The 113,619-nt window shown below is 43.3% G+C and overlaps 2 protein-coding genes and 1 long non-coding RNA gene across 3 annotated transcripts; 1 reads left to right on the forward strand and 2 right to left on the reverse strand.

Moving 5' to 3' along the window:
* Positions 1-64,848: 64,848 nt before the first annotated feature.
* Positions 64,849-71,680, reverse strand: LOC120296646 (uncharacterized protein C2orf16-like). Its single transcript, XM_039318495.1, has 2 exons — positions 67,699-71,680; positions 64,849-67,665 (listed from the first exon to the last, which is right to left on the reverse strand). The coding sequence occupies exons 1-2, from the start codon at positions 68,605-68,607 to the stop codon at positions 67,609-67,611; spliced, it is 966 nt and encodes a 321-aa protein (XP_039174429.1). The 5' UTR covers positions 68,608-71,680; the 3' UTR covers positions 64,849-67,608.
* An 870-nt stretch (positions 71,681-72,550) lies between these two features.
* On the forward strand, positions 72,551-75,087 carry LOC120296647. The gene is made up of 2 exons (XR_005553548.1): positions 72,551-73,188; positions 74,031-75,087. It is a non-coding gene; the product is annotated as an uncharacterized LOC120296647 (long non-coding RNA).
* Positions 75,088-89,488: 14,401 nt separating this feature from the next.
* Positions 89,489-110,793, reverse strand: LOC120296648 (titin homolog). The gene is made up of 7 exons (XM_039318497.1): positions 110,718-110,793; positions 101,718-101,798; positions 100,894-101,018; positions 98,290-98,389; positions 96,685-96,715; positions 95,665-95,772; positions 89,489-93,101 (listed from the first exon to the last, which is right to left on the reverse strand). The coding sequence occupies exons 1-7, from the start codon at positions 110,760-110,762 to the stop codon at positions 90,748-90,750; spliced, it is 2,844 nt and encodes a 947-aa protein (XP_039174431.1). The 5' UTR covers positions 110,763-110,793; the 3' UTR covers positions 89,489-90,747.
* Positions 110,794-113,619: the final 2,826 nt, after the last annotated feature.

Raw genomic sequence — 113,619 nt, forward strand, 5'->3', positions numbered from 1 at the left:
TTCAAAACGCCATCTTAAATCCTTTCACTAGTATAACAAAAAAAAGGAGGAAAAATAGTAAAAATCAAAAGATAAAAAAATAAACACCTAAAATATAACAAAAAATCCTTTAAACTGCTCCGTCCGTTTAAAAATTACTCACCAAAATGCTGTAAACACGGAGATAGAAGCGGCGGTTTCTTTTGCTTCCTAGGAAGCAAAAACAGCTGGGAGGCGGAGATCAGCAAGAGCTCCGAGGGAACACTCCTTTCACCCCCTCTAGAAATAAATCCAGAGGGGGTTCAGGGGTTCTACCTCTACTCTTGCGTTCTCTGTCCCTTCCCTTTGCCCGGGAAGGGATTTCCGAGCCGCGGGCCAGCTGATGCGCGCTGCGCTCCGCGGCTCTGACACTTCCCCAGCTGGACGGCTAAAAGCTAGCCGCCATCGCCGTCGCCTCCCACCGGAAGCTCCCCAGCTTCTTTTTTTAATGTTCCTATTATACGCCATTTCTTGAAATGTTGTTGTTAATAATTGTTATCATCATTATTATAGTGGGTCACATAGTCAGTAACTTGTTTAGACTGAATTTGTCATTTTTATCCAGTTATCAAGTCCTTCCCAGTTGTTTTTGTTTGATGTGTTAAAAGTATCTTCACAGGATAAGCTGTTCCAAGTAAAGCTGCCTTTTGCAATTGATTGAAGGTCAATGCCAATTGTTGTTCTTGTTAGTTGCAATGTCATGTCCGACCCATCGCGACCCCATGGACAGTGTTCTTCCAGGCCTTCCTGTCCTCTACTATCTTCTGGGGTCCATTTAAGCTCACACCTACTGCTTCAGTGACTCCATCCAGCCACTTCATTCTATGTCGTCCCATTCTTCTATTGCCCACAATCTTTTCCAGCATTAGACACTTCTCCAGTGAGTCCTTCCTTCTTATTAGGTGGCCAAAGTACTTGAATTTCAACTTCAGGATCTGGCCTTCTAAAGAGCAGTCAGGGTTAATCTCCTCTAGGATTGACGAGCTTGATCGCCTTGCAGTCCAGGGGACTCGCAGGAGTCTTCTCGAGCACCATAGCTCAAAGGCCTCAATTCTTTTACGCTTAGCCTTTCTTATGGTCCAACTTTCACAGCCATACATTGCAACTGGGAAAACCATAGCCTTGACTATACGTACTTTTGTTGACAGGGTGATGTCTCTGCTTTTTATTATGCTGTCTAGATTTGCCATAGCTTTCCTCCCCAGGAGCAAGCGTCTTTTAATTTCTTGGCTGCAGTCCCCATCTGTGGTGATCTTGGAGCCCAGGAAGATAAAATCTGTCACTAGCTCCATTTCTTCCCTATCTATTTGCCAGGAATTGAGAGGAGACTAGAAACATTTGAAATATGGATTTACAGGCGGCTGTTATGTATAAGCTGGATTGACAAGATCAGAAATGAGGAGGTGATAAGCCGTCTGGGAAAGCCAAGGGAAATCATCAAAACAATTAAAAAATGAAAATTAGAATATTTCGGACATGTGATGCGACACCTAGAAAAATACAGCATACTCCATGTAATCATCCAGGGAAAGATTGAAGGCAAATGAGATCCAGGCAGAAGAAGAACATCATGGCTTCAAACTCTAAGGGACTGGTTTGGACAAAACTCAGCAGCACTTTTTCATGCAGCTGCTGATAAAAACAGGATCGCCAACATGATCGCCAACGTCCAATAACGGATATGGCACAAGAAGAAGAAAGAAGAATGCCATGATCTTGGTTTTCTTAATGTTGAGTTTCAAGCCAGCTTTTGCACTCTCCTTCTTCACCCGCATCAAGAGGCTCTTTAGTTCCTCTTCACTTTCTGCCATTAGAGTGGTATCATCTGCATATTTTAGGTTGTTGATATTTCTCCCGGCAATCTTAATTCCAACTTTTGATTCATCTAGCCCTGCCCTTCTCATGATGTGCTCTGCATATACTGTAAGTTAAATAGGCAGGGCAACAGAATATAGACTTGCCGGACTCCTTTCCCAATTTTGAACCAATCAGTGGTTCCGTGTCTAGTTCTCACTGTTGCTTTTGACTCGCATATAGGTTTCTCAAGAGACAAATAAGATGGTCTGGTACTCCCATCTCTTTAAGAACTTGCCACAATTTTTTGTGATCCACACAATCAAAGGCTTTAGCATAGTCAATGAAGCAGAAGTAGATGTTTTTCTGGAACTCTCTAGTTCTCCAGCATGTAGAGGAATGTAGAATCCACAAATGGGTTGATTTAGTCTTCTAGCCCAATGAGACCAAACAATCAAAGTTGCCGTGCCCCTGCAGGGTCTGAGCATGCCCCAATTTTGTTTGGTCTCAGCCCTGAAGAGACGTGAGAATTTGGCTCCCAATTTAGATTCAGAAAGGTAGTTATTGCCATTCATGGATTCTCTACCCTTTTTCCCCCTTCTTTGGGGGGGGGGATTGGTTCAGCTCTGGGCTCAGTGCTGCACCATTTCTTCTCTCTTTAATCAATTCCCTTCTCTGTTGAGTTTTTCAGAGGCAGATAGCTGATCGTCGATCGCTGCCTTCTCATTACAATCCACCCCCTCCCAGGATCTTCGCTGTGAATGCGACTCTTTAAATTACTAGTTTTCGGCTGAAAACTCTAAATTCACCTTCCTGGGTTCATTACTAATTCAAACAACCTGCGGGTGCCATTTTGAGCCTATAGAAGGCTCGATCCTCACATTACTCAGGTGCTTCCTTCTTACTGTTGATTGTCAGCTGTAAATTACCTAACCCACAGATGAACTGTTTGACTAAAAGAACTTATTACCAGATTACTTGCAGAAGAGGATCTTTTCTTTCAGCTTGTTTTATCTCTCATTAGATCATCGCAGCCGCCATTTTGGGCTCCGCCCGATTGCACACATTAAATTGACTGCTTTGACCTAATTACAGCCTTCTCAGTCACAAAGCAACTTATTTATTTGGTGATTCTCCCTACATGGGGGGGGGATAGGAGTTCTAATTACACTCTTTTAGATCTTCATTACCTTGTGCTTCAGCTGCTTAATAGGCGCCAACTTAGGTTACATAGTGGACATAGGGAAAATACCTTGAGTCTCTCACTCCATTTTATCTGGTAATATTCCAGACTGTGTGACTTACCAGTACCTTTCAAATATCCAGTGCCAACAGATTGGACTGCTGCTTGCCTTGCCTGTTTTCCGCTGTCTGCATAGTGGTCGGCACTTACTGTCCTAGCCATCACTAAGTGAGACACGAGGGTCAAATAAAATAAAATAAAATAAAAATTAATTAAAATAAAACAGAATTAAAATAAACAAGATATATATCTATATTCATATATAGACTTATCTTCAATTGACATTTGATATTTTTTCGGCCAAATTGTCTCTCTATTACAGTGGGCCTGAAAAATTGAATGGGGAGGACAGCCCCTGAGCGTAGTGACTCCATTCTTAATGGTGGGCCGGACCTCACAGACCCATGTGCAGGCCTGTACCACCCAGGTGGGCCGTGGCCTTCCTTTCTCTTGCAGACCAGGGCCGATCCAGGGATCTCCTGGTGAAAACCTGCCCTTTCTTCTTCTACAGAACAGGACTGATCCAGGGATCTCCTGGTGAAAACTTGCCTTTTCTTCTACTGCAGTACAGGCCCGATCCAGGGATCTCCTGGTGAACACCTGTTTTTTCTTTCCTATTGTTTATTTCAATATGGTGGATAACACCATTTCACAGGCTTCCATCTCCAGTGGAAATGTAAAACGCAAGCCATCCAGTGAGGATACACCTGCCAAGGCCAAGGTCAAACGGACCTCTAAGGCCGATGACAAGCAAGCAGATAGCAGACTTAGGGCACTGGAGCGACAATTCTCCAAAGCCCAGCGACAGACAGGAGAGACGCAGCTTATCCCCCCCCCTCCTCTTGCATCCACATCAGGGGAACATCGACCTTCCCCTTTTACACGGGCTTGGTCTCCCGAGCAGATCCTGGACCAGGGTTCTTTGCTGGGATATGAACGGGACCATCTGTCCCTCTTTGACCAAGAATTGAGATTACAGGTCCAAGATTCAATTCCAGCTGCTGAGCCAGGACCTTCCTCAGTATCTTGTGGGTCTCAGGGGGAGGTTACTACAGTCATGCCTCCCCCAATCCCGTCAGCATCTTTCACGCCGACGGCGGCAGGTCTTTGGGCCCCCAAACATCCTTCATTTACTGTCCAGCTCCAAGACATGATCTCACAGGTGGTGGCTCAGGCGATGGCGGCTTCAGGGAGGGCCATTCTGATCCAAGGACTGTCAAACCCCCCTACGCCCACGGAAACTATGCATCCCAAGGAGTATGTGATCTCAGATCACGGTTCTCCACCTCAATCTGAAGGGAGTGAGATATCGGATTATTCCGCACAGATTTCGGAAGAAGGCATGTGGTCAGACGGGGAAGACATTCAGGCGGAGGCCACTCCTATCCAAATTCCTTCTATTCTCTTTTACAAAAGACCTATATCACCGGAAAAATTGAACCGGTGAAACCACAGACGACCGAGCAGGACTCTGGACAGAGTTCTGACCTACTGTTTCTGGAACCGGTCAAGAAGAACCTACAGATACCTTGTCCCCCCATGTTTCTCAAATCCATTCAGGATCAGTGGGGATCTCCTGGAAGTTTCTCTGCTCTTGGGGGATTAGATCATAAGCTCTTAGATACGGTCCCTTCCCTCAACAATGTCCTCGAAGTTCCGGGTGTAGACGAGGCTCTCGCCCCCATACTGTCAGACACCAAAATCCCAGGAGATATGTCGGAGGCCCTTAAGGCTGAGGACAAGAAGTCTGAGATTTCCCTCAAAAGGACCCATCAGGCATTGGCTTGGGCTATAAGAGCCTCAACATCTAACTCCTTCTTTGCCAGAATCGCATTAATCTGGCTCAGGGAATTACAGGCCAGAATATCCCCAGATGAAGTAAGGGTTCACCAGGATGTCACTAAACTAAGGGCCACACTGGAATACATGGCGGATGTGTCTCTGCAGTCGGCCAAATATTCGGCTCGGGCCATAACTTCCAACGTGGCTACACGCCGGTTGTTCTGGCTAAAAAATTGGAAGGCCGATACCAGGCACAAATGGAGAGTAGCTGCGGCACCATATCAAAAGGGTCGCCTTTTTGGAGAGGCTCTCACTCCTTACCTGACTGAAAACAAAGAAAAATTGAAGGAACTAGCTCATATTGTCAAAAAAACGGGCAGACATTTTTCTCCATACAACCAGCGTCCGTCGTTTAAGTCTGGCACAGACTGAACTACTTGGAGCGGGTATCGGCCTTTTCAAGCAGGGCTGGACCGCTCATCAGACCGGTCCAGCTACAGAGACAAACCAAAGCCACAATTCCAGGCTAAGCGGCCCTTTCGCGGCAGAGGAGGTCGTCCTTTCCGAAAGTCAAAGTGACTTGAGGTGGATTCCCCCCATTGGGGGAAGACTGGCACTATACTTCCACAAATGGGAAAGCACCACCACGGACATTTGGGTTCTAACCACTATCAGAGACAAACTGTCTCTGGAGTTCCTCACACTCCCCCCTCGGCGCTTCATCTCCTGCCCCCTATCCCAAAATCCCGTGAAACAAGGTCTCATGGAGGAGGCCATTCGTCATCTGTTAAGCATAGAGGCAATAGAGCGGGTACTCCCAGATCAATGGGGACTAGGTTTCTACTCCATCCTATTCGTGGTACCAAAGGCCTCGGGAGGATGGAGGGCGATCCTAGACCTCAAGGCTCTAAATCGGTACCTAATTTACCAAAAATTCAAGATGCAAACTCTTCATTCTATTCTGGGCAGTATTCGGCCAGGGGACTTTCTTACATCCATAGATCTGACAGAAGCTTACCTGCACGTTCCCATACATCCAAATCACAGGCATTTTCTCAGATTCAGGTATTCCAACCATCACTATCAATACAGGGCCCTGCCATTCGGCCTATCGTTAGCTCCAAGAGTTTTCACCAAAATCCTGGCAGTTCTCGCCGCACAGCTCAGGTTGGTACCAGTCCGTGTTCAGTGCTACTTGGACAATATCCTAATCCAATTGTCCTCAGCACTGAACGCCCGATCAGACATGGCACTGACGATCAAGACACTCCAGGATCATGGATTTATGATCAACTTCCAAAGAGCCATCTGATCCCAGCAAACCGTTTGCTCCACTTAGGCACAATAATAGACACCAACCAGTGCCAAGTTTTCCTGTCTCAGGAGCGTCAACTCAGCATACGTACGATGGTCACCAGGGTGTGCAAGGAGAAACGTGTAACCCTGCTCCTACTGTCACAGCTGTTAGGGAAACTGATTTCATGTATTGCCATAGTGCCCTGGGCCAGGCTTCATACGAGACAACTGCAGTGGTTTCTACTCCCTTACCAGAAATGGGGTGTAGCATGTTTTCCACAGAGGGTGCAAGTCCCACCACAGACACTCACGTCCCTCATCTGGTGGTTGTCCCCAGCATTGTCCAAAGGATCCCTGTTCAGATTCAGGTAACCTTGACCACAGACGCCAGTCTGTTTGGATGGGGGGCACATCTGCAATCCCAATTCGCCCAGGGGCGGTGGTCCCAACGGGATCTCAAGAAAAATATCAATTGGTTAGAGCTCAGAGTCATACACCTAGCACTTCGCCATTTCCACAAGAAGTTGGCAGGCTGCCATGTGCTGATTCTGACAGACAATGTGGCGGCAAAGGCCCATGTCAACAGGCAGGGTGGCACTTGATCGTGGATTCTAATGTCCGAGGCCCAGTGTCTGGGGTCATGGGTGGAACAGAATCTGTTGTCCCTAAAGGCGGAACACATCTCAGGGGTGGAAAACGACCAGGCAGATTTTCTGAGTTGATCTATGATAGATTATTCGGAGTGGCGTCTACATCCCTGTCTCTTTCGGGAGATAACTCACCGTTTTGGTCGGCCCAAAGTCGACCTGTTTGCATCCCTGACGAACGCCCAGCTTCCCCGGTTTCTATCTTGGTACCCATCCTAGGGTTCAGAGGGAGCAGACGCCCTCCATAGCCCTTGGCCGGCGGGCCTTCTATATGCTTTTCCACCCCTTCCCTTGATCCCGGCCGTCATCAGGAAGCTGTTACAGGAATAAGCGGAGCTAATCCTTGTGGCCCCGTATTGGCCGAGGCATCCATGGTTCGCAGATCTTGTGAACCTCGCCATAGCCCCCCCCCTTGGCAAATCCCTCCAGGGAGGATAATTCTAACGCAGGGGGCCATACGCCACCCGGACCCGCAGTGGCTACAACTAGCCGCCTGGCATCTGAGCGCCAGTTCGTGATGTGCGGATCTTACTCTTCAAGGGTGATAGCTATGATCCAAGCTTCCAGACGGCCGGCGACGAACTGGATCTATGATGCCACTTGGAAGAACTTCTGTGACTGGTATACCTGTAAGGGTTTGTCTATCTCTTCTGTCACTATTCCAGTGATTCTTTTTTATTTTTTTCATTCTTTTTTTTTATTAAAAGTTTTACAAATTACAATATAAACCCACCCATCCCCTCCCCCACTTCCCAGAGCTGATTACAGGGTAACAAATAAACAAACATAATCTAGCTAACATAAACCAACTAAACTATCAATCAAAACCATAATACACTTTAACTCCTTCTCAAAACAAATATTAACAAATTAAGACAAAAATAATAATACAATTAATACTGTTAATAATTATCTAAAATCTATTCAAAAGCAAGGTAATACTTTTCAGTTTCATACTTCTTCTGAATATAATCAATCCATCTTCTCCAAACCATAATATATCTTTCTTGTGAATGATCCTTCAAATAGGCGGAGATTTTCGCCATTTCTGCTAAATTAGACATTTTATCCATTCTTCCAAAGTAGGCAATAAGTTTTTCTTCCAATATTGCCCCACCAATAATCTTGCAGCAGTTATAAGGTTCAACATCAAATTAGTTTCTTTAACATCCAAATCTACAATAATACCCAACAAAAATAATTGCGCAGGAAACTTTATCTTTTTCTTAAAAATCTTTTGAATATTCCACCAAATCTTAATCCAAAAAGCTTTAATATCTTTACAAGTCCACCAAATATGAAAATAAGTTGCATCTAAATTTCCACATCTCCAACATTTGGGCTGTAAATTCAGATACATGCGGGATGACTTTTGGGGATCCAAATGTCATCTATAAAACATTTTATAAAAATTTTCTCTTAAATTTTGTACTTGAGTAAATTTTACATTTCTAACCTAGATTGTCTCCCATGTATCCAATAAAATTGGCTCTTGGATATTTTGCGCCCATTTGATCATAAAATCTTTAACTAACTCCGTTTCCGAGTCCAATTCTATTAAAGCATTATAAATTCTTTTTATATGAAATCGACATTGATCTTTAATCTGTTTTACCAAATTCACATCCTCTAAAGTAATACCAACCTTTTTATCTATATTCCACCTCAATAACAATTGATTGTAATAAAACCAAGAATATACAATATTTTCTTGCTTCAACTCAGTTAAAGGCTTTAGCTGCCAATGCTGCCCGACCAAACTAAGCAATTCCTTATAAGAAATCTTATCCAAATTTACTCCCCTAGATACTCCCTCTATCACGTGTCCTGGAACCCTCCAAATTGGAATTTTATAATTTAACCTATAATAATACTTTTTCCAGACACACAACAAGGCACTTCTCAAAATATGGGTTTTAAACTATTCCAGTGATTCTTGAATACCTCATGGATGGAGTGGATAAGGGCTTAGCGCTCAACACCTTGCATAGACAGGTGGCCGCTCTTTCCACGGTGTTCACCTGTGCCAACACCATTCCATTGTCCCATCATCCCAGGGTCCAGTCCTTTATGAAAGGAGTCTCCAACACCAGACCTCCAGTAGTACACAGGTATCCATCTTGGGAACTACCTCAGGTTCTGCAGGCACTCACTAGGTCTCCCTTTGAACCTATAAGGTCTTGTCCTCTTCACATTTTGTCCCACAAGGTGGCCTTCCTAGTAGCCATCACGTCGGCGAGTCGCGTGTCAGAGCTGGCTGCTCTTTCAGTTAGGGAAGACCTGTGTACCTTCTATCAGGACAGAGTGGTGATAAGGTTAGATCCCTCATTCATTCCCAAGGTGAATACACTGTTTCACCGGGCTCAGGACATTGTACTACCAAACCTTTGTCCCAATCCTTCTCACACACTAGAAAAGCAGTGGCATTACCTAGATGTATGTAGGGCATTGCGTCATTACATCAAGAGGACAGCTTCCTTTCGCAAATCAGAGGCATTGTTTGTCTCTTTCCACTCAGCTTCCAAGGGACAGAAGGTTTCCTCCTCTACTGTAGCCAGGTGGATCAAGGCCTGTATCGCTCAATCTTACCAGGCTTAGTCTTTACCTGTCCCAAGCCACCTGACAGAGCACTCTACTTGTAGCGCTTCCACATCGGCGACGTGGCAGACTCAGGCGTCCATAGAGGACATCTGTAAGGTGGCTACATGGTCGTCCCCTTCATTCGCCACTACAAACTCGACAAGTTTATATCCGTAGAGGCCGCTTTTGGCCGTCGGGTTTTACAACAAGTGGTCCATTTCTGCACCGACATTTAACCAACCTGCTTCCCACCCGTGGGATCATAGGGGCTTTGGTAAGTCCCATTCGTGGATTCTACATTCCTCTATATGCTGGAGAAGGGGCATTGTCTTACCTGAACGCCTTTTCTCAGCATGAGGAATGTAGAATCCACCCCCTCCCTGATCATTACTAGCAGTTAGGTTAGTGTTAGCAGTTCAGTGCCATCACGTCTCACAATCATTCGCTTCACCCTTTTGAAACTGGGGTATGCTCAGACCCTGCAGGGGCGTGGCAACTTTGATTGTTTGGTCTGATTGGGCTAGAAGACTAAATCAACCCATTCATGGATTCTACATTCCTCATGCTGAGAAAAGGCATTCAGGTAAGACAACGCCCCCTTTCTCCATGATCCAACGTATGTTGGCAATTTGATCTCTAATTCCTCTGCCTCTTCGAAATCTTGCCTATACTTCTGGAAGTTCTCAATCCACATACTGCTGGAGTCTAGCTTGTAGGATTTTAAGCATAACTTTACTAGCATGTGAAATGAGTGCAATGGTACAATAGTTTGAACATTCTTTGGCATTGCCTTTCTTTGGAATTCAAATGTAAACTGACCTTTTCCAGTTCTGTGGCCACTGTTGAGTTTTCCAAATTTGCTGGCAAATTGAGTGTAGCACTTTTACTGCATCGTCTTTTAAGATTTTGAATAGCTCAGCTGAAATACTTTATCATGCCCATCTTTGCATGAAACATTCCCTTCATATCTCCAATTTTCCTGAAGAGATCTCTGGTTCTCCCTATTCTATTGTTTTCTTCTATTTCTTTGCACTGTTCATTTAAGAGGGCATTCTTATCTCTTCTAGCTATTCTCTGGAATTCTGCATTCAATTGCGTGTATCTTTCTCCCTTGCCTTTCGCTTCCCTTCTTTCCTCAGCTATTTGCAAAGCTTCCTCAGACAGCCATTTTGCTTTCTTGCATTTCTTTTTCTTTGGGATGGTTTTAGTTGCTACCTTTTGTACAATATTGCAAACCTCCGTCCATAGTTCTTCAGGCACTCTGTCTATCAGATCTAATTCCTTAAATCTATTTGTCACCTCTACTGTATATTCATCAGGGATATGATTTAGTTCATACCTGAGTGGCCAAGTGTTTTTCCCTACTTTCCTCAATTTTAGCCTAAATTTTGCAACGAGAAGCTCATGATCTGAGCTACAGTCAGCTTCTGGTCTTGTTTTTACTGACTGTATAGAGCTTCTCCATCTTTGGCTGCAGAGCACATAGTCAATCTGATTTCTGTGTTGACCGTCTGGTGATGTCCATGTGTAGAGCCGTCTCTTGGGTTGTTGGAAAAGAGTGTTTGCTATGACCATTGTATTCTCTTGACAAAAATTTATCAGCCTGTGTCCTGCTTCATTTTGTACTCCAAGGCCAAACTTGCCTGTTATTCCAGTTAACTTTTGGCTTCCTACTTTAGCATTCCAATCCCCCATGATGATAAGGACATCATTTTTTGGTGTTGATTGTATAAGATACTGTAGGGCTTCATAGAACCGATCAATTTCATCCTCTTCAGCACCAGTGGTTGGGGCATAGACCTGGACTACTGCCAGTAATCCATGAAGGAGATCAACGACAATAGTGTTTAAGTATTCAAAATGGTGTTCAAAAAAACTCCAGAAGTTTTGAGATTTTACACAAGTTGCCTATTATTACTGGTACTATCTTTCCTTTATTTAGCAACAGACCATCATGTCTTAGTTTTCAGTCTTCATGTGTTTGTGACGGGTAAAAAAAGTCCTGAATCCTGTAGTCCATTTGTCACTTAATGTCCAGAAACTCCAACACTTAGGAACACCTTGTTGAGCTGGGCAAACACTGATTCAAAATGGGTTTCTGGAAATTATGCCCAATCATATTTCTTATGAGAAAGGCTCCTCTGATAAGATCTGTCCATTATGGTTGAACCTCTGGCATAGCTCTTTTTGTATAAAGGTTTTTCTGCCACTTTAGACATATTATGGATATTATAGCCATAAATTAGACACATTTGGACATGCTTCAGACACATTTTGTAAAGACCTAAATCTCTGAAGAAGTTTACAATTATGGGTAAAGTGGAAAAAGGAGAATATCATGACAACCAGCAGCAGCAGCAGCAGCAAGGTGTTTAGACTCAATTACAGTGGCAATGGATGCATCTTTGGAATACTTTAAGGGTAGATTAGAATGTTTTCCTGGAGAAAAACTTTCTATGTAGTTACTAAGAATTGACACCAACTTTATGGCACATAATCAATAACTCACTGTAATTCTGTTGGAAATAAGTGCATAGCTGTAATTGAGAATTTTTAATCAACTTTCCTAAAACAGTATACATTAGTTTGCTGAAAAAATTTACTGCTGTCCTCTTTCGTTTCTTAACAGATTTTATTTATTGGTGGTTGGAAATAAGGTTGAGGTAGTAGTGGAGAAAATACAAGTAGTTACAAGTAATTCACAATCTTCTGTAAATTCTATGATTGAAGATTGGTAATTACTACAATAAAAGCCTATTCTGGGAGCGTAATAGCTACAGATGCCTTGAAATTTGTATTTGTTAAATCAGCACCCCCTAACCTTTTGGGCACCAGGGACTGGTTCCATGGAGAGAGGTTTTTCTGTGGACCGGAGGAGATGTGGTTGTTTGTGCTGCCTGCATCCTGTGGATGGGGCTTTGCTTATTTGCGGGACCCCTGTTGGGGACCCCTGTGTTCGATAAACTTATAATAGGCCACATATTTTAATAGTTTTCAGAATCTCTTGAATTAGATATAGATAGATCTATAGTTCTGAACTATAAGAAATATACTTAGAATGTTAATTTGGTGCTGATTTTCTAGAATATATGGCCAATACAACATATATTCATTTTATTATTGTGGGGGGGGGTTAACCTCATTTCCACAAACCTGTTCTTAAAATAATGTACAGAAAAATGACCTGATGACCAAAAATGACCTGATGACCAAAAAATGACCTGATGACCTGATGACCAAATAGTACAATAGCAGCAATTTACATTCTTTAATGCAACAAAACACTTAGTAGTAATAATTATCTACCAATATTGTTATTTTCTGATTACATAAAACTTTTTTTTACATGTGATAAAGTATATAAATAGTTAAGGTATATAAAGAATATGTGGAAGTATCTCAAGGGGAAAACTATGTTGAAAACGTAACATATGCAGCTATAACAGGGCAGTAAATTTTGGCTTAAAATTAAAATATAGAACCTATGCTATGGTGCTTTATAATATATTTTTTAAAAAACTAAATAAACTATTTTCTTAACTAACTTTTCCGTAGTCACCAGTTTTTTCTAGTGTAAGATATTTTAGATTTTCTTTCAAAGCTTAAGTGCAATCAAGATCTAATGCTACATCCAAGACTTATGTTTTGCTAGCCAAGTTTTTGCACTGTATTAAGAAAACAACTCCCTGGAAAATCCTTCATTTGCATATGTTGTTGCATGCAAACCGTTATGTTTATGCATCCCTAAGTCAAACATTTAGTAAATCCATAAAAGTATAGAAGTTGCCATAATCTCTACATGGTACAAAACTAAACACAGTCATTGTTAGCATTTATCACTGATCTGTTTGCTTTTGCATTGTGCTCACTTAGCTTTTACAGTGAAGTTATCAATGCATGATGTGATGAAGGCTTTTGTTTACCAGCCAAGTTGCCACAGAGCCAGATGCTTGTTAAGACCGAGATATCCAAAATCTCTTAGGTCAGTAGTGGCGAACCTATGGCACACGTGCCAGAGGCAGGACTCGTAGCCCTCTCTGTGGGCACGCGCGCCATGCCCCGGAGATGGCAACCGTCTTCTTCAACCAGCTGCCCGCTAACTTGCCGAGGTCCAACGTGGCTGGATGCATCCCAGCACCCATGTGCTTGGTGGCCTTTGTGTGCGGGGGCCGATGGTATCAGGCAGCAGCCGCCCCGGCCCCTGCCTCGCCTTGCCCTGCAACATGGCACCCCTGCCTCATCTCACCCCGCAGAACCAGCCTCCTGCCCACCGCCCCACCCGCCAGAGACCCCTGCCTGGCCCCCACAGATGTCCCTCCCCAGGAGTAACATCGAGCTGGCCACGCCCACCCATCTGCCATGACCACTGTAGCCACGTCCACCCAGCGGGCCACACCCACCCAGCACCCGGAAATACATAAGTGGGTTTGGGCTTGAAATTTGGGCACTCGTTCTCTAAAAGGTTCGCCATCACTGCCTTAGGTGGCTTCTATGCCTCAGAGAAAACAGAAGCTGTCTACTCCTGGTCCAGCATTTTAACTTCTATATCACACTGGCACTTCAAATTTAAACAGAACATTTTAATGCAAATTTGAATAGATACTACTATTTGTATGTACAAATTCAAAATAAGAAAACATGTTTTCATAAGAAAATACTATAGGTGCAAAAGTTTAGACACTTTTTAGAGAATGTCAGCAAACTTTGTAACATATTCTCTGGCAGAAATAAAGCTTTTAGAAACATTTTTTGTTGGATGTAATGTCTTTTTACTGCTCTTTGCAGAAATCTGAGAAATAACCTTAAGTCTCTTTGGACTGAATTTTTGAGAACTCCAAAGATTTACAATAATATTCAAGCCTAGGGACTGTGAGCACCATTCCAATACTTTTTTCTTTTCTTGTATAAATGAAATTGGCATTGGTGGTAAACAAAAGATTAGATATTTCTGCAAAGTTTAATCCATGCAGTGGTGTTTGTTTCCTTAAAGAAGGAGTTAGTTCTTCCAGCCTAACTGTACCCCCTCCTTTGCTGGACCAATGATGCTGGATAGGTTTTATCCAATATCCAAACTTGCCTTTTTAGAGAGGTTGGTAAAGTGGATGTGGAATAGCTTTAGAAGATTCTAGGAATGAATGTAGAACCTATTATCCAGCATGATGAATGTACCATCCACCGGTGGGTTATATCAGCCTTCCTGCTCAGTTGAGACTAAGTCAGAACTTTAGCCATGTCTCCCCTGGGTGGTGCCTTCCCAGTTTTTCACTTAGTCTCAGCTCAGTAGGACAATTTGTTTGGCTCCTCAGTTAGACTAGTTAAAATTGATATACTTCAGGTTTATTGTACGTAAATTGGATTTAGGTGTTAGGCTTTAGTTTCTTCTAAATTGTCAGATTTAAACTTGGTGTAATTTAAGGGATCCAAGGGCAACGTGGATGTCTTCTGAATCCCAAGGGCCTTATCCCAAGCCGTGCCGGATCGCCGAGGGATTTAGCCCAAATCAGCTGTTTAGCGCTGAAAACGGAGGCTTTTCGTTCATCGGAGATTCCCGGGAGCACGGCTTGATCAGACGGCCTCATTTTTCCAGCCTCGTGGCCACGAGGTCTCTGCTGGTATGCACAGTGATCCGGATCACAGCGGAGGCTGCGCAACTTAAATGCAAGTTGTCTGGGCTTTGTAGCAAAAAAGGGAGAAAAGGCATTAGCGAACTAAATTCCCTCACACCTTTCTCAGTTCGGACGGTCTATATAGATTGGTGGTGTTCTTCCTGGGGCGTCGCCATTTTGGGAGACTAGGAGGCTCACGCTGCCATTTTGAATTGCATCAACAGGCATGGTCGCCATTTTGAAGGTCCTCGTGTGCCATAGTAGTACCTTTGGGCCTCATCCCAGCTGAAGTTGGCCTGCTGTGCTGGGCTTTCAAGGGGGATTTCCAGCACTCCTTTGCTCTTTCCTCTCCTATTCAGGGAAATAGCAGACGAAGGAGGGTGCGGCCGCTAATTTGGATTTCACTAAGTGATCACACTTATACATTACTAATCCTATTCTTTTTGTATTGTCTGAGGGGGAATTAATTTAGAATCCACCTGTTCTTATTAGTTTGCGGCACTGTGCCAGCAGGGCCTAGACAGGCAGTTCTAGCGAACTGTCTGGCTGTTCGTCATCGTGGTTGATCAGAGCGCAGGAACCTCCCTCTCTGATAACCAGGTCTGCGTGTTGTTTTCCTCCCTTCCTGGACATCTCCTACCCAGAATATCCAGTGTGCGATGGCAGACAGTGCAACTCCTCAGACATCGCAGGGCTCTGACGTTCCCCCCACAAAAAAAGTGCAGATCTTCTGATTTGGAAGCGGGGGGGAAAGAAAAAGGCCAAGACAAAGAATATATCCATCAAGGAGCCCTCCAAAGCAGCTGAGCGAGAGGCCTCGAGGAGACATCAAGCGCTGGAGAAGGAGTTCTCCAGAGCTCAAAGGCTCATGTCCAGTGAGGCTGAAGTGTTTGCCCCGTCTCACTGGTCCATCCCCATTCGAGCCTCAATTCGCGCCTTCTCATGATGCCCCTAGAGCATGGTCTCCTCAGGGGGAAACTGAACAGGTTGGTCCCCCCTCCTCCTCTTCCTCCTCCTTCTCTTCCTTCTTCTTCTTCCATCGCACAACAAGCCCCTGAAGCTACATACACTCCCACTACAGCTGGAATTTGTTATATAGACCAACAGGACATATGGTCAAAGCAGTTCCAGGCGTTCATGCATCATGCCTTTGGGCAGTTCATGGCCTCATCCATGGGTCAAAGGTCCCCACAGGTACCACCACCTCCGCCCATACCTTCCTCCTTCTCTTCCTTCTTCTTCTTCCATCGCACAACAAGCCCCTGAAGCTACATACACTCCCACTACAGCTGGAGTTTGTTATATAGACCAACAGGACATATGGTCAAAGCAGTTCCAGGCGTTCATGCATCATGCCTTTGGGCAGTTCATGGCCTCATCCATGGGTCAAAGGTTCCCACAGGTACCACCACCTCCACCCATACCTTTACCTAAACCGAGTATGCCCTATTAACTGGCTCTGGTGATTCTGAGACATCCTCTCAATTAGGGGAAGAGGAGTCCGTGGACCTGGAGATGGCAAACATGCCTATGTCAGAGGATGAGGAGGCGGCACCAGATCCGGCCCTGACATCGGGTCTTTTCTATCCTTCCCTGTTCAGGTCATTGCTTATGAAGGCCTGTACTACGGCCAAATTGGCTGCTAAACAGAAACCTAAACCATCTACTTCCACTGCACAAGAGTCTAATCCCTTGTTTGCAGAGCAAGTAGTGGAAGAGAAACAAATTCCTTGCCCAAGTTCTTCTGCACCACTGTGGAAAAACAGTGATCTTCATTGGCCACTCTGCCTTCTCCCAATAGTACGGAAAAGAAACTCTTTAATGTTTCCTCTTCATTTGCTTCCCTTCTAGAGGTGCCTACTGTAGATACTCTTCTCACTTCGTTGTTCTCCACATCCACAATTCTGGGGGATATGGCTGAAGCCCTGAAGGCGGAGGACAAGAGGTTTGAATTTTCTCTCCGCAGAGCTCACCAGGCCTCGGCATGGGCGATCAAGGTGGCAACGTCTTCGTCCTTTTCGCAAGGGCGTCCATTATGTGGCTTCGCGAACTGCAGGCCCTGATTTCTCTTGACCAGGTGCGTGCACACTACATGTTAGCAAATTACTTGCTGCGTCAGAATATATGGCAGATGCATCTCTCCACTCTGCCAGGTACTCCACCAGATCTATTGCGGCCACTGTCTCATCCTGCAGGTTGCTATGGTTGAAACAGTGGAGGGCAGACTTAAAATCCAAGTGGCACCTATCAACAGACACGTACAGCGGTACAAAGCTGTACGGTCCCATTCTAGAACCATACCTTATAGAGGGGAAGGACAAGCGCAAGGTTCTTGCGCACCCCTCTAAGAGGTTGGATAAAAGGCCCCAGCAGGAATTCCGCAGGCAATCCTTTCATGCCGAGGTTCCTGGGAGTGGAGGCAGCCCTTCCGGGCCGGGCAGTCCTGGGAATGGCCCAGAGGTTCTTGATCCTTTTCCCTCAGACAGGATCGACAACAGGACCGCCAAAATCCTGGAACCAGGGGTCAATTCCAGTCCAAGCGTCCCTTTCGAGGGTCTGGGGGCTGTCCTTACTGGCGGTCCAAATGACGCCAAGGGGGATCCTCCTATAGGTGGTCACTTAGCGCTGTTCAGCGACATTTGGGAGGTCACCACCAACCACTCTTGGGTAAGAGAGACCATAAGATACAGTCTCGCCCTGGAATTTATATCCATCCCTCCAGACCGCTTTATTCAGTGTCCCACCTCAAGAAACACAAATAAGGCCGAGTTGGTATCCATGGCCATATCCCATCTGTTAGAGATAGAGGCCATAGAACCAATACCTCTGGAACAGAGAGGACGGGGGTTTTACTCCATTCTGTTTGTGGTTCCCAAGGCCTCCAGAGGTTGGAGGGCCATATTGGATTTAAAGGGACTCAATTACTTCCTAACCTACAGGAGGTTCAAGATGCAGTCCCTCAAATCCATTCTGGCCAGTATCAGAAAAGGGGATTTCCTCTCCTCCATAGACCTGACAGAGACATACCTCCACATTCCCATCCTCCCACAACACCGCAGATTCATCTGATTTTGTTACACACATTGGCATTATCAGTACAGAGCTCTTCCCTTCGGGCTTTCCTTGGCTCCTCGGATATTCACAAAGATATTGGCAGTTTTGGCAGCCCATCTCAGATTAATTCCGGTGCACGTACAATGTTACCTGGACGATATAATTATCCAATCCAGTTCTTTCCGTTCCGCCCAATCAGACCTTCAACTCACAATCAATACTCTTCAGGAGCACGGATTTTCCGTGAATTTCAAGAAGAGTCACACAACCCCTTCAACTCGCCTCCTTCACCTAGGAGTAATAATAGACTCAAATCTTTGCAAGGTTTACCTCTCCCAGGAGCGCATAAAAAGTATCAGGTCACTTGTCCACAAGATCCGGAGAGAGAAGGTGGTTCCACTAGTCCAGCTGTCTCAGCTGTTGGGGAAGATGGTCTCCTCTCTGGAAATCTCCTGTCTGGGAATCATACATTCCAGAGCTCTCCAGTGGTTCCTCCTTCCCTTCCAGAAACGGAACGTGAATACTTCCACAAGGAAGGTGAGAGTCCCACATCACACACTGTTGTCCCTTCTGTGATGGACTTCATCAGCAATGAACAGGGGATCCCTATTCAAGGAGCCTCCCAGACTCACCTTGACTACAAACGCCAGCCTGTTCGGCTGGGGCGCCCACCAACAGACTCACATGGCACAGGGTCAATGGTCCCAGTCAGATTTATTGCACAACATAAATTGGCTAGAACTCAGAGTAATCCATCTAGCATTCCGTCAATTCTCCACCCTTGTGGTGGGAAACCATGTCCTAATACTGACGGACAATGTAGCAGCCAAGGCCCATGTCAACAGACAAGGAGGGACCCGGTCGTAGTCTCTCATGCTGGAGGCCTTGGACCTGAGTCTGTGGGCAGAGTCCAACCTCGAATCTATCAGTGCAGAGCACATATCTGGGGAAGCGAATCGTCAAGCCGACTCACTGAGCAGGGTCACAGTCGATCACTCGGAGTGGCGTCTGGACCCGGTCCTTTTCAGGGAAATCTTGGTCAGATTTGGACAACCACAAGTGGATCTGTTTGCCTCCCTGGCAAACTCCCAACTACCCAGATACTTCACAAGGTTCCCCTCACCGGGGGCGGAGGGAACAGATGCCCGCCACAGCAAGTGGCCCAGGGGGCTCCTTTATGCATTTCCTCCTCTCCCCCTGATACCAGTGACCATCCGCAAGCTTCTTCAAGAACGGGAGGAAGTAATCTTAGTTGTCTCCCACTGGCCAAGGCGACCGTGGTTTGCCGACGTCGTGGATTTCTCACTCTCCCCACTGTGGAGGATTCAACTGGGTCGCATCTCTCTCAGTCAGGGGAGACTTCAACACCCAGACCCCCAGTGGCTTCAACTAGCCACTTGGCACTTCAACGGGAGAGTTTAGCCAGGCAGTCCTATTTGTCTGGGGTGATCTCGATAATCCAAGCCTCAAGGCGACCCTCGACCAATAGGATTTATGATGCCACGTAGATAAACTTCTGCATGTGGTGTACCAAACAGAACCTTAGACCGTTGGCGGTCACCATTCCTGACATATTAGACTACTTCTTAGAGGGCCTGAATAAGAGTCTATCGCATAGTACCATCCGCAGACAGGTTGCGGTCTTATCAACAGTCATCACGTGCGACAATTCAGTCCCATTATCACAGCACCCTGCAGTTGGCGCCTTTCTAAAAGGGGCGGCTAACGCTAAGCCTCCTGCGGTGCATCACTATCCCTCTTGGGACTTACTTAAGGTGTTACAGACCCTCATGACGTCACCGTTCGAACCCATCCGGTCTTGCTCACTTTACTTCTTTTCTCTGAAGGTTGCCTTTCTGGTAGCCATCACATTGGCAAGATGTATTTCGGAACTGGCCGCGCTCTTGGTCAGAAGCGACCTGTGTATGTTTCTGGATGACAGAGTGGTCCTTAGATTGGACCCTTCTTTCATTCCGAAAGTCAATACCTGGTTCCATAGGTCCCAAGATTTGGTTCTTCCAGACTTTTGTCCCAACCCGTCACATCGTCTGGAGAGGATGTGGCATAAATTGGACGTGCGTAGGGCTCTGCACCATTATGTTAAGAGAACTGCTACTTTTCGCAAGTCGGAGGCCCTGTTTGTGTCCTTCCAGCCCTCTTCCATGGGACAGAAGGTGTCATCTTCAACCATTGGAAGATGGATTAGGGCATGCATTGCTCACACCTATAGATCCCAGTCTCTCCCGGTACCTGCAAATATTACCGCTCATTCTACACGTAGTGCGGCCACATCAGTAGCTTGGTCTACCCAGGCTTCTGTTGAGGAGATATGTAGAGCAGCGACCTGGTCTTCTCCCTCTTCCTTTATAAGGCATTACAAACTTGATAAGTTCGCTGCGGCAGATGCCTCATTTGGTAGAAGGGTTTTGCAGCAGGTTGTTTCCTCACAGGGGACACATGCCTAGACTTCCCTCCCTTGGGGACATGGGGGCTTTGGTATGTCCCACCAGTGGATGCTACATTCATCATGCTGGAGAGTGGGCGTTGCCTTACCTGAACGCCTTTTCTCAGCATGATGATGTAGCATCCACACCCACCCTTAACAGGCAGGCAGGTGTAGTTGTAGGAGGAGCCATTGCGTCGAATTTCATCATGGATGCTTCGCCTCGTCAAAACTGGAAAGGCACCACCCAGGGGAGGCGTGGCTAAAGTTCTGACTTAGTCTCAACTGAGCAGGAAGGCTGATATAACCCACCGATGGATGCTACATCATCATGCTGAGAAAAGGCATTCAGGTAAGACAATGCCCCTTTCAGTCAGGTTTCCATACTACAATATAATATTGATTATGTTTGTTAATGACATTTAGCAAGACCAGGGTGGGATGGAGCAGACATGCTATGTTATTTCATCCCTCAGTGACTTTTAATACTATAAACCATTATCTTCCTTGATCAGCTGCTGAAAATGGGTATGGGAAGCAAAAGGTTTAGTAGTTTTACTTTTTCATGCTTGGGCTTAGTCAGTATTGATAGTGGGGAAGAGATCAAGCTTATAATCCCTCACTATCTCAGATCTCACCACACTCAATTGTCCTATTTAACATGTAACATGAAATCACCAAGTATAAGGACCTACCTCCGCTAGTACTCCCAAGAAATCAGAATTCTTGAAACAGGCATTGTTTCAAACAGGAACTTTTGAGAGTCAGTGAAAGCAGAAAGGCAAAGCAAGGTCTGAGAAATTTGCACGTAAACCGTTACACTAAACTTTCCCTTCACATACCCCTCTCCGGTGTTCAACTATGCAGCGTGTCTCCAGCCAATCCACAGGTGTTAAATTGTTATGGGAACTGGAATGATAAGGGACGGTTGCCAGGCGCTGTGTCTTCCTTTTACAATGGCTCGGAGATAAGGCAGATGGCTCCTGGCATATTCCTCCCCCTCTTCACACGCAAAGTGATACATGAAGAGAGAACAAAGTAAAGGAAATACACCCATGAGCCCCCTCCCTATAGAATGAAACCACCCCCTCCCATCAGAATAGCAGAGTCCCGAAAATATGATATTGAAAGGGTCCTGACACGCTGCCCCTCTTAAAAGAATGAGAGATCCACCTGGAGAAAATATTTTAAAAATACCAGGAAGAAGAAAAGAAAATATACATGTTAGTCAGATTTTCCTGGGTAGCGATCATGAAAATGTTTGAATAATTTGTGGGCTCTAACATGTTTTTTGTGACCCCATTCATTTTGGGAGGTTGGGAGATCTTTCCAGGCCATCAGGTACTGAGTGGCTCCATAGTGTTATGTGAATCTAAGATCTCCTTAATTTCAAAGTGTTGCTCACCCTCTACCATGATGGGCAGAGGTGCAGGGGGAGCTTCTGGCCTTAAAGGCGATGTTATTTTAGGTTTTAGCAGGCTGCAGTGGAACACAGGGTAGATTTGCCTTAAGGCTTTAGGGAGATCCAATTGTATTGTAACCAGGTTTATTATGTGTTTAATTGGAAATGGGCCCACAAATTTTGGTCCCATTTCCTTTGATGGTTGCAGGAACTGCAGGAATCTATTGGATAGATACACTCAGTCTCCTACTTTGAACAGCTTAGGTTCCATTCTCTTTTTGTCTGCCTGAGCCTTGCTTTTCTGACCACTGGCTAGGTATTTTGCAGTTGTTTAATCCATTCCTTAAGGGAAGGATTAGTGGGTTTGTGATTTGGCAATTAGGGCATGGGATTGAAAGTTTGGCCTGTGGCTACTTGGAATGGAGTGAACCCTGTGCTAGAGTAGACAACATTGTTGTATGCTACTTCAGTGAATGGCAAAAGATTGGTCCATTTGGCCTGCTGGTAGTTGATAAAGCATCGCAGGTACTGTTCCAGTACTGAGTTCATTCGTACTGTCTCACCATTAGTTTGAGGATGATGACTGGAGGACAGGTTCTGGTCCATGCTGAAAAGGTCCAAAAATGCCCTCCAGAACTTGGAGGTGAACTGTACCCCTCTATGGGAGATTATGTGTTGTGGGGCTCATGTAGGTGGTAGATGTGGTGAAGGAACATTTTTGCTAGAGTCTTTGCTGTGGGTATCTTTGGGCAAGGAATGAAATGGACCTGCTTTGAGAACAGGTCAGTGACCATCCAAATAATGGTGTTTCTCACGTTTTTGGGCAGTTCTACGATAAAGTTCATAGAGATCTTTCTCCAGGGTGCTGAAGGGTTTGAGACTGGCTGCAGAAGGCTGGGGGTTTTTCCTTGCCTCCGTTTCACCGCTGCAGAGGTGGGGCAGTTGGCCACATAACTGTCCACATACTTCTTGATAGAGGGCCACCAAAACTGTCTTTTTAGAAGGTATAGGGCAGACATGTCAAACACAAGGCCCAGGGACCGGATGTGGCCTGCAAAGTAGTTTCATGTGGCCCGCGAAGCCATCCTGGAAACAGTAAGGGAACAGCCCCCGTTGCCTTGGCCCTGGCTCTGGCTGGCCAGGAGTCAATGTACAATTTTGTGGTGGCCAATTATACTGAAATGCATTCAGTCTTAGCTCCACAAGGCCGTCTGGAAACAGCGAGGAACCAGCCCCTGCCACATCGGCCCTGCCCCCTGGGTGCATGCTAGGGAGGTGATACCTCCCCAGCTGCGTTTCTTTCCTGTTTTTCTCCCCTCATCTCAAATATTTTCCCACCACTCTTTGCTTAGGAAAGAAGGAAGGAAAGAACAGTGAGGCTCCTCCAGTGGACCATGCTTGGCATTTGCCCTGGTCCCACCCCCTTCTGCCAGAGACCCTCAGATCTGTCCCACTCCTGCCCAGGCCACCACAGGCACCCTTGACGCGAACGATGTAGATCTGGCCACGCCTACCCAGTAGGCCACACCCACTCCATCCACACCCACCCGGCAGGCCGCACCCACCCGGCCTCCTGAGGGCAACCTCAATGCTGATGTGGCCCTCAATGAAATTGAGTTTAACACCCCTGGTGTAGGGTCTTTACAAATTCAAAGTGCCCAGCTGCCTTGGAATCATGACTTTCTTGCATAGTCTTTAGTCTCTGGCTAGCTGCGACATATAATTTCCCCCATACCGATGCGAGCCCCTCTCTCATGGAGCAGAGGTTTTTGTGGTTGTGGAAACAGTCCTCTTTCTCTAAGGCTTGTTTAAACTCCGAAGTGATAGTGGGGTTTAGCAGTGGGTTACTTTCATGGTCACTGGTGCTGCTAGCTGTTGTGTGGTTGTTGCGCCAGGAGCATCAGTTTACTATTTTTGTTTTTACACTATTATATTGTGGCAGCCTCGATAAAGCATCTGCTAGAAAGTTTTTCTCCCCAACAGATAGTGCAAAGTAAAGTTAAAATGCTGGAAATGTTGAGCCCACCATACCTGTTTTGGGGATAACTTTCTCGGGGTTTTCAGTGCCTCCTGGGTTTTGTGGTCAGTCCAAACCTGGAAAGCGATTTCACTCCCTTCTAGAAAATGTCTCCATGTAAAAAGGGCCCATTTCACCGCATACACCTCTTACTCCCACCTGGCCCAACATTCTCGGTCTCGGTTAATTTTTTTGAAGTGTAGGCACAAGACTGTAATTGCCCTTTTCATTTTTTTGGGAGCAATACTGTACCCACTGTCACACTGCTAATGTCAGCCTGAATGACAAACAGCCTCCCTGGGTCTGGGTGCTTCAGAACTGGTTCTGCGGAAAAAAAGTCTTTTTAATTTTTCAAATGCGGCTTGGCATTCCACTTTAATGGCTGGCTGAGTTTCGGCTTATCCCCCCCCACTTTGTCCTCAGTAAGTTCATGATGGGAAGCGCGATTTGTGTGAAGGAGGGTATGAACTGCCTTTAGAAATTAGCAAAGCCCAGGCAACTTTGCAGCTGCTTCCTGGTGCAGGGTACCTTCCACTCCAAGACAGCGTGCACCTCTTCTGGATCCATTTCCACCCCCTCATGTAAGATTCAGTAGCCTAAGTAATCGATCTTCTCCTTATGGAATTCACATTTTGAAAGCTTAACATACAGTTTAGGTGCATGAAGTTTGTTTAAAACCACTCTGACCAATTTCACGTGTACAGCCTTGGTCTCGGTGTAAATTAATATATCATCCAGATACACCAAAACTCTCTTATAAAACTCCCTTATAGAGGTGCTCATGTAGCACCTCATTTATCAACTGTATGAACACAGCAAGGGCTCCTTGTAATCCAAAGGGGAGCACCAAGGGGGCAGTTAAACATGGTTTTCCACTTGTACCCTTCTTTAATTCTGACTCAGTAATAGGCCTCCCATAAGTCCAGTTTAGAAAACAGCTTTCTCTTGGACAAATGGGCCAGAATATTCTTGATGAGGGGCAAAGGGTACATGTTTTCCACACACACACTGCATTAAAACTTCGATAGTCTACACAGAGACAAAGAGACCTGTCTTTCTTCTCCTGGAATAGTACTGGAGCTGCCACTCAGGGTCTCATCAGCTAAATGAAACCTCATGCTAGATTTTTATCTGTAAACTGCTGCAGTTTCTCTAATTCCCTAGGGTCATGGAATATATCTTGGGTTTTGAGAACTTGGCTTTGGAGATAATTTCAATAGCACAGTCTGTGGCCCAGTGAGAGGGAAGTTTGTCTGAGCCCCTTTCGCTGAGTACTTCAGCCAGGTCTTGGTACTTCATGGGTATGCCATTCAACCCCTCGCTCCTCACTGCTGCCACTGCTTTTTGATCTGGGTTTTCCCTCTCTCTCTGGGGTTTCTTAGGAGGGTTTTTGGTTCTTTTGAGAACTTCAAGCTTCCTTCCCACCGATCTATCCTCAGGTTCCACTTTTTTAACCATATAAATCTAGTACAAGGGGCCATTCCATAACAAGTGCCACTATGAATATTAGAGTCTCAGAGTGCTCCCTAAGGTTAAGCCCAGAAGTTCAGTGGCAAAACTGGCTGGGATGCCCCCTGCAACAGACCCATTGAATTGACAAAATGTGATGGTGTTTTTTGATCTCCTTAATCAGACCCCCAGTCTCCTTACTAAGGTTGGGCTGATCAGGCACCTGGTGCAACTCGAGTCTATTAGGATTTTTAGGGCCACCCTTTCTTCCTTGTCCGAGATGAACAGTCTTATGGGCAATGTGATTGGCATGATCAGCCCACTTACCAAGGGATCATTGTCGTAGAGCATCCCCAGCTCATCCTCCTGTGGGGTCGGAGTTCCCCCTCTTATGTTTTGGGTTGGGTGGAATGCCACGACCTCTGCGGTTTTCAGGGCTGAATCCTTCGGATGTTGAGTGAGTCTTATCGGCTTCCCTCCCTTCTTGGCTTGAGTTTTCGCGAAGTACTCCAGTGCATGACGGCCCTCTTTGCACACTTGAAGCATGCTGTTGAGCATGGTTGAGCTGCCGTATGTTTGGTTGCTTCTCCTTTCCTTTCCAGGGGAGATCTCTTCCAAGTTTTCCCCAATCAGTTAGGTTGCAGTTCTGTTCAATCTCTACTTCTTTGGCTAGGATGCACCAGTTGTGTAAGTGGACCAGGGCTCTGTGGGCAATGAAGACATTGTATAGGTCATCGTTGAGCCCATCCTGGAAGCGGCTTACCAGGATGTCATCAGGACAGTTGAGGCGGTACACCAGGTCTCAGAACTCCTCCGTGAATTTGGCTATGGGGCAGTGGCCTTGCCGGACTGTTTTTATGCAATCTCGCACCTTTTGATAGGCTAGATGATCTTTGAAATGCCACCTCAAGGCCGACATGAAGTGATTGAAGTTTTGGAGCTCTGGAGCATTGGAGTTGTGTAGGGTCACTATCCATCAGGCTGCTGCGCCTTCCAGGTCCATGGTGACCACTCTGACTCTAGTGTCCTCCCATACACTTGCATGTCAGTGAGAAGGTGAGCAAGGAAAAATCCCAGTTTTTGGGTGTTCTCATCAAACTTCACCCTGAGGGGGACCAGGTTCGATTCAGGTTCGGATGGCTCTACCCCTGGCTGCTTGGGGAGCATTTACACCTAAGGGCCTGGCCCATTGAGGGGTGGCTGGGTGGCTGCCACCGTCTCGGTAGAACTGGCTGCTCCCACTGCGGTTTCAATAGTCAACGACTTGCTCTTGCCTCCCGCAGCTTCTTCAAGCTGCCCTTTCTCCTCCCTCTGCGCCGCTCAGACTTCATTTTCAGGTCCTGAAATGCTTCCACTATGAAGTGCATTGCCTGCTTCAGGATCTGGTCAGCAGGGTCCTGCTCCCCCTTAGTCTTTTTGTCGTCATAGAACAGTTGCATCTCGTGTTTCCAGCCTGGTTTTTAACTGCAACAGGTGAAGGTTATGTGCTGGGTTCTTCTGTCCCAATCCTCTCTTTTTCCCACGCCAACCAACCACTTTGGTGTCGTGGATTCCTCCATGGTGGCTGTCTCCCCCTTCCATTCGAAGGAGCTCTCTTGAGGGTGCATCTTGGTGGCAAACTCTTCTCAGCACTCGCACTCTTGCTGCTATGGAGCGACATGGTGTGCACAGTCCCCACTTTGCAGATCTTGCTTAATGTAAAGTCCTGCCTCAGCTAGTAGTCCCAAGAAAGCAGAACTCTTGAAGCAGGCATTGTTTCAAACAGGAAGCTTTATTGAGAGTCAGCGAAAGCAGAAAGGCAAAGCAAGATCTTAGGAATACCCTGTAAACTATTACACTAAACTTTCCCTTCACACACCCTTCCCCAGTGTCCAACTATCCAGTACGTCTCCAGCCAATCCACAGGTGTGGAGTTGTTATGGGAACTGGAATGAAAAGGGATGGCTCCCAGGTGCTGTGTCTTCCTTTTACAATGGCTTGGAGATAAGGCAGATGGCTCCTGGCACATTCCTCACCCTCTTCACACCAAAAGCGATACATCAAAGGTAGAGAGAACAAAGTAAAGGAAATACATCCATGAGCCCCCTCCCTATAGAATGAAACCACCACCTCCCATCAGAATGGCAGAGCTCCAAAAATATAATATGAAAGGGTTCCTGATACCAAGTAAGGTCATTTGTCAGGAAGGGTTACAGTCTCATCACATACTATCAGCATACTGTCATCAGTATTCTGATGACATACAACTGTACATTTTTACCCCAAAACATCTAAATGATGCTATGAAGTCCTCTCCCATGTTCTGGAAGCTGAATGGGTCTGAATGTGAAAGAATAGACTAAGGCTCAACAAGACCAAGTAGCCATAGATATTTGTCTCCCTCCTCCACTCCCCTGCCAGTCCTGGGGACTTTTCATCTCAACATTACTATTGCTATTTTCTGCTTTTGAAGTTTACATTCTACAGTGTTGTGGACTAAGGCAGCCTCTAAATTGTATCTATGTATGTATCTATGTATAAATAAAATAGGCACTCATTACAGCTTTACCATCTTTAAGTAGTGTGTCCAATGATATTCCTGCTAGATTCACTTTCCCTGGTTTCTGGGTTTGTTATATGCAAATCACAGAACCAATAAGAAAGGTGATGGCTATAGACTGATTAAATAAAATCAGGAATCATCGTTTAAAACAAATTTTTAATTTGTTAATTTGGTAAAATGGGTTTTGCTCTTTTAATAAACAGTAGAACTTGTTTTGTGCTTGTATAGCAATTGAACATAGTTCATATTAAGTGAGACTCTTGGAGTCACAGGTCAAGTGACTAAAAATTGCCATGATTTTCCTCTGGAAGATTAGTATAAAACTTGCAACTTTGAATTTGGAGAAATTTTAGCACATAAACCTAAATATGCCATCTTTATGTTCATTGCTATGATTGAACAGACCACTTTAGATAATAGTTCCTACTTCCCCCTCTGGGCAGCAGGTGGGACTTGGACAATGAACCAACCATAAAATCTTAAACTCTTAAGAAATTGAAATGCCATTCCCAGCTTACAGTGTATTATAAATTATAAACTCCATTATCTTCCAAACATTTTTGCTAATATCTGATGTTGATTATAACAGTTGTAGCTCAAATACATTTGGAGCAATGGCTGCTATTAATGAACTCTTAAGAACTGCTGCAGCTTTCCTCATTCTCAAGTTTCTAGAAAATTACAACATTTTGCAGTGTTTCCATAAACATAAGTTTATTCCTAGTTCTGCTTTTTTTCTATATGGGTGACATTTTCATTTGTTGACATTGCCCAGTGAAAATCTAAATGAAGTTTCTATTGCATGAAAAGTCTTTTGCTATGAAAATTTTGCATAATTATGACTATAATTGTAATTACAAATTAAATTATGCATGACTCAGATATAATAGGAAAGAATTGTTTTTTCTCCAGCACAGGAGATGGAGAATCCACCAATGGGTTTTCTCTGTCAGCCTGCTCTTGAGACCAAGTCAGCCAAACTTGACACGCCCCCTGTTGCTAGGAGAACCCCATCTTGATTTGGTCTCCAGCTCTAGAAGACATGTCAGGTTTGGCTCTCAGGTTTCAACAGGTTTAGATTTTCCCATTGGTGAATTTTCCTCTCCTCATCCACATTCTCACTGGGAATAGGGGATTTTCTTCTCTCCTCTCACCTCCACAGCTTCTCAGCAGCGCTGGGATCAGCGCTGCCTCAGATTGGCTAATTTGAGGCTGAGGGGGTGTAAATATCCCCATTCTCCTTTCCCAGGGCTCTGGGGAACCTTTCCTTTGATCTTCTCTCACCCCTCATTAGCCTTCTCAGCGCAGCGCTCAGCGCTGCAGCTCCGATCGCACTAAGCTGCTCAGAACAGCTCCACGAGGCTTCGGGCAGCATTTCTAACTGTCAGAAAGTCGCAGCCGCCATTTTGGTTGCTGCCGAAAACGCCGCGGTCCCAACAGAAGCATTTGGAGCAAAGGGGAGCCTTCATAAGTCTGCTGTCCCAATCGCTGCCTTAGCTCATTCGAGCATGGGGGAAGGGCTTCCGTGCCCATCGCCAAGTCTTTGGACTCCTTCCAGTGATCAAATTCCTTCTCCCTCGCAATGTTTGGGGATCATTAGGCCTTCAGGCTTCCCCACATCATCCTTTTATGGCGCAACTACCTTTTCAGGGCTACCAGCCTCAATCAGGGAGTCTCTTCCATACCTTACTCAGGCCGCCATTTTGAACACGCGAGGGCCCCCAAGGCTATCTTCTCAACTACCAGGCCCTCTTTCTAGGCCCTTTGTGCCCAACCTTGGGCATTCTGGTGCAGTTTGGCCTGGCCACCTAAGGCCACTGGGCGGCGCCTGACAGTGGGCACCAACCGTGCCTTCGGCTTCAGATATCAAAAGCCGTAACTGGACTCCCAGAGAGAACTGATTCGCCGGTCAGGTGGCCAGGGGAGCAGTCCATATTCCCTGCTCCAACTACCCTGCCCGCCAATTGCTCGCCTGCCAGAGTTCCCTCTCAGCACTTCTGAGATAGCTCGCCCCAGGATGGAGGATTCCATGGTGCCTCAGCCTATGGTCACCGCCTCCCCATCCACAAGCCAGGAAAGGCGCAAACCCTCCAAGCAGGAGTGGCAGGCAAGCTCAAAGATAAGGTGAAGGCCATCCTCAAAAAGCCTTCCAAATTGGCGGAGAAGCAGGCCAGCCGAAGGCACCAGGCTCTGGAGAAAGAGTTCTCCAGAGCGCAGAGGCAGGCCAGAGCAGAGGCGGAACAGCCAGTGGCCCCAGACTTTGACCTCCCTTTAGGGCCTTTAACCTCTGCTCAGAGCGTTTGGTCCATGGCGGAGGCTTCCACCTTCCGTGACGGCTCACGACACAGACGGCCACCCACCGACATTCCCCTCACAGGTGTCACACTCAGGTCCAGAGGCCACCTTTACCCCAACAGCCGCCAGGCTCAGGGGGGCTGAGCCTGAAAATATTCTTTTTGAGGGTCAACTTGAAGCCCTGATCTCTAGGGTAGTGGACCGAGCACTCGTGACTCGGTCATACCACATACCTGGACAGGAAGCTATGCCATTCGCACTTCCATCCTATTTTCCTCTGTCTGGAACTTCCAGATATCATGACCTCCTGTCACCCTCATGTTCCTCACATAGGGATGTCTCTTCTCCGGAGGAATATAACCAGCCGGACTTCCCATGGTCGGAGGAGGAGGAACTTCCCCCGGACCCGTCTCCACCTGGAGGCCTCTTCAACCTGGCCCTTTTCCTACCCTTGCTATGCAAGGCTACCACGACGGCCAACATAGGGCCCAATCAGTTCCCTCAACCGCAACCCCCGTCTGGTTCAAATCCGAACCCGGTGTTCTTCGAGACGGTGGCGGCCCAACACCATGTCCCTTGCCCATCAATCTTCCTGAATGGTGTTCGGAAACAATGGGTTTCACCTGGTTCCTTCCCCTCCATGGGAGGAACAGATAAAAAGCTGTTTAGTACTTCACCAGATCTAACTGATGCTTTTGAAGTACCAGGGGTAGACGAAGCCTGGACCCCTCTCGTGTCCTCGTCGCAATTTCGGGTGACATGGCTGAGGCGCTAAAGACAGAGGACAGGAGATGGGATCTGACCTTCCGCAAGACTCATCAGGCGGCAGCATGGGCAATTAAAACTGCCACTTGCGCTTCCTTTTTTGTCAGGACCTCCCTCCTATGGCTTCGCCAGCTTCAGGCCAGGCTTCCCCTAGAGGACATACGGACTCATCAAGATCTAAGCAAGCTGGTTGCAGTGGCTGAGTATGCATTGGACGCAACCTTGCAGTCGGCCAATTTTGCCTCCAGATCTATAGTATCCAATGTCATAGCACGACAGATGCTGTGGTGCAAGCATTGGCAGGTCGATGCCAAGTCCAAATGGCATCTGGCGATGGCTCCTTACCAAGGAGGCCACCTATTTGGAGAGGCCCTAAATCCTTATTTAATAGAGAATAAGGACAAGCAGAAGGTCATGGCCCACCTTAACAGATAGTCTGACAGGCGCGTCAACCCATACAGCCATAGACAATCCTTTTGGCCAGGAATGGGCTCAGGAGCTGCCCAGCCTCCCTGCCCCTTCACGGCCAGACAGGACCATCCATACGACAGATCAGGTTTTAGACCCAGACAACAGAATCAGAGTAAACAGCCATTTCGAGGGGGAGGTCATCCCTTCAGGAAGTCCAAGTGACTCTCGGGCTATCCCTCCCATAGGTGGCAGACTATACCTTTTTTTCCATCAGTGGGAACTTACCACCATAGAGACCTGGGTCCTTCAAACCATCCAATTCAGCCTGTCCCTGGAATTTGTGTCTAGTCCTCTGGGTCGCTTCATCTCATGTCCCCAATCATGGGATTTAATCAAACAAGGTCTTATGCAAGAGGCCATTCGTCATCTTCTGGACATACAGGCCATAGAACTGGTGCTGCTGGATCAGAAGGGAAGGGGATTCTATTCCATCCTCTTTGTGGTTCCCAAAACCTCATGACGATAGAGGGCGATTTTAGACCTCAGAGGTCGGAACTCCCACATTGCATACAGAAAATTCAAGGTGCAAACACTCCAGTCCATCTTAGGGAGCATCAGAAAAGGAGACTTCCTGATGTCTATAGACCTCACGGAAGCGTATCTCCACATCCCCATCCTTCCTGACCACCGGCGGTTCCTCTGGTTCTGTTACATGGGCCGTCACTTCCAGTACAGGGCCCTCCCATTCGGTCTCTCCTCTGCTCCCAGGGTGTTCACCAAGATCCTGGCTGTGCTGGCTGCACACTTAAGGAAGGTACCGGTACGCGTTCAGTGCTACCTGGACAACATTCTTATTCAAGCGTCCTCCCTCTGGGTAGCCCAGTCAGACCTGAGCTTAGTGATCCAGGTCCTTCAACAGCACAGGTTCTCGGTGAACTTCCAAAAGAGTCAGACGGTCCCCTTGACCTGACTCCTGCACCTGGGGACCATCATAGACACTGTAAATTGCATGGTCTGTCTATCTCAGGAACATCTGGAGAGCATCGGGGACCTAGCCCGCTGGGTGTACAGAGACCGCACTGTCTCGCTGGCCCTGCTTTCCCAGCTCCTGGTGAAGATGGTCTCTTGCATAGCCATAGTCCCCTGCGCCAGGCTCCATTTAAGAAGCCTTCAATGGTTCCTACTCCCCTTCCAGAGGTTGGGCATCAGCTCTTCCAACCAACAGGTAATGGTTCCTGCTCAAACCCTGAGATCCCTTCATTGGTGGTTCTCGCCAGCGGTAGCAGGGGGTCACTGTTCAGGGAGCCCGTCTTACAATTACAACGGACGCCAGTCTGTTCGGTTGGGGAGCTCACCTCCGGTCTCAGTTTGCGCAGGGCCGTTGGTCCTGCACAGATTTGAGACACAGCATCAACTGGTTAGAGCTCAGAGCCATACACCTGGCTCTCCGCCACTTCCACAACCAGGTTGCGAGACAACACGTATTAGTCCTTATGGACAACATGGCGGCAAAGGTCCACGTGAACCGGCAAGGGGGTACCCAGTCCAAGTCCCTCATGTTCGAGGCCCAGTTACTGGGCTCCTGGGCAAAGTCCAACCTGCCCTCTCTCAGGGCCGAACACATCTCGGGGGAGGCGAACCGGCAAGCAGACTTCCTGAGTCGATCCACCGTAGATCACTCGGAATGGAGTTTGCACCCGGATCTCTTCGCAGAGATGTCGCTAAGGTCCGGCCAACCAGTCCTTGATTTGTTCACTTTGCCGGCGAATGCCCAGCTCCCCAAGTACTTCTCCTGCTTCCCATCTCCGGGGCGGAGGGGATGGATGCCCTGCGAGCCTCATGGCCGGAGGGTCTACTCTACACCTTCCCTCCTCTCCCACTGATTCCGGTGACCATTCGCAAACTGCTGCAGGAGCGAGCAGAAGTAATCTTCGTGGCACCATACTGGCCTCAGAGACCCTAGTTTGCCGACCGGGTGAATCTCTCCCGTTCTCCCCAATGGAAGATCCCACTGGATCGTGTGTCTCTCCACCAGGGGATTCTCCGACATCCGGAATCCCAGTGGCTACAGTTAGCCGCCTGTCACTTGAGCGCAAAATCATGACCTAGGAGTCGTTCTCAGCCAGAGCGATTTCCATGATTCAGGCTTCTCACAGGCCGACAACCAATCGCATCTACGACTCCACATGGAGGAATTTTTGCCATGGTGCGGGAGGCAGCAACTGGACATCTTGGACTTGACAATCCCTCAAATCATAGAATACCTTCTTGATGGCCTGGATAGGGCCCTAGCCCCCGCTACCATCGTAGACAGGTGGCAGTCCTATCAACCTCACCTGTGCCAATTCAATCCCTCTGGCCCACCATCCCGGGATACGTGCCTTTCTCAAGGGCACCAACAACACCAAGCCACCTGTGGTACACAGGTATTCCTCTTGGGAGTTACCCTGGGTCCTTCTTGCACTCACTAGACTGCCTTTTGAGCCGATCACAGCTAGTACATTAAGGTCCTTGTCCCACAAGGTTGCCTTCCTGGTCGCTATCACGTCAGTCAGATGCATTTCTGAATTGGCTGCTCTGTCGATCAGGGATGACCTTTGTATCTTCCACCAGGACCAGGTGGTCTTTCGGTTGGATCCCACATTCGTGCCCAAGGTCAACTCGCTCTTTCACAGGGCCCAGGAAATTATTTTGCCAGATTTCTGTCCCAATCCTTCCCATGACTTGGAGCGGCAGTGGCACACACTGGATGTCCGTAGAACATTATGATGTTACATCAAGCACACAGCGTCCTTTTGCAAGTCTGAGGCCCTCTTCATTTCCTTCCTCCCAGCTTCTCTGGGGCAGAAGGTGTCTGCTTCCACTGTGGGTAGGTGGATCAGAGCTTGTATCGCGGAGGCGTACCAGTCTTCTTCCCTGCCAGCTCCAAGTCATATCACGGCACACTCCACTCGCAGTGCTGCGACCTCTGCAGCATGGACCACTCAGGCATCCATCGATGAGATCTGCAGGGCTGAGACATGGTCTTCGCCTTCTCCGTTTGTCCGCCATTATAAGATTGACCGCTTTGCTTCCATGGACGCTTCCTTTGGGTGGAGGGTCCTTCAACAGGTGGTCTCTGGAAGCATGGGTCCTGCCTTGTCTGTTTCCCTCTCATTGGGACAGTGAGGCTTTGGTATGTTCCATTGGTGGATTCTCCATCTCCTGTGCTGGAGAAGGGGCGTTGTCTTACCTGAATGCCTTTTCTCAGCACGGAGATGGAGAATCCACACCCACCCTTAAGGTCAGTTTGGCCAGTTAGGGGTCTGAGAGCCAACACCTTGTACTATCATCAGCCACTTTTGCCCTCATCAAGACGGGGTTCTCCTAGCAACAGGGCGTGTCAAGTTTGGCTGACTTGGTCTCAAGAGCAGGCAGACAGAGAAAACCCATTGGTGGATTCTCTATCTCTGTGCTGAGAAAAGGCGTTCAGGTAAGACAACAACCTGAATCAACATCTTTGCTATTCATTAAAGTAGCCACATTCTTCCCAAGTTTTGTGTGAATTTGAAAATAAGATGGCATTGCTGCAAGGAAACTATTTATTAAGACTAATGCTATTCTTCAGGCAGTGACATCTTTTTTCAGACTCATGCAGAAATCTAAAAAAAAAAAGGAAGGGTCTGGTTACTTAAATGAGCAAAGAAATATTGTGCCCATACAAAGTCCAGAGCACTTATGCATACATTTTATAATGTATGCATTTTCCTAGTATTTATATATATCGTGAAATCAGAATCTGAAAAATAAGTTTTCTTGGCACTTGCAAGAATCTAATTCCCACATCTTATTCTAAGACAAGTAGAGAGTATGATAGGATGGGGAATTTGAATGAAATGAAAACATATTTGGTAACTGAGTAATTTAAACACGCAATTCCTAAAAAGGTATTTGTGAAGATTGTTGTTAAAATATCAACACAACAAAACTGTAAAGTGATTTCTTTCACTAAACAAAGTTAGCATGCTTTAAACAAATAATTCTTTCCTAGTCCACATTTCTAAAATGATTATATTGTGGGGCAGACATAAAATCAAGAGGAGAAAAAAAAAAGCCTGTGTCTTCTTGTTTTGCTTATTGTTATAAATGATACAATTGTCAAAAAGCTATTAAAGGATACTTGGAATTTTGATCATAACAGTATTAATGGAATAGATCTCATGTTACCAATGATTCAATCATCTGTCAGCCAGGTAAATGGATAAGTGTAAGAGATATTCTAGTGAAGAAATGTAGCTGTGGAGCAGGGGTGTCAAACTGGCAACGTCACGTGATGTGTCGTGATGTATCGCAACTTTTTTTCCATTGCTGGCAATGGGATGGGTGCGGTTTTGCTATGATGCATCCAGCCCGTGGGCCGGCAGTTTGACACCCCTGCTGTGGAGTTTTCAGCTAATTATATTTAAGTTGATTAGTACTGCTGGGAAGCAGAATCCAAGCAAATGCTGAAAGCTTTCGTGCAACATGTCCCGTTAAAGTTTGTGTTTAGAAACTCATTATCCTTTCTGGCTTACACTAGATCAGTGGTTCTCAACCTATGGGTCGCGACCCCATTTGGGGTTGATCGACCATTTTTCGGGGGTCGCCAAAGGTGGCGATCCGCCATTTTTTGCGGCGCTGTGCACGTGCGCCGCACATGGGGCGGCGCAACGCATGCGCATCGCGCACGGGGGCGCCGCTGCGCATGCGCACCGCGCATGGGGGCGCCCCGTGCATGCGCGTCACGCATGGGGGCCCCGCCCCCATGCGCACGCTGCCGCGCATGCGCAGAACATTTGTGTGACGGGGGTCGCCGTCACACAAACGTTGAGAAGCACTGTACTAGATTGATTTTAGGAAGCTGACATGAAATGGAAAAGAGCAATAAATAGTAAAGAAGACATTTTAATTTAACTTCCAATCTTTTCCTGAATCAGCAACTATTGGTCTGTATGATTTGTCTGCCATTTCTGCAGTTAAAGATAATTGCACTTTAACTTGATGTGTCATCTCTAAAAATCTTTTTCTGCTATCAGGTATATTTGAAGAAGAACATGATTTGATCATTTTAAATTCAGATTAAGAACAGAAGAGTGCTGCAGGATCCAGCCATTGTCAAATTCCCAGATGAAACTTAGAAAACATTTGCATGATTATTTAATTGCTGCCTTTCTTACATTATCTGACTTTGTTTTATTATTATTATCATTATCATTTATGAAGAAAATGTATATGGCTGCGCAACTCACTCAGTGACTCCAGTTTCTTACAAGGATAGAATGATAACTCTATTGTTATCATTATTTAAATTCAGCATTATGATTTAATATTGTTTGTGAATAGCCCACAATGTTACTCAACAAACAATGATTAAAAGTAACTAGATCATTGTATGACATTCAGAATCCTCTAGGACAGGGGTCCTCAAATCTTGGCAACTTTAAGCTTTGCTGGCTGAGGAATTCTGTAATTTAACTATTCTGTAATTTAACTATTACCAAATAAGACAGATAAACGTTGAAGTTTGTTTATTACAGCTTTTGCCTTCAAGATAAATTGAAAGTATGTCTCCTGAATTTTCAATTAATATATTTTGTTTCATTCTCACATATTCTTTGTTATTCTTGGAAGAGATTTATATCAAGAGAGATTGACATGTTTTGCACAGTGTAGTACAGTGGTTCTCAACCTGTGGGTCGGGACCCCATTTGGGGTTGAATGACCATTTCATGGGGGTCGCCAAACAATGCAGTCCGCCATTTTTTTCCCCTTTTCCTTAGCTTTTTTTCCCCTTTTCCTTAGAGTCTAATTCTATTGGCTTTCAAAAGCCAATAGGAATTGTCCAGGCTGTCTTTGCCCTGCTGAGCCCGCCAAAAGTCCCATTCTGCAAACGATGCTGCAAGTTGTCTGCAGCGAAGGCGAGCTGTCTGGAAGTTTCCACCCCTCCCTGCTGAGCAACTACTAAAAATGTAAGTAAAAGAGAGCCAGGGGTGGGAGGTGAGAGGCCGGCGGGCGCAGGGAGGGTTGCTGGCGCGAGTGGGGCCCGGCGGGTGCCTTACCTCCCTTGGGCTGGGCCAGCTGGTGGCCCAGCCGGTGGTCGGCCTGCGCCATCTCTGCCACTTGCCAGCTATGCATCAGCTGGTGCAGGGGGCGGCACCACGCATGCGGGGTGCTCCCGGGCAGGGAAAGTCCTCGACTTATGACCGATTGGGTAGTCCTCGACTTACGACTGGTTGGAGGTCGCAGCATTTAAAAAGGTTGAGAACCACTGCTCTAGTAGGTGTAAGAATTCTTTAATTTCCAATGTTTGACTTGCTAGTTTTTTCTATATCCCTTTGTTGCTATTTCTTTTCTGTTTATGATTTTTGTTACCATTTACTTCTTAACAGAAAGCATTTAAACTTTTTTCAATTCAAAAATTCCAAGGTAGTTCCAGTGATATGAATCTTGCCTCTATTTCCCTTCCCTTTCCCTTTCCCTGCCAGCCGGCTAATTCTTATTTGAAAGTATGGCAAAATAACTTTCAAAATTTCATCCTTTGGATTAATCGTGGGTTACTGTCACAAATTTTAACAGCTCTTATAAATTATAACTTACTGAGTATTTTTAATATATTTTAAATTATTGTAAAAATATATTTTAACTACCACTTTCAAAAATGAGTAGCTTATATATGTAAATTTGCTTCTATTTCTGCACTTCAGGCTGCCAAATCACACCGATTTGTAATTTGCCATTATCTTAAACTGCATAAGGCGACCTCAGTAGTAAAATATCTAATATGCTGCCATGATAATATTTGAATATTCTAATTCTCATAAATGTCAAGCTATGAAATTTACTGTCATTAGGACCACTGCAGTGCTTCTAGCTTGCCTACAGTTATGGTGGGGGAGAGAGTGGAGAGTTTGGGATCCACAGGTGTTCCTTATTAGCGTGAGAGCTGAAGCCACTGAGGATATGTTTTGGCAAACTGAAGTTTCTTCTCATAACAGTTGCTGGAAGATTAATTGGACAATGTGACTTAAACTGTCAGGGGAGGGAAAGTTTTACTCTTTTAATTATCTGTTTCCCACCATATTGCCAGGACTAGCTTTCCTTCTAACTTACCAGTGTGCTATGCCTAATAAAGTTTACATTAGAGATTGTAATGTCTCTAGTGTTTTGCTTCATTGGGCTTTTCAGACGGAACTTGACATTTCTCCTAGGCAAGTCAGATGGGTGCAATACTTCAAAAGATTTGATTTTGAACTAAAATACATTCCAGGAGGGAAGAACTTCCTGGCTGGTGTCCTGTCCACCATGTCCCAATAAAAAAGCACCCGGTAGGAGGTGGTGAGTTCGGTCATTCCTGCTAGACAGCAAGTGGTGCAAGCAACGATCAGACAGCAGGAGAAAAAGAGAAGGTCAGTCTCCACTGATGCGTTTACACAACAGCTGAAGCAAGAGCTGCAAACCGAGTCATGGTTTATGGCTCATCAGAAACAGTTGACTATGAGGGAGGAATTGGTGTGGAAAGGGGACAAAATGCATATCCCAGACAGCCTGCAATTGCAAGTTCTACAACGCAGCCATGATGCCAAGCAAGCAGGTCACTTTGGGTTCCTGAAAATGCTGCATCTCGCTAATTGTCAGTTCTATTGGCCAAAGCTGAAGAATGACATTAAGAGTTTTATGGGGAGCTGTGCTATCTGTGCGGCCAGCAAAAGACTACCAGGGAAAAATCCGGGACTGTTGCAGTAGGTGGCTGACCCGACCAGAACCTGAGAAGAGATAGCCATGGATTTTATAGTGGAGCTAGCGGAAAGTGGGGGAAATACCAAGATATGGACTGTGATAGACCTATTTTCCAAGCAAGTCCACTTCATTGCATGTACTGGACTCCCCTCAGTCCAGACGCTAGCGAAAATGTTTTTGCAACACATCTACCGACTACATGGGGCACCTAAGCTCATTATTTCAGATTGTGGGGTCCATTTTACTGCTAGGTTCTGGAGGGAATTTGTAAGGATGATTGGGTCCTCCCAGGGGCTCAGTTCTGCTTTCCATCTGAGTTCGAATGGATCTGCAGAATGAGCTAATGCAGTAGTGGAGCAGTACCTGCGTTGCTATGTCAACTACCAGCAAACAAACAGGGCAGAGCTTTTGCTATTTGTAGTGGTGCCACATTACAATGCAGTACACAGCAACACCGGTTTCACCCCATTTAAGTTAGCCACAGAGGTGGAATTTGTGCCAATACCACAGTGCCCACAGGAGCCTCCCTCCTCAAGGAACCTAAGCGACTGGGTGGGTTCTTTCCAGCGGGTCTGGAACAATGCAAAGAAGGCTTTAACTAAGGCATCCGAAAGTCAGAAAAAACAAGCAGATAAAAAAACAAGTTTTCCAGGAGGTATTCCATGTGGGAGATAAAGTATATCTGTCTACTAAGTATCTTAAGTTGAGACAAACTTGCAAGAAATTAGGGCCAAAGTACACAGGTCCTTTCCTTATCATAGAAATCATTAACCCAGTGACAGTAGAACTAAAAATACCAAGGATATTGGGTAAAGTGCATCCAGTATTCCATTGCAGCTTGCTGAAGCCATATCGGGGATCCACAATGAGACTAGTAGGGAAAGCAGTCCCAACTTCAATAATGGTACAAGAGGAAACACATTAGGAGGTTAAGCGAATCCTTGATTCTAGAATCCACAAAGTGAGATTGCAGTATTTAATCCAGTGGGAGGGATATCCAATGTCAGAAGCTAGATGGGTAAAAGCCCAGCATATAAAGCAGATCGTTTGGTAAAACGATTCCACATTAAGTACCCCCAGAAGCCGGGACCAATACAAGGAGAAAATTAACAAGTAATGATGTATATTCATTTTTGTTTTCCAGGTTCCCCCTCCTTTCTAGGGGGCCAGCCTGTCAAGCTATGAAATTTACTGTCATTAGGACCACCACAGTGCTTCTAGCTTGCCTACAGTTATGGGGGGAGAGGGAGGAATTTGGGATTCATAGATATTCCCTATCAGCGTGAGAGTTGAAGCCACTGAGGAGATGTTTTGGTAAACCAAAATTTCTTCTCATAACAATTGCTGGAAGATTAATTGGACAATGGGGCCTGAACTGTCAGAGAGGGGAGGGAAAGTTTTACTGTTTTAATTATCTGTTTCCCACTCTATTGTCAGAGCTAGCTTTCCTTCTAACTTACCGGTGTGCTATGCCTAATAAAGTTTACATTAGAGATTGCAATGTCTCTTATGTTTTGCTTCGTTGAGCTTTTCATCCAGAACTTGACATTAAAAGCTGAACAGTCCACCAAAGGTTTTCTATACCAGGGCTTTTCAACCAGTGGTACACATACCACTTGTGATACATTAATGAGTGGCAGACGGTACACAGCCTTGCCTAGCCAAGTAGTGGGGGAGGGAAAGAGCCAGCGCAGGCAAGGACTTACTGTGAGAGAGTCCTCTGGAGTTGCAGAGTGGCTGGGGCGAGGTAAAGGCCCCATGCTCACATCTGGCTCACCCTCCCCCATGAGAAAGGAGGAGGAGGTGGCAGAGACAAGAGAGGCTATAAAAGGAGGCAGTTTGGGTGGGAGAGGGAGAGAGAGAAAAAGCAGCAGCCTTGGGAGGAGGTGGAGTCAACTCTAGCTGCAGTGAAGGGGAAGGAGGGGGTGGAGAGGAGATGAATCAGGCCAAGCAGGCCGGCCATGAGCTAATCTACAACTTCTGTGGCAGCCATCTGTGCTGGCAACAACAAACAGGCAAGAAATGCAGCAGGGGTGGGGATGCCCTCCACGAGGAATGAAGAAAGGTAGCATCAGCTGGAGGTGAGACACGAAGGGGGGAGAGAGATGGAGAGTGTGCTTTTGTGACTTAAGTTCTGGGATTTGTGCAATGAGGACTTTGTGTTCTTAAGGAGTGTTTGGCAATTTCTATTTGGCTGATGGCTGATGTCTCGTGTTAGCATCTATTGCTCTGCTATTGTTAGCTGTAAATTTTGCTGCAAGGGATTTTGCCTGTAGCATTCCTTTACTTATGAATGGAGCCATTTGGGGAGGCTGCCCTAGGTGGCAGCCAGTACTTATTTATATTTTTTTTCTTCCTTAAGTGCCAGCTGGGCTCCTTAACTTCTCCTTTCTAGCCAGTAGCTGATTCTTAAAGGGGAATGTGCCTTTTTAAGCTAGTTCACTCAGAAGCTTGTCTTTTCTGTCTCTGGAGGCTTTTCCTTGTTTGATGAATATATGGAAGAGGGAAAATATGGGGGGAGGTTCAAATTCTTCCTTCAGAAGGAGGTGGGCATGAGAAAGAGGGAGGCAGGGAAGGAGGGAGGGAAGTCCCGCCTTAGCACTTGGCTACCAGGAGCCTTGCCATTGACTTTGCTTATCAAAAGGTTGCAAAAGGGGATCACATGACCCTGGAACACTGTGACCATCATAAATATGAATCAGTTGCCAAACATCCAAATATAAATCACATGACCCCGGGCATGCTGCAATGGTCATAAGTGTGAAAAATGGTCATAAGTCATTTCAGTGCAATTGCAACTTTGAGCAGGTTTTTTGGGGGGTTTTTTGGTTATCAAGTTTTTGACACCTTGCTAGATGGTACTTGAATATTGCCATATCCTAAAAGTGGTACAGTTGATGAAAAGGTTGAAAAGCCCTGTTCTATACAAGCAATCATTACACTAAATGATTTATTTGTTTAGCAACCATTGAAAATTATGAGAGTACTTTACGAAGGGACTTATGATCTGTGCCCAAAGTTACAACTATTGCAGTACCTCCATGATTGTGATCTGGGCAGTTGCAACCTGTACACACTTAAGAAGGGGTTGCAGAAGGGGTTGCCAAGTGCCTTGGTATGCTATAATTGTTATTTGCAAACTTTCCTGCTGTCAGAAACTCCTTTCAATGTTTCTTTTCGGGGCTCTGCCATTCTAGTAGGAGCGGAGAGGTTTTTCCCTGCTGGGAGGGTGGTTTACGACTGTGCTTCCTCTACTTTGTTATTCCTCAACTTTGATGTATCTCTTTCGATGTGAAACAGGGAATGGAATGTGCCAGGGGCTATCTGCCTTATCTCCAGTCCGTTGCAAGATCTGGTGAAGTGCCTGGGAACCATCTCCAGTTCCTATAACAACTTTGCACATGTGGATTGGCCAGACATGATCTGGACAGTTGGACTCTGGGGTGGGGTTTTGTGAAATCAAAGTTTTAATGTAGCAATTTACACAGGAAAACTTTAGATCTTGCTTTGATCTCTTGCTGTCACTATCTCTCAATAAAAGTTCCTTTTGAAACAATGCCTGTTTCAAGAGTTCTGTGTTCATGGGAGGAGTAGTTTATATAAGTCAGGACCTTACATTAAGCAAGATCTGCAAAAAGGTCAACCCAGATTGGCAACTGCCCTACCATGGGGACCATGCATTATGTCCTTCCATGGCCATAAACAAGACGAGACTAAGTGCTGGGGAGTGTCTACAGCAAAGACCCACCCAGAAGAAAGGTGCTCTGGATAGATGGACGAAATAATAAATGTAGAAAGCTCCATGAAGCCAAGATTATTGGTCAGAGGAAGGAAGAAAGAAGAGTGGGAAGAGAAAGCCCAGCAAGCAACCTTTACCTGAGACAGCGGAAGAAAGGCTGGAAGCGGGAGATGGAGCTGCTCTCCAATGACGGGAACGAATGCTGTGGACATAATTTACTTGGACTTCAGTAAGGCATTTGATAAAGTAGATCACAACCTACTTGATAAGATAGAAAAATGTGGGGTAGACAGAATCACCACCAGATGGATCCGTAGCTGGCTGACCAGCAGTACTCAGTGAGTGGTCCTCAATGGAACTGCATCTATATGGAGGGAAGTGTGTAGTGGGGTGCCCCAGGGCTCTGTTCTGGGCCCAGTACTCTTCAACATCTTCATCAACGATTTGGATGAAGGGATAGATGGGGAACTCATCAAATTTGCAGACGACACCAAGCTAGCAGGTATAGCTAACACTCCAGAAGACAGGCTTAAGATACAGAAGGATCTGGACAGACTTGAACACTGGGCACTAACTAACAAAATGAAATTCTTTGGTGAAAAAAGCAAGGTTCTACATTTAGGCAAGAAAAACCAAATGCACAAGTACAGCATAGGTGGCACCATGCTCAATAGTAGTAACTGTGAGAGGGACCTCGGAGTCCTAGTAGACAGTCACCTAAATATGAGCCAGCAGTGTGCTGCAGCTGCCAAAAAGGCCAACACAGTGCTAGGCTGCATTAACAGGGATAGAATCAAGATCACGTGAAGTATTAATACCACTCTTCAGTGCCTTGGTAAGGCCACACTTGGAATACTGCATCCAGTTTTGGTCACCACGATGTAAAAAAGATGTTGAGATTCTAAAAAGAGTACAGAGAAGAGCAACAAAGATGATTAGGGGACTGGAGGCTAAAACATATAAGGAACGGTTGCTAGAATTGGGTATGTCTAGTTTAACGAAGAGAAGGACAAGGGGGGACATGATAGCAGTATCCCAATATCTCAGGGGCTGCCATAAAGAAGAGGGAATTAAGCTATTTTCCAAAGCACCTGAAGGTAGGACAAGAAGCAACGGGTGGAAACTAACCAAGGAGAGAAGCAACCTAGAACTAAGGAGAAGCTTCCTGACAGTGAGAACAATTAATCAGTGGAACAGCCTGCCTCCAGAAGCAGTAAATGCTCCAACACTGGAAGTTTTTAAGAAGAGACTGGACAGCCATTTGTCCGAAATGGTGTAGAGTTTCCTGCCTGGGCAGGGGGTTGGACTAGATGACCTCCAAGGTCCCTTCCAACTTTACTACTATTACTATATTACTAATCCGAAGGATAGCAGGAGTTGACCAACCAGATCCTGAAACAAGTCATGCAATACATGGTGGAAGCCTTTCAGGACCTAAAGACAAAATCCAGGTGACGCAGGAGCAAGAGGAAGAAGGATCAACCAGAAGAAACTGAATGTGGGGGGGAGTGAGTCAGGAACAACGAAAGCTGTGGCAGGGGCAACTGGATCTACGGGAATGGTGGTGGCCACTCTGGCGGCAGAGCAGCCTGCAGCTCCTGGAGGGGGAAACCTCCACCAGCCCCTTGAGGGAGAGCCCCACCCAAGGAATCAAAACTGGTTCCCCTAGGGTGAAATTTGATGGAGACCCTGAGGATCTGGGCTTCTTCCTGGCTACATGCAGGTGTATGGGAGAACCCTCCCCAGAGTCAGGGTCGTCACCCTAGCCCTGGAAGGAACCGCAGCCCGTTGGATGGTTACCCTGCACAACTGCAATGCACCAGAGCTCTGAAACTTTAACCATTTCATGACCGCACTAACACGGAGGTTCAAAGACTGCCTGGCTGATGGGAAGATAGGGGATTGAATCAAGACCATAAGGCATGGCCATTGACCAGTGGATGAATACATGGAGGAGTTCCGAGATCTGCCATGCTGCCTTAACTGGCCCGAAGATATCTCATTCAGCTGTTTCAAAGACTGGCTGAATGATGATCTATACTATTCATCCGGGAAAATTTGGAAACAGTTCCTGCCAGAGAAGAAGAGAGAAACAGCAAAACCTCGCCTGCGCCTCCCCCCCCCCCCGTTCGAGAGCCTGCTTCAAATGTGGCAAAGAGGGTCATCATGCCGTGGAATGCCACAAGCAAAACCCTGACCAAATAGGTGATCGGCTATCTGGAGGAAAGCCAACTAAGCCCAGCCAAAGGAAGACTTGGTCCCGAGGAACGAGGAAGTTGTGGAGTTCCATACAATCCTAAAAGCAGGGGATGGAATTCCAACCCCATCAGAAGATGAACCCGGGATGCCAGAGAGTAACTATGTTGACGACCCATTAGTAAGTGGGCCGATCGCACTAATGACCATGCCCATAGACCTTAATTCTGGGCAGAGAAGGAAAAGTAACCCTGATTGCCCTTTCAGACTTAGGATGCATCAGATGCCCAGTCAGGAAATTAGGGGTCCATTAAGCAGGTTGAGAAACCCCATCTCCTTCCACCAATTTGACAGTTCTGTTGCAGGGGAGGTCCCAGCCACTCTGGGGTTAAACATTGGGAGCCACTCAGAGATTTTAACATTCATTGTGGGACCTGGAATGGAGTGGCCTCTCGTCCTGGGGTTAGCGTAGCTGAAAAAATGGAACCCACTGATAGACTGGAGAGAGAGAGATTTGAAATTCCCCAGAGAAAAGAACCCGTTACCGAGCAAACAAATACACCCGGGAACGGAAGAGATCAGGGAGATAGCAGCCACTTTGAGTGCTGAGGCTATGGAAAACAATACCCAGGGAGTACCAGGATCTGGTTGAGGTTTTCAGTGAAAGGGGTTCAGCCAGTGGGGGCACTGGCTCACAGACTGTGCTATCAAGACTATTCCTGGGGTGAAGTTACCAAAACTGAATCAATTTGAATATGTAATATTTTATTAAAAAGTTTTTATTTTCCATTTATTCATACAAAATACAATTAAAATAAATTCCTAACCATTGGTACTGCCTGCCCATTCCCCCCAGGCTGCATCCATCCTCTCTAATCCTTCCCTACTTCCCTCCTCTTTCTCTCCTCCCCTCCTGCTCTCTTCCCCTCCCCTTCTCCCCTTCTCTTACCATCCTACTTCCTCCCTACTCCTTCCTCTCACACACATGAACTCAGCATAGGGGAAATGCCCAAGCATTTACCATGACTATATTATCATTACCCACCCACTCACCCACCCACCCACCCTCAACCCTCCCCCCCCTCGCTTCCCAGAGCCGAGTACAGGGTTATTAATAAGAAAGTTAACAATAATAAAAAAGAAAAGAAAGAAAAAAGAAAAGAAAGAAAAAAAACATCATACTTAACCTTTAACTCCCCTTAAATTAAGTCATATAAACAAATCTCTACAACAGTATTAAGTATTAATACTAGTATTAAGTATATTAGATGTATTAAGGCAAGAAAATATTCTACAGTCATGGTTTCAATATTTACAAATAGTGGACAGGTGGACTGTAGATAAGAAAGAAGGAATAACACTAGAAGATGGAAATCTGGTTATTCAGATTAAAGATCAGAGTCAGGCCCATATAAAAAGAATTTACAATGCTTTAATAGAATTAGACTCTGAAACAGAATTGGTTAAAGACTGTATGATTAAATGGGCTCAGAATATCCAGGATCCGATCCCATTGGACTTATGGGAGACAATTTGGATTAGAAATGTTAAATTTACACAAGCTCAAAATTTGAGGGAAAATTTTTATAAAATGTTTTACAGATGGCATTTAGATCCTAAAAAATTATCTTGTATGTATCCAAATTTACAACCCAAATGTTGGACATGTGGTAATATGGATGCGACATATTTTCATGTTTGGTGGAATTGTAAAAAGGTAAAGACTTTTTGGATTATGATTTGGTGGAACATTCAAAAGAATTTTAAAAGGAAGATAAAGTTCACCCCTCAATTATTCCTATTGGGTATCTTTGTGGATTTAAATGACAAAGGAACTACTTTAATGTTGAATTTATTAACTGCAGCAAGGTTATTAGTAGGCTTGTATTGGAAGAAGGACTCGTTGCCTACTTTAGAAGAATGGATATTTAAAGTTTCTAACTTTGCAGAAATGGCAAAAATTTCTGCTTATTTGAAGGATCATACACAAGAAAGATATATTATTGTATGGAGAAGATGGATAGATTATATTCAGAAAAAATATGGGATTATAAAGTTTCATTTATTTTATGAGTAAATTTTATAGTAATTTGAATATGTAATATTATATGAGGGAAATAGAGAGGGAACATTTAATGAATTAACCTGAGTTATATATGTATGATTATGCTTTTGGATGATTGATGTCCCCATCACCACGTTGTTTCCTAAGCACCTTGATGTAAAAATTAAAAAAAACCAATAAAATTTGTTTTTTTAAAAAAAAATTATAGACCAATTTCACTGCTTAATGTGGATTATAAACTTTTTACTTCATTAATGGCAGAGAGACTGAAAAAATACTTAGTTGAATTTATACATCCAGATCAAAATGGCTTTTTACTGAAGAGACAAATTAAAAATAATTTAAGGGTGATAATGGACGTATTAGAATATTATGAATTACATCCAGGAAAACAATTAGCATTAGTATTTTTAGATGTCCAAAAGGCGTTTGATAATGTTTCCTAGCAATTTATGGTTCAGCAATTACAAATAATGGATTTTGGAAAGAATTTTATAAATATGATAAAAACAATATATAGCAACCAGATAGCAAAAGTGATAGTTAATGGAGATTATACTGAGAGCTTTGAGATAAGAAAAGGTACAAGACAAGGGTGTCCACTATCTCCATTATTATTTATCTTTACTTTGGAAGTGCTAAATAGAAGGATAAGACAGGACACAGAAATTAAAGGATTGAAAATAAAAGATGAAACATATAAGTTACAAGCATTTGCTGATGATTTAGTGTTTATCTTGGAAGAACCTTTAGAGATGATTCCTAAACTATGGGGAAAGATAGAAGAGTATGGAGAAATGGCAGGACTAAAAATAAATAAAGAAAAAACTAATAGTAAAGAACCTCACAGATAAACAGAAAAGGCAAATACTACAGAAAACAAAGGTACAAATAGTGAAAAAAGTTAAATATTTAGGTATTCATCTTTCGGCTAAGTGTTCATCAATAAAAGAAGACAATTATACAAAATTATTGAAGCAAATAAAGCTAGACTTGGAAAGATGGAAAAATCTGCAGCTGTCAATAGTAGGAAGAATTGCTACAGTAAAAATGAATGTGTTGCCGAAGATTTTATTTCTATTTCAAACGATTCCGATAAAACTTGAGAGAAAATTCTTTCAAGATTTAAATTCATTGGTTTTGAACTTTATTTGGCAGGGGAAAAAAGAAATTAAGATGAAAACATTACAAGATGCTAAGGAAAATGGAGGTTTTGGGTCGCCGGAATGGACGTTGTATTAACAAGCATCTGTGTTGACATGGGTGAAAGAGTGGATAACACTTAGAAATAAAAAGTTATTGTATCTAGAGGGACATGACTTACAATTGGGGTGGCACGCTTTCTTATGGTGCAGGAAAAACAGAGTCCATAAGTACTTTAAAAATCATTTTAAAAGAAATGCCTTGTCAACAGTATGGGGAAAAATTAAAGCTAAAATATATTTTAAAATTCCAGGGTAGTTATCAATGATGGAGGCATTTATACATCCAAACTTGGTAGACTTTGAAAAAAATATGGACATAAAAAGATATTCTAGATATTGATAGGAAATTAAAATCTAAACAAGAACTGGAAAATCAGGGATTAACTTGTCGTGGTGGGCACATTTACAGATACAAAGTAGATATGAAAAAGATGTAAAAATGTATGGATTTTATAAGGATCAAACTGTGTTTGATAAGATTTTGTTAACCTCAGATGAGAAATTAATTAAGAAAATGTATAACTTTATGTTAATTTTGGATATTGAAAGTGAACAAGTGAAAGAAACAATGACAAGATGGGCAAAAAAATTTGGCTATAATATAGAATTAGAAAAATGGCAAATGTTATGGGAGAGAAACTACAAATTAACAATGTCAACTTCATACAAAGAAAATCTGTATAAAATGTTTTATAGATGGCACTTGCCGCCAGCAAGATTAGCAAAAATGTTTAAAAATATGTCAGATAGATGTTGGAAATGTAAACATAACATAGGCACGTATTATTACATTTGGTGGACATGGGGTAGGGCAAAGGCTTATTGGAGAAAGATACATACATGGTTAGAAAAAATATTGGGTGAACAAGTGGATTTTAAACCTGAACTTTTTTTACTAGATACTATGCCTGAAAAGACTAATAAGCAGAAATTATATTTAATCTTACACATTACTACAGCAGCGAGAATAATTTTTGCACAACACTTGAAGAATGAAGGATTGCCATCAGAAGAAGAAATAATCAGGAAAATATTGGAATGTGCAGAGATGGACAGATTAACTATGAGGTTGAAAGATAAAGAAAATACAGACTACTATCAAATTTGGAACCTATTTTATTCTTGGCTAAAGGAAAGAATGAAGGATTAGGAATTGAACATGTATTAGTATAGCAAACTCCAGACAACTTGTTGATTGGAAAAATTAACATATGTTAATAAAAAAACAATAAAATCTTTATTAAAAAAAACCCTGAATCTGTATTTGTTGACCTCCCAGGGAATTTAGCGAACTACGTAGGTTCATCAACAAAAATCTGGCCCGTGGGTTCGTACAACCAGCCAGACCCCAGGTGGCTGCACCCATGCTGTTGAGAGAGAAGAAAGATGGGTCTCTTTGTCTCTGTGTTGACAATAGAAGTCTGAATGCTGTATGCATGGAAAATGTGTACCCCCTGCCTCTCATGAAAGATACACTGGCCCACCTATCAAAAGGAAAAATATTTTCTAAGTTGGAAATGTGAGAGGCATATTATAGGGTTAGCAACAAGGAAGGGGATGAATGGAAAACTGCCTTCAACTGCCCCCTCAGATGTTTTCAATTTAGAGTGCTCCCTTTTGGCCTGCAAGGGGCCACAGCTGTATTCATGCAGCTGACTGAGGTGCTCCATGAGCACCTATTTAAGGGAGTTTTGGTGTAACTGAACGATATATAAATTTACACTGAAACAAAGGTAGAACATGTGAAATTGGTCAGAACAGTCCTAAATAAACTCTGAGTGGCTAAGCACTATGCGAAATTGTCAAAGAGTGAATTTCATAAAGAAAAAATTGACTACCTAGGCTACAGGATTTCGCACAACAGGGTGGAGATGGACCTGGAGAAAGTATGCACCATCTTAGACTGCGCCGTTTATTCTGATCCCCTGCACCAGAAAGCAGCTACAAAGTTTTCTGGGCTTTGCAAATTTCTACCAACAGTTCACTCCCTCGTTCGCCAGATCACTTTACCTATCACAAACTTGTTAAAATCAAAAGAGGTGGATAAACTGAGACCCAGCCAGCCCTTGAAGTGGACTATGGAATACCAAGCGGAATTTGAAAAATTAAAAAGACTTTTATCAATTGAGTCAATTCTGAAGCACCCGGATCCAGAAAAGGCATTCATAATCCAGGCTGATGACAGTGATGTAGCAGTAGCAGTGGTATTACTCCAAGAGAACAAACAGGGGAAACTGCAGCCCTGTGCTTATATCTCCAAAAAGCTATCAGAGACAGAACAATGTTGGGCAGTCTGGGAGAAGGAAGCTTATGGAGTACGCTGGGACCTCCTCACCTGGAGACACTTTCTGGTATGGACTGATCACAAATATTTAGAAGCTCTAAAGACACCTAGGAAGTTGTCCCCCAAAGAAGCATGGTGGGCCCAACACTTCCACTGGTTCAATTTTAATCTCCACTACTTACTGGGGAGAAAGAATTTCGTAGCTGACGATCTAGCTAGAATGCTGCAATATAACAGCACCAAAGCGGAGATAGTCAAGCCTCTATTACCAACCCAACAATTGGCAGCGCCAGTTGTTACAAGATCACAGAAGTGAACCACTACCCAACTGTATGGCACTCCCTCAACAGCGTTCAAACAGACTTTAGAGACAGATAAATGGTTCTTAGAGCACAAGAATCTCTGCTCAGTGTGTGGGTAGGACTGGCGTGAGTAGGATGGAAACTGTATGTCCCAGCCACGCAAAGGCTAAAAACTATGCAGGCTTCCCATGACTCAAAACTGGTGGGACACTTTGGGTTTCTGAAAACCCTTCACCTAGTAACAAAGCAGTTCTGGTGGCCACCATTGAAAAAGGACATTGAAAGCTATGTAGCCAATTCCCCATCTGTTCCACAGTGAAACAGAGGCAAGGAAAAATGCCTGGCCCCTTGCAGCCGATGGTGAGCCCTTCAGCACCCTGGGGAAAAAGCTCTATGGACTTTATTGTGGAATTACCACAGTGCAGTAAAAACAATTATTTGGGTTGTGACTGATTTATTCTCAAAGCAGGTCCCCTTCATCCCATGCCAGAATTTCCCAACCACCAGAACCTTAGCTAAAATGTTCCTCCAATATATCTATCGATTACATGGAGCCCCCCCCCAATGCATAATTTTAGACTGAGGTGTCCAATGTACGTCCATGTCCTGGAAGGCCTTTTTCAACCTTTTGGGCACAGAACAAGGCTTAAGTCAGTGATGGCAAATCTTTTAGAGACCGAGTGTCCAAAAACTGACCCCGCCCCTGCCTGCCCTTGCTCCAACCCCCATCCCACCCACTTCATCCCTGCACACCCATCTCCTTCTTTTAAGGTGGGCAGCATGTCAGAAACCCGTTCAATGTTTCTTTTCAGAGCTCTGCTATTCTAGTGGGTGAGGTTTTTCCCTGCTGGTAGTGGGGCTTGCGGCTGTGCTTCCTCTACTTTGTTCTTCCTCAACTTTGATGTATCTCTTTTGGTGTGAAACTGGGAATGGAATGTGCCAGAGACCATCTGCCTTATCTCCAGTTTGTTGCAAAATCCAATGAAGTGCCTGGAAACTGTCCTTTATCAGCTCCAGTTCCCATAACAGCTTCGCACCTGTCGATTGGCTGGAGAGGATCTGGACAGTTGGACTCTGGGGTGGGGTTTTGTGAAATCAAAGTTTTAATATAGCAGTTTATGCAGGAAACCTTTAGATCTTGCTTTGCTCTCTTGCTGTCACTCTCTCAATAAAAGTTCCTTTTGAAACAATGCCTGTTTCAAGAGTTCTGCTTTTTTTTGGAAGAATAGTCGAGGCAGGAATTTACACCTGCAGGCTTCCCCAGAAAGTCATTGGAGAAGACAGCAGAGAAGTTTGTAAGCCACTGCCTCCTAGCTGATTCCTGGGGATTGCCTGAAAAAGGTCTGTCCAGAGTGGCTAGAAAGTGATCAAAGAGAGAAGCAACCTGGAATTAAGGAATAAGTTCCTAACAGTGATGACAATTAACCAGTGCAACAGCTTGCCATCAGATGTGGGTGCTTCATCACTGGAGGTTTTTTTAAATAATATTTTATTAATTTTCCAATTTTACATTTGAATATTTAAAAAGCAACGTGGTGACTGGGTTAATCAATAGCTCAATAACAATATCTTAGTACAAATCTCAGGCCACAACAAATATTTCTTCTCTTTTTCCCTTAACAATTACTGTCTCATGTTCAGGTTGGCACATTTCTAATTATATCAATTCAATAAGGACATCATTATTATATTTATCAATAAATTTTTAGCTTATACATATCTTAATTACATTCAATCTTCATAAACAATCCATATCCTGTTATTGATTTTTAGTCAATTTTTATTTTCTTGTCAATATCTCAATTTAACCTTTGATATTTATAATTTTCAGACTTTGGGTAACCATAATTTTCCTTATTTCACTATATAACAAACTATAATATCCAAAATACATATTTTATCTATTTAAATATAATCTTGTTCTATTTCCTAAGAGTTATCTATTTCCCACCATATTAAATCATCTCCTTAATAACACAATATCCCCTTTAATAAATCAAAAAACATTATACATATTGTCTAGATTAATTAATAAATCAAACATATTCATAGTATTTAATTTTCTTTTCCCCTTTAGATCTAATTTTTAAATATTGAACTGATAAAATCCTTATTTTTGACTGATTTCCAAATATTTTAAATCTAATAATCAAAATTCCCATTGTCTCAACATCTCCCTTTAGCCTACTAATTGGCAATATAAAATCCCTTCTAATGAGTCAAAGTCCGAATTTTTTCAACCTTATTGTAGCTTTTGTCTTTTGCCAACTGGGCTTCCATATCAGCGCCTTTAAATCATCAAATAGATCTCCCTCTATTCTCCCTCTATTCTTATATATGTTATTTGAATTAAAGGAGACCATTTGATTGCCAGTTTTCTGGAAGGACTAGCCCAGTGATGGCGAACCTTTTAGAGACCGAGTGCCCAATCTGCAACCCAAAAACCACTTATGTATTGTCGGGTGCTGGGTGGGCGTGGCCCATTGGGTGGGTGTGGCCCATTGGGTGGGCAGGGCTGGGGTGGTCATGGTAGATTGGGTGGGCATGGCTGGGGTGGGCGTGGCCACCTTGATGTTGCTCGTGGGAAGGGATGCCTATGGGGGCCAGGTAGGGTTGGGGGAGATCCAGGGGCTCTCTGGCGGTTGGGACAGTGAGTAGCAGGCTCATCCTGCAGGGTGAGGCAAGGTGAGGTAGGGGGCAGGGTAGGGGTGCCATTGCCACAGGCCAGGTCAAGGCAGGGGCCAGGGAGGCTGCTGCCTGACACCATCGGCCCCCGCACACAGCGAGCGCATGGAGGCCAACTGTCCATCAGCAGCCACAGCTTGCCAGCCCCTCAGTTTTGGCACGACGTGGCTGTTTGCCACCAGTTTCTTACCACCACCCGGCTTGTTCTGCAGCCTTGTGGCAGCGGCACTGGGCAGGAGGCGGCAAATGGCTCATTTCAGTGTGTTGCAGCTCTTTGCCACCTCACGTATTGCGCCCAATGCTACTACAGTGCAGCTCGGCTGAAAGTGGCCATGGAACAAGTGGGGCAGGTTTCCCCCTCACCTACCCATTCAGCTACAGCTTTGGTGGCTCTGTAGGCAGAGCTGCAAAGTTTTCTCTGCCTATAGAGCCACCAAAGCAGCAGGTGGAGCGCCAGAGGCTTGGGGAGGGAGGGCGCTGAAGTGGGCGGTCAGGCCATTGGCAAGAGCAACAGGTCTGAGCAGAAAGCAGCCTCAGAACAAGTAGGGCAGGTAAGGAAAGAAATTCTCGCTCCCCCCAGAAATTGCCTTTCTTTTCTTACCTGACTTCCAGCCCCCTGCCGTTGCTCCTTCGCAATCTGCCATCGACACCACGTGCAAGGAAACAAATGAAGTTTTTGGGGGGGAAAAGGTCAATCAATTCCAACTTCACAATCTTTCATGAGAAGTTGGAATTGATTGATTGACCACAGGACTAGCCCATTTGTATTCGTTAAATTGTCTCCATAGTTATTCCAGTTCCCCATGCTTGCTCTAATATATTTGTCTTCAATTCAGTCTGTTCTATTTCTTTTTTAAATTCCTTCTGATTCATATAGAAAGTCATTTCTGTTTTCAGTGTTGTCACATCCTTTTCTGGATTTTCCATCAGCTGTATTTGTTGGTCAATTGAGTCCTCTGTCTTAATATTTGGTTGTCCCGCTTCTTCTGTTATCTTCTGCATTGTTAGTTGTTTGGTAGTAGTCATAATTTGGCTTTGTACATCTGAGCTGGCATCTTGATCTTTTATTTTAGGTCTCATTTTGTCACAAGCTAAAAGAACGGTTTCATGTATTGCTTTCAGCATAGCAAGAATCTTTTCCTGGTCTTCATCCATCTCTCACTTCTTTGTGGATAGTCTTTCTAGTAAAAGTTATTTGTTAAGCAAAAGTCAGTAAAGGTTTACATTCACAGTTCAAATAAGCCAATTTTGCTCTTGCAACTAAGTCTTCAGAGATAGTACCAAGGACAAGGAAGTTTTATCAAGGTCTGGGCTTTGAGCCAAGTCTCTTTTTGGGAAATAACAAATTGCCATACCAAGTGTCCCGAATTTTTTTTAATTCTTTGTCTGGTTATATTTCTTTTTTGTAGATAAAAACAAGAGTCTCCAATAAAAACAGGAAACAATTTTGGTCCCCAAGTTTCAGAAACATATAAATCCACTTAGATTAAAGTTGTTCTTTTTAATGCTTTGATTCCTCTGGGTAGTCAGACGCCGCTATTCTTAGAGGGTGGGATAGAAATGCCCTTCCCTCTCTCCTCACAGGGGGAAGATACTTCAAAGACCTTTTACAGGAAGAAGGTACTTAGGGTAAAGAGACGATAAGATCTCACCCAGTTTCATCCACGTTGCTTTCAAAGTGCTTGGTGGTAAATTTGACTTTGGCTGTCAGCAGCTTAGCTACGAGCCATATTACTATGGCCAGTCTTTTCCCTATTGGTTTGAAGAGCTGCCCCGGATCAAGAGGAAGAGCTACCGCCCTTCCGTGATCCAACTCCATTCTGATTGATTGATTGATTCTATTCCTTGCAGGGTCCAAATCAATCTGGAAGGCAGCTTTTTTAGGTTTGTTTTCTAGCCCTGTCCTCTTTATTTCCATATTCCTCTTCCATTTGAAATTGGACAAATTGTCACCTCTCTCCAGAACCATAGATACAGTGGGGCAAAAAAGTATTTAGTCAGCCACCAATTGTGCAAATTCTCCCACTTAAAAAGATGAGAGAGGCCTGTAATTGTCATCATAGGTAGACCTCAACTCTGAGAGACAAAATGAGAAAACAAATCCAGACAATCACATTGTCTGATTTGGAAAGAATTTATTTGCAAATTATGGTGGAAAATAAGTATTTGGTCAATATCAAAAGTTCATCTCAATACTTTGTTATATATCCTTTGTTGGCAATGACAGAGGTCAAACGTTTTCTGTAAGTCTTCACAAGGTTGGCACACACTGTTGCTGGTATGTTGGCCCATTCCTCCATGCAGATCTCCTCTAGAGCAGTGATGTTTTGGGGCTGTCACTGGGCAACACGGACTTTCAACTCCCTCCAAAGGTTTTCTATGGGGTTGAGATCTGGAGACTGGCTAGACCACTCCAAGACCTTGAAGTGCTTCTTACGAAGCCACTCCTTTGTTGCCCGGGCGGTGTGTTTGGGATCATTGTCATGCTGAAAGACCCAGCCACGTTTCATCTTCAATGCCCTTGCTGGTGGAAGAAGGTTTGCACTCAAAATTTCACGATACATGGCCCCATTCATTCTTTCCTGTACACAGATCAGTCGTCCTGGTCCCTTTGCAGAGAAACAGCCCCAAAGCATGATGTTACTACCCCCATGCTTCACAGTAGATATGGTGTTCTTTGGATGCAATTCAGCATTCTCTCTCCTCCAAACACGACGAGTTGCATTTCTACCAAACAGTTCTACTTTGCTTTCATCTGTCCATAGGACATTCTCCCAATCCTCTTCTGGATCATCCAAATGCTCTCTAGCAAACTTCAGATGGGCCCAGACATGTACTGGCTTAAGCAGGGGGACACATCTGGCACTGCAGGATCTGAGTCCCTGGCGGCGTAGTGTGTTACTGATGGTTGCCTTTGTTACGTTGGTCCCAGCTCTCTGCAGGTCATTCACTAGGTCCCCCCATGTGGTTCTGGGATTTTTGCTCACCGTTCTTGTGATCATGTTGACCCCACGGGGTGAGATCTTGCATGGAGCCCCAGATCAAGGGAGATTATCAGTGGTCTTATATGTCTTCCATTTTCTAATTATTGCTCCCACAGTTGATTTCTTCACATCAAGCTGCTTGCCTATTGCAGATTCAGTCTTCCCAGCCTGGTACAGGTTTACAATTTTGTTTCTGGTGTCCTTCAACAGCTCTTTGGTCTTCACCATAGTGGAGTTCGGAGTGTGACTGTTTGAGGTTGTGGACAGGTCTCTTTTATACTGATAACAAGTTCAAACAGGTACCATTAATACAGGTAATGAGTGGAGGACAGAGGAGCCTCTTAAAGAAGAAGTTACAGATCTGTGAGAGCCAGAAATCTTGCTTGTTTGTAGGTGACCACATACTTATTTTCCACCATAATTTGCAAATAAATTCTTTCCAAATCAGACAATGTGATTGTCTGGATTTGTTTTCTCATTTTGTCTCTCATAGTTGAGGTTTACCTATGATGACAATTACAGGCCTCTCTCATCTTTTTAAGTGGGAGAACTTGCACAATTGGTGGCTGACTAAATACTTTTTTGCCCCGTTTTATCTGCTATTTATGCTTTTCTGGGCTCTAATTCATGAAGTTTTTTGAAGTTGCAGAATTTGGGAATTGAACTTTTACATAGAAAGCATCTTCTGTATTCTTATGATAAAGTCTTTCTCAAATGGAATACCAATAGTACGAAATAAAAAACCACAACAGCGCTGAGTACAGTGGCAGATCTTTCTGTCCATCCCAGTGCTACTTTAATTTTTGGTAAGAGAGTTGATATGGAGGAGTTCTCCCTTTGCATTCTGATGTCTCAGTTCAGGTGTGGCATCAGTTCAGGTGTGGCATAATGTAAGCACATTTCACCATTTTATACTGCATGAAAGAGCACACCATTTTTCTTCTTTTTAGAGTGCTTGTATAGTGAAAATCCAATTTTCTTAGTTGCAATGTATGGCTGTGAAAGTTGGACCATAAGAAAGACTGAGCACCAAAGAATTGAGGCCTTTGAACTATGGTGCTGGAGAAGACTCCTACGAGTCCCCTGGACTGCAAGACGATCAAACTGGTCAGTCCTAAAGGAGATCAACCCTGACTGCTCTCCAGAAGGCCAGATCCTGAAATTGAAACTCAAATACTTTGGCCATCTAATGAGAAGGAAGGATTCACTGGAGAAAGAACCTAATGCTGGGAAAGATTGAGGGCAATAGAAGGAGATGACAGAGAATGAGATGGCTGGATGAAGTCACTGAAGCACTAGGCGTGAGCTTAAATGGACTCCAGAAGATGGTAGAGGACAGGAAGGCTTGGAGGAACATTGTCCATGGGGTCGCCTTGGGTCAGACACGACTTCGCAACTAACAACAACATAGTGAACATCATTGCAAGTGGCAGCACCTTGTTTATCTTAGCATCAAACCTAAGCAAGCTTGGTCCTGATTGGTATTTGGTTGAAAAGTCAAGGGCTAGGGAGGTTGGACAAATTATCCCAGGAGGCAGTGCCAAACTACTTCCATACTGTTTCAAGAAATCCATATGGAGTGCATGGAGTCAAAGTGTTATTGAGGGGATATAATTATCTTATACTGATAATCTCCACTTCCAAGCAGCTTCATAGAAATCCAGTAATATATTCTCTATTTAGCACCAAATCAAATCTTAATTCATATAGCCACATATCATCCAGTTGATTTTGCATACTGGTAGTCCTAGTTTAACAACCACAGTTGGGACCCAAAACACTGGCTGAATGATGTTGGTGTTAAGGAAAATATAGCATGACTTTCATAGGTTTACTTCTTCACTTCCATGTGATTGTTAAGTGACAAGTTGACAAGTTGTAACTGTATTGCTCATTGGAAGCCAACTGTGAAGTGTGCAAATTGTGATCACTTGACCATGGGATGCTGTGGCTACCATAAACTTAAACCAGTTGTGAAGCAACTCAAACCTTGAACACATGACCATAGTTATGCTATGACAGTTGTAAGCACAAGAACCAGTTGAAGTTTCTTTTCAGTACAGTCATAACTTCAATCAGTTGCTAAACAAGACAGTGTTAAGCAAGAGTAACCTCTACTGCAGTGATGGCGAACCTTTTAGAGACCGAGTGCCCAAACTGCAACCCAAAACCTACTTATTTATTGCCGGGTGCCGGGTGGGCCTGGCCCACTGGGTGGGTCTGGCTGTGGTGGTCATGGCAGATGGGTGGGTGTGGCCAAGGTGGGTGCGGTCACCTCGATGTTTCTCGTGGGGAGGGATGCCTGTGAGGGCCGGGCAGGGTTGGGAAAGATCCAGGGGGTCTCTGGCAGGTGGGGCAGTGGGCAGGAGGTTCATCTTGCCGGGTGAGGCAAGGCAAGGCGAGGCAGGGCGGGCGTGCCATTGCCTCAGGGCAAGGCAGGGCCGGGGCGACTGCTGCCTGACACCATCGCCCCCCCCCCACAGAGGCCAGTGAGCACATGGGGGCCGACTGTCCATCAGCAGCCACAGCCTGCCAGTCCCTCGACTGGCGCACTCTGGGGCTCCGCAGTCCACTGCCAGTAGTTCAGGGAAGCTGCCTCTCAGCTGGACAGCCGACAGCTGAGGAGGTGATACAGTGGGTCATGCCTGGGAAAAGGAGAGCAGCGAGGCCAAGAGGGATCAGTCGGGGGGGAGAGAAACCAGCCATGCTGGGATGCATCCAGCCATGTGGCACCTTGGCAAGTTAGCGGGCAGCTGGTTGAAGAGGGACAGTTGCCATCTCTGGGGCATGGTGCGCGTGCCCACAGAGAGGGCTCTGAGTGCTGCCTCTGGCACGGGTGCCATAGGTTTGTCACCACTGCTCTACTGCATTAAACTATGCCTTGTTTCAACTATGTTTTTGAAAAGACCTGGTAACCTGAGCCATAAGCTAAGGCTCAAAACCAAGGACGTTATATACACTTAGTGTGATGTGTAAACTAAACGACTGATTGGTAATAAATCTGCTGGATTTCATTAAGTGCTTTTACTGCTACATTGGCAGTTCTGGATGCTGAATTTGGGACTAAGCGTCAGTGCTTATCCATTTGAATTTTTTTAATGAGCATTTAACTGTCTAAATTTATGTTTTCATTTGATTACATAGTAAATTTTTTGCTGATAGTGGCAAATAAACTGGAGAAGATGGCCATAGGGTATGTTTGTTTTCATTCTAAGGTTCACCAGACAAAATATTCCATTGTATCATTCCAGATTTCTCCACTTTTGAATGTAAAGATCTCCATGGTAACTCAATCTCCCAGCCTCTTTGTAGCAGCCTGCAAGAAGCAGTTTTCAACAGCTCAAAGGTCTCACAGCCAGGTAAGCAGAACAATTTGGAAAATTATTCCTTGTTTTTGGAAAGTGACATTTTCACATCTATGTTATCAAAACCACAGAATCTGATTTACCTTATAACACAGAGTAAAGTATTCTTTTTAAAAAAAAAATGAGCTACAATTAGATACTGTGGAAGAAAGTGATACAAGCTGGATTTAAAAAAAAAACATCTGTCCAATGATAAGTGAATATTAATAGAATGCTGGTCAGTGGATTTATGTAGTCTTTTTGATTAGTACATTCTTTGCAGCATGTTCTTTCAAATGATCCAATAATTTTTACGGATCTCTATAGTTTTTTGTGAACTGTCTGATGTCTGGGGCATATTATTAGTCGTTTCTTCACACACTTATTTCTTGTGTGTAAAATTGTTCCATTAATTGCCAGCATTATTCAGAAAAATAATCCAAGTCTTTTACAAAGAACCAATATGCTTCTTTTAATAAACTTATACAGACCAGCAGTGCAAAATCAATCTGACCATTAGAACTTTTCTATGTGATAGCCTATTGAACAGGAGACTTGGGGAAGGACTCCTCATCTCACATAATGTCACAGAATACATATTGTCCCTTATGGAGAAATATGTAATTGCAGCCTTATCGTATTTTTTTCTGAAAGACATTCTTTTCCTCATGTGAGCAGGGGGTTATATATGATTCTGTTCTGACTTATATTTTTAAAAATGACTCCTAGATTATTGATCACAATCCAATCCTATAATACATGTAAAATCAGGAACTATAATATGGTTTTATAGAAATTCTGTGGCATTTCCTGATATTCACTATGAAAATCGCATGTTTTTATTTTACTGCATAGATTATATAATTTTGTAGGATTTGTTTTTTATTATATAAAAAAGTTTGTTACTGAAGATGATAAAATGAATTCATTTTTTCAAAAATGTATACATGTGCGATTGATACTTTTATATTTCAAGTTATCCACTTTTGATGTGTATTTGTTTAAATTTTATGTGTCATGTTGATGATGCAGTACACAGTATTTTACAAGTATTTTACGTATATCGTCAAAGAGAAAAAAGCATGTAAAAAGTGCTTTTAGCAAAACTATGAAAAAATACAAGCAAAAAGAAAATATAACAGGCAGTTACAATTTTACATAAAAAAAAAAGAGCCGAGGTGGTGCAGCAGTTAGAGTGCAGTACTGCAGGGCACTTTAGCTGACTGTGTTCAGCAGGTCAGCGGTTCAAATCTCACCGGCTCAAGGTTGACTCAGCCTTCCATCCTTCCGGGGTAGGTAAAATGAGGACCCAGATTGTTGGGGGCAATGTAAATATATATATACATTGCTTACTGGTGTACACCGCTTAGAGAGTGCTTGCACTTAAAGCGGTATATAAGTCTCATAAATAATAATAATAATAATAATAATAATAATAATAATAATAATAATATACTTGTTTAATGCAAATATTATTCAAGTATGTGTATATTTCTAATACATTTATACAACTATCTTTTTAACCTATTATATTCTGTATAAATGAGACTGATATTTCTGTACAAAGTACATCTAGAAATGTGTTTTACAAATATGAGTCAAGATACACATATCTTCTAAATATAACATACAGATTCCTCAAAATCTAAATGGCAGACCTGCCCCAAAACAATAATTTAGGAAAGCAAACTCTCGATTCCAATTTATTGAAGTTAAAAGAACTTTTACTAAAGTTGTTGGTTGCAGGAAGGTGAGGCAGAAACTGAAGTTTCCACTCACTGATACAAAGAGCCAAGCCCACCGTTCCCCATCCCTCCTCCCAATGTCCAGTCTGTTGCCACCCAATCCAGGATTGCTACAATATTGTGGGAAACTCTGGGTTGTTTAGGCTGCTGGACTCTCATACCCAGGACAAGTAGCCTTGAAGATGCCCAAACTCTAACTGGTATCAACAGCTCTGGTCTTCTTCACTCCCTCTCCCCGTTTCCCATCATTAGATACAAAGGTGTGGATTACCCAAAATGTCTCCCCTCTCCCTTCCCTTTTGATGGCAAAACACCACTAAGGCGCCAGGCCGATGATGGAGATCCTGACATTAACTCTAAACATTGTGTATAAACAGGAGCAATTATAACATTGAAAAATAGCAGCAGTAAACAAAATGTACTAACCCAAATAACATCGTAAGACACACACATGAAATTAAAAGCAAGAGTATTGAAATAATTAAAATGTTATAAGGCAGTAGAATCATGAATTATCCAAAAACTGTCTTGATATTTTATGTTTCTACTGCCTTATAACATTTTAATTCTTTCAATACTCTTGCTTTTAATTTCACATGTGTGTTTTATGTTTTACGACGATCAGTTTTGTTGAAATGCTATTAGTTGCTTTCCTCAGTTATCCAGAAAATCAAAGATTTATTACTAAAGATGTTCTTCCTATTGACATTTACCTCAGCGATAAGGTATTTACCTTAGTAACATCTAATATCACATAGTCCTATTATTCTGACCCTGAGTTAAAAACGCCTTCTTTTAAATCAAGTCAGATAGATAACTCAATAGAAATGATTTCATAACAAAAAACATATTTTAATCAGAAAGATTACTTGCATTCATGCTGTGGTTGTTATTTCTGGAAAATACATCTTTTGTCCATTCCTATAGGTAAAAGAATGATGCTCTCTTCCATACCATCTTTATAATGGCGCAGGCTCATCGGGTGACATCTGATGGCCCATGCTTCTTTTAGACAAAGACATTCCAATCTGGCTTGTGTCCAGGAAGTCTTCCAATGCCCTTTAGAAACTCCTCCCACTGACCCATCAACAAACCCAGCATTTAACCCAATAACTGCCAGACATTCTAACATATTGATAAATGCTCACTAGTTGGGGTTACATAGAGCTATATGAGGTTACATAGAGCTGTACAGTTCAGAACACTCCCCACTTGGAAATTTATATTTCCACTACTAACTAACTGAAGGAAAAAAAAAAACATAGGATAAAGGCATACAATATTCAATGTTAACTAACTTGTGACTAAATAGGTGAAAACTTGGTAAGGAACATGCATAACTATAAAGTAAATATAAAACATGCACAATTATGCAAAAAAAAAAAACCTAAGCAAGTGTTACATCAAACAATGCATAAGACAATACATAATTTGAGGTTTGATCTTCTGGTTCAGTCTTCATCAGCAATGGGACCAAATCGGTGATCGGCCTGGTACAAGTGTCTTTGAGTCATGACCTGACTCACGTGGCTTCACGATCTGGACCTCAGCTTGGCAAAATAGTTCATCAACTGGGTGGGCCCGATGTGCAAGTCCCATGGGCCAATAGTTCTGGTATGCGTTCTTGTCTCCCAGTGAGACAAGGTCTTCTTCCTGTAAAGGAAACTGGAACCAAATCTGGAACTGGAAAACTGGAATCCAAAATTTCTCAGGAACAAAGGGAACTGGATTCACAGGATACGCAGGAACTGAAGAACCTGGAAACACAGGAACAGCTGGATCTGGAAACACAGGAACAGCTAGGGCTGAAAGATCAGGAACATCTGGAAACTCAGGAACAGCTGGAGCTGGAAACTCAGGAACAGCTGGAAGTGAAGAAACAGGAGCAATAGCTGGGACTGAAGAATCAGGATCAGGAACATCAGCTGGAACTGAAGAATCAGGAACAACAGCTGGAACTGAAGAATCAGGAACAACCGCTGGAACTGAAGAATCAGGAACAGCAGCTGCAGGAAACTCAAGATACTCAAGAACCGACAGGTCTGGAACCACCGATGGAGTATTGAAGAGGGCTGCTACTGTTGTCATCAGCGTAGTGAGGACTTCAGGTGTGGGTGTCTTTAGTGATATAGAGTCCATGATTTTTCAGGATGCACCAAACATGTGCTCCCACACTTCGCCTATGCACGCTTCATCCATGTGAGATGCATGGGTAAGGCAATTTTTGGCTTTCAGACATTTGTCAATCACTGGGTCATGGCAAATGTCTCCAATAGTCTGTAGGTCTTTGCAGGCTTCTGTAAGGTAAATTCTTGGGATACTAAGACAAGTGATCAAGATAATCAAAACTATGCCTAATTTCAGGTGTCTCCTCTTAGACAGGATTTTGAAGTGGATTGGTTGATGTTTTGCTGGGTGTCTGGGGTTGAAGGTTGGCACGTTGATCTGAAGCTGGAAGTGCATAACGTTTTGGTCTCTGTGGCATCTGTCTGTTTGGACAGGCCAAGAACTCAGGACTTTCTAGCCAGATCAATTCTGTTAACTGTGTGGCAAGGGTGAGCCACTTCACTTGGTTCACAAAGTTCTTATCTGTTGGCGCATGTTGCCATGGTTCAGGGCTTAAAGATGTTCAATCCTTTTCACTCTCTTGCCTACATAGACATAGAAATGTCTGCTTTGCTTGCAGATGTAGCTTGACATTACCTTGCTGTCTGTGTAGAAGGTGGTAGACTGTAGTTCAAGGCACAACGTCTTCGCTGTCAAGTTGGTGAGCTTTACAGCTAAAGTGGTACCACATAGTTCTAACCTTGGTACGGTGTGCCTTCTTGTATTGTTAGTCTTGCTTTTCCCAAAAAACCACCGAGACTGCAGCACTCCCCGCTGTAGACTCCGTATCTTATGGTTGCAAATAAGACAACGTAAGTGTGGCTCTCCCCGCTGTGGACTGTGACACATCTTAAGGCTGCATTTACCTTCGTAGACACATCTAAAGAAGCGTACAATTATTTCTTCTGCTCTGTGGCGGGTGAGCTGGAGACATACATGCGCTGCACTTGCATGCTTTGGAGACATCTTGGGAGTACGCTCCATGACTCCCAGTCTTGGAGACATTGTTTGTCTTGTTTGTCCTCTATGGACAAAGCTAAGTTGTTGTAATTTTTGTTTGTCTGGAACACTGTTGCTTCCAAAACAGGTTTGGTTGTCACAAGCATGCAGTGTTCTAGGTGTGGTTGGAACACTGTTGCTTCCAAAACAGGTTTGGTTGTCACAAGTGTGCAGTGTTCTAGGTGTGGTTTTAGGTGAGATGCTGTTCCATTACTGGGAATGGAGATTTTTGAGATATTCACCTGGGTTGGGGTTTGCGATTGATCAACACATCCGAGTTCCATCTTAATGGCTACTGGGGTTCCTGGTGGACCTTTGATTCTTTCATCGGAGCCAATGGACTCTGGGGCCTCTCTTCCCACCATGAGTAGGATTTCAGCTTCAGGATCTAGAGGAGGGATTAAATCGGCTATGTGTGCTAAGTGAGGTATTTTTCTTGCTGCTTCTGGTGTTGAGATTTCGCTGCAAACATCTGGTAAGGTCTCCCATTGTAACACTGAAGGTAACTGGAAATGTAAACTTCCATCTATTGCTTCTATGTGTAGACCAGTGATTTTCGTCCCCACCGTGCGCATTGGTACTGTGCATGTATTTATTGCAAAATGCTTCAGTTCACTCGGGAGGTCGAAGAGGTCGAAAAAGGCGGGCTTAGCTATAGTAACTTTGCTGTGTGGGCCTAGTATGGCGTACATCTTTACGGCCCTTTCAGGTTGCCCGTTGGGGTAGACTTTTGCAAGACAGACGGGTGAGCATGAAGGAGGGCATGGTGAGTCGCCGCATATCTCTCTGTAGTATGTTCCATACTGTTTTGGCTGCTTTTCAGAGTCAGTTTGAGTCTCTGTCATCGAAGTCGCTTGTTGTGTCTCCTCAGAAGGCTTCTTAGTTTCTAGATGTAAGGCTGCTGGGTGCTTGTTGCTGTCACACAGGTGGCATTTCACCCTGACTGCACAATCTTTGGCCATGTGCTCCATAGAGTCACAGGATTTGAAACATATCCTATTCTCTTTGAGTAGGGTCTTTCGGTCATCTAGGGATTTTTTCCTAAATTCTCTGCAGTCGTTTAGAGAGTGTGAGGACTTTTGAATTGGACAAGTCAGGCCCTTTCTTAGTGGACGAAGATTCGAATAAGAACTCCTTGGTGTTCGTTCGTCGGGAATCTTCTTTGGGTGAGGCGTGATGTCTGTTTTGTACACTGAAAAGGTGGTTCTGTCCTTCGTAGCTTGGATGGGTCCCTTGACTACATCAGAGTTTTGACTGCTTCGCTTGGTTGTTGGGAAGTGTGTTTCTCTGATGGAGAGGTATAGGGGGTCGTTGTAGAGATCAGCCTGGTCACTGATAAATTCAGCGAGAACTGCAAAGGGGGAAATTTTGTTTTGGTTGCTTTTCCTGTAAGCTCGAGAAAGCTCGATCCATTGTTCACATATCAACCGTTTTTGGATGATAGGATTTTGTGTCCTAAACAGGTCAAGGCAAGGTAGGATCCTGTTGTGCTGTCTGTAGTTGAGTAATGAGCGACAAGAAAGTCTTCAGCTGTTGACGTTCATAGATTCTTATGTTGGGGAAACTGAGAACGTGGTCCAGAAGCGAGGACTCCATCACTGTGGGTTCATCGTAGTCCTTGTCAAGTGTGTCCCAAGTCTTTTCAAGGCCAATGTCAGGGTCGCCCAAATGGGATGCGAAGATGTTGTTCACAGTGATTATGGATTTTGGGCCTAGTTAGGCTGTCAGCTGGACAAGTTCCTCATCTGGTCCAGCCCTTTCTTCGTTGATGGCACGCTTGAAGATGTGCTTCCACAATAAGTAGTCTTTTCCAGGTTTGTCGGAGAATCTTCGTACGCCTCTGGCTGCCAAGTCCAACCTTCTTCCAACATACATTGGGGGATGCATCGATCCCATGTGTGGGCTGTAGCTTGGTGGAGGTAGTGCATCCCTTCCGGAAGCGGGGGTGTGTGCTATGGCTGGCTGATAACTTCCTTCAGCATATTGTTGGCTGAGGGTGTTTTGCCATGTCACGTGTGAGGGACCATGTTGGCTTGGTCTGAACTCCTCTGCTCTGGCATTGAGCTGTGGGGACCCAAGTTCCTGCGTGCTTACTTGTTGGAGGGTCTGTCTTTCTGGTGGAGTATAGCTGCCTCCCTGGTGGGCTGGCATGGCTGGTGCTCAAGACTCTCCTCTGTGGTCAGGTCTGGTGGCAGTTCCTTGGGACGCTGCCTCCTGTTGGCGCAGCAGGGACTCTAGTGTGGCTCGAGCTCTTTCAATTCTTCCCTGAGTGACGGCTGGTTCTGCTGTAGGACTGTTGGCTCTGCAGGTGGATCCATCCGATTGCCATCATGGTATAGTTCGGTGGGTTCCGTGGGGCAACAATGGTGGAAAGATCTTGTGGCACTGCCCACTGTGTAGCTGTTGCCATTGCTGGTGGACCCATCTGGTTACCATCGAGGGTGTGGTTCAGTGGGTTCAATGGGGCAGCAACGGTGGGAAGATCTCGTGACCTAGGTGTTGTGACATCAACTCTCTGGCTGACTGGCGCATCTGGTCATTGAGATTCTTCTGTTCGTCTACTCGGTCTTGGGGGGCTTGTGGCCGGCTATGACGCTCTCACCTGCCCACTCTGAAACACGCTTTGGTTGTCCACGTAGGCCTGTATGCTGCTATGCCGCTCTACATTTTCCAGTTGTTCCCTATTGGGCAGGAAAATGGTATGCTGGAATGTTCTCTGAAGGCCTTCCACTCTAGCCATTTTGTCTGCCATATCTTGTTGGCTTTGAAGAAACTCAAGCTCGTCTTGAGTGGCCTTTCTTTTGGCCTTCATTTTAGCTGCTATAGCTTTTCTTTTGGCCTCCATTTGAGCTGGTTCATTTTCTCGATCGGCCTTCACTCTGGCAACCCTCAGCTTCTTGATCGTTCTTCATTTTGATTGCTTCGGCTTCTCGATTGTTCTTCATTTTGATTGCTTCGGCTTCTCGATCGTTCTTCATTTTGATCACTTCAGCTTCTAGCTTGGCCTCTATTTCGGCTTCTTCAAGTTCTATAGCTGTCAGTTCCTTCTTTTTCTGCTGCTCCTCTTGTGCTACGTGAAAGACTGCTTCAGCAGCTTTAACATCGATGATTACTTGCTCTGCATGTGAAATTCTGGATGCTCGGCTATGGCGGGAAGATGCTTTCGAAAGGCAGGAGGCGTCTTTGACATGAGATTGTTGTGACACGCTGGAATGCGTCTTGGAGATATGGCAAAAGGATGAGGCCTTTTCAGACACGCGAGATGGAGCCACATGTGCCCGTTGTGATGGTGCATATGAGGAGCGGGAAACTTCAGACTCGGCCCTGTTGACCGATCTGCCTCTCTGGTGATGCTCGGGCTGTGGGGAACCCTGTGAGCTCTCTAGAAGCTTCTTACGTTCCTCGTTTAGTAGCTTGAGTCTTTGCATCTCGCTATTGACTCTTGAGTCTCTTAATTGTTCCTGAATGTCCTTGCGTTGCCGTTCAGAGTCCATCCATTGCACATAGGTGTCTTCCTTAACTCCTTCCACTGCGTGCGCATGTTCTGAGGAGAATTCCTTCTTCTGTTCTTGGTAGAGTTTGTATAATCTCTCCCAGCATCTTTCATGGCGTTTGTGGATGGTGTCCCATTTCTCCATCAGATGTGAGTGCATGGCTTCTGTGGGCTTTCTTTGTTGTCTCAGATCATAGTGACCCTGAAATGTTTTTGGCTTCACTGAGGCTTGAGCTACAGCCTCTGTGTGCAGGTCAAGGTTGGCTGTTTGCAGCATTTTTCCTTGACCGGCTGGTTGGGGTGTCTCATCTAGGCTGGCTGATTGAACCCCTTCATCTAAATCAATGAGATGCTCTGCCATGGCTAGGACAGGTTTAGTACGCTTCCTAGCTATTTTAAAGCAAATTTTGACCACTAGGAATTGTTGCTTGTAGATCAGCTGCTGGGGTGCTGTCTGTGGGTTGAGGCGTCACTGGGTGCGTTCTCCTGCATTTGTGGGTACTTCAGCGCAATCCACCCCTTCACCACTAGGGGTCACTCGCTGCGTGTCAGCTACCAAGGTGCTCTTCCTTCGAGGTTCACCCTTTGTCCACTAGAGGGCTGGCTCTGGGCGTGATTAAAGGCTTACATGTAGTTCCTCCTTTAACCACTAGGGGGTGACTGAAGAAAGGCTAGCCAAAATTCCTCTTATTACCACGTTACTGCTAGTGGCCACTGCGAAAATGTAGAGCTACAAACTCCCACTTGGCCGTTAAGTTGCAGGCTGGAACCCCTTAGTCATCAGCTGTGATAATAGGCAAGGACAATTGGTTGTGCTTGTTCTTCTCCTTAATTTCCCTCAAACTGGAACAACTTGGTCGTCAGCTTGAGTGAGTGAATACTTTGGCAAAGTTCACTCTGTGCCCTCTAGGGGTGTTGGTAGCTTGGGATAAATTTAAGTAACTTGCTCTTTAACTATTAGATTTACTCTACGTAGTTAGCGAAGCATGCAGTGAAGTACCTTCTTTCCCTCTAAGGGGTTCTCTTAGCTTGGCTTGGTATGAGCCTGCTAGGGGCTGAATTAATTATCAAGTCGTAATCCAGCATGTAGATTGCTGAAGGAAAAACAAATTGGCCACCAGGGGACGCTACTGCATTGCTATTGGAACACTGGCTTCCCAATTGGAATGGTTGAAATTCCAAAAGGAGGGGGAAGTTTAGCTTTTCCACCAGTGCTGTGTCTGTGAGAGGAGCTTAATTGCTTAATTGCTTTCCTTAGTGATGAGGAATTTGGCCTGGTTGCTAAGGTATCTAATGGCTCTATTGCTTGTAATAGAAAGGTTTCTTGCAACTGAATAACATCTCCTTTGGCAAATTAGCTGCCTACAGAATTCAAGGAAGCAATGTTCCTGAGAGCAAACTATTTGAACAAGGATACTGAGTTGAGTTCACAGACAATCTTTTGAAACCATTGCCTCAAGACGAATTGCCTGCAGAGGAAGGGGGAAGGGGGGTTGCCGCTCACAACTCCTTTGATCCTTTCAAATGTGAAAAGCCACAGAAAGAGCAGAGCTATAGGAATACACAACTGCTTTCTTCTCTTGAACGGAGATACATGCAAACGACCTTAACAACTGTTTTGAAAGTGGCTGAAGAAGGCTAAACTTTTCCTGAGATAGACAGCACAATATCTCTTTGACTTAAACGTTGGCTTGTAAACAGCTCCTAATGCAAATTTAGCAGAAGCATCCAAACAAACACAAGGCACTTTATAACTTTTACTTTTCTTTAAAACATTGGCTAGCATGCAGAGTTTGACTAGTAATGAATCCTTGCCAGCAGATGCTTGTCAATATGCAGATAAACTTTGTCATGCAGTGGCTACTTGCAGAATTAACAGCAAATTAACAAAACAATGCATCTGAATCACCCTTCTTTGAAACGCTGTCTGCCAAACAGACACACTGACTTTGCTTTGCAGGCGTTTAGTGGGAGACTGGCCCCATCAATTACTGTTGTAGGTGAAGGAAATAAAAATTAAGGAAATAAAAGTTATTCTTTTAATAATTGTAGAAATAATTGTAGAAATGTAATGCCATTATATGAAACTGTCTCTTTAGTACTAATGTAATGCTGTAACACAAATGTAACAATGCAATGCCAATATATGACCAAATGTTTACTATATCCTGCCTAAAAATCTCCCGGACATAGGAAATTACACTTTAAGTGGAAATCCTACTATCAAAGAAGGGGATTTTAACCCAAAGTGAGAATTCCAGATAAAAAAGATAACAGCAGATGGACGGAAGAGGTCAGGTTAACAAAGTACCACTTCAGAGAAAACCACTAAGATGAAAGAGATGTGACAATGCATTGTAGGGCTATAAAATGCAAAACCTGAAACCAGGCCAGTGTGCTCCTGGAATCCAATCCATAGGGAAGGATCCAGGGGGCCGCGTTTGCAAACGCTCCTCTCTTCTATTCTTTCTCTTTTCTCTTTTATTCTGTTTCTGTTATTCTCCAATAAACCTTTGTTTTGTTAACCAGACTTGTCTTCGTATTGTGAGTATCAAAATTTGGGGTTTTTACATCTCACAATCTTGGTGGAGAATGCGGGCATTAAGAGCTTCTAGGGGACACTGTTCTCAGTAAAATCAGGAGCGCGCCTGTTGATTTCAACTGCCTGAAGTTATCTGAGATCTAGTTTCCCTTTGCAGGCTCCGAGCCAAACTAAATTGACAACTCTGGTTTACAAAAATCAAAGGACAGGAAATAGGAAGAAAGTCAACAACTGAAGCCCAGACCAGGTAACCCAGTGCACTGGCCCAGGTAAGGAACTTTTGCCCCGAAGGAGGGAAGCATGCAATTGTACCTGGGTGGTCAGGAGAGCGATTGTGGGAGGATTTCTGTGATAACGGCTGTGTAAGTGTGAGGGCTGTGTTCTGGGAACACTGGTAAGTCCAGAGGAGTGCAGACCCGAAAGGTTGAGGTCCCTTACTCCCGCAAGGGGGAAGGCCAGCCTGAAGGGAAGCAAACTGGTGTTAAGAGTTTTGAGTGGCCGTCAAATCGAGAACCTCAGGGAACCATAATCAGGAAAACTCTCAAGAAGATGGGTTGTTGTTGTAAGTCGTTGTTGTAAACCTAAAGAAAAAAACTGTAAAATTGAGTAGCTTCAAACAGGAAAACCCATCTTGCTAGCAGCAGATGCCTTGTGTCTGTGAATGGGTTTCCCATGTGGAGCTAGGGTAGAAAAGGAAGTTTTGGGAAATAAGGGGAATGAGAGAAATGTGTGTTTGTCTCTGTGTATGAGTGAGAAGACCTTTTTCCCAAGCAGTTTTCTGTTCTCTTTTCCTTGTCTTGGTACGTATATGTGTGTCAGAGTCTTTGTGTGTGAAGTAAATATGACTGTTACTAACCTCAAGAGAAAAGAAGATACCAAAAGAACAAACAAAGTGAAGAAAGATGTGTTTGTTTATTTATTTTTTTCTCTCCCTCTTAAGAACAGCCCAAAGTTACCTGCTCAGGCAGGAAATCCTATATCATTTTCTTGCCTATTCTGCTCTCTCCCTTTTGCAAATGTTAAGTGTGTTAATGCCTTTTCAAACTCTATCTGCAGACACAACCCCCTTCCCCCCCCTGCTTTTTCTGGCTGTGTTGCTTTGAGAGGAAGAGAGAGAGAAAGGAGAAGGGGGGGGGTTGATCTTTTTAACTTTTTCTCTGCTTAGAATTCAGGTTTGAGAAAGGTGGGGTGGCTGTGAAAATTTAATGCCCACTTTTGCATTTTTTTTCTATTCAAAAGAGGGGTCAGTAATTGTTGGACAACTTTTTTGGGGGAAATTTTTGAGTTTAAATTGTTTAATATCAACCAAAAGAAATGATTCAAAATTGTTTGCTTAGATTTGTAAATGTTCTTCCTATTTAATGGAAATTTAATGGAAATCTGTTTCCATCTGAATGGAATTTGATTAAATTGGAATTTGACTAACTTTATATTAAAAGCAATACTAGAGTTTAAAAAAAAAACTATTTCACTAACTCAGAATATCTTATTAAACTTGTTTATTTTTTGTGTGAAGTTAAAACAAAGAAGTTGAGAAAAAATTTGGGATTATAAATAGCTATGCTGTTTTGAGTAAAGATTAGTATGCAAAACTGTTAGAAAAAGAGCTTGTGTTAACAAATGCAAACAGGGTTTGGTGAGCTCTCCTTTGTTGGTTCTTCGCTAGGTAATTTATTTATAAACAAGGACAAAGGTTGGAGGAGGTTTTGTCCCAGAAGTGGGGGGGGGAAGGCAGCCAGTGGCATTTTTATCTAAAATTGACATTTGGGAACATCTTGGTGGTTAGCATTTCTTATCAAGTGTAGACAATTTTAATCAGGAAGCCTAAAGGAGGTATACACTTGTTCATAGCAAAGTAGTTGAGAAAAGAAAAGAACAAGAAAAAGAGACATAATGAAGATACGATAGTAGATGGGGAAGGAGGGATTACCAAGAATTGAATTAAAAGATAAAATAATTAGAAAATATGTACTTGAACTGTCCAGGTGTTTTTCTCTCCTGCAACAGAAAGGCATTCTTGCCCAAACTCCTTGGACTTTGTAGTACACCAATACAAAGCAGGACAGTGGGTGTTGATAAAAGCCTGGAGAGAGGAAAAACTAACTCCAACCTGGGAAGGACTTTACATCATCTTGTTAACCACTGAGACAGCTATCAGGACAGCTGAAAAAAGTTGGACCATTACTCCCAAGTAAAAGGGCCTGTGCCAGCCCCAGAGGAGTGGAAGGTGGAATCTCACCAAGGAGATTCACTGAAGCTAAAGTTCCGAAGGACTTCATGGACTAATAGTCAATCTTCCTGACAGAAAGGGGGGTAATAGAGGAAAAAGAACTAAACTTTATATTTCTTTTACTATCTAGAACCAAAGGAAAACCAAGACCTCCCGCATGTGCTGATTTTGTGGGTATCTTTGTGGGTGTTGCTGCTGCTCTCACTGTATTAATTGTGTTCAGTGCACAGGGTGTGAGATAGAGTGTGATATTAAGTCTTAGAAGATGTATTGGAACATTACAAGATGGTATGTCTGGGGGGGTAGTTTCTTATTATACTCTTAAAACCTATCCAACTATTAGAATCATGTAAGCAATGTGTAAAAATGACAAAGGGAGAAGGAGAAAATATACACTGACTCCAAGTATGTTTATGGAGTTTTGAATACTGGTGGAAGAAGAAAAAAAAGAAAAGTTATGCTAGAGTGGCAGAAGGGAAGGAAGGAATGGTTAATAAAAGAAAGAAACAGGAAAGTTGTTTTAAGTTTGTTTGCACAGACTTGTGAATTGCATGCATTAAGCAGGGAGACTGCCATTAAAGTGGTCAGCCCAAACGTGTGAATTGTATGCCTTAACACAAGCCTTAGAATGTTGAAAGAATAAGAATGTACTAAAGATGGGAGGTGGATGTTGCAAGATGGGAGAGGGATGTTGAAAAGAAAAAAGAAAAAAACAACAACAAAACAATGGCTAGAACACAGAAGCAGCCACTGAAGGGGGGTCACAAGGGATGATTAATATTTTCTACAACAGGATGGTTGTATTTATATTTTAGTTAAACAAATATGTGATAAAATTCAAGTTAAAAAAAAAAAGCTTTACAACATTTAGTGGTGAGGCCATGTCAATATAGGCCTCAACTGGAAAGTTGTTTTTGTTTCTTTGAAATGGGAGGCTTTTGTTACATGAAGGTTCAAAAATGTCAATGAAGAAGAGAAGAAAGTTACTCAGCGTTTGCATAATGTGGTGCAGGTTTTGTCTTCTATCTCAGTACAGGCCCAGGCTGCCTTACCACCTGTCTCTGGCCATTGTTCCTGGAGAGTGGATTCAGGTGAAAAGAACTGTCACCTAGAAATACCAGTCCTGAGTGGTCTCAATCATGCCAAGTCCTCCTGATTTAAGGAATCAAGGCGTGAGTCCATGGAAAGTCCCATCATATCCTCTCCAGTGACAAACTCTGCAGCTGGATGGCCTGAAAATGAAATTTCAACCTGCCTTACCTGTTGAATTGTTTCCATCTAAGTGGGAGAAAAACTTCAATGGATTGGACGTGTTCCTAGAACCTAGACTATGTGTTGAAAAGTTTTTCTTCTGCTACTGTTGTTTCCTTAGTACTTTCTTTAGTAGAAGGAAGGACCTTGGGCCCAATACTTTAAGGAACATTGGGGAAAGAAGACTCAGAATATGAAAACTTGCTTGCACAGGAATCTAAAGAAAATATAGGAAGTTATGAACTGTTAAAAGTATAAAAGAATAAATTCAGGTGGAAAAGGAAAAGGGGGGATTGAAGGAAATAAAAATTAAGGAAATAAAAGTTATTCTTTTAATAATTGTAGAAATAATTGTAGAAATGTAATGCCATTATATGAAACTGTCTCTTTAGTACTAATGTAATGCTGTAACACAAATGTAACAATGCAATGCCAATATATGACCAAATGTTTACTATATCCTGCCTAAAAATCTCCCTGACATAGGAAATTACACTTTGAGTGGAAATCCTACTATCAAAGAAGGGGATTTTAACCCAAAGTGAGACTTCCAGATAAACAAGATAACAGCAGATGGACGGAAGAGGTCAGGTTAACAAAGTACCACTTCAGAGAAAACCATTAAGATGAAAGAGATGTGACAATGCATTGTAGGGCTATAAAATGCAAAACCTGAAACCAGGCCAGTGTGCTCCTGGAATCCAATCCATAGGGAAGGATCCAGGGGGCCGCGTTTGCAAACGCTCCTCTCTTCTATTCTTTCTCTTTTCTCTTTTATTCTGTTTCTGTTATTCTCCAATAAACCTTTGTTTTGTTAACCAGACTTGTCTTCGTATTGTGAGTATCAAAATTTGGGGTTTTTACATCTCACATAGGTGATTGAAGGAATGTAGCCACATCCAGTTACTTTGCCTTTATACAGCTGGTATGACTCTGAGCATTCTTTCACATGCAAGAGAATTTTTACTTTGCTTCTTTAAACTGTTGCAGATCAGAGGAAAATTAATCCTATCTATTGACTATTTGCCTTTACAAAGTTGATATGAACTTTGAGCATTCTTTTACTATTCTGACCCTGAGTTAAAAAACGCCTTCTTTTAAGTCAAGTCAGATAGATAACTCAATAGAAATGATTTCATAACAAAAAACATATTTTAATCAGAAAGATTACTTGCATTCATGCTGTTACTTCTGGAAAATACATCTTTTGTCCATTCCTATAGGTAAAAGAATGATGCTCTCTTCCATACCATTTTTATAATGGTGCAGGCTCATCGGGTGACATCTGATGGCCCATGCTTCTTTCAGACAAAGACATTCCAATCTGGTTTGTGTCCAGGAAGTTTCCCAATGCCCTTTAGAAACTCCTCCCACTGATCCATCAACAAACCCAGCATTTAAACCAATAACTGCCAGATATTCTAACATACTGATACATGCTCACTAGTTAGGGTTACATAGAGCTATACGAGGTTACATAGAGCTATACGATTCAGAACACCTATTGTAAATAAAAACAAAATCAAGGATATAGCAGTTAGCTTCTCTGTCCCTTCAATTGGTAGAAGTTAACACTTAAATAGTAACAGTATTAATATATAAAAATAAAACATTTTAATGGTAATTATATGTTTTACCCTTCAGTAGTTAATTTGTTTTTAAATATTGAAAATTTTATAATTTGTATCTTTTGCTTTTTCATTATTTAAAGTGTTTATTCACTAGCATACGTTATCCCGGTAAGTATACAAAACAAATATTAACTTGCCTGTGTAATTACTATATGAATACATCTTCTGTTATTTAAAAATACCCGTGTTTCCCCGAACGTAAGACCCAGTCTTATATTATTTTTGCCTCCAAAAGAGGCAAAATATAAGACATTTTGGGGGATGTCTTATATTTTTTGTGACACCTGCCTCACCTCACTGCAGCGGCACCAACAGCCCATTCAGCAGGACCCTCCGGGGCTACTGGCCCACTTCTGTGGCCACACGTGGCAGGAGGCCACACGTGGCAGGAGGCCATGCAGCACATCGTACCACTGCCACCACGAGTTGAGGCAGGTGGGGAGGGGTGGGGCTGCCTCACATGCTCCACACTGGCTTCCTTCAGGGCCAGGGCATTCCTTGCTTGATGACCTTCCCTTTCACTCCCCTCCCGAGCCAGACTGCCATGCTACAGAGGATGGGCGGGGTAGGCCTGGTCCCCCTCTGCTGTTTCGGAGCAAGGGGGGAGGGACAGCAAAAGGCTCCACTCTGCTGTGCACTGCTGGAATGGCTTTTTTCATGCTTTGCTCCACAGATCACCTGCCCGGTGGCAGCCGCCTTCTTTCCATCAACTCTCCCATGGCTTGCGCCATGAACAGGCATTGCAAGCCTCTCCTGCTGCCTCCCTCTGCCAAACCTCCATCACCGCCACTGGAGAAAATGGAGAATAGGGAGTGGAGCAGCTCCACGCAGCGATGTAGAGCAGAGAAGAGCACTTACTTGCTCCCCTGCATTGCCCCGCATCTCCCTTCTCCGTTCTGGAAATGGCAGCCTCATTTCCTGCTGTTTCTCCCGGCACTACTGTAGAGTTTGGCGCATCATTGCCCAGCTCCTCTCTCTCCCTGAATGCATTTATTGACTAACCTGCTTTCCAGCTCTGGCATGTTTCTCTCCTGCCGCGGGGAAACGGAGTTTGTGGGACTAAAAAAAGTTCAGTTAAACCTTTCAACTTCTCGTGAAAAAAAAACCACAAATCTTGCAGCAGGAGAGGCTTGCTCCACCCGGTCATGGTGCAAGCCACGGGAGAGTTGGCGGAGAAGGAGGAGGCTGCCGCCGGGCAAGTAATCTGTGAGGCAAAGCACTAAGAAAACCTCTCCAGTGGTGTACAGTATCAGCAGAGCCTTTTGCCATCACTCCCCTCATGGCGGAGGGGGACTGAGCCTACCCTGCCCATCCTCCGTAGGATGACAGTCTGGCTCAGGAGGGGAGTGAAAGGGAAGGTTGCCGAGCAAGGACTGGCCTGGCTGGGGGGGTCCTGAAGGAAGTGGGTGTGGTGCATGTGGGCCAGCTTCACCCCCTCCCCTACCTGCCTTGCCTTGTGGCAACAGCAGCGTGACACACGCTCTCCCGCCCCATTATGGTGAGGTGGGGCGGAGTGGGCGGGGTTCTAACTAGGGCTTATTTTGGAAGTAGGGCTTATATTAGGCCCATCCCCAAAAATCAGGATAGGTCTTATTTTCGTGGTAGGGCTTATTTTCAGGGAAACATGGTAACAGTAATACATGCAGATACCTAACTACGCCCAAATGTTTTATTATTTGATAACTGAGATCAATACCAATATTTAATTGGGTGTAATAGTCAAATTCAAATTGAAGATATCTACAGGTTATTGAGTATTTACTCTGGAGCAGATTTGTTTCCTTTGGAATCAGTATCTTCAGTCCTTTCTGCTATATTTAATGTTGACTGTCATGTGATTCCTCTGTGTTAAATATTTTGGTAATTTACTTTCAGACATAGTTTTCAGAGTGAGATTTTGAAGTAGAAGCAGCTATTGATAAAGCTTTGCTCCCTTGCCTTGTATGGAGTATAAATTGACTAAATTTATAATGAATTTATAGTGTTACAGTGGCACTGACAAGCTTTGCCTGAAAGAAGCTTCACTATCAAATTGATTAATGCTCACAAACGTTTCTGGGTCATAGAATTTACAATAAATTCACTGAAAATATTCCAGGCTCTCAGAGTTCTCTTTACAAAGTTTTTCTCTTTATAACCCTCATTAATAGAAGAGGTGAGGAGAGGAGAAAGGTAACATTGATACATTTCTTTACTAAATGGCCTCATTTCCATCAGAACAGTTAAACCAGTATTTTTGAAACCTGGTGAAATCATACAAGTTAAAAATTTACTGTCTGTCTGACCTGCATAATTGCTCTTCAGGCAGTGTAATTATGAACTCTTAAGTTGAAGCAGAAATATGGGATGATACTTAGCAGGTTGTAAATGATAACAGAATGCTTGTTTGCCAAATTAGCAGGGTGCAATCATTCTATATATTGAGAATGAAGTGATTATTCAGTTAGATTTTACTGCTAATAAAATAAAACTGGATATTTCATAAAAGTGAAAGGATACCCATGAAATCTTGATATACGTATTTAAAAGTGTACCAAGTGTCAGAATCCAATTATATTTCATCTTTAAATTATCAAATATAGAAACTCCCAATTCTGCCTTCTCTGGATTCTGCCATAAGAGGGAGAGAAGGGGGAGAACAAAGGGGCTTTATGGCCCTCACTTCCTTCTTTACACTTCAAAGAGCTAAATGCTGAATGTGTGTTTATTGTAACCTCGAAGTGTTAGCATACCAAAGGAGAGTATTTGCCTTTCATGTAGTTATCTGAAGTCTCCATCCAGACGGAAGAAAGAAGAAAGGGAGTGGAATTGTGATACTTGAAACTATCACTGGAAGGGGGGTTGATTGGGTGGGACTACTGGGGAACCCTTTAAAACCTTGAATGGGAGAGCTTGAACCCCAAGTCCTGTCTAGCATGCCTGCAACCATTTTCTCTTAATAAAGGATTCCTGTTGGAAGAATTATTCCAAGAGTTCTGTCTTCTTAAGATGCAAAGTGGGGAGGGTCCTCACATTAGACAGGACTTGCAAAATTAATCCACCTGGAAGGAAGACCCTTGCCGGGGGATTTTGCAAAAATTTACCATGTCAGACAATGGAGCAAAAGAGGGGGAAAACTCCATGGAAAGAGAGCCGCTGACCCAGTTGGAACCTTGCCAGATGTTGGGATCCGAGAGGCCAGATTCCTCAGGAGAAGAAGTGGTGGAGACACAGGACCACAAGCCTCGCTGGTCGATGGGCGTTGGAAAGAAAGTGAGTGGGGAAAGGAATCAAGAAAGGTGACCCTGAGACGGGGGACCAAGCAACCAGAATGGAAGCAGGAGATGGAGAAATCCCTGCACACAAGTGAAGAGGGAGGAAGCTGGGCACCGTACTCAGACTGGATCCTAGAGAAAGCTATTGACCTGATGAAGAGAACTCTCAGCTCCCTAGGAGAGGAGAATACTGAACCCTACGGCCGCCCCAGTTCCTGGAGCCGCAAAGGGAGAGACACCGAGGGGGACATGGAACCGGCAACCCCAGGGACATCTACTGATCCAGGAGCTCCCACCCCCTACCGGACCACAGATGGCAATCTGGACGGAAGGCACTACCACCCACAACAGAGGCACCGATCCATTCCAAGACGTCCACCGTTGGAAGTGAAATTCAAAGGGGAGCCAACACGCTTGGGGTTTTTTCTAACCCAAGTCCTCAGCTACATGGAGGAATATGGGCAGGATATTCCCAGCGACAAAGCCCGCATCCGGATCGTGCAATCTGCCCTGGATGGACCAGCTGCGGATTGGGTGGTGAACCTGCATGACTCCAATGCCCCAGAACTCAGTAACTTCAACCGTTTCATGTCCTCTTTGAGAAGACGATTTGAAGACCCCCTGGCTGATCGCAAAGCCCGTGAAAGAATAACAACGATGAGGCAGGGCAAACGCCCAGTGGCTGAGTATACACAAGAAATCCGGGCCATTGCCAGCAAACTGAATTGGCCAGAAGACATCCTCCTTGGCCGTTTCAAAGACGGACTAAACTATGATCTATATGATGCTTGCCTGCCCCGAGGAGACCCACATCGACTTGAGGAATGGTACGTCTTGGCAGAGGAAGCAGAGATAGACATATTGAAGAGGCATCGCCGAGGAAAACAATGGAGCCGCCCCCCGCCTGAGCTGACACACCAACCGGTGAAATCATCGGATACAGCCAAGAAGCAAATGGGATGTTTCAAATGCGGAAGAGAAGGGCATCGAGCTGTAGAATGCCGCTCAAAGGCCCCCCAGCACAACCCAGACAGATCCCCAATCAACAACCCCGGAAAGTATTCAGCTAAGCCAAAAGAAACGGCCATGAGAATGATGGAAATTGCAGAAACCCCCACCTCTGCTCACCAAGGGGAAAGGACTCCAGCCTACACCATAGGGCCGGTGGATGCCTCAGATGACAGCTCGGAGGGCGAACCCCTGGTACGTGGATGCATCACACCCATCTTCAAAACAGTGACTATATTAATCCCCCCCATGCCCGAAGCTGTGAAGGTGAAAGCCTTAATAGACTCTGGCTGTACCCGCTGCCTCATTAGCCCAACACTAGTGGGGAATCTGGGCATCCCATCCAGGAGACTGGAACAACCAATCTCATTTGGCCAGCTAGATGGATCCATAGCAGGGGGGGTGCCAGCTACCCTAGCCACTTTGCCAATACATCTCTCCCTGGGCAACCATGAAGAGGACTTAACGTTTGTGGTGACCCCAGGTATGGAATGCCCAATGATTCTAGGGATGGAATGGTTGAAAAAATGGAACCCCTGGGTAAATTGGAGGACGACAGAAATCAAATTCCCGAAGGGGGACCCTATGGACTTAAAACCCCAAGGGAGGCTACCAGAATCAAGAATAGAAAAAGCATCCATAGGAGAGGAAAAAAGATTAACAGAAATACCAGAGGAATATAGGGACCTTGCTGAAGTCTTCAGTGAGGAGAGGGCGAATGAGCTTCCCCCCCACCGACCCACAGACTGTACCATTGAATTCAAGCCTGGGGCAAAACTCCCGAAGCCCAGATTATACTCCATGAGCCCAAAGGAGAAGGAGGAAATGGAAAGATTTATAAAAAAAAACCTGGAGAGAGGTTTCATTGAGCCAGCCAAGCCTAAAGTGGCTGCCCCGGTCCTTTTTAGAGAGAAGAAGGATGGCTCTTTACGTTTATGCGTGGATTATAGGGCCCTGAATACAATCAGTGAAAGCAACCTATACCCGCTGCCCCTCATGAAAGACATGCTGTCACACCTATCGAAAGGGAAAATTTTTTCTAAACTAGACCTAAGGGAAGCTTACTATCGCGTGAGAATCAAGGAAGGGGACGAATGGAAGACTGCATTTAACTGCCCCATGGGGTGCTATCAATTCAAAGTCTTGCCATTTGGATTACAAGGGGGCCCTGCAGTCTTTCTGCAATTAATCAATGACGTTCTAAGGGAGCACCTATTTAAGGGGGTCCTTGTTTACTTGGACGACATTCTTATCTTTACTGAAACAAAAGAAGAACACGTCAAACTTGTCAGAGCGGTTTTAAAGAAGCTGCGAGCCGCTCACCTATATGCCAAACTCTCAAAATGCGAATTCCACCAGGAAAGGATAGACTACCTAGGCTATCGCATATCCCCACAGGGCATTGAAATGGACCCAGAGAAGGTCAAAACAGTACTAAATTGGGCACCACCCCGCACAAGAAAGCAACTACAAAGTTTCCTGGGCTTTGCAAACTTTTACCGCCAATTCATCCCCTCATTTGCCCAGATAGCCTTGCCCCTCACTAACTTACTAAAAACGAAGGGAGCATCCTCAGTAAAACCTAGCCAGCCACTAACATGGACAATGGAGTGCCAAGCAGCGTTTGAGAGACTACAGAGACTTTTTTCTGCCGAACCAATACTAAGGCACCCAGAAATGGACAAGCCCTTCGTAATACAGGCAGATGCAAGTGATGTGGCAGTGGGGGCTGTGCTATTACAAGAAAATGATGATGCAGTATTGCAACCCTGTGCATATACATCCAAGAAACTCACGGAAACAGAACAGCGCTGGCCCGTATGGAAGAAGGAGGCTTATGGGATACGTTGGGCATTACTCACGTGGCGACAGTTCCTGGAAGGCAACAAAATCCCCTTCCAGGTGTGGACTGATCACAAAAATTTAGAAGCCCTGAAAACTTCCAGGAAACTCATCCGAACAAAAAAGCAGTAGGCCGACCATACGCCGCTGGTCCCCAGCATTATCCCACCATTCCAATTTAAGCTCAAACATTTACCAGGAAGAAAAAACTTCCTGGCAGATGCTCTATCTCGCATGCCCCAATATAACAGCGCACGAACCACAGACTCTAGACCAATAATGGCAGAGTCACAACTGGCAGCACCAGTAACCACAAGAACCCAAGCCAAAGTAAAACCACAACTGGACAGCCAAACTGGAATTGAATTCAGAAAAAGTTTGGAAACAGATGAATGGTTCCAGAAAAACAAAAATGTGTGCACAATGAGAGACGGGTTGCCTTGGGTAGGGGAAAAGTTATATATACCAACAACTCAAAGAGTAACTTTCATGCACCTTTGCCATGACACAAATCAGCAGGGCATTTTGGATTTGTAAAAACTTTACATTTAATTAAACGGCAATTTTGGTGGCCATCCATGAAAAAGGACATAGAAGTTTTAGCCAGTTGTCCAAAATGTGCCCGGCAAAGAGGTTGCAAGGGAAAGTGGCCAGGACCATTGCAACCGTGGCAAGTCCCGTCAGCCCCCTGGAGAGAATAGCCATGGATTTTATAGTAGGAATTGCCAAAAGCAATGGGAATACTGTGGTCTGGACGGTCCCACGACTTGTTTCCAAACAGGCTGCACTTTACCCTTGCCAAAAGATTCCCACTGCAAAGGCCTTAGCAAAACTTTTTATCCAGCACATTTACAGATTGCACGGGGCACCCCAACGCATCATCTCTGATAGGGGAGTGCAATTTACGTCTACATTTTGGAAGGAATTTTTATCCATCTTAGGGACCACTCAGGGACTGACATCTAGCCATCACCCTCAGACAGATGGACAAGCGGAACGCTGCCAGTCGGTACTTGAGCAATATTTGAGATGTTTTTTAAATTTCCAACAGAGTGATTGGACGGACTTACTTCCTTTTGCAGAAGTTGCCTACAATAATGCAGTCCAATCCAGCACAGGCTACACTCTGTTCAATAGCCACCGTCCCAAGTTTTCAACCCCCTGCCAAATTAACTCCAAACGAACCCAAAGATCCCCTCGCTGAAAGAATGGATGGAGAAATACAAACACCTGGCCAATAGTCAGAAAAGCACTAGATGAAGCTAGGCAGGCATATAAAACACAAGCCGATAAAAAAAGGGTTGAGCCTACACCATTCATTATAGGAGAAATGGTGTACTTATCTACAAAATACCTAAGTCCCTACAGCCCTGTAAAAAACTTGGACCAAAATATATAGGACCTTTTCCAATTAAAAGAATCATAAATCCAGTAACAGTAGAATTAGAATTACCCAAAAAATCTCAGGCAAATACACCCAATTTTTCATTGCAGCTTGCTGAAAAGAGAGCATCAGTCACCTCTACGGCCAAAAATCCCCCCCCCCACCTCCAATCATGGTGGAGGGCGAAATAAAGGAAATCCTTGACTCTAGGAGATATCATTGAGCAACTCAGTTACCTAGTTGCCTGGAAACACCTCCCTCCCTCACAAAATAGTTGGGTCCATAAACGGCATGTCAGAGCCCCGAGCTATTGAAGAAGTTTCACACAGAGTATCCTAACAAGCCTAACTAAATTTTTTACTTGTGTTTTCTTTCAGGTGGATCTCTCTTATTTTAAGAGGGGCCGGATGTCAGAATCCAATCATATTTCATCTTTAATTATCAAATATAGAAACTCCCAATTCTGCCTTCTTTGGATTCTGCCATAAGAGGGAGAGAAGGGGGAGAACAAAAGGGCTTTATGGCCCTCACTTCCTTCAGTAGACTTCAAAGAGCTGAATGCTGAATGTGTGTTTATTGTAACCTATTGTAACCTCAAAGCGTTAACACCAGAGAACATTAGCATTAACAAAGAAGAGTATTTGCCTTTCATGTAGTTTATCTGAAGTCTCCATCCAGACGGAAGAAAGAAGAAACGGGGTGGAATTGTGATACTTGAAACTATCACTGGGAAGGGGGGTTGATTGGGTGGGACTACTGGGGAACCCCTTAAAACCTTGAATGGGAGAGCTTGGACCCCAAGTCCTGTCTAGCATGCCTGCAACCATTTTCTCTTAATAAAGGATTCCTGTTGGAAGAACTATTCCAAGAGTTCTGTCTTCTTAAGATGCAAAGTGGGGTGGGTCCTTACAGGGGTCGAATCTTGTCCAACCCCCTGCTCAAGCAGGAGACTGCCCAGAACAGTCACTGGTCTGAAATGGTAAAACAAGTTATAAGGCAAGCTGTCTGAGTAAGATATAGCTGTACTGAAATGGGCAAACAATCATTTATTGCTGCTTATATCTTGGCATATTTCCATGCATCCTTTAACTGTAAATGCATAAGGAAGAATAAATATTCGGTAGCACTAACCAACATTTTAAATGCTAGCAATATTTCCCTTCTCACCACTAGGATGCAGGACAGTTCTAATACAGTATTTTGGATATTTTTTAGAAGTTGGTTATTTCCTAAAGGTTTTGTTGTTTCTCATAAGTCTTTTCACTTTCAAGCTTGTTTCACGGGTTCCATTCAGCATGCTATGGTTATTCACATGGCCTGTTTTTAAGATACAGACTTCTAGATGAGATCTTTTCTCATTTTGTTCCACAAATGGCATGACTAAAAAGCAACATGCCAAAAACCTGAGAGCATTTGTCTGGCATGTTGACTTTCTGGCTCCTGCATCAGGGCAGGCAACTCTTTTGGAACAGGAAGTACATTAGGAGTTTTGAGAGTGTGCTGTGATGAGTAAGACCAGTCACAAATCAACCGTTTACTGAAAATAAATTAGGTTGTCTTTCAACATTTCCTCTAATCAGATGGGGTGCTATCCCCCACTTCAGATTTTTTTTTTTTTTGCAGATTTTTTTTCCAACCAAGCCAATTTTATTTTTTAAAAATAAATTTATGCAGGGCTTGTATAACTTGAATCCTCAATTTCTATAATACATAAACTCTCAGACTCATTCATTTTCACATACAGCAGTTTATGCTAGGAAACTATATATTTATTGGATAGATGTGCCTCACATTTTGTAAAGGTAAATAGCATATCTGAGTGCATGGGACTCCAAAACAGTTCTTGTAGTTCTTCTCTTGCAAATGTATATTGATTATTGCTCTCCAATAAAATTTCAGCTAATTAGGCAAGGAAATTGAAATAAAATGCTGCCTGGGAGCGAAGATTGTTATTGAATTGTTTCTCACTCCACTAGCTTTTAGGTCCTCACAAATCTATAGTGGCATAATGTTTGCTGCTTTTGCTGGTATTCTTATCCTGCCACAGGTAAAATGGCAGCCAATGGTGCTGTCCTTTCTTATGGTGCACAGGGCACATTAGGAACAGGGATTGGGGAATTCCCCTTGTTTCCCTCCCCTCCCACTAAGCATCACCAGGTGGCAGAAAAATGTTCACTCATCACTCTTTAATGGGGTCTGGAGGCAGGTTTTGAGGGAGGCTGGACAGGCAGATTTAGTTCCAGTCTTTTGCCTGAGCTAATAGAGAGGCTTCTTTTGACACAAATTTACTACTAAACTGAACTGGCACTAAACGTACACCTGATTCCCAGAAGAGTGGTAAGTCTTCATTCCCAACCAGCTCAGTCAGCTGACAGAGGTCAGCTGTCTTCATTTCATTTCACAGAGCTGGCCTACGTCTCTGTTTCCCATTGGCTGCTTAGATGCTGCTCAGTCTGATTTAGGGATTGAGTCAGATGCCTGTCAGGAACAGAGCCCAGTCTGAAATAACTAGACTTTCTCACTGCCCACAGCTGAATGGCTCTGGAAGATAGTGCTTAAGGCTAGTGAAGGCAGATCTGCACCAGCTTTGAATGATCAAGAGGTGCTGGGCTAACTGGAACTATGGACTGCATGATGGATGAGCCAGGTTCACTCGCATCTATGCCAAAGCTGGTGTGGCTTGTTTTTTGTCAAATGCTACTTAGCATTTAAAAACCTGGTTATTTCTTTAGGTTGCCTCAGGCATGGGTTGGAGATGAGATGAAGGCAATATTTGGGTGAGCCCCATTAAGTGAAGGGAGAGGTGGAACAAAGCAATGCTGTTCCCTCAGACAATTAGCGTCTTTTTTAGATATTCTTTTAATTTAGTGGAGCCACCCAGAGTATTCTGGCATTAGACAGAAATTCAACCAATTAATAAATGGCAGGGAATAAAAGATCCAATGTTGATTCCACAGGTAAGTGCAAGTGGGGAAATGCAGGTAGATGTTATGCATGGTGACCTTTTAAAAATATAATTTTAAGAAGAAAAATAGAAAAGAAAGCAATATAAAGAAGTGGCTCCCAATATTCTTTACAGTGGTTATAAGTGCAGATATTTTTTTAAAACACTGTTTAAAGTTACAACACGAATCTCTTCTTTCCATTAATTTATCCTGTCTAATTATCAAAGCCATAAATCGTTCATTTTTTCACATTTATGCAAAAATACATAAGAGTCTTCTAGTCACCAATAAATGTAGATTTTTTTTCTAATAAAAAAGTCTATCAATTCAGGTTCACTAATCATTCCTCCATAGTGGGTAGAGCAGCCAATTTTTCAATCTCTGTGCATATAATCAATCTCGCTGCATAATCATATATCAAAATAATTTCCCATGGCTTTTTGAACTGTGCCCTCCTTTCTTATTAGTTTGCACTCTCAGATAGAGGGTAATAGATATTATTTTGTCTAGGGCTCATACTAGAAACTTCAGGTCCTCCCTGCAGTGTGGAATTTATATAACCTTCTATTTCAATGGTGATATTTGCTATATATTGTAAGGACCATGAGTTCAAATTCTGGTTGAATACAATTTATCAGGCTTAACCTGTGGGGGCCACCTAAGGCTGACAAACTCAAGTAGGAATGAAACTGATCCTATATTGCCATCTAGTGATGAGCAAAATGTATAATCACTATAATTACTACCAAGGCAAATATTGTACTGGTATCCTCAATTTTTGACCATAATTGTGACTGGAACTTCCATTGTTGGGTTGCACTCGATTTTACTAACCTTTTTTTTTTTTGCCATTTTTTAAGTGAATCACTGTGGTACAAGTCATGCGGTTGTTAAGTAAATCTGGCTTTCCATGATCACTTTACTTGTCAGAAGCAATAATGTGACTTAAGATCATTTGTCATACATGCTAAGAACCAGATTTGGGATGGAAAATTATGTCAGACTACTGCAAGATTGCCATATCAAAAGTAAAAATGGAAGTCTGATGAAGAACATACATGAAGATGACACAAAATCAATCCCTGCCTTAGTCGTGGCATTGGTAAAGTGACTGCTGTCACATTAAAGAGGTGGCTTTGGGATTTGGGGGAAAGCAGAGTTGTGCAGCCTTGCTAAAGGGCAGGTCCAGGTAGGTCAAGCTGGGAAGACAAACTTCTGGGCTCACTTTTCTCAGTAGGATTTAGTAAAATCAAATGGCACTTTGTCTCTTTTGTGAACCATCCATGAGAAGAGTCCCTCATAAGTCTTGGGTGAAAATTAAAATGATGTGTGCTTTTTTTCTCAAAGCTGTTAAATCCACTGCCTCGTTGGGCACTGAACGAAGGCTTGGCTTGATCAATTTCACATCTCATTCTTACCAAGTTGAGCCTGCATGATCTGAGTCTCCAAGGAAGATCTTGCAGGGACCTCTTCTTCCAAGATGTCTGGTGAATATCTGTTTTTGGAGCACTGGTTGGCTACAAATCTGACAAATCCGTTTCCCCCCTCCCTGCCTAAGTCTAAAAAGAATCAAGTATGGCTTTGTCACACATTGTACACTATGAAACCCCCACTCTCACCTTCTCTCCCTCCAGACTTTCCAAAATCTGTTTTGGTTGCATAGCACAACTATTATGCTTCTGTAACAGAAAGAAGTTATAAATTGTCTTAAATCTCAGGAAAGAACTCTAGTGAGAAAGTCACAGTACCTGTTGGGAAAATACAAGATTGGGTAGGAAAGCCAACAAAAGCATCACTTTAGATGAGATTTCCCAATATCCTACAGGCAAGGTGGCCAGTAGTGATATGGGATTAGGTGGGAAAATCATCATGGACAGCAAAAGGTGGTCCTATATGCTTACAGAAATGGGCAGATCTAATAAGGGGGCTCAAAATCAAGCTTGCTTTCCTCTGATTTTTCTCTTGTATCAGTTTCTGTTCTTGGTCAGTTTGAAAAGGAAGGTATGTATGTCTGTGTCTATAAAAATACATTGTAATCTTAGCACTGTGAATTTTATATGTATTTGCCCCCAAATTGAGCACTGTTTGTTTTTACTCAGATGCCACTTCTGTCCTTCTATTGACACAAGACAGTGGGCAGGGTTTTTTGCACCTACAGCTCAAACATCACCACCAATCCAGTTCCAAATATCAGCTTTGCTAAGAACACACCTGGTGTATATTATGCATCTCAGATGACTTTTGTTGCTATTTCTTCTCCCCATGGAACATTTGGAATTGGACCCCTGGAAGAAACTTCAACTCAGCAATGCTTACTTGTGCTGACTCCTTGTAATATCTCAGCAACCATAACTGGAAGGAAGAAGCTACAACAAGTTTGAGGCATAGAGTGAGATTTTAAGCAAGGGAATTTGTTCTTCCAGCCTCTGCTTTCCCCACTCCATTTCTCTTATGTAATGGAGCACTGACCTACTTAACTGTATTGTTAAGTATGACTGAGACTGCATGAGGTGTACTTTCAGCACTTTGCAAGCCATATATAAATATAATGCATTATTATTTATTATTCATGATAAGCCCTTGTTGGAAAAGGAGGGATAGGAAGTGGCTTTCCACTGCTACTTCTTTCTCAGGACTGGAAAACTTTGGACAAGAGACAGGATCACCAACTCTTCATCTTCTACCCCCTACTCCCCAAATCACCCTGGGGCTTTGGTAAGTGCAGTGGTTCTCAACCTTTTTAATGCCGCGACCCCCAACCGGTCGTAAGTCGAGGACTACTCAACTGATGCAGCACCGTTTGCAGAATGGGACTTTTGGCGGGCTCAGCAGGGCAGAGACAGCCTGGACAATTCCTATTGGCTTTTGAAAGCCAATAGAATTAGACTCTATTCAAGAGAGTCTATTCTATTGGCTCTCAAAAGCCAATAGAATAAAAGGGAGTAGCACAGCTAAGGAAAAAGGGGGGGGGGGAAATGGCAGACTGCGTTGTTTGGTGACCCCCGTGAAATGGTCATTCGACCCCAAATGGGGTCCCGACCCACAGGTTGAGAACCACTGGGTAAGTGGATCATCAGACAGCTCTGCTAGCCTGCCCCATTTCCAAGCCCAGGAGACAAATCCCACGTCCCTATCCCCAAGCAGAGGCACAGTTCTCACTTGTCATTGCATCTGACTTTAATTGAGAATCAGTATTAGCCAGAAACTGACATGTAAAAGGCTCTTACTGGCTTAGGTGGTGGCCCCAACAGAAGTTTATATAACTAAAATTAAACAAAGTGCATAGAATAAACAGTCACCGAAAGGAGGATGTGAAGGGCTGAGGGAAGAGCCTGTGACCTAGCAGGACACAAACCCAGGCTTTTTATAGGAAGGGACGAGTCAGAGCTAGGAAAAGGTTCTTAGTCCCATTTTGGGAGGCAGAAGATTGAGTCTACCACACACGAGATCTTGGCTGGAGACCACATTTGGGAGAGAAGGTTCCAGTAGTGCCTTGTCCAAATTCCCTGCAACGCACCACCTATTGGCAGGAAGTCCTCCTGTGTCCTATGTGTCACTGCCCTGCAAGCGTAGTTGTGTTCAGCTGGCCATCTTAGCAGAGGTGCAGGAGGTGGGAACAGGAGGAAGAGGGTATTGCTCAGTGTCTGGAGTGGGTCCAGATTGATTTGGGGAGTCATGCCAACTCAGCAGACAGGATTCAGGCACATGCGGAGAGTGTGGATGGCAGGAGTTCTGCATGCATATTGTAGCCTTTGTGTCCAGCCCTGTGAAAAAGTTGCAGAAGCCTGTAGGTTTGTAATGGCACATAACTCAGGTGTTTTCCAAGATAGGAAAATGCCTTGCAAGCCAAATGAAGAAAAGATGGATATGCCTCTATCTTGGTTTGCATGTTAATAACCTTTGTGCACATACACGTGCATTCGAAATACGTAATGTACATGCACGCACAAGAAGGATGACATGCAGGCACATAAATTATAAATGGAGGGAATGGTGATACAATACTTGACAGTGCCAAGAAAAATGCAGGTCTACACTACTAGTGTATGAAGAAGTGTGCATGCTGCAGGAGAACGTGTGTGGGCCAATACAATCTGCCCAAGCAGGGCATTCCTCATATGCTGCCTCCATGAAAGCTGGGAGATGAGCTAGGAGATACCAATAAAGAGAAACAATCCTGTCATTGAACACTCTCTTTTGTGACGCAGCAAGCCTTCCATGGACCCATCTATGCAACTCGCCTCCAAGTCCCTCCGTGGAGTGTGTACTGTATGCATGTGTGTGCATGCGCATGCGTGAATGTGTGAGATGCTTACACTACATGATTAGCAGGGCATGGTACCACTTTCAGAGCCTGCTGCTAGGACCAGATCAATGACACCTGTTCTCCTCAACTTCGTGAAAGACGCCAAGCTTACATGACCAAGCAGCACTGGCACGTCTTCTGCTTGCGTCTGTTCTGCCCCTGCTCTTGACCCTCCTCCTGGTGTGATGCTGCAGGTTGAAGGTGGCATGAGCCAGGATTGCCATCAGTGGTGATATAAATTGGGGCCTCCTGGACTGAGGCTCCCTGGTGCTTTTGGATCCCACTCTTGGACTGCTGCTGATCTAGAGAAATGTCCTGTGGGGTTACTGCGGTTTTCAGCTCATTCAACAAAGGTTGTTGCTCAGCAGCAATATTTTCTTGGATCTCAGTGGTCTCTGCTTCTGAAGCCAAATTAGAATCTCTATCTTCTTTCAATTCTTGATTCTTTGAATTTACAGCTGCATCTAGAAGGGGTTGAGCAGAGACTTGGTTCACAGTTGGCAAAGCATCAAGGACAGTTGTTTCTTGTGGTATTGGACCCTGGTCTTTGTTAGTGGTTGGAGCTTGATCCAACAGTGCAGGTGTCTCTTCCATAAGAAATGGAGATGTCTTTCCTGCAAGAATCTCTTCTGTTTCTTTAAGGGAAGAGGTCTGGTCCTGCAGAGAGACTGACATGTGCTCCACTAAGGTTGGTTGAGCTTGGTCTTGAAGTGATACTTCTAGAAAACAGGAAGAGGACTGACTTTGAAGTGGTGAATGATCAGTTAGAGATCCTGTCACCTCTTTGCCGTCCGGAAATGGGGGTTTCTGGTCCTGTAAGGCAAGTGGAATTTGGTCTGGCTCAGTTGTTGGTGTTGCCTTCTTTTCATTTTCAGATAACGGGATCTGGCCTGAAGAAAACTTATCAGCCTCAGTAACAAGCAGTGTTTGAGATTTTGTAACAGTTGGCATTTGGACTTGCAAAGGTACTGGAACTTCTTCCAAGGAAGAACTATTGGCTTCTTCAAGGGGTATGATTTGATCAGATAGAGGAGAGAGTTGATTAGTAACAGAAGGGGCTATATCTGGAAGGGGACCTTTCATCTCCAAAACAGACTGTTCTTGGTCCAGAACAATTGGCAAGACGTGGGGTGATTTCTGTCCTTCATGTAATGAGGAAGGAATCTTTTCTGGCAGAGATGTGAGCTGGTCTGGAGAGGTAGGCAGTATTTGATCTACCACAAAATCACTACATTCTTGAAGAGCTGTTGAGATCTGGTCCAGATTTTTTCCATTAGCTTCATGTATGGATGATTGGGTCTGATCCAACAAGAAGCATTTAGTTTCTTGAGTAGCAGTATCATCTTGTAATAAGAATGCTTTCTGTTCTGGAGAAGAAACATGGCCCTGCAAAGCTGATGGATTTGATGCTATAAAGGATTCTGGCAGTGAAGATGGGGTTTGACCTAGAAGAGAATCCTTATTTTCTTGCAATGAAACAGATTGGTCCAAAAGGGGTGATGGACTCTGATGTGGTAATAACTGCTGTTCTGACTCCAGGAATAGAGTTTCAGTTTCCTGAAAAGATGGTGGATTCTGTTCTGGAAGGGATACTTTAGTATCTGGCAGAGAAGGAATCTGATCTGATAGAGATGAAGTCATTACCGGATCTAGCTTAGCCTCTTCCAAAGGGTTCAGAATTGTTGTTTCCTGACCAGGAGAGATCTGGTCTGAAACAGATTGTTTGGTCTCTTCCCCCTCTCCTGCTCCCCCCAGCATTACTGTGTCTGATTCATGGCATTCTTGCATCTCTTCCTTCTGTGTAAGATTTGCCTGGTTCACTGCTTCTTCTTCTGTAGCAATATCACAGACTGCCAGGTTTCTGGCAGGCTCTGCCTCCTCTGCATTTTGTTCTGATAGTTCTTTCTGCCCCGTTTCCATAAGAACTGCCTCCTTGACCAACAAGCCTATCTCCTGCTCACTATCTCCCTGCTTCCGGGGGGAGTCAAGGCAGTTAGCACTGTCCTGCAGAAGGTTGGAAGGGTTTTGCTGATCATGGCAAGTTGGAGACGCTCCCTCTGGGCCATCACGGCTATCAAGATCACAGTCCAGGTGGTTTTCAGTAGCACAACCAGTCTTCTTTTGATCCACCACATTGCAAAGACTACCTGAAGTACTCCATTCTTCACAGTCATTTCCCATGTTATCATGGTCTTCCAATTCGTCTTCTTTTCTAATGAAGTTCTGTGTCTGCCCAACAGCATCCATGCTTCCCACTTCCTGCCCCAAATGATCTCTGATGACCATCTTTTCCACTGCCAGCTTTCTTTGGTGAGCAGCAGGGGCTTCACTAGGATCCAAATTCTTTGTAGTAGGCGCAGCCTCGATTCTCCCTTGATAAGGCGGAAAGTTCCCACCTTCTATAGTCACAGGGTTTACTTTGACTCCTGTTTTTTCAGAGCTGCATTCATTGCCAGAAATACCTTTGGAGAACAAAAGAAAATGTCAGACTTTTCTGGTCCTGATCTATATTCTCCTTTTAAATATCACCAATAATACAGAAGCCAACTTTCCCCAACTTTATGCTCTCCTTATGCACAAGAACTATAATTTTTAGAATTCTCGCAGCTGATTTATGTTCACTGAACACATCTGCCAAATTCATAATGGTTTACAGTACAGATTATGGTTTGCTGTATTATGGCTTTCTTGACCTCTACCTGCCTCCAAAACCTGGGTCTTATAGGCGATGAGGGTGATAGCTTTTTGATAAAAGTATACCTCTCAGTTTGACATGGAGGAGATTCATGTTAATCTGATCTACCTCTGTGATGATCCTCTTTGTCCCTAGTTTGGACATGGCACCTTATTTCATTCTTCAACAGAGTGACTAAATTAGTGGACCAGCGAAATGCTGGTGGACATAATATATTTGGATTTCCATAAGCATTCGATAAAGTAGACCTCACCCTATTTCTTGGTAAACTAAAAAAATGTGAGATAGTCAACATCACCACCAGATGGATTTGTAACTGTCTGACAAACCACACTGAACGTTTTGTCCTTAATAGAATTACATCTACTTGGAGAGAAGTAAGCAGTGGGATACCCCAAGGCTCTGTTTTAGGCCTGCTTTGTAAAGGTGGAGCTTTAGCAGGGTTGCTCAGGATACTGACATTGAGGCTTCTTTCTTTCGACTATGACAGGCTCTCTCAAGATAATCCACATAGTTATTTAAATCTGACAATCTTCCATAAGGATATAAAGTGATCTTGCAGCATCAGGGAGGCTAGAGTATAACCAAAAGATTGACCTTTACACCATGATCTGGCTTATCTTCCTACCTTGATTTAAATCTGGGCAGTTGTGCCATTTCCATTTAGTTCAATGCAGCTTCCATCAGAGATCTTCCCTAAGGGATTGTGCATTGGTGGGAGGAGATAATGCAATTCTGAATTTCTATTTCAGGCACCCCACTACATAGCAGATGAAGCAACCTTTGACTCAGCCCCTTAATCCCTGTTTCCAAATTCATGATACAGTCTGCTGCATTTACTTACTGTAGATCTATCTCCCCATTTTTGTCTGATTCCTATTTCTCTTACTTACAGCTCTAATTCTGCAAGTAACCTCCATTAAGCGCAGATGAACTGATGACACTGAGGAAATTGCACAATAACTTTATCTTTCCAGCTTCACTTTCATGTGATGGTGTTCACGTTTGAAAGTTTCAGATAACCCTTCCCACACAAGATGTCCCTTCCACCAAAAAATGCTTACAGCTTCCATATTATAGAATCCTCCCCATCTATAATGACATACACACACACAGAGGGAGACAGGCTGAAACTTAAAGCTTGATTTTAAAAGCACCCTCTGGGAAAACGACACTGTTCCTTAGTCCTCAAGTCGGAAGAGAAGGGAGAGAGAAAGGAGGAGTGGGCAGAAACAGCAGGGAGGGGGGAATAGCACAAAACCAGAAACACATGTCACCCTTGAAGAGTATCCCAGAGGGCAAGCAAGTTTCAGCAGAACATAACATATATATGGGGAGGGGAAATATTCAGCCTAACATTCCCTATACATCCCATTTACACTAATACAAAATCCTCAGAACACATCCAAGAAATCTGTAGAATAATCGTCATGGATAGTTACTGTGGTACTGAGTCAAAAAGCATATTTAGGAAAGGCACCTCTTTTACTAGCTGTTTAATAAAGACATTTTAAAATATCTCTATTATCCACTATGGGGCTATTAAAGCTGGTTTTGGTACAAAATAGTGCTTGTGTGCATGTGAAGAGAGTTATCTCCCATCAGCTGCTAATCAGAGATAAGATCTTTCTGACAGAAATTGGGGGTGGGGTGGGGTGGAAAGACCAGGGCTTTGGCAGAAGGGGGAGGCCTTATGAGGGAGGAGCTATCTAGACACGCCAAGGACCATGTGACTCTCATGAGGCCTGAAACTAGAAGTTTCCCATGCAGAAGATTTTATGAACAGTATAGGATAAATCATCATTTCATGCAATTGGGCCTTACCATAATTTTGCATGAAGCTAAAGTGCATGTAATATACATTGAATCCTCTTCATGTTTTAGCATTTTAGTGGTCAATAACTGCAATGAACAAGCCTGTTTCAGAGATTAATTTCTCCCATTAAATACTTTATCAGCAAGAATATCTAAAGAGCTCCTAAGAACCACAGAATTTCATTTGTCACAAACTCTCAGCAAAACAAAGTAATTTTTACCATCCCCACTGCATACCCAGATTACTCTTCTAAAACCAGAATGAACCTTCAAAAGTCCTGATCTCAAAAAAAGAACAATCTCCTTACAGCTGAAACCAAGATATTTTTGTAATGGCAAATTTTCTACCACTCTATATCAAAGTCCATATTTGCAAGAAATCATGTGACAGATGCAAACTTGCTCAGCAGGTTTGCTGGTTGTACCTTGGACTGTGGATTTCCTTTTTATCACCACCCAAGGACCTGGCTTGATCCCTTACCTAATGACAGACCTTGCCAATGGCTAATACCCACCATCTCCTGACATGTCTCCATTCTCCAGTTGTTCTTTGGCTGTTGCCTCCATGGGCTTTTGAGGAGAAACAGAAGCCAACTCAACTTTGGTCTCAGTAGTATTTCCCTCTGTAAAGAAAGCATTACTTTCAGTTATCTTAACCAGGCCCCTTTGCAGAGGAAGAATGCTGGAGCCAAAAGATGCTTTTCCGTAGCTCAAAAGGTGAAACCTGGTAATAAAGCATCCTAGGCCTTTTGGTACCCTTGCTAAGATTGACAGTTCAAAGCCAAGCAAAACTAATTATTCTCACAAACTCAGATTTAACAAGATTTACTGAGATGGAAGTTATAAGAATTTCAGTAACTGAACTATTTCCAATTTAGAACCAATTTACCCAGCATTTCTCAGCCTTAGCAACTTTAAGATGTCTGGATTTCAGTTCCCAGAAGTCCCCAGCCAAAAATGATTTAAATTGCTATAGATAAGAAACACTACATTACAGAAAACATTTCCTTAAATTCTTTCTAAAAACTTTCTTGTGAACTGGTGAATGGGTTTTTTTTTAGCTGATTATAGATAAGGTTACAGGTGACTATTTAAAAAATTATCTCATGGATAATTTTGCAAATTATAGTTTGCCCTTTAATTAATTCATCATTTTGATATTTTAGCTGGGTGAAAGGGATTAAAAATTTAGAAGTTTAGGTCAGAGACCAAATTTTTGAGGTCATATGAGATATAACACTACCATTTGCTTCGGCAAGGCATTTTTTATACTGATCCATAAGTATGAGCAGAGGACTAGATCCGCAACTACTAGACAATTAATTCTAAAGAGGATATAAATAATCAAGTGTGACTTACTTAGATAAATGCAGCCCAAATTCTATGAAATTACCACTAGGTATCGCTACTAATTAGTCTATAAATAGTCTTATTTATTTTAATGCAGTTACCTAAAAGAATTCCCAATCTGATTGTGCCCAGTGTGATAAGGTACCCCAGATAATCTGCACCTTACCAAATAGAAAATTACTCACTTTCTGGAGAAGAGGAAGATGTCCCATCAATCTGAAAACATAAGAATTTTTTTTGATAAAGTGATAACCAATGAGATTTTGCATAAGCTAAATACACTTTATCCATACTCTATTTAATCTAATTTGATCATTCTCAGAGGAAACATTGTCACCATGATGAATAGGAATACAATCATGTACCTTTTTAAACTTGTTAAACTTGTGTGGGGAGGGGTAGGAATGAGGTACATTTGCCAGACTGTACCAGAAGCCTTTGGCCAAAAGTTTTGTCATCACCTGGACAACATTTGTGAAACACGCACAGCAGTTTTGTAACTCTTTAAAACAATGGGTTCATTACTTGATTTAACAGGTTGTGTATCAGGTTCATCCCTCATGCTACTCTAAAGTCTCCAACCTAAAGCCTCACATACCAAATGTGGTCCCCAAAACCTGCAAATCACCACCCCTGACACTACTAAAACTATTTATTAAATGATTTTTTTTAACGTAACAGAGGGTGAAATTGTATTAATTATATTTAAAGCTTAAATGAAATTAAATCAGAAATATTTTTCTGCTTTTTAAAATATAATTCCTGGCACAGTACTTCAAATTCAGATGTTGCCCTCAATCTGGAAATGATTGTGCAAATACAGATTGTTGTTTTGTCTTCGCATATTCTAGCTGTAACTTAATATAGCTACATTCACACAAAACCGTACGGTGGAATTCTGCAGAATCTTGGCTTATTATTCATGAAAAATGTGATAGAACCTTTTGTTCAAATGTTCCTGCTGAGGCCTATTTATTTATTTATGAGACTTATATACCGCTTTAAGTGCAAGCACTCTCTAAGCGGTGTACACCAATAAGCAATGTATATATATATATATTTACATTGCCCCCAACAATCTGGGTCCTCATTTTACCTACCTCGAAAGGATGGAAGGCTGAGTCAACCTTGAGCCGGTGAGATTTGAACCGTTGACCTGCTGAGGGTCTCTGGCAAAAGGGGGTGGGACTGGGGCAAGTGCCAAGGCATGGTCCACTGGGGCAAGTGCCAAGATGGCCACCACAAAATTGTACATTGGCTCCCGGCTGGTCTGGGCCAGGGCCAAAGCAGCGGGGGCCATTCCCTCACTGTTTCCAGGATGGCTTCACGGGCCACATGAAACCACTTTGCGGGCTGCATCTGGCCCCCGGGCCTTGTGTTTGACATGTCTGTTCTAGGTATTTTCAGAACCTCCCACTCCAAGAAGAATTGGTCAGTCTCTTCAGAGAACCTCAGTTTTATGAGGTGATAGGGACGAAAGCCAGAAAGCACTGTTAACAGTCTTATAACTGATAAGCATTGATGCTTATTCTCTGAAACAGATTTCCATTAGAAGCTAAACTGGTTCCATGGGAATGGCCTTCTGTAGATAGTGATACACTTCCAGAGCATTTTTAGCGAATACTGTATGCTATTTGGTATTAGTCACCTGTTTAATCTGACATGTCTTTTTGTCTGATTTATTAAAATGTATTGCATCTTTTACCATGGATGTTTTACTCTATTTCTCTTTCATCATGCACTGCTGTGAAGCTACAAGATTTGGCAGCAAACAAATTAATAATAAATACCTTCACAATGCCATCCAATGGCTTCACCTCCTTCAAAGACTGCTGCTGCCATCCTTCCGGAAGATCCAAATGATCTAGGTGCTGCATTTGAGACTGAAGACTTCAGAGAGAGAAAGAATGAGATATTAGAGAAAATGCTTGGGGGCCTTTGCAGAATACAGGGGAACGCAAGAGAAACATTCCCTTAAAGAACATTGGTACTGAGATCCAAGTTCTAAATCCAAGTTCTACATAAATCCCAGAATTTTCCAGCCAGCATATACATATAGTGCCTGGGGAATTCTGGGAGCTTGCCAAGATTGAGAAAACTGTTCTACATACCCAGCATTCCCAGGCTGCAAGAGCACTGGTGAATTGAATTCAACAGCATCTAAATCCTATTATTTATAAATAAATAAATAAATAAATAAATAAATACTATTATAAATCCTATTAGCAAAGAGAAGACCCTTTTAGCAGGAAATTGATGGACTTGGACACCATAATACATGCTTTGATATCTTCTAGAGCAGATTACTATAAATGTTCAACTCAATGCCTATTTCTGGTGTTCCTAAAATACATGAGCCAAATTAGAATAGGTTGGTTTCTGGAAAACAGTCAACATTAAGCTTGATATTGTGAGGAAGCCAGAAGGGTCCATTTCTTATAATTTGCCTTTCTCCACAAAGTGAAAGAAAGATTTTGTTTGCAAACCTCACCCAGATTAATTTTTAGAGAGGAGATTCCAGCTATAGAATAAAAGAATCTGGAGAACCTGTGGTTCTTCAAATGTTACTGAACTCAAAATTCCCAGATTTAGAAGGCCAGACATTTACCATCACATAGAATTTTAAAGATTCAAACCAGCCTGCTCAATTCTTTTGTAGTACAAAACTTTTGACATAAACATATGCAAACTGCCGAGACAGCTACCGATTGGATGTAATTTATTACCTCAATATAGAAGACAATTCAATTATTATTTATTGATTTGGTATTTTTGTTTTATTTTATAGTCTTATTCTATTTATAATCTCCACTGGAAAGCTCCTTGGCTTCATAGAGGGGAAAAATATTAAAGTAAATGTGTCTCATTGGTTAAGTAGATTTCAAGTTTCATTCCTTTTGAGAAACAATTCACTCAGCTGTCTTTTATACTGCGAGTTGAACACTATTTACTTTCTTGGGCAATTGTTGAGTAGTTGTTTAAGGTGCGTGCACGTGGGATGACTGTGCTACATTTATAATGGGATTTATGTATGTTCCTTTATGGCTTCCCACACACCTCTCAAAAGGTAGGGTTTATATTATTCCAGTATGTTTGTGGTTCAGCCATGCAATTTTCTTGGCAGTGGCCCAGAAGTGGATTTCTTCCAGGATGTTTTTCCAGCTTCCTAGTCCAGTCTAGTCTAATCTACTCTAGACCACTCTTGGCATTACCTGGTGGTCTCCCATCCAAATACTAACAAGAATCAATGCTGCTTAGCTTTTTCAGGTCATCTATGGATGTTAGGTGGTTATCTTTGCATTGTCTCAGGAGGGCTGCTGAATCATCACTCATTTGAGCATTTCCATCCTCCTTCTCTCTAGTTTCCTCAGGCCAGATAGTGGTTTTAGGCTTCTTGTGTGTTGGCTCCTCCTCCTACACACTTTTAGTTCAGTTTTGTTTTTAGCCTCTTCCGGAAAGAGAGCTTATAGAAGCAGGAGGGAGACACCAAGTCCCAGCTAAACAGCACTCCCTGATGTCCCCAGGGGGATGTCTATGTCATCATCAGTCTCTATTTGCAGCTCTACCCAGAATCGCAAAAGGCTGTCAGTGTGGCTCTTTATAAACCAACACCAAAAGAAAAGTCTCTGCCCAGGGTGGCTTACACTTGAAAAATCTGATGCAGAGAAACAAAAGGGGAAGGGGAATGAAATGGAAACAAGTTCAGGCAATTAATGAAGTCAGGAGAAGATGGTAAATTCCATTTGGTCATTTATGGTTCATGAAGAAAAGCATCCCAAATTCAAAACTTTGGCAGAACCTTCATAAGAAAGAAAACTGTGCAAGCTTTTGAATTCTTTACAGCTCTTCATCGGGCTGGCAGGTACCGAAGGTATGAGCTAAGAAAAGCAGCAAATGCAGAGTTCTTGAGAAATCAAAGCTTGCCTATTTCTGAGACGCTTCTCCTGAGCTACCAAAGGGGGACGTGCATTTGGCTACTCTATGACTCTGGCATTGGGGGTTGTGGGAAATTCTTCACAAATTGGGGAGGAAATTCAGGAAACAAGAAGAGCGGTGGATGGCAGAAGTGTTCTGGATAGCAAGCATCAAGGGTAGTGGAAGAATAAAGGGAGCAGGAGACTCTGAGGCAGCTGTGGAAGAAAAGCAGGATGATTTAAGCAGCAACTGAACCTGGCTTCTCCCCAGCTGCTATATCCCCAAAGTGTTGCAGATGGAGGAAATCCCCTTAAAGCAGCAAACTTTGAATGATGTGACCCTTACACTTCTCCTGAAACAACCATTCTGCTTTATAAAGTGACAGTTTCTTTGGCTGGCTGAAATTATGAGAAGTGCAATCCTTTCTAGTTATTGTATTCCCAAAGCTCCACATCCACCATCACTTAGGACACACCCACCTGGACAGATTTTGTTCTAAGTCTTGGACATGAGACTCTGCCTCCCAAAGAGAAGACATGTGTTCCTTGTCATCAGCAGGCATGGATGTTCCCTCCATCAACCAGCGTTCACGCAGGGATTTTCTCTTAGAACAGAGACAAAGATTGCATTTAGGGTCTGCTTCATACTGGACATGCACGTGGGCCATCAGGATGCATCAAGACAAATGAGTTCCAGTCTAAAGCCGATGCACATGTACACGTACATGTATCTACTCATATGCTTGTTCAGCCACACCCTTATATATAGTCCTATACAAATGACATTTCATGTGAAGCTCTACGGCTTAACAGTAGATGTTGGACACACCCACCAGTGCAGATACTCAGTTCCATAATGCATACATTCTCTCTCTCTCTCTCTCTCTCTCTCTCTCTCCCCCCCCCCCAATAAACCACACATGTATATAAGCTTGTTCTGGGAAGAAACTGGAGCTAGCTCCTGAAGGAGAGATAGGATATAAAACTAACAAATTATATCGCTCAAGGCAGAGCATCAGAAGACTGTCAAACAAAAATGAATACAGTGCAAACCCAATCAGCCTTCTGGAATTGCTTAGATGTACCTAGCCCCAAAGAGTCGGTATTACCCACAGCAGCGTGCATCACAGCCTCTTCCTTCCCTTCAGTTTGGTGTGGGGGGAATCGGCTGTCGCTGACAAGTATCTTCTTTCCTCTTTCAGTGCTGCTCCCCCACCCACCCATATTTTGGCTTCTGATCCTCGCACAGCCATCTCCACCTCTCGGTGGCCCATCCATTCCTGTATCCTTTTCGTGGGTGGTACCTTGAGGCGTTGGACTCGCAGTCTCTCTTCCTCCAGTTCCCGCCGGGTGGCTAGGATGCGCTCCTGCAGCCTCCGCCGTTCCTGCAGCAAAGCAAAAAGACAGGGGTTGGGTGTGTGGTGGGGGAGGCGGAGGGAGAGAGGCGAGGCGAGGCGAGACAGGAGCCGCCCTGCAAAAGGGCGGACAAAGGGCCCGCCGCGGAGGGAGGCAGGGCGGGACCGAGCCCACGTGGGCGACCGGCAGACCCGGCTGTTGGTTTGCCTGACCGACCACGCTGCCGTGGATTAATCCCAGAGAATCAGCCTCGCTTAAAACGAGACTTTTCCCGTTTATCTCCCCGGCGCCTTTTCTCCCCCTGCACTTGACTGTAGTCCCGCCTGCAGCGCTTGATCGAGCCTTTCTGCGCTCCCCCGGCTGGCTTGGGGACTCCCGGTCTCCACAGGCTTCCAAAACTGCCCAGCCGCTCAATTCACCCACTCTGAATGACTCTGAAACGCTTGCCCGGTGAAAGCATCACGGGGAGCGGGAGAGACTGCCGCACCCCCTCGACCTACTAGCGGCAATTTTGATTTCATTTTCTCAGAAACCCCAAACGCCATGGGAACAGAGAGCGCGCGCCTCTTTTTAGAGAAAGCCAAGAAAGCAGCTTTGATCTCAACAAACGTACTAGCATAGATTTCTTATGAAGGATTTTTTTGGGTGTCTTCTTCTATTTTATTTCTATGCAATTAAGGAATTCGTAATGGGTGATTTGTACACAATTTAACTAAATACATACTCTGATTTACAATATTAACAGTAAAACGATATCAACTTTTAAACTATCAGAAAGCAATGTAACAGAAATTAAAGTATTTAAAATTTTCAGAATTAAAATTTAAAATGACAAAGTAATATTGCACATTAAGTACTGTATCTTCATACAGTTATTGGATGATTAGCCTTTCCAGGTAACAGGAAGTATTTTTTTAACCTAGTTAGGAGTGGGAATCCTTGGGAAGGCTATTTCAGGGCTAGGGTGCAGCTACCCAGAAGTCCCTCTCCTGCTGTCCCAACTAAGGCAATATTTGCGCCACACATAAGGCCAGACAGTCAAGTTAAAAGTGAACATATTTCATATTCATATTACATACATACATATGTACATACATACTTACTCGGCTTTAACCAAAAACATAGATTACCATGTTTTCAGACCCTGGAGCAAGCCACTATTTAGAGATAATAGAAACCAGACTTTATAAGCAAGGCTCAAGGAACAATTCAAATTTTAGTTTCTGTTATCACAAAATGGTGTGTGTTTCAGGCTCAGATGATAGAGGAAGACTTTGAACAAGAGTCATGCACTCTATGTGACCTCCATTAACAATAAGGAACTTTACTATGAATTACTGTACTTGTAGCTTCTAAATATTCATTCTATACATCTGAATATGTATATTTCATTTTTTCACACAACGTCAACAAGCTAATAATAATTTTGGAATCCTTTGCAACTTGAATCGGTCAGTTTATATTCCTATTTTTGAAATCTGTTAAAGCTTCCTTTCATTCAAACAGCGGATAAGATTCCCTGGTGATTTACTCCAACAAGAAAGCAAAAGCAGGCAGGCACCATTCCTGGAGTTTTGTTTTAATTGTTGGAAAAATGAAGCAAAGGAAGCAAAGGCTCAGAGGCGGGATGGTTAAGAGAGACTCAGTCAAGAGGAGATGGTATTTCCCTGCAACTTGAGATCAAAAGTTGTTGTGTGACGGGTGATATTGACCTTTCTGTCTGGAACATCTAACTGTTGAGGATGGGGCTCTTTCTTTTCACTGGCAATGTCTTCCTGGGAAATGAAGGATCCTCCCCCTCTTGCTACCTGAGATCAGTCACTTAATGTCATAGATTTCATGTGGAACTATGGATATACAGAAATTTCCACCTTGGATAAAAAGGAAAATAAAACATCTGCCTGCCATATTGGATTTGGAGAACAGAAAACAGACATTTCTGATCCCTGATAAACAACCCATCAATGCTTCTTGAAATTGCACCAGGTCACTGAGGAAAAATTATTTTAATAAGAACTTGATCAGGAGGAGACATGTCTACGATCCCTCATCACAAATGCAGGAAGAAGGTGGTGTGATTTGGTTTGCCTTGGGCTGCCCTTATTTTGGGTTGTACTTGCTAACAGGTGAAATATGAGCCGAGGTGGCGCAACAGTTAGAATGCAGTACTGCAGGCCACTTTAGCTGACTGTGTTCAGCAGGTCAGCGGTTCAAATCTCACCGGCTCAAGGTTGACTCAGCCTTCCATCCTTCCGGGGTAGGTAAAATGAGGACCCAGATTGTTGGGGGCAATGTAAATATATATATACATTGCTTACTGGTGTACACCGCTTAGAGAGTGCTTGCACTTAAAGCGGTATATAAGTCTCATAAAATAAATAAATAAATAAATGGGACTCTTATCTGCATTGGTGTTGGATAAATGCAAATAAAGACTGATATTGACTGGAGTTTAATTGGTGCCAGTGAGTACCAGGAAATGATTTCTATTTGGGTATGTACCGTCTGGTGGCTCTGCTTTCTGTGTGTAAAAGAGTACTTGCTGCTTACAAAGTCTGTGTGTGTACCAGACACTTTGCTGCAGACATATGGCCATTGATGTGTCTGTTACTGATTGCATACTCTAGTCTCCTGGGTCTTCATAGTGCACAGGCTGTTTCACAGCTTCTTTTCCCCTCCTGCACTCTGTTCTGGCCAGATCAGGAAAATCTGTCCAGATTTGATTCCTGTATAGAAGCATTAACTTAAAATTCATATAACAATAAATATTTGCTACACTGTCTGGAATGCAGCATGCATGTCAAGCCCATTATCAGGATGTGTGTGTGTATGAGACTCCACACAAGGGTAGCTGGGCTGCAGCTCAGGAAATAACCCCAACCCAATCTTTGCATCTCTAAGTCTGGGCAAGACTCCAAAGTTCTCTCTCTTTCTGTTTGGTTCAGGTTGAAGCTATTGTCTGATGAATTATTCATTTGTTTGAAGAGAGGATAAGCCAAAGAAAGAGACTCAGGTTACCCCAGGTTTCCCATGGAGCAGGGCAAACAGCCCATATTTAGCACAAACCCAAAGCCACTGGGCATAAAGTCAAAGATTGTAAGTGGAGAATATCTGGCACCTAGGTCCCTTCTATTTGGGACATTCCTGTCATTTATTTTAGCCATTCCTTGGACAAATCAGTAAGTCTGGCAACTTTTCCCAGCAAAAATAAGATTTAATGAAATCTGGAGAGCAGCCCTTATTCTCAAGGGGGATATCCCTCCAGCCTTTCCCCATGGAAGGAGACTCTCAGACATTTCATCCCCAGCAAGGCAACTTTCTAATGAATGGAAGGAATTATATGGTTGCTCCAATTTCTTCAGCTTTATAAACAGCCACTGGCACAGTGGGAATTGAGAATTGTAGTTAATCCACTATTTCAGTAACCCTTAAATTAATCCAGATGCACTGCTTTTGTTGTCCTTTTAATCTAAGACAGAAATTAGGCCTATAAATGATGCTATAGTTTGCTTAATCATAGTTTTCTGATCCATCTGGAATATGATGAATTTACAAAATATATTAAGCCACAATACAGTTTACAAAACGTGGCTGGGTGTGTGATCTATTCATGCCCATTTTGCCTCATTGCACTGCCCACCCCTCGAAAAAAACCCATTAAAAATGGTTCTTAACCTCAAAGAGTTCCCCACTAGGCCATTTTTTTTTTTTTTTATTAAAATTTTTCAAAAGTTTTACAAATAAGAATCCACCCCCCCCCTCCCCAACCACCCCACCCCCCCCCCGACTTCCCAGAACTGAATATAGGATTATTTAACAAATATTTTAAAAATAACATTTGCAATTTATAAAATAATTAATAATAATAATAAAAATCACAGTAATAATATATATAATAATAATATACATAACATAAACTTTAAAATGAATAATATATACTAAAAAGGAAAAAAAAATAAAAAAAGAAGAGAGAGAGAGAAAGAAGAAAGTAGACGAAGAATAAAGCATATATATATAAAAAAAAAAAATATATGAATAATAATACGTAAAAAATGTATATATATAAAAAAGAAAAAGAAGAAAGAAAGAAAGAAAAAACAATCATTACAAATTATAAAAAGGCTAAATAATATTTTTCCATATCCAAATTATGTTGTATAAAATTTATCCATTTTTCCCATACCGCAAAAAATTTTTCTTGAGATTGCTCCTTTAAGAAATCCGAAATCTTTGCCATTTCTGCCAAATACGAAACTTTATGAAACCATTCTTGTAAAGTAGGCAAAGATTCCTTCTTCCAATATTGTCCTATTAACAACCTAGCGGCTGTAATCAAATTTAACATCAATATAACCTCCTTAGCATCACAGTCAATAACAATACCTAGTAAAAATAATTGAGGAGTAAATTTTACCCTCCTTTTAAAAATTCTTTGAATATTCCACCATATCTTAATCCACAAAGCTTTTATATGCTTACACGTCCACCAAATATGGTAATAAGTAGCATCCAAATATCCACATCTCCAGCATTTCGGCTGTAGATTAGGGTACATAATGGACATTTTCTTTGGGTCAAGGTGCCATCTATAAAACATCTTATAAAAATTCTCTCGTAAATTTTGCGCTTGTGTGAATTTAACATTTCTTATCCAAATAAGTTCCCAAGTATCCATTGAAATCGTTTCACCAATATTCTGTGCCCATTTAATCATACAATCTTTAACTAGTTCAGGTTCTGAATCTAATTCCACTAAAACCCCATAAACTCTCTTAATATGGGTTGGCCTTTGATCTCTTACTTGTTTTAAAAAAATTTCATCTTCTCTAAGCCAGCCCATTTTACAATCCATCTTCCATCTATCCACTATTTGTCTATATTGGAACCATGAATAAGTTAAGTTTTCATGTGTTACTTCTTCCAAAGATTTTAACTGCCAGTCTTGGCCATCCCATCTTAATAACTGTACGTAAGAGACCTTGTCCATATTTACCCCTTTCCTTATACCTTATATGGCATGCCGAGGTATAGCCCATAATGGTATTTTGAAGTCACTTTTATAATACTTGCTCCACACTCTTAGCAAAGAGTTTCTTATAATATGAGACTTAAAAACCCAATCCACTTTTTTATTAAATATTAAATAGGCATGCCATCCAAAAAGTAGGTCCCAGCCTTCCAAATGAAGTATTTCTTTATTTGTTAAATTCACCCAGTCGCTAATCAATGTCAATACTACAGCATCATAATACAATTTCATATTTGGTACCTTGAGTCCACCTCTCTCACGAAAATCTTGCATTATTTTAAGTTTCACCCTTGGTTTTTTTCCCTGCCCAAACAAATTTATTAATACCTTTTTGCCATTCATCTAAATTACGTTCATTCTTTAAGATAGGTAACATTTGAAACAAAAAAATAAACTTTGGCAGGACATTCATTTTAATAACTGCAATTCTGCCCATAAGGGATAACTGTAAATTATTCCAGTTTTTTAAATCCTTCTGTACCTCCATCCACAGCGTTTCATAATTATTTTTATACAATTTTACATTAGAAGCAGATAATGTAACCCCCAAATATTTTACCTTATCAACAATTTCAAAGTCTGTTAAGTTAACTAGAGACTGTTTATCACCATTAGTCATGTTTTTAGCTAATATTTTGGTCTTATTATTATTAATTTTAAAGCCAGAAACACGTCCATATTGTTGAATCAATTGTAATACTTTCACCACCGAAGAAACAGGTTGAGACAAAGTAACAACCAAGTCATCTGCAAAGGCTCTTAATTTATATTCTTTTTTATTAATTTCTATTCCTTTTATTTCTTGAGACTCCCGAATTTTAATCAACAAAATTTCCAGTGTTAAAACAAACAATAAAGGAGACAACGGGCATCCCTGTCTTGTTCCTTTTTCTATTACAAAAGCCTCTGACAAACCCCCATTTACAATAATTTGAGCAGTCTGTTTTTGATATATATTGGATAATACTTGTAATATATTTTGTCCACAATTCATCTCCTTAATTAAACACAGCATAAACTGCCAATTCACTTGGTCAAAGGCTTTTTCAGCATCCAAAAATATCAGGCCTGCAGAGACTTGGTTATTCTTTTCTAAATACTCTAATAAATTAATAATTTGTCTAACGTTATTCTTCATATACCTTCCAGTTATAAAACCCGATTGATCCCTATGTATAAACTGCTGCAAGATCCCCATAAGCCTGTTAGCTAAAATTTTTGCAAAAATTTTATAATCCACACCCACTAGGCCATTTTGATGAAAAAAAAAAATCTCCAGCTTCCTTGCCCTTGCTTATAATGAAACATCTTCATTCTGCTTTCTGATGTCTTTGTTGTTTTTATCTGTGTTAAATTCAGAACTGTAGGCTCCCCTTTGCAAATGCTGTTTCATACTCAGGAAAAGCACCATGTCACATGAATAAAAAAAATAAGTAGTAGTTACAATATTATTGTAATACTACTCCTCCCTTTTATAATGTCCTATATTCTAGTGAACTCAGGAAAAATTAGGGAGCATGTGTTGGATTTTTTTTGTTTTTGTTTTGCATGTAATCATTCTTAGAGCATTACCACCACATCTGGTGGCATTGCCTTGCATGCTTGGCCAGAAAAGAAAAAGAAATAAATGTTGGCCCTATGTCTCATAAAAGTGACATTGAGGGACATAGGAATGATCTGTTATTAAAGAATACAGCAAACTTTGGGAGGAGGGAGAGGGAACACCTGCAGTACCATAAATCTAGAAAAAGTCTGGTTGAGTAAAAGCAATACTGTAAGTGACTAGTTCGTGCAGATTTTTTTTGGTTACTTTTCCATGAACCTGGGGACTGCTCCAATTCAAAAGGAGCGCTCTGTTTCCTGCTTTTGAAGTTTAAACTATGGTTAAATATATACTAGTAACTAAAATAAAAGATAAAGATATATCAAAAGGTTATATATAATTTGGGGAACTGCTTTTGAAAAAGTAAGTTCTCTGTTGTTCAGACACCTGCTGTTGCCTCTTTGTAGTTAAACTTTTGTGGATGAAGCATACACACAAAAATGTCTTTTCCTCATGGAGGAATTAAAGTCCTGTCTAGCAGTCTCTAAGTTGGCAGTATTGCATCACTGGTGATCCCTACCCAGCTCCAAGCACAATGCTATCAAATGACATCATATTTATGGTGTACAGGGTACATGGAATACAAAAAAACTGAATTTGTTTCAGCTTGGCTTCCTTCCCCTCCCACTGAATATCACAGCCAATGGGAAAACATCCACCAATTGCTCACCTTAATGTGGGATGGAGTGAGGAAGAGTTTTAACAGAAGGTTTATCCATGTTCTGGCTCTGCACAATGTGTTTTTTTGTTTTCATAAATGCACTCAAAGGGAGGCCAACTGTTAGCTGGATTTGGATTTAGCATTCTTCTAGGATAACTTTGTTTTAGGATAGCACTAAAGGAGACAGGCTATTCTAGCAAAAGACTAAATAAATTATATCATCTGACAGTTGGTTCCTTTTGAACATAGGATTAATATTATTCCACAAGTAGCCCAAACAACACCCAGCAGGAATGGAGAGGTTTGTGCAGTGATGCACCAGAGAGACAGTTGTTCCTCTCCTTCCCTAATGTGTAGCCCTACTCCATACTCAGTGGCTGCTCGGCCTAATCCAGATTTCCAGACTGCAGATTGACTTGAAGAACCTGGTATAAAAGAACCAAACCACAGGTGGTCCTCAATTACGAGCCTAATTGAGCTCAAAATTTCTGTTGCTAAGTGAGACATTTGTTAAATGAGTTTTGCCCCATTTTACAAGTTTTCTTGCCACATTTCTTAAGTGAATCCCAGCAGTTTTTAAGTGAGTAACATGGTTGTTAAGTGAATCTGGCTTCCCCCATTGACTTTGCTTGTCAGAATGTCACCAAAGGTGATCACATGACCCCAGGACACGGCAACTGTCATAAATATGAGTCAGTTGCCACGTGACTGAATTTTGATCATGTGATCATGCGGATGGCTGCAACAGTCATAAGTATGAAAAATGGTCATGAGTTACTTTTTTCAGTGCCTTTGTAACTTTGAATGATTGCTAAATGAACTGTTGTTAAGTCAAGGACTACCTGTATTCTGTTGCCCAACTCATAAGAAGATGTGGGGAAGCAGGGACCACCCCATACCTGGTTCAATTGATCAGGGAGATTAGGAGTCATCTGACAATGACCACATGGTTGATGAAGCACATTAGATACCCCTGATTAAACTACTGTAACTTGCTGCTTGTTTAAAGAGGGAAAACACTAATACTGTCATAGCTAAGGACAACTTTCAGCTACCCCAGTTATGGGCTGGGGATGAGAAGAGACATGGCAGGAAAAAAACAGTGAAGTGATTAGGTGCAAGTGGAGAAAGGCTCCAAAACTGCCATCCAATCAGCAGACCCTGCTAGAATCACATGCCATCAACATTTTCTCCCTCTGCTCGTGCAGGATTCTTATCTTTACTTTGTTATTCAACAGGAGATTACATATCTGGCAACACTTACAGGGTGAATGGCATGATGACCTTAATGAGCCTCCCAGAGAGTTGATATTTATCATAAATCAGCCTTTAATTTATGTCTGTTCCAAACTAAAACTACATAATAATATGGGCTGCAGGAACATAATATAAATTGCATGAGCTTGAGATTCATGCCCCATCTTTCTGTGGCCAAGCTGAACCCACAAGAACCACACACAAATGAATTAAGCTACTATGTCTACAGGCTCCGTGCTTTGAAAATAGTGATCTGACCAAGTGGGACTGCCTCACTTTTTCTTAGTTCCCATTTTGGGATGGTGGGTGAGAGGGAGTTCCCACGGGAGCAGCAGCATAACCTTGGTTGAAAACTTGGAGCATCCTTTCCACAAGGGAGACTGGGAAAACAAGCTTACCGTAATAGCATGCAGGCGCTGTGCAAATAAGGAGCTTTCTGCCATTTTCCTTCTGAAAGAGAAAAAGAGCCTTTTGGGATATGTCCAGAGGACACTGGTTGCCATTATACACCATCTCATTCTCTTTCCTCCCCCAACTCCCATCTCAGGTTCTTACATGCTCTATTCCAGACATGTCAAACACAAGGCCCGGGGGCCGGATGTGGCCCGCGAAGTGGTTTCATATGGCCCGCGAAGCCATCCTGGAAACAGTGAGGGAATGGCCCCCGCTGCCTTGGCCCTGACCCAGGCTGGCCAGGAGCCAATGTACAGTTTTGTGGTGGCCATCTATGCTGAAACGCATTCAGTCTTAGCTCTACAAGGCCGTCTAGAAACAGCGAGGAACCAGCCCCTGCCGTGTCGGCCCCGCCCCCTGGGTGCATGCTGGGGAGGTGTCACCCTTTGTGAGGAATGAAGAAATGGACCATGCCTTGGCGCTTGCCCTTCTGCCAGAGAGCCTCAGTTCTGTCCCACTCCTGCCCAGGCCCCCACAGGCACCCTTGATGCGAACGATGTAGAGCTGACCATGCCCCCCCCAGTAGGCCACACCCACTCCATCCATGCCCACCCAGTAGGCTGCACCCACCCTGGCCACACACCCCCAGCCCCCCCCCGAGGGCAACCGCAATGCTGATGCGGCCCTCAATGAAATTGAGTTTGACACCCCTGCTCTATTCCCTGGACTCTGGTAGACTCTTCTCAGGCATGGTAAGACAGTTGGCTTACAGACAGATTCCTTTCCTCTGACTTGTTCTATCACCTGACCCACCACTGTAGCCCTTTTGAAATGGAGAAGCAACATCCTTCCTATATAGAAGGCATCCCAACAGGGCTCAGCTTAAAGAGGTGAAATATAAATGTCAAATTTTAAAGAGAAAGAGAAAGCACATCTCCAACGGCGTCATATATGTACCACATAGGCAGATACTAAAGGCTCCGCCAGCGGTGGAATGGCCAATCATGTGCTGAGAATGCTGCATAAATTATCAACTTTCTGCTGGTCTTCAGGCAGACCACTATTGTCACATATAAAAACACTGCAGTGCAAAACTCTACAAACGTGGTAAACCTGAAGTGGGGAGCACACAGTTTATGTGGCATACATTATCCTCAGTTCAGAATGTCCCGTCCCTGGGTTTGCACTGACAAATTACAGAAATATGAGTTTCAGTAATTATTCTGGAAAATTATAATAGTTTGTCAGTTTGTCATCTGCTTCACTTGGGGGCAAGGGATTGATTGACAGATATTTGAGAGAATGAACTCTTTCTGTCCCATGCCCCTTTATTCCTTTTTAATGCAGTTCCACATTTTTGCATCAATAAAATCCCTGCTTGTGGATAGATGGTAGGAATGAACAATTTGCATTTCTAATAGTATGATTATCTGGGTTTATCTAATAGTGTTTTGCAATTATACAAATATAGTGAAGACTGAAACCTCTTATGTGGAAAAAAAATGGTATTTGGGCACAGTGCCCAATCTTACAATACAATATGAGCTGTCTGCCATATACAATTGGTGCAGAACTATTAGGACCAGCAGTTGAAACCCCACCATGTCTGTCAGAGCCAGAAAGTAGATAATCACTAGGTAGGCATGCAGGAGGAAATGAAGCAAGATAGCCATGGGTGGCATATAAGTATATTTCAGCCAATTAGCTGGCACAGGAAGTATGAAAGATATTTTCAATTTCATTACAACTTTCATGTTTGCAAATCCTTCCTGTTTTAACACCTTCTATTTAGTGTAGTAAGGAGATGAATGATTATCCTTTTATAAGTCTCACTTATATATAGATATATAAACAGAGATTATTCCAGGGTATTTAAAATAATAATTTGTTACTTGTAATTAATTGCAATTAACAGGAATTAATAAAACAGCAAAACCTGGAAGCTGGAAACAAGATGTGTTGAATAAAGGGGTATGAGAATCTGAATAGTACTTTTTTTCTATGTAGAATAGAGCAATGTTGCAAGTATATATTATTTATCATAGTTGTAACCATAACAAAACAATTAAATCTAAAGAAAACATGGGAGGATAATACCCACTAGATTGCACCTATTTGACAAATGCTGAATTCTCCATACAGTGAGTAAAAGGTGGCAATATCTCTTCCCAAAACATCAAAAGTAGAAGTAATCTTGCTTTTTATAAAGAAGCAGTTTGCTCAGAGTAAGGAAGGCTAGATTTTGAAGATCTTGAAATTAGATAAATTTCCACTGGCTTTCAACCCACTGGATGATGAATAAAGTTCAGGAACCATACATCGGATCCAGACAGATGTGAATGGGATAGATGAAGAGACCTAAAAGAGCTTCAGAAGCTACTGAGTCATGTAGGGTGGGTAACTCAAGATAATCATAGAATCATAGAGCTAGAAGGGAGCTCAGAGGTCTTCTAGCCCAACCCTCTGCTTAAAGCAGGAGTCTTATGCCAACTCAGTCAGATGGAACTAACTGAACATTTCATATGTCAGTTTTATCAACATACGATCAGTTTATCTCAGCCTCCAGTTTTTTGGAACCACAACTTCCCTTCTGTCTCTGAATACTGACAGTCTTTCCACGAGTATCAGGGCAGGCTGAAGATGATGAAAATGAGTGTTGAGGCCTACGTGGTTTGCTCCAACTGCCCATCGGCAAAAAAACCCACAGGACTAGCCATTTTCTCACCCATAGAAGGGAGGCTGGAAGGCATAATGCAAAATGAGAGCAATCATTGATCAGTCCATGAGATTATTCACCCACCATGATGGGATCTAACTAGAATGTCAAGGAAAGCCAGATCCCTGAGCCAGCTTTTATTTCTTTCAGTCTCATAAACTGGCTTCTGCTAAATCACTAAATGCATAAAC

The sequence above is a fragment of the Crotalus tigris genome, unplaced genomic scaffold, assembly GCF_016545835.1.
Source record: "Crotalus tigris isolate CLP2741 ecotype Arizona unplaced genomic scaffold, ASM1654583v1 scf7180000021418.322079, whole genome shotgun sequence".
Lineage (NCBI taxonomy): Eukaryota > Metazoa > Chordata > Lepidosauria > Squamata > Viperidae > Crotalus > Crotalus tigris.

Excerpts from the sequence above, each read along its gene's own strand:
- LOC120296648 (XM_039318497.1), bottom strand. The coding sequence starts at position 110,762 with ATGGCAGAAAGCTCCTTATTTGCACAGCGCCTGCATGCTATTACG. Across the intron at positions 95,773-96,684 it reads ATCTTCCTCTTCTCCAGAAA|AGGGAAATACTACTGAGACC; the intron begins GTGAGTAATTTT and ends CTTTCTTTACAG. Across the intron at positions 93,102-95,664 it reads TGGAGACATGTCAGGAGATG|GTATTTCTGGCAATGAATGC; the intron begins GTGGGTATTAGC and ends TGTTCTCCAAAG.
- LOC120296646 (XM_039318495.1), bottom strand. The coding sequence starts at position 68,607 with ATGGCAGAGCATCTCATTGATTTAGATGAAGGGGTTCAATCAGCCAGC. Across the intron at positions 67,666-67,698 it reads GAGAAGCCGAAGCAATCAAA|ATGAAGAACGATCAAGAAGC; the intron begins ATGAAGAACAAT and ends GAAGCAATCAAA.